Here is a 144,179-nt window from a genome sequence, read left to right as displayed (position 1 = left end):
ATTTATCCATAATAACCCAAGACTGGAAATAATCTAGATGTCCTTGTGATATATTCTTGTACTAGAGTATTACAGAGCAACAAAAAGGAATGAGCTAGTAGCACAGCAATAACATTGATGAATCTCAGAAACATGCTAAAAGAATCCAGACATAAGAATACATACCATATAATTTTAATGGTAAGGTACTCTAGAAAAGACACATCTAATCTGTATGACAGGTCAGCAGTAGCCTTGGGCTAGGCATTGGGAAGAAGCACAGTGGAAAATTTTGGTAATGTTGCAAATGTTGAACACACTGATTATGGGTGGTTACTTGAGTGTATAATTTTGCCTAAATTCTTGACTGTGCACTTGAAATGGGGATATTTTATTTTATGCAAAGCAAACTTTAATAAAGCTGATTTTAAAAATGAATGAACTCCTGTGGAAGAATCTCAGAGAAACACCCCCCCCCCATATTATGCTGAGTCCAAGAAGCAAGATGCAAAGAATATATATAATATGACTCCGTTTAATGAAATTCAAGAAGGACAGATGAAGGTAATCTACAGTGCTAAAAGTAGGACAGGGCTGGGGATGGGCCATATGGGAACTTTGTGGGGTGATGGTCGAGTTCTCTATCTTCTTTGGGAGTGGTCGTTACAAGCTTATGTGTATGTATTAAAACTTATACTCTTAAAATATGTGTTTTCCACTGTTTTAATATTTTACCTTCATGTGGCTTTATTAAACAAGGCACACATGATAATAAAAATAAAAATAGACATATTTTGCATACATGAGATTGAGTCATTTTTGCACATTGATTCTTCTCATAGTGGTTGTATAATAGGCACTCCTAGGGCAAAGGGCAAGGTGGATGAGAAACCACATCTTGCTGGACAGCCTACTGCGGGCTGTTTGTGTGCGGTGGTTTAGTTGCTCTGCTGCTGCTGCTGCTAAGTCACTTCAGCTGTGTCTGACTCTGTGCGACCCCATAGACGGCAGCCCACCAGGCTCCCCCGTCCCTGGGATTCTCCAGGCAAGAACACTGGAGTGGGTTGCCATTTCCTTCTCCAATGAATGAACGTGAAAAGTGAAAGTGAAGTCGTTCATTTGTGTCCAACTCTTAGCGACCCCATGGACTGCAGCCCACCTGGCTCCTCTGCCCATGGGATTTTCCAGGCAAGAGTACTAGAGTGGGGTGCCATTGCCTTCTCCGTTTAGTCGTTCAATTGTGTCCAACTCTGTGACCCCATGGAATGTAGCCCACCAGGCTCCTCTGTCCATGGGATTTACCAGGCAAGAATACTGGAGTGGGTTGCCATTTCCTCCTCCAGGGGGATATTGCCAACCCAGGGACTGAACCCACATCCCCTACACTGCAGGCGGATTCTTTACTGCTGAGCCACCAGCAGTCTATTTGTATGTAGCCTTAATCCAATGATTTAGAAATGTATGTGGTAAACAGAAAAGAATAGAACAGTCATCAGCTCTGCCTCATACATAGCAGTTGCGAGTCAGACATCATTCTGGAGGGGCAGCAGCTGCATTTCCCCAAAACTGGGGCTGGGGGAAGGGATTCTCCTTGAAGCACATGAAAAATCCTTGAATAAACCCTGAGCTCTGCCAACAAGAAGGAAGTGGGAGTGGCTTGAGGGACAACCAATACTTTCTGCTCCACCTCCTGTTTTCCCCAGCTCTAGAGCTATTCTTTCCGAGGCTTATGTCTCAGTCACATGTCCGGATCCAGGTGCTACCCACAATCACCAGGTGAGGTTGTTTTCCCCCAAATATGCAAACCTCTTCTGGAAGACTTGGAACTACAGACTCACAATTTCCTATGCTCATTACTCAGTGTAAGGGCCCAGGTCCTCCCACAGCATCGTGGGTTCCTTATGGTATACGTCACCTGGGTGGCTTGTTCCCCACCTGTGGGAGACCTCGAGTTGGCTGAGGACAAACTTAGCCATTATCATAGTGCTGGGGCTTTCTCTTTATGATACTGCCACGTCTTGGCGGAGTCTATCCACCCCTTTTTACAGAGAGGGTGCGTGGTCTGCGAGCCTACTGGGCTAAGGCAAGAGGAATGTCTCCTTGGTAGGACTGAATGTGGTGCTGAGTGGAGTGGAATCACTCCCACTCAGTGGTGGATGTGTGAAGACAACCTGCTGTCGAATGGCAGAGTTCTCTACAGACACCAGCGGAAAGGAAAACTGAGCTCAGCCGCCAAGTGCTCTTCAGAGTTTGGCAAGGTAGTGCTGGTTCCCATGGACGCTTGCAGCTTCCTGGAGCTCACGTTCTCCTGACGGCTCAGCACCTCCTCTTCCCTCTTCCTCAGCACTGGCTTTCTTTATTTAGTCTAAGGGGCTGGCAAGTTCTCTCACTTTGTATCTGAACTTTTGAGATCCATTTCCATCCCTGGGATGGGAAGATCCCCTGGAGAAGGGAAAGGCTACCCACCCCAGTATTCTGGCCTGGAGAATTCCATGGACTGTGTAGTCCATGAGGTCGCAAAGAGTTGGACACGACTGAGCGACTTTCACCTTCACTTTCTTACACTGCATGCTTTGTGTTTGTGGGCTTTATTTTCTAGCTCTGTGGTGGCTGACCTGCACCTAGCTATCTGGGCTGAGGACCTAGGCAGTGGGTGGAGTGGAAACAAACTCATAGAAAGACGACTTGAACAAAGGTGAGTCAGGGAAAGAAAGAGGAGGAGAGAGAGAGTGAGCGAGCAAGCAGAAGACTAATCTGCAGTAGCATCCAGTTCCAAGCATGTATGTAAATAGAAGCAAGAACTTACCTGACCCCATACTACAAAATTATTCCCATGGGCTAAAAAGGGTTAATGCAACTTCTAAAAAAATACTGAGATTTGTTTGCACTTACTGCTGATAATGGCCCTCCAAAATGTCAAATAAACCCAATCTTTTCCTCACAAGCTGCCTTGTCTATGGTTGGATGATCTAATTAACCATTTGCCCTCATTAAAATGGGTGTATTGGCTTGGTCAAAAAGTTTATTCAGGTTTTGCCACAACTTCTTATGGAAAACCAAACAAACTTTTTGGCCAACTCAATATTTTCTAAGCAGTTAACAGTTGTGTACCCTTGTCTGAAGCAATGCACTCCAATAGGACTTTATGTGATGATGGAAACAGTCTGTATCTACATTGTCCAATAGGGTCCAGAAGCCACAGCAGGCTATTGATCACTTGAAATACGGCTAGTGGAGCTGAGGAACTGAGTTTTTAGTTTTATTCAATTTTAATCAATTTAAACAGCCACGTATGACTAATGGCTCCTGTATTAGCCAGCACAGGCCTAAAGTTTACCTGTGTGCTCTGCTAAAATGTGAAGGGAGCCTCACACTGCCCCAGCCTCTGAGTGAATCAGTCAGCATTCTATCTGACTTCTACCTTCTCAGGTGATTCGTCCCTTCGAGAACTGAGGGTGGGTCCTTGGAAGGCTGTTGTACTTTGTGTGATAAGGTGTTTGACATAGTTACCAGGCAAGGGAAAGATATATTTCATGTCATGACCTGAAATAGACCGCCAGCTATTTCTTTAGCAAAGATGAATTTATTCCAGATCAGTTCAGTTCAGTCGCTCAGTCGTGTCCGATTCTTTGTGATCCCATGAATCGCAGCACGCGACCCCATGAATCACAGCACGCCAGGCCTCCCTGTCCATCACCAACTCCCGGAGTTCACTCAGACTCACGTCCATCGAGTCCGTGGTGCCATCCAGCCATCTCATCCTCGGTCGTCCCCTTCTCTTGCCCCCAGTCCCTCCCAGCATCAAAGTCTTTTCCAATGAGTCAACTCTTCGCATGAGGTGGCCAAAGTACTGGAGTTTCAGCTTCAGCATCATTCCCTCCAAAGAAATCCCACTTGACTAGCATAGCCTTGACTAGATGGATGGATGTGAGAGTTGGACTGTGAAGAAGGCTGAGCACCAAAGAATTGAAGCTTTTGAACTGTGGTGTTGGAGAAGACTCTTGAGAGTCCCTTGGACTGCAAGGAGATCCAACCAGTCCATTCTGAAGGAGATCAGCCCTGGGATTTCTTTTGGAGGGAATGATGCTGAAGCTGAAACTCCAGTACTTTGGCCACCTCATGCGAAGAGTTGACTCATTGGAAAAGACTTTGATGCTGGGAGGGGTTGGGGGCAAGAGCAGAAGGGGACGACTGAGGATGAGATGGCGGGATGGCACCACGGACTCGATGGACACGAGTCTGAGTGAACTCCGGGAGTTGGTGATGGACAGGGAGGCCTGGCGTGCTGCGATTCATGGGGTTGCAAAGAGTCAGACACGACTGAGCGACTGAACTGAACTGACCTGAACTGACTAGATGGACCTTTGTTGGCAAAGTAATGTCTATGCTTTTGAATATTCTATCTAGGTTGGTCATAACTTTTCTTCCAAGGAGTAAGCGTCTTTCAATTTCATGGCTGCAATCACCATCTGCAGTGATTTTGGAGCCCCTCAAAATAAAGTCTGACACTGTTTCCCGTCTATTTCCCATGAAGTGATGGGACCAGATGCCATGATCTTCATTTTCTGAATTTCCAGATCAGTAGAGAATTGCAATTTGGGATCTTTATCCATGTGCAAGTCCTCCAGTTGGCAAGGGAAGAACACTTTTATAAAGGGGGAAAAGGAAGTTGGGAGGACTGTCGCAAGCATAGAGCCCAGGGCTTTTTGTTGGCTGAGTCCTTAACCAGGAAAGAAGAGGAAGCTATTTTCTTCCTGTTGGGCTCTGCTATCATCACAGGGCATGAGAGCTCCCCCTTCTGGTCTCCAGACCCTGTTTAACTCAGGTTTCCATTTATTAATTTTTCACTAAGGGGACAGGGGAGCTTGTTGCCAAAAGGTAGATCCTCGAGGTAAATGGTGATGAAACATCATTTTCCAAAATGTAGATTGGATTCATTTACAAGAAGGTGGCTGGATCTCAGGGTTTGGCATGGACAGTTTTCCTCACAAACACTTGTTTACCCGGACAACAGGAGTCTGTCCGCTCTCATTAGATCACGAGTTCTCCTGGCACAAACGTTGCCTAGCGCTGCATTTTGCCATGCTTCCATGGCCTGCAGTACTATATACATCTTTTCTGACACCCTCCTCTCTCACCACTGTATCCAGTCAATCAAGTCCTATTGAGCATTTCTCCTAAATATTATTACATCTATTCACTCCTTTCTCTCCTAGTTTCCACAGCTTTAGTCAGAGCCACAGCAACTTTTGCCTGGATCATTCTTGTGGGCTCCTTGCTTCCAATCTCTCGCTTCTCTAATTAGGGTCATCATGTCAGTTGGGCAATTTGTATACTGCCAGAGGTGACTGGCCAAGGAAGTTAGTGGGACTGAAGTATAACCTGCATTCTTGTGCCCAGGTATGAAGCTCTGTTTATCTGGAGAGAGTACCTTTGTAATTTGCACCAAGGTGCCACATAATCCTGATGGCTATCCAAGACGGCAGCCACTAGCCACATGCGGTTCTTTAAATTTTAATTAATTAAAATAAGTACAATGTAAAGTTCACTTCTTCAGTTATCCTAGCTACATTGCAACTGCTCAATAACCACTATACTGAACAGCACCGATAAAGAAAACTTCCACTATTTCAGAAAATTCTGTGGGACAGCTCTGGATAGAGTGCTTCTAAACCATTCTCTATACATTTTGCTGGCGTGAGCGATCTTTTAACGGAAAGCTAAACGTGTCGCTCTCTTGTTTAAAAGCTTTCAGTGATTTCCACTCCATCAACAGCAATATTTTAGCAGGCGGGTGAGCCAATTTTGTGGGTCTCAACCAATATTAAAAACAAAACAGCAAAAAAGAATAACAGGACAGGTACTCATGGATATGTAGTCTTGTTTTGTGAAATTTTTGTTATATCTGTATTTGTCTCTATATCCAGATGTCCATCTCTAATTCAACGTGTGTGATGTTATGTTGTGTTGCAGTGAAAAAGTCAAATTGTGTGTGATGAGCTGATTGAAAAACATAGGCTTATGGGATATGAAGTCTGAGCTCCTTAATCCGCATATCCTTGTATGATATGATCTAAACCCTAGGGAACCCCTTTCAGACTCTCAACACTGTCTTAACCACTAATTTAGAACAGCTAAGGTGGTTTCACCTAAGACATTGAGCTTTTTATCTTACTTTCATCTCTGCCTTTGCTTACGTTGAACCCTCTCCTTGGAAGGCTGATTCTATAGTCTGGACAAATATGCCTGGACAACTTCTACCCACCATGTTAGGCTTCGCTTAAGAAACACGTACTCCAGGAATCCTTTCCTGAACGGGCGGGCTGGTTGCTGTGCTCTGACCTTTCATAACGTGCCGCAGGGTTATAATACCGTAATAATTTATTTACATATTCATTTCCGGCATTATCCTAACTTCTTTCCGTGCAAGTATTATGTTACTCATCTTCGTATCTCAAAGGAGAAGCACAGTATTTGGAAGATATTGGGCACTCATTCAGTGAACATTTTTGTTCAAAGAATAAACAAGCGGAGTAAACAAAATAAATCAATCCGCTATGCAAACAATATAAGCGCATGGCGGACTCTGGCCACCGGAGGGCGCACTGCACCGGGACCGGTGCGCAGGCGCGTTGGGAGGGCAGGCGCCGCGGCGGCGGAGGCGGTGGCAAGCGGCTGTGTGGGCTGTGGCCGCGGGAAGTGAATGGTTTTACCCAGAGGGCCCTGCGCGGCCTTTCTCCGCTGGCACCGGCGCTGCTCCCTTTCCCCCGGCCATGGCGTTCACGTTCGCGGCCTTCTGCTATATGCTGGCGCTGCTGCTCACCGCCGCGCTCATCTTTTTCGCCATTTGGCACGTGAGTAGCCGGGGCCGGGGGAAGGAGGGCGAGGTGGCTGCGCAGCCTCTTCTTGCCCCGGGCCCGTCGTCTGGGCGGCCACGGTCTTCGGAGGTCGGCACGCTGGGGATGGGGCCAGGCCGGGGCGGTGCAGGCCGCGCGGCCGGGGGTCTACGCGTCCCTCCGTCCCCGGGTCGGGAGCTGCAGGTCCAGGAGGAGTCGAGACGTCGGGCGGCTGGCTGGCTGCGCCCGCGGTGTCCCGGCGCAGGCCGCGCGCGCCGCTGCTCTTCCCGCGCGGGGTGGGGCGGCCACGGTGCTGATGGGCCCTGAGGGACAGCGCTTAGCTAACCGGCTCCGCCTCCTCGAGGTCTCGCATCACTCCGCAGGATGTCAAGGGCGCAGAGGGGCGTGCTACGTGCTTAGCTGTAATGAATTTTGCCTAATTATTGTTAATATTTAATATAGATTGCCTTTGTTCTCGGGTATTCACAGGAGTGTGGCCCAAATGAGATAATTGTAACCTGCTTTAGATAAATTTCCAACTCTACTTTTCAGCGCAAGTAAAATCACTTTTTCCACCCCGGATTCTTGTTGCCCGGTGAACTTTGATGCACGTTGAATTGATTACTTTGTTGACCTTAAATCCGAATTTTTCCCTGAAATCATACTTTGACCGACAGAGTTTGTTCAGAGACAAGTCTTCTTAGCCACCTCTGTATTCGGAGTAGCTTGACGTAATAGTTTGAATTTGATTTTGAAAATGCTCAGAAAACTTACGTTTCTCTAGGACAATTTCCCCCCGCCTTTTTTTACTCATATCGTGTTGCATCCTTACTAGTCCCTGTAAGGAACAAGTTAAGTTCTCTGTGAAATAGTTCTACAAGAGATTTTTAAGGATTCTTGTTTCTCTGAAATAGTTCTGCAAGATATATATATATATATATATTTAAATTTATTTTTGGCTGCCCTGGGTCTTTGTTGTGGTCGCGGGCTTCTCACTGCAGTGTCTTCTCTTGTTTTGGAGCTTGGGCTCCAGGGCTTACAGGTTTCAGAAGTTGTGGCACGCAGGCTTAGTTGCCCTGCCGGATGTGGGGTCTCTGAACCAGGGATCCAGCTGGTGTCTCCTGCCTTGCAAGGCAGATTATTAACAACTGGTCCACCAGGGAAGCCCTCTTCAAGAGATTTTTTAAGGATTCCTGTTTCTCTAACATAAGATTAGAAGCAGCCTTTTGGAAATCAGCATTCATTTAAAATTTATCTTATGTTTGCCCTGCCCTCCATACCTTTTGGAATATTGGTCTTAATTTGGATGATGGGGCAAGTTCACTCTTATGTAAATCTTAAGTCAGGTTTCATCATGTCCATAGCAAGGATTTGTTATGGAACATAGAGGAGCAGAGTGATTTAAATGGCAGCAGTGTCGTGTGCAAAAAAAAAAAAAAAAATTTAAAATCCATTCCCTTTTGCTAAAGGGTGTGATTATGTTTATAAGTATTTGAAACCCAACTGCTTGTGTAGTGGGGAATGCTTATGTAGGCTATTAAGTAACTGTTCTCTCGAAATGCTTTTCATTAGGAACCCATAACTTGAAGAGCATTTTAGACTCTTCTTCCACTCTTCCTTAATAAGTAAAGATAATTCGGGATGCAAACTAGCTCTGCCTTAGTAAGCCTCTGATGAAACTGAAATGTGTGGTTCCCTGCCATCTGTAGATGAGGATTTAATTATTTCCTGCTTCATGGCACTTGTTTTCTGATGAGCTGATGAGGATTCTTAGAGCTGTGGATGCTTACATTTTGAACTAGATTGTGTTTGGCTTAAAGAAAACCTGGAACTGCACTTTTAAAAAAATGGGCAATTTAAATGAATATGTGTCTGGGTGAAATAGGTATTTTTTTGGGGGGTGTGGTTTTCCCAGATGGTGCTAGTGGTAAAGAACCTGCCGGAGGAGATGTAAGAGACACAGGCTTGATCCCTGAGTTGGGAAGATCCCCTGGAGGAGGGCACGGCAACCCATTGCAGTCTTCTTGCCTGGAGAATCCCAAGGACAGAGGAGCCTGGTGAGCTTTGGTCCATAGGGTCGCAGAGAGTCTGACACGACTGAAGTGACCTAGCACGCAGCTCGCACAGATAGAGTCTTGTTATAGAATTAAAAATTTGTTTGTACTCAGATTAGTGGAGAGCTTATGTCCTTAGGGATTTCTTAGTAGTTCAGAAGATTATGCATCCTTGGGGAACAAATTGAAAATTCTAAATAGAGACATAGTTTTAATTTTTTTCTGTTAACTATGTAACCTTCAGTTTGTTTTCTTAGGTTGTTTAAGTATCTGTGAGAAGACTCACCTGGAAATTTAAAGTATTAAATTAAAAAAATCTCCTTTATGTTAACTGTTCTATGGAGGATTTTTTAATGCTGATGGTTACATCTGTCAGTGTAGTCCTAATTCATGTGCTTGATGCTTTTTGGAGAACAGAGCTGGGGAACACAGGCTTGTTTGAAAGCTAAAAATGCAGAAGTCATTCCCCAAAGATGTGCATCAAATTATTTATTTTTGTTTTTGAACTTTTGTGGAAAATTTTGTGAACAAAAACCACTAGTTTAAGAGTCTCTTCAGAAGAGTTTTGACAACTCTAGCTTACAGCACTCAAACAGAAACCCATTCAGCAACATACTCATTAAAAGATCCTTTGAAATCGCCTGAAGAAAATGTCCAGTGGGAAAAAAGTTTAAGCACAAGTTTCATACTTTGCTATTAAATTGAATCTTGTTAAAGGGAAGTAATTGTATTTGTGATCATGGTCCTTGTCTTAAAACTTATTGTGGTAGTGGTTTAGTCGCTAAGTTGGGTCCAAGTCTTTTCAGCTCCATGGACTGTAGCCCACCAAGCTCCTCTGTCCATGGAATTTTCCCGGCAAGAATTCTGGAATGGGTTGCCATTCCACTGGGAGTATATCACAGCTGATATCAGATAAGTGACTAATAATATCTATAAAACATAAATTAATATCTTTAATTGTACGCTTGTATTTTTAACATGTATGTGTGTTATGGGTCATTGAAAGTGAAAGTCACTCAGTCGTGTCTGACTCTTTGCGACCCTGTGGACTGTACAGTCCATGGAATTCTCCAGGCCAGAATACTGGAGTGGGTAGCCTTTCCCTTTTCCAGGGGATCTTCCCAATCCAGGGATCAGACCCAGGTCTCCCGCATTGCAGGAGATTCTTTACCAGCTGAGCCACAAGGGAAGCCCAAAAATACTGGAGTGGGTAGCCTATCCCTTCTCCAGGGGATCTTCCCGACCCAGGAATTGAACCAGGGTCTCCTGCATTGCAGGTGGATTCTTTGGGCTATCAGGGAAGCTCAAAGGAAAATGCCTTTTGGTGAGTTCTGTACTTTATTTTAAGCATAGGGCTATTTTTTTCCCCTTCCCCCCCACCTTTATTCAGTAAATATTGATTGAACATTTAAGTATGTGCCAGGCACTATTTTAGGCCCTAGAACAGAGCAGTGAACCCAGCAAAACTCTTTGCTTTCATGGAGCTTACATTTTAATGTTTAATTAATTTCCTTCCATTTCTGTTTGCATTAGAATTTTTATTAGGCCAGGTTGGTAAATTTTATAAAATTCCAGAAATTAAACTCATCTTTTTATGAAACTAAGGATTTTAACAGGATTTAAGGATTAAGGTTTAAGGATTTAAACCAGCATTTATTAAAAGGTAGAAATATATGACCTAAGTGAATTTTGAGTAGCACTGTCTCACATATAAAGATGGTAGTGCTAGCCCATCCAAGGAAGGGCGGATTAAATTATTTGTCCCCTGGGTGGTTAGTGGCAGCAATTAAAATAGCTTCCCCATAAACTTGGGGCCTTTGGCTTCTTATTTTGACACTGAATACCACAAAGTGGTGTGTCACCCCAATTTGATTTTTCGTGCACTTTGGCTTTGAAATTCTGTGTTCATTGACCCTAAATGTTAATGCCACATTTCTTTTCAGAGTTTGGACAGAAACATTTTTAGCCCCCATTGACATATTTTTTTTAATTAAACTTTTTATTTTGTATTGGAGTATAGCAACTTAACAGTGTTATGGTCGTATCAGGTGGACAGCAAAGGGACTCAGCCATACATATATGTGTATTCATTCTCCCTCAAACTCCCTTCCCATCCAGGCTGACACACAACGTTGAGCAGAGTTCCCTGAGCTATGCAGTAGGTCTTTGTTGGTTGTCCATTTTAAATACAGCAGTGTGTACCTGTCCATCCCAGACTCCCTATCTTTTCCCCTCCATCCTTTCCCCCTGGCAACCATAAGATCATTCTCTTGAGTCTGTGAGTCTATTTCTTGGACAGAATAATTTGTGGTTCTTGCCATGTTTGTTTTTTTTGTTTGTTTGTTTTTTAATGGTATGATTTTAAAATATGTATTTGTTCATTTATTTATTTATATTAAAGTTGATTTTAGTTGATTTACTCTTACCATGTATTTTAAGAGAGTGAGCTCTCCCCCGCCCCTTACCATGTATATAACTGTTTCACTTAGCACCCCATGAGAAGCTGGCCTTAACCTGGGCTTTACCTTTCTTTAGTCTTCCATTTGGTGACCAAATGAAAGGACCTGCACGTGGTAGGAAGATACTGAGGACATGAAACAAGGTCAGATTGATCACTTTTGCAGTGGCCTTAAACAGGCCTACTCTTTCCTGTGTGGTACTTAAGGTGAATTAGAATAAGATGCTCCTTGAGGCAGAAAGACTGAGAAAGTCCTCCCTTCTGAACAACCCCTGGGTGCAAAGCCCATGCCCGGGTGTTTGGCAGCAGGAGCCTGTGATGGCATTGTGCCCCTACCTGGCCTTTGGTCCTGTGCAGAAGCTGCACTACTGTATGTGGTGATCCTGGCTGTGAAATTTAATAATCTTAGTGTTCCTCTATTCTGAGGCCATTTCTTGAAATTTCCAAATCAAAGCAGGACCTTGAAATACATGTGTTTGGACACAAATGGGAACAAGCTGACGCATGCGAGTCCATTTCTGCTGTCCCACTGAACACTGTGATGGAGGTATACATGCACAGATGATGAAAACCACTTCACCCAAAGGGGTAGGGTACAGAGTTTGGGGGAGGGTATAAACCTGACCTTAAATCCTCTCCTCTAGTATGAGAAATGCCAGCCTGGTAGCATTATAAAGCCCTGTGCTATGCGGAGATTATAGACAGGGCATGCAGTTATTTCTGCCCAAGGAAGTCAGGGAAATCTACTGGGAGGGGTTGACATAGGAAGAGTGTTTTTTAGGATGATCAAAGAGGAGTTTCTGTAAATAATTATGGCTGAGGGAAAGACCATTTCAAGCAGAGAAAATAACAAGTGGAGGCATTGAAAAAATTGAACATTGAAGATATTTATCATTTTAGTGATAATGATGTACGTGTTTTTAGTTCTTTAAATGTGATTCTAGTTATTTAATGAACACATACTGTGTTTACTGTAAACTGGCACAGGCAAAGTTGGTACACTTCCTCGTTAACTTTATTCAATGAGGCAGGTTTGTTGCCACTCTTTGTTAAAGTGAGAGATCCTAACTATTTTATTTTTATTTTAGATTATAGCATTTGATGAGCTGAAGACTGACTACAAGAATCCTATAGACCAGTGTAATACCCTGAATCCTGTAAGTTATAATCTAGGGTATTTCTCTAGATTTTTAAACTGTTTTTGCTTTTAACTTGATACACTTTGAAAATGGCCAGTATTCTCAGTAGCCTGATAAATTTGTACTTTTTTTACGTAGGCAGAATTTTTAAAAATATCCTTTTTCCTGTCCTGCTTGACTATTCTGACTATTATTAATCTGCTGGTGATCTTGTCAGCTGTCATACTAACATTCTTCCAATCTGCTTTTTACATTGTCGGCCAAAGACAGTTGAAAAGGTCAAAAAGATTAAAAGAGTCAAAATTGCATTAAAGGTGTGTACTGCTTTTTAGTTTAATATTTTAATGCTGCATTCATTTCATGGGGAGGGCTAGGCATTTGTATTTGTAAACTGTTGTGTTCAGTGTGCTTGTTCATATGCCTGTTGAGGTTTCTGATTTCATGAAATTTCATATTTTATGCAAATGTTTGCTTGCTGGCCCAGTCAAGTAGGGAAAGCTGTTAAATGCTCATGCATTTTAAAAAATGTTATAGCCATAGGCACTTTGATATTAGATTATTAGGTGCAGTGTTTGAAAGTTGGTTAACCTGAAATGACTTTAATAGGTGAGATGAGTATTCTTTTGTGACTTACTCTGAGATAGTCTGTAGGTGGAGCCTTTAACACTATATCTACTTTTGTCTTTGGTTCTGGAATTTATTTACTCTTTGAGCTGCTGTTTGTTCAGAATCTTTAAGGTGGGTAGCTCTGTTCTTAGGCTCTGAGATTTTGGAGTAATGCTTACCCTGGACTCATGCTGTCAGAACTTTGTGGTTAACAATTTATATACAGATGTCTACATAGTTATTTCTAGTATATCCAATCTAAGTCTCTAAAACAGAACTGTCTTACACTAAGTTCTGAGCTCTTCTGATTTAGTTATAATGTGGCCCTATTGTGCTTGGGGCCATATGTTTATTTTTACCTCATTTAGTTTGCTCATTCAGGAAGATTCTCCTTTAGACTGTAGGTTTGATTTTTGTTGAACTGGTCAGAAACCGAAAGGTTGTTTGTAAGAAAGCAGTGTGTATGTCTTCAATAAATAGACTATTAATTCATCTTTAAAAATTACTTAATGAAGATGAAAACATATATAGACTTGAGCTGTGTAAAACTGAAACACTGGCATGCCAGATGGATTTTATTTGGAAAGGGTCTGTAAAGTTAATTTGCTTCTTTATCATTGTTTCCTAGATAAACAGGCATGATGGAGAACATTCCTAGTTTGTCTTTAAAGAACTGATAACGATAAGACTTGATGTAGGTACAGTTAAAAGTATTAACTGTTTCTCTACTCTTACGAAACAAAATATAAGATAAAGCTGCCTTCTTATTGGAAAGTGGTAATGTTCATTGTAAAACGTCTTAACTTTTTAATTGTTACCAAGAAGTTGAAATGAAATTTCTCCTTTTGATGTTTGGTTATTAATAGTTTACTATTTTCATTGGCTTTTCATTACTTCAAATAACCAAATGATGATGAAGATAATCATAGCTGAAATCAGATGAGGGCTACCCTGGGTGCCAGGCTCTGTGCTAAACATCTTTACCTGAGTTTTTCATTCAGTTTTCATGACAGTCCTAAGAGGTGGGTGTATCATACTCTAAAGGAGAGTAAACTGGGGCTTAACGAGGTTCGAGCACTTTGCTCAGGGTCACACTGCTAACATAGAGTCAGAATTGGAACTCAGCCTGATTTTTAGGTTCAAATTCTTCTGTTTTCCTAATTTAATGTGAATCTAAGATGGACTCACTTCATTTTAACATATAGTTTGTGGTTTCTAGCTTTTTTTAATGGAAAGAAATTCTCACTTTGTGCCTGGGACCTCCAAATGTTGTAGTGGGTCAGAAGGAAGTTTTTACATCACCTAAGTTGTGGTTTGGATAGGGTGCCGATAATTGGCTCAATAGCAGTGCATCTGACAGTTTTCCCTATTGAAAATTTGTTTTGACAATTCTGCCAAAGTATGGGGGAAGACAAATACAATTATTGTTTAGAATGTGAACCTTATCTAGAGAATATTATGATTTGCATGTTTGAGTACTATTATTTCAGCCATATTTGCATGAGGTGTTTTTTATGAATACTAGTTTTTGTGTAAATGTTGGTTCCTAAATGGAATAATTTTGTGGCACTTATGGGGAAATTCCATTATTAAGGACTGAAGAGTGCTGGTCCTTATGAGAGATGTATAGTACAAGTTTCTGGACTGCTTTGAGGAGAAGGGAGGGAGTGTGGCATTTGTTTCATACTAGAACTGGTAGAATTGCAGGTGACCTTTATTATCAGTCTTATTAAAAAAGACTGTTTAAAAGCAGTAGGGAGCATGCTTTTAGTCATTTTCTCCGCATACATCAGTCTGGGAGTGTAGAATGAAAACTTGAATGATGATTTGTATTGTTAGATCAGTTGGTTTTTAGAGAGCTGAAATAGGCTTATTATATTGTAAAGAAAACTCTTGTTATTTAAACTAGTATTATAAACTGAAGCGCTAGTGGAACTCCTAATAAAATGTATATTTTCCTTGGTTTGTCCTGGTTGTAGTCTTTGTGTTTCAAAGATTTCCCTGTAGATATTTTCTTGTTTTCTTACAGATGTGTAACTTTGATCTTAACTAAATGCTGATTTAACAGTTCATATTATTTATATTTATATGTTTATATATATGTGCAGAGTTTAATCTTATTATTATATTGCTTAAATTTGTGGAAAATATCTGGTTAGTGGTACAGATTAATTGGTTTTACTGGAATTTTATTTAAAATAGTATTAATTAAGAACTTTGCTTTACAGCTTTGAATGGGAAGGATAATTTGGGAGTACTAGAAAATGGGCTTGAATAAGTAATATAATTATATTATTTCTATAGCTGTAGTTTTCCCTCAGGAAAGATCTGATGGTACAGTACAGACACATTTGAGAAACTGGCTTTGCAGCTGTGACTTACTGTAGGAAATTCTTTGGCTGAAACTTGGAATGAAAGGTTTTAGTATTTATATTTAACAGTCATTAGATTGAAATCTCTAGGATGAGAAAGATAATTTAAAGCATGAACTCTTGGTCGTTTATGAAAAGCATTTTCCTTGGACTAGTTTTTCTTCACTTAATACTGCTTGCTATCAAAAGATGTATTTTGTCTTCGAGTTCAGAGCTGCTACCAGTCTGCTGTGTTTGTAGCACTTCACTGGAGAAAGCAGGCTGTAAGAAACAGAAAAGCTGTGTAGGAACGGGAGCTCAGGAACGGGGAGAATTCCAGTGGCATGGTTTAGACCCCAGTCTTTTCCCTCCTACGTTGCAGAAAGCACATCGTTTGCATCTGTGCATTTTAGTGTTCTTCCACTCCGACTGTGCTGAGATGATTGGCTGTTGGCTTTCCATTGAAAAATTACTTTTGTGGTAATGTGCGTTTTGCTAACTATTGTATTTGTAGCACCCTGGTTTCTGTTAAAGGCTTAAAAACACTAATGTGTGAACTTATAAAGGGAGCTTTGCTCTTGTGAATTTTTTTATATCATGTTGCATGTGATCAGATACCTCATTTTTATATTTTTATCATTTTTAAATAGTGGAAAGAAAAAATATTCTAAGTTATTCTAAGTGATTAGCACATAGCTGTGTTTGAACAATCTGGGTGGTAACTTTGTATACTTTAACCTATTGTAAGAATTTGGGTTTTAAATTTTTTGAGTCACATATTATTGTTTTAGTGCAAGCTATAACCTCTGGTCAGTTTGCATATAATCCTGCTTTTGGTCAGAAGTTAAATATGAAAATAAAACTCAATAGCATTTTTCATTTCTGATTCTAAGAAAACAAGTGATTTTTCACTATGGAAACTTAGTTGCCACCTGCTCTCCACATTAGCAGTTGACTTAATGCCAAGGTGCTCTGATAGCCTCTAACTGGCTTGTGTTTTTCTTCCAGCTCGTCCTTCCGGAGTACCTCATCCATGCTTTCTTCTGTGTCATGTTTCTCTGTGCAGCAGAGTGGCTCACACTGGGTCTCAATATGCCCCTCTTGGCATATCATATTTGGAGGTAATATTGAGATACACTTCTAATACTTTTCCTAATCAAATTTTAATTATACTATGGTTGATACGATTATCTTAACATACTAGTCACCTAAATGAAAGTGGTGGTGGTTTAGGCGCTAAGTCATGTCTGACTCTTGCGACCCCATGGACCGTAGCCCACCAGGCTGCTCTGTCCATGGGATTCTTCAGGCAAGAATATTGGAGTGGGTTGCCATTTCCTTCTTCAGGGGATCTTTCTGACCCAGGGATTAAACCTGGGTCTTCCGTACTGCAGGCAGTTTCTTTACTGACTGAGCTACCAGGGAAGCCCCCTAAATGAAACTAGTTGGCATTTATTTTTTAAACCACATGGATGAACAAATACTGCTTTAATGCCTCTTATGGAGCTTATGTTACTATTTGTTAAAGGGTTTTTAAAAATTAAGCTATATCTTAGATACAATAATGTGTATACAATCTGAAGTGTACAGCTCAGTGGATTTTTATGTCTGTGTACACTTGTGAAACCACCACCCAGATCAAGATATATATTAATTCCAGCCCCCAGAAGAGTCCCTTGTGTCCCATTCCAGTTACCCTCTAACTTCCTCAGGAGAACCAGTGATCTTTTGTCACTTAGATTAGTTTTGTCCTTTTCTGAACGTCATGTAAATCAGATTGTACAGTGTGTGTCTTTATTTCTTTCTCCTTGTTTACTTTAGGACTCTAAATTTGGTTATTTATAAAAGATTCATATTTCATAACTTCTACATGTTTTGTTTCAGATAGGCAAAGTCTCATTGCCCTTGACTTTAGGAAGTACATGTGGAAGAAATACTTAGAAGTAAAGTGATTTCACATCTGTGATGGGCTCTGATACAGCTCAGTGTATTTAGAGAAAGAAAAGAGGACAAAGCCAAATGTGAGCATTTGGAACATCTTGGTGAAGGCTTCTTTATGTTAAAATAGAAAGTTGAGAGGAAAAAAATTGTATTTCCTTTTTACAGTTATTTGTAATTCTCTTGGATTTCTGAAAGTGTAGAGGAGACCATATATACCATGTTTTAACTGCTCTGTTTTCCCCTTTAGGGGCTCTAGTTTTAAAATTAAGATGATAAAAGGAAAGAACTCCACCTAGAACTAAAAGTATGCTTCTCTATGTGGGCCACCTCTCATTGTAACCGGTATTATTTGAGAAGAATGTTGCTGTCCATCTTGAAGGTTAGCTTCCATTCTGAGTGGCTAATCACTTGTGCTTATTACAGGTATATGAGTAGACCAGTGATGAGTGGACCAGGACTCTATGATCCTACAACCATCATGAATGCAGATATTCTAGCATATTGTCAGAAAGAAGGATGGTGCAAATTAGCTTTTTATCTTCTAGCATTTTTTTACTACCTATATGGGTAAGTTTAAAAAATGAAAATACCATTTTACTTTGCTGCCTGAAACATTTGTAGGCATTAGGTCTGAACACCTTAAAACCCACTTGAAGAATAACTCATGTCCTGAATGGTGGTACTGGTAATGGCACAGCGCACACTGACAAATTCACGCACATTGAATAAACTGGTACTTGTCAAGGCAGCCAGCTGATGTGCAGTCAGAGGCAGAAAACTGGGGCAGGTCCTCATTTTTCATGGCAGAGCAAGAGCATGTGGCTGTGTGCATTTGCAAAAAAGTTTTTGCTTGCCTCAGGGTCTGTCTCAAGATTATGTTTAATTTTTTTTTTAATCATTCTTGTTAAACTATATGTTCTACTCTTTATATTCTGGTTTGCATGCTCTGTATGGCATGAAGGAAAGAAAAGTTCTATCATACAGGATGGTGCAGTTACTGATTTTCATCTTTATATACTTAAATGGACTCATATCATTCCTCTCAATCAGGGTTTCTTGACCTTGGCACTGTTGATATTCTGGGCAAGACAGAATTTGTTGTGAGAAGCTGTCCTGTGCATTGTACAATGTTCAGCAGCATTCCTGGCCTCTATCCACTAGATGCCAGTAGCATCCCCCTGCCCCAGTGATAATAATCAGAAATGTCTCTAGACACTACCAGATGCTCTCTGTGGGGCAAAATCACCCTGGTTGAGAGCCACCATTCTAGCTGTACTGTAGGTGGAGGAAAACAGCTGCTTATTAAAACTAGAATAAAACTAGGGCTAGAATACAGTTATAATTTTTCTTTATATAAATACATCTCTCTCATTTTTTATTAATATATATTCAACTTGGAGAGAAATTTCCACCCGATTTTCAAAATATGAAGAAGATTATATTAGATGAAATTATTGCAGTAATTAAGGTTCTCATCCCTCTCCTTTTTGTTACTTGAAAACTTTCTTAGTGTTAAATGGTAGGCATGTAGTCATATTTCTTGTTCATATTATTTTCCATTATGGAAGAGGGACTTAAATTTATGGAAAATGCATTTTTATGCCTTTAGAGGTATATTTGTGAAAAATCAGTGTCTGCAGATGTTCATACATGAAACAGTGAAAAAGTTCTGAAAAGTGAAGTTCCATATGTCCTTTTAATTTCTGTTAATTTTCATATTTTAGTTTCTATAATAAGTGTCTGAAACAATGCTGGCATTTAGTAGACACTTAAAACATACTTGTTGAAGGAAGGCTAATGAATGAATAAATGATAGAGTTGTGGGAAAATGTTCACCAGGAGATGGTAGCATTATGTGGTTCGTTTTATTTAAACAATTTTTTTTTGGCTGCGCTAGGTTGTCGTTGCTTTGTGAGGGCTTTCTCCAGTTCCGGCAAGCAGGGCCTACCCTGTTGTGGCATGCAGGCTTCAGCAGTTGTGGCTCGTGGGCTCTAGAGCGTGGGTTCAGCAGTTGTGGCATATGGGCTTAGTTACTCCGTGGCATGTGGAATCTTTCCAGACTAGAGATCAAAGCCTTGTCCTCTGCACTGGCAGGCGGATTCCTATCCACTGCGCCACCAGGGAAGTCCCATTCATTTGTTTTAAATTGTCTGTCAAGCTTGCTCACCTCCTTGCTTTGTATTTCCGCTTAGACACCATGCCCTTGAACCATGCCTCTCACCTCGCCCTGCATGTAGGATCAAATGGTTATTGCTTTTTGTTTTGCTTGTTGGTCTCCTTTTCTTTTCTTAAACTTGCTGCTGTTGCCTAGAGTCTTTCTCTAATGGGAAAGTTCCTTGATTATTCCTGTCTGTAAAATGGTGATAATAATGGTACGTACCCTACCTCCTAGGACCTAGCAGAAGGCCTGGCATGAAGTGAGCCCTTGGAGATGCTCACTTCTATTCTTAGATACAGCTCTGGAGCAGTGTGCTGTTTTGGATTGCTTCTCTAAGCTCTGATCCCCCATTAAGCTTTCAGCTGTGCTGTTCTACTTGCTAAAATTGGAAAGGAAATAGGGGACAACTCAGCCCATGTACTGAGCTAGTTGTACCTTAGGCAAAAGTCCATAAACGCAGATTAAAATCGTATCGTGAGCTTGTCATTGGTCTTACCATTTTCTGTGATGTTGTGATACCACAAACTACTATATAAAGCAGACTCAACTTTTTGGTGCTGTTAGTTTTTATAGTTAGACATGTTTGAATTAACAATAGCCTTTTTCTTCTTTTCAGCATGATCTATGTTTTGGTGAGCTCTTAGAACAACGCTTAGAAGAATTGGTCCAGTTAAGTGCATGCAAAAAGCCACCAACGAAGGGATTCTATCCAGCAAGATCCTGTTTCCAAGAGTAGCCTATGGAATCTGATCAGTTACTTTAAAAATGACTCCTTATTTTTTAAATGTTTCCACATTTTTTGCTTGTGGAAAGACTGTTTTCATATGTTATACTCGGATAAAGAATTTAAATGGAATTACGTATAAATTAATATAAAATGATACCTCTGGTGTTGACAGGTTTGAACTTGCACTCCTTAAGGAACAGCCATAATCCCTTGAATGATTGCATTAATTATTGACTGTCCTTAGTCCATTGGAAGCTTTCGTTTATAGGAACTTGTAGGGCTCATTTTGGTTTTATTGAAATGCCATTTAATTATAAATTAGCTGTAGATATGAGGTGCTTCTGATGAACTGAAAATATGTATCTGACCTGTGGGAAACTACATGGTTTTCCTTATCTATCATGTAGGTGATTATATATGGATGCATTAAAAAAATAAGAGTGGGATTTTTTTCCCCTTGGACTTGAAATACTATCCCTGTATATTGCATGAATGAGAGATTTCCCCATATTTCCACCAGAGTAATATACTTGCTTTAATTCTTAAGCATAAGTGAACATGATATAAAAATACACGCTAACTTACTTGTGAAGAATGCATTTAAAGCTATTTTAAATGTGTTTTAATTTGTGAGACTTTACTTATTAAGAAATTGGTTACTAAATGTTCTAATCTGGTGGTAAAGGTATTCTTAAGAATTTGCAAGTACTTTAGATTTTCAAAACCGAATGAGAGAGAACATTGTATAACCATCCTGCTGTTCCTTTAGTGCAATACAATAAAACTCTGAAATTAAGACTTATTTTCAGTGCATTGTTTTAAAGATTATAAATAGCTATTTCTTAAACTTGCTTATTCCAAATAAAGACATATCACTGTCAATTTTTTAAGAAGATAGAGTATTACTTTTTTGTTTTTTAATACCATGCTTGGATCTAAAAAGGACAATTTTTAAATGGTTAAGTACATTACTGTCTGTTGTCACTTGACAAGATTCATAAACACTGATGGCATAGCATCATCATTTTTCTAATTAAAATTATTGTGAAACTTAAAAGGTTTAAAGTATTTTTTTCCTTTTTGAAACAGCAGGTTTTTAAGGCGAAATGAATTATACATTTGTGTTTGTTTTTTTTTCGCTGCTGCTTGAAAGGCAGGTGATTTATGGCTTGCATGTTTTCATAAGCATTCTTGTGGTTTATTTGAGAGGACTAAGTTAAGGCAATTGAAAATAGTGTAAGTGGTTCAAAGTTTCTTAAAGGATCAGGAAGAAAATCATATGTAGAAATTCCACATAATGACCAAGGGGATTTATAGATGTGTTTGTGCAAGTCTTATTCTAAGTAGCCCTTGAATTAGATGCTGTTTTATGCTCTACTAGTAAAGAAATGCTTCCCCACCTTCGGGAGAAGGTTACTATTTTGAGATTGGGTAATAGGAGTAAATACATTGAAGAAGAGGATATAGAACCAGAGATTGAGGAGAGTCAAACCATTTCATAATGAGAGCCGCTTAAAGACCTTGTAGTCTGGAGCACACCTCAAGGGATCTGACTGTTCATTAGTTCATGCAGTAAATTGTTTATTGAGCCCTAGTTAGGCACTGTAGACTCGCGATCTGAGTATAAGCAACCATTCAGCTTCTAATCCACCCAATTGTACTAGCATGCACTCATTTTTCTTTCTTGTTCACAAGAACGTTTTATCATGAGAGACTTGGCCAAGTCTTGTGTATTTCAGATAAGTTTTCTGGGGTAGTTACTTTTGTATTCCCGTTAAAGTATTTTCATGAGCCCTTCCTGTCTGTTAGCAAACACCACATTCCTTTATGAATTTTAACAAACATCCTTTTAATAATTATTTCACAGTATTCTCCAGGATTAGTGCCAGGTTTATTGGTTGCGATTTGTGGAAGCCACCTTCACATGTTTCAAAAGTTAGATATGTAGTCCTTAGCTGATACTTCAAGGATGATTGACAGTGGTAGGTTGTTAGGTCCTAGGCATATAGATAATTAGAATATTGGGTACCTGGATGCTCTCATAATATCTGCTCTTTATCTTCACCAGTGTTTTAAGAAATTAAGTCACTTACCAAGAAAAAGCAGAAACTATTTGCATTTGACAGTATGCCAGTGGTTCTTTTCTTTGCTCTAAATTTAATTTGTTTCCCTGTTAATCTGGTTTGGGTGGTCCTAGCCATATTTCTATTATTCCTGCACGTCCAGCTGAAACATAGTCTGGGTTCATAATCCTTTCTAGCTTTAGTCAAGATTGTACCCTGTGCAGCCACAGCTGTTTATTTAGGAATTCTTTTTTCCCTTGTTACAGTTACTTTTGCTGTTGTGTTTTAAGAGCTTTCTAACTCTCTGAAGTCATTCCTGTAACTTACTGTGGTTTTTATCTATATCAGCAACTTGCTATTGGTAATACAGATTCCCCTGCATTAAAAATATTATTTAACAAATGTAGTCTATTTAGCAGTTATTCTATTGAGTAATAATACTGTATCATGGCAATATGTCCTATTAGTGCTAAGGAGGTATAGGGGTAGATTCTCGAATGCCTGAATCTGAATTTTATTAATATTATTTGATAATTTTCACAATATTTAACTGATACTCCCCACTCCCCATCCCAGGGTAGAGGAGAGTTGGGTAACAGGCTGCACATAAACTACTAATTTGTTTGAATTACTTTTCATGGGAAGAGGGTAGTGACAGGAAATGACCAGATAATCCACTTTTGATGTGTATCAGATAGTACTAAAGCATTTGAGAAGCCTCATACCATGAATGGTCAGACCTATAGTCAAGTTCAGATACCCAGGTAATAGTCTCACACAGAGCAACAGAATGCATGACAGTTTGCAGTATGTGTCTTTTAAAGCCTCTTCAGTATTTTTGGCTCGAGGACCACTTATGCTAATAGTGTTCATCGAGCTCTCTGCAGATAACATGTTTTGAAAATATGTAAGATAATTGCATAGAAAGGAAATAGAGATGTAGATACAGTTTGAAACTAGCAAATTATTCTCGTTGCTACAACACTTCTCTTTTCCTCCAATATATACTTAGAGACAGCATTCATGGAATATTACTGTCATAGTACAAAGAATGACTTTTGTGGATTTTTTCTTATACTCTGCAGGAGGGCCAGCTTTCATTTTGGGTGTGGCTGTGTCACACAACACTGTGATAATATCAAGTCCATTAAAATGATTTATATATCTAAAAGTACATATCTAATTTACTTAAAGCTCAGTTGGTAAAGAACCTGCCTGAATTCAGGAGACCCGGGTTTGATCCCAGGCTCAGGAAGATCCCCTGGAGAAGGAAATGGCAACCCACTCCAATATTCTTGTCTGGAGAATTCCAAGGACAGAGGACCCTGGTGGGCTACAGTCCATGGGATCACAAAGAGTCGGACACGACTGTGCAACTAACTTTCGCCACTCACAAATGTGCATTTGTTGATAATCACTTGTATAATTGTAAATCAGAAGCCAAAATATTTGAAACAACACTTCTCAAAGGGGACAGATAGAAATACTGATACCTTGTCTAGCGTTGTTCATGAAACTTCGTAGTCATTGTTTTAGGAAACTATTGATAATGTTAATCTCATAATTTAAACTCTTTTGCTCAAACCAGGCATTGATCTGTGGTCAGACCAGTAGCTAATTAGTCTCTGGCACTAGTATTACAGGTCAGCAGATAATTCTGAACTAATACTGCAGGGCGATGCCAAGAGAGAAAATGGGGTTCTCTTTCAGGATATGTTGAATAGCTTTCTTGGAACAATTTTGCTTTGATTAAAATTAATGGTTTTAAAGCTAAATGTCTTAAAAAGGGTAAACAACTCTGCTGCTTGGTTTTGGAAAACAGTATTAACCATTAAGGTGATCTATGGGATTGGAGTGAAGGTTTTACCCTACATTAGTTTTATTAATGTATATTGTGGAAGATGTAGAGAACATCTTGACATAGAAAAGAATGAATAAGTTAACTTATCGTACAGTGCTTTTCCTAAACATTTACATTTCTTTGTTTACAATCTTCTTGTACTATGGAGAAGAAAAATTTCTTAAATAATAAATTGATGACTAGATATATCTTAAAACTACTAAGGGAAACACAGAATGTAGTTAGCTATCTCTGTTCATGGTTTGTTAAAATCTAAGTTAACCTTAATGGTGCTGTACACCATCCAAAGACAATGTCCTTATGTTGTCCTGCCTTCTTTGAGCTTGCTTGCTTTATTTTGCTTTTGTATATTTAATAAAAACTGTCTGAAATGTTTCCTTGTGTAGTTTGTGGATAACGGTTGAATTTTGTGTGTTGATTCTATTTCAGCAACTAATTGGCTTGTGTATGACCAGGATTTCAGCAGGTCTCTCTGCCTCCCTTCCCTCATTGTTTTCAGGGCTGTCCTGTAGATTAACCAGAGAAAATTCTTTTTCAAGAATGTTGGAATTACATGTTATTAAACTTTATTGGATAATTATATTTGAATAGTGACATCCCATGTTTGTTATGGAATAATTGATGTTTTTCCTTATACTTTAATAGTCAAGCATTTTTTGTGGAAGGCTTAACTAGCACTTGGCAGTGGAAATTGAGATGCATGTACTTTGAAAATTCAACTGATTAAAGGATTTGATTAGTCCATGCTAATATCTTTTCTGCTATTTTTAAATATTCATGAGTAAGCTATATATTGAGAGAAAGCTGATAATAAGATTTGGTAATGTCAATTTCAGTGACTGTTTAAAGCTTAATGGAGTGATTTTAAATTGTACTTGGTTATAACAACAAAATCATGAGAAAGCTCAATCTATTACTGCAGCCTGTACTTAAATAACTTCCTTGTTACAACTTTTGGCATTTATTATCTTCGGTTGGAAATCCTTAAGGATATGTGATTCTCCCATCTTCCTTAAGAGTCTTAGAACAAAAACCTTAAGTTCTAAAGTATTAAAACATTGATTTTTATATTATGGTACATTCTGAATCTCTGGTCTGAAGTTCCCAAACAGTGCTAGTAAATGTTTTAAAGTATTCTTTAATGAGATTAGTAGCTCATCAGGGCAAGAAGGGCGAGAGACAGTAAGACTTGGTAATTATATGACTATTTACAAATCAAGAGTTGATGTGGTGAAGTCTGCTTTGCTTGTGTGGAAGTGCCTCCTCTGTTGGTCACCTTCGTGACTGCCAGTAGCCAAGGGAGCCGTGGGATTCCAGTGCTGCTGTCTCTTAAAACAGGTAACTTTGGCTCACGGTATGATCCTTGCCTGCAAATGCTTGCTTTCAGTAGCTCAGTGTGAAATTTAAAGACAAAGACACAGGTAACAGAGAGTAAAGTGAAGGAGTGAGAAAACTGGAGACTTAAGCTTTAGGTAAGTGCTTTATAAAATAAATGTGAAAGAGATTAAATTCATTCCATAGTAGTTCCTAGGGTTAAAAAAACAATGCTGTAAAAAATAGCAGCTGTCTGAACCAATGAATTCCTCATCTTGGAAAATTCCAGCAACTGCTGGATAAACACTTGGGGATGATCTGGCATTGGGAGGGAGGTGACAGATTCACAATTCTATTTATCTGTGAGGCAGAGAAAACAATGGGGGAAATTTTCAGAGGAATAGAGGGTAAGAGTCATTTAAATAATTTTAGCCTGGGTGCTTGTAGCAATTTTCATATGTGTTACTATGTCATATGCCACCCAGCAATTACCAATGATAATATGAGGTAAGAATGTGGTAAAAAAATAAAAATATATTTTCCCATATGCTGTTTTTCAGCATTACCTCTAGGTAAAATACAGCAGAACAGCTGGTGTATTTTTAAAAGGAAAATTGTATTAACAGTTTTTCTATCTCCTATAAGATATGAAAGAGACACAATGAAATTTGTCAGTAAAAGCTTTAGGAATATCTGCACATGTACATTGACATTCGTTACATTCAGTTTGATAACACTAGTAGTTTCAATACAAATGCTATTAGAGAACTCAAATTTCAGACATGGTCATGTATATATGCTATTTGAAATTCTTTTATCTAGATACAGATCTTGATAGTGAATTTCTTGATGAAAGGTGTGCAGCTAGCTTGTCCCGGAACTCATGAAGATAATTATATTGCTGAAAAAAGTAAAGATACACTGAAATACATTGTAGAAAGCTAATTGCCAGAGTAGTCATGATACTAGTTGGAATCAGGAATCAAAATAATGGTAAAAATGATTCTACATCCTTTCGGGTAAGGAGGTATTTACATCTTGGGGAAGTTTTATCTTTCAGTGAAGCTACGTACAGGGCTTCCCTCATGGCTCAGTGGTAAAGAATCCACTTACAATGCAGAAGACCCGAGGTCGATCTCTAGGTCAGGAAGATCCCCTGGAGGAGGGCATGGCAACCCACTCGTTTTCTTGCCTTGGAAATCCCATGGCCAGAGCAGCCTGGAGGGCTACAGTCCATGGGGTTGCAAAGAGTTGGGCATGACTTAGTGACTAAACAACAACAAAAGCTATATATAGTGTGAAAAACTTGCTTTAAAAATCTCTAAAAATTAGCAGGTATCATGAAATACAGATGAGCATTTTACGTCTGTAAAATCGTTTCTTTACTGGCAGGAGCAAATAAGATTAAAAATAACACATGAAGTGAAAGTGAAAGTTGATCAGTTGTGTCCGACTCTTTGCGACCCCATGGAATTCTTTAGACCAGAATACTGGAGTGGGTAGCTGTGCCCTTCTCCAGGGGATCTTCCCAACCCAGGGATCGAAACCAGGTCTGGTATTCTATTTCTAATGCATTTTCTCCTGGGGAGTAAGTCCACAGGGAAGGGCACTGTCTGTAGCAATTAACAGTATATTCAAGAAAAATCTATTTCTTGATTTACAGAAGCCTTAGTTGTCTGCTTTTTGTGATGATAAAATCATTTTGGAACAATTTTCATAATAGAAAATACTGAAATAAAAGTACTAATCTTAACAGATAAGCAAAATAGATTCTTTAATTAATTCATTTGGAGTTTTTAACAGCTGCCCAGAGGATATTCTTACCCTGCCCAAAATCTCATTTTGTACTACTATTGAGAAGTTGGGCTTGCATACTGCTAACTTAACTTACATCAGCTTAGAGATGGAAAAACCATGTTTGCCCCAGAATGCTGAGGTGATAAATAGCCCATATCAATGTGGGCTTAAGATTAAAGATGCAAAACATTCATATACACACACATATACATATATTTGTCCATGTAATTTGTTCTTGTCAAAGAGACACTTGGGAACATCTTAAATTTGAGGCATCATTTGATTTTAACAGGTGACAAGAGGGAGCTTCTGTTTTCAGAACCTGCTCCTCTGACTTAGTCCTAAAGCTGAGACCAGGCAACTGGGAAAGGAAGGCAAGTTAGCATGTTGTTCTGTTGCTAAGTCGTGTCCAACTCTTTGCAACCCCATGAACTGCTGCATGCCATGCTTCTCTGTCCATAACTATCTCCCTGAGTTTCCTCAAACTCATGTCCATTGAATCAGTGATGCCATTCAACTATCTCATCCTCTGTGACCCCCTTCTCTTGCCCTCAATTTTTCCCAGCATCAGTCTTTTCCAGTGAGCCGGCTCTTCTCATCAGGTGGCTGAAGGTTGGCTTCAGCATCACCCCTTCCAATGAATATTCAGGGTTGATTTCCTTTAGGATTGACTGGTCCAAGGGACTCTGAAGAGTCTTCTCCAGCACCACAGTTTGAAAGTGTTAATTCTTTGGCACTCAGCCTTCTTTATGGTCCAACTCTCACATCCATTCCTGACTGTTGGAAAAACCATAGCTTTGACTATACAGACCTTTGTTGGCAAAGTGATGTCTCTGCTTTTTAAAACCCTGTCACTGCTAAGTTTTCCAAAGTTTCTGTGTCTAGGTTTGACATAGCTATTCTTCCAAAGAGCAAGCATCTTTTAATTTCGTGACTGCAGTCACCATCTGCGTTGATTTTGGAGCCCAAGAAAATGAAATCTGACACTGTTTCCACATTTTCCCCATCTATTTGCCAAGAAGCGATAGGCTCTCTTACACCTTCATCAAAAGACTTTAGTTTCTCTTCACTTTCTGCCATTAAAGTGGTATAACCTGAATATCTGAGGTTGCTGATATTTCTCCTGGCAATCTTGATTCCAGTTTGTGATTCATCTAGCCCAGCATTTTGCATGATGTACTCTGCATATAAGTTAAATAAGCAGGGTGACGATATACAGCCTTGATGTATTCTTTTCCCAATTTGGAAACAGTCTGTTGTTCCATGTCCAGTTCTAACTTGCTTCTTTTCAGCATACAGGTTCTCAGGAGGAAGGTAAGGTGGCCTGGTATTCCCATCTCTAAGAATTTTCCATAGCTTGTTGTGATCCACAGACAAAGGCTTTAGCATTGTCAGTGAAGCAGATGGTGTTTTTTTTAAATTCCCTTGCTTTTTCTATGATCCAGTGTATGTTGGAGATTTGATCTCTGGTTCCTCTGCCATTTCTAAATCCAGCTTGTACATCTGGAGGTTCTGGGTTCACATACTGCTGAAGCCTAGCTTGAAGGGTTTTAAGTAAAAGCTTGCTGGCATGTAAGATGAGTGCAATTGTATGGTAATGTGAACATTGTTTGGCATTGCTTTTCTTTGGGATTGAAATGAAAACTGACCTTTCCAGTCCTGTGGCCACTGCTGAGTTTTAAAAATTTGCTGGCATAATAAGTGCAGCAGTTTATAACAGCATCATCTTTTAAAGCTCAGCTGGGATTCCATTACCTCCACTAGTTTTGTCTGTAGTAATGCTTCCTAAGATCCATTTGACTTCACACTGCAGGATGTCTGGTTCTAGGTGAGCACACCATTGTGGTTATCTGGGTCATTACTATCTTTTTTGTATAGTTCTGTGTATTCTTGCCACCTGTTCTTAATATCTTCTGCTTCTGTTAGGTCCATACCGTTTCTGTCCTTTATTGTGCCCATCTCTGAATGAAATGTTCCCTTGGTAACTCCAATTAAAGAGATCTCTAGTCTTCCCATTCTATTGTTTTCCGCTATTTCTTTTCATTGGTTACTTAAGAAGGCTTTCTTATCTCTCCTTGCTATTTTCTGGAACTCTGCATTCAGTTGGGTGTATTGTTCTGTTGGCATTACAGATCTACAAATCAGTAATATCCTTGGGGCACTGCTACTCAGTGTTTTTGGTTTTAAAGAGAAAGTAATGGAAAGATGTCACTTTGGTTAGTCACAGCAAAGGATAACTAGAATGACTTTACATTTTTTTTTCTATTAGTCATTCATCTGTGTTTGCTAAATGTTTAATGATACCATAAGAGGATTTTCATGAGCTACTTTAAGGTCAAAAGTCTACCCAGGAAACTACCAATTTTATAGTAAAAATTGCCTCATTTTTCCAGGTGACAGAATTCATTCCCAGAACTGAATGGGCAAAAACTGAAAAGGAATTCTGGAAGAATAAACTGGAAAGTTGATAATTTTTCATTATTTTGTTTGGAAAAGCTGAACTTATTTAAATGTAAATTTAAAAAGTCAAAATAAAAACAGGTGATACATGGATAATAGGATGCTTCGGATTTTCACGGCCCCTTTGAGGACGTGTTGCACTGTGACAGTTCGTCCCTAACCACAGCCTCATGAGAACAGTCACCCTTCTTACTTTTATGGTCTGTATTGCTCCAGATCCTCTCAGGTCCCTCAGGCTGTCGATGGCTTGCTGCGGTGATACTGTGTCAGACAGGTATAGGAGGAGACAAGCAGCTACTAATAGAACATGAGAGAAAAAGCATATATTATGTATATTATAAACTGATGATGGGGTACAACAATTCATATTTAGTTCAGACTTCTGTTTTGCAGAAGACTGAGTTTGCTATAATTGTTTGATATGAATTAAAAAACTAAGACTTTAGTGTGTGTTTTTGACAGTTAAATTATGATTTTAAATGACTGCAGTTGAATTAAAATTTAACACTGGCTTCATTCTTTTTTATTAAAACTGCTTTATTGAGTGATTAAAATTCATATCCCACCATTCATCGAAAGTATATAGTTTAGTGGATTTTAGTGCAGCCCTTGCCACAGTTTCAGAATATTTTCATTACCTCAGGAAGAAACCCTGTACCCTTTTGTTATCATCCCCCTATCACTCATCATCCTGTTACCCCTCCCCTAAGCAACATTTAATCTACTTTCTGTTTTTATGGATTTGCCCGTTCTAGACATTTCAAATAAATGGAATCATATGTTGTCTTTTGTGATTGACTTCTTTCACTTAGCATTATGTGTTCAAGATATTTACATATGGTGGCATGTACTTCATTCCTTTTTTATGCTGCTGCTGCTGCTGCTAAGTCACTTCAGTCGTGTCCGACTCTGTGCGACCCCATAGACGGCAGCCCACCAGGCTCCGCCGTCCCTGAGATTCTCCAGGCAAGAACACTGGAGTGGGTTGTCATTTCCTTCTCCAGTGCATGAAAGTGAAAAGTGAAAGTGAAGTCGCTCAGTCGTGTCTGACTCTTTGCAACCCCATGGACTGCAGCCTACCAGGCTCCTCTGTCCATGGGATTTTCCAGGCAAGAGTACTGGAGTGGGGTGCCATCGCCTTCTCCGGCCAATAGGTTTATGAATACCTAAACTGATAATTTACTCATTATAATGGGAAATAGGATTATCATCGTATGAGGGCAAAACAAAAATATGGTCAAATTCTAGAAACATGATTTCACATAATGAGGGGGACAAGTTAGAAAATAATGACCACCGGCTAACAGGAAGGGTCAGAATCACTCATTTTGTCATATTCTACATAAAAAATTAGCATCTTCTGCTTTCCCTCTTCAGGAAGTACCACACTGAAGGGTTTGAGTGAGTGAGTGAAGGAGAAGGAAATGGCAACCCACTCCAGTATTCTTGCCTGGAGAATCCCATGGACAGAGAATCCTTTTTTATAGCTGAATAATATTCCACTGTACGGCTATACATTTTGTTTATCCATTTGTCAGTTGATGTGGACATTTAGGCTTTTCCATTTTTTGGCTGTCATAAATAATATGACTATAAATGTTTGTAAGTTTTGTGTGAACATGTTTTCATTTCTTTTGGCTATATATATAGGAGTGAAATTGCTGGGTCGGACAGTAACTCAATGGGTAAGGAGGAGGAGGGACTGCCTGGCTATTTTCCAAAGCAGCTGCACCATTTTTCATTCCAAGCAGCAGAGTATAAGTTTCCAGTTGGCTCTACACCCTTGCCAACTCTTGCTTTCCATTTTTTGGATAATAGCCATCCTAATGGGTGTTAGGTGGTATCTCATTGTGGTTTTGATTTGCATTTCTCTGATGACTAAGACGCTGAGCATTTTTCTGTGTGCTAATTAGTGATTTGTATATTTTGTTTGGAGAAATGTCTGCTCATATCCTTTGCCCAGTTTTTAACTGTGGTGTCTGTCTTTTTATTGAGTTGTAGGACTCATGGGGTCGCAAAGAGTTGGACACGACTGAGCGACTGAACTGAACTGAACTGAGGAGTTCTTTATGTAGTCTAGGTAAGTCCCTTATCAGATACATGGTTTGCAAATATTTTCTCCCATTCTGTGGGTTGACTTTCATCCTGATAGTATCTTTACACAAAAGTTTGTAATTTTGATACTGTCCAACACGAAAAGGAATAATTGTTACTCCCACTGTGTTATTTCATTAACTGTTTTTCCAACATACTTGTTAACATATTAACTAAGGTTTTTATGCCATGTTACCCATGGATATTTAGAAGTTACTGTATCATAATACCTGCATGGGGAATATAGTAGAAAATAAAACATAAGAAGGCAGGTGCTAAGACATAAAAATTGTTTTCCAGAATCCTCTAAAACAATGCTGAAAACACCTCCCACTCCACTCTCACCCAAGATTTCTAAGGAACACTAAATGTAGGGCCTTAAGTAATCCTTTGGGTCTTAGTAGACATATATTATGTTTTGTCTGACTTTCATACAAAGTGAGCATATGGCCCAGAAAAATGAGTTTTCCTACTTTGAGGTAAAAAACAAAAACTGAATAATGGAAATACATTTCTTACCAAGACAAGATCTCCCAAGTCCTCCATAACAGCTGAAAGGGAAATACAGTTTTGAAGTTTGTATATTTTTATTCCATCCCAACAATTATAACCAGAGACTTGTTCTTTCTGCCTTCTATTTCTGGTCTAATGCCTAGCACAGTGCCTTGCACCCACGGAGATTAATAAGTATCTTGGAATGAATCAGTCAAGAGCAAAGTACGCTTATGTATTTGCTGGGAGGTATTCTGTATACCTCAAAGGGCCAAGGAAAGCAAAACCTTTTTATTGACCTTTTGCAACATCTGGTAGTTCAGCTGGTAAAGAATCTGCCTGCAGTGTGGAAGACCTGGGTTTGATCCCTGGGTTGAGAAGATCACCTGGAGAAGGGAACAGCTATCCACTTGAGTATTCTGGCCTAGAAAATTCCATGGGGTCACGGAGTCATGAGCCACCTTCACTTTCAACATCTGAGGAGTGTAACGTGTTACTAAATTGATAGAAATCAGACTAGTTTTACCAACTGCCTCTTTATTTTTCTCTAAATAAAACCTTAGTAGTTGTGAGACAAATCCATATAAATAACTCTTCAGTCATGTAATAAGAGTACAGAGGTAGTATATCCTGTAGGTTTAGAGCTTGGGCTCTGGAGCCCCACGGCCTGGGGCTGAGAATCATGACTTGTCACTTATTAGATGTGTCAGCCTAAGTTATTTAACCTCTCTGGGCCTCAGGCTTTTCACCTGTATGATGGGGGCAGCAACAGTATCTATGTCATAGTGAGGATTGAATGGGTAACATTTATAAAGCTTATAACAGAGCTTGGCACAGAGTAAGAAATAAATGAACATTAGCTGCTATTATGTAGCATTGTGAAGAAATGAGCAGTTCTATATAACTGGATTTTCTAGGAAAATGAGGATCAATTCTTAAAGCAATGAAAACATTCACTTTAATCAGTTTCAAAGATCCTAAAAAAGTCTATTAGACACTTCCTGACTTTTCTAAGAGAGTGTACTGATTCCATTTAGGTGCTGGCAACTCATCAAGTACATCAGTTGCAGTGGTGTATACATAGACAGAACTGTAGATAGGTGTCTTGTGACAGGATGTGAGACAGGGGATCAAACAGGTACTGACCCCTGGGCAACTGATGAACTTGCTTTTTACAGTGTCCTGGCTATAGGCCTGTTTCAGAGATGAGGCTCTACTGTATACAGACAGAAAGAGACTATTTCAGTGGCTTTCTGTAAGATTAAAATGTACCACTTATATCTCTTGCTGCCTTTATCTTTCCTCCTCTGTTTGGTTGATTCCTACTTATCCTTCAAAATCTAGCTCAAATTTCAACTTTTGAAGTGCCTCTGTCCCCCCACAGAAACTACTGCCATCCTGTGTACTGTGGCATATACATCTGTTTGAGTATTATTACACTTTTGTGATAGCGTCATTAGCTGTGGTTTCTTTGAGGGTGGAACTGCATCTCAGAGTGCGTGCTTTGTATTCATAATATTTCGTATACAATGCTTCATACACTGGGTTGAACTGTGTCCCTGAAAAGATATGTACCTAATCCCTGGTACGATGAATGTGACCTAACATTTTTGTTAGTCGCTCAGTTGTGTCTGACTTTTTGTGACCCCATGGTCTGTAGCCTGGCAGGCTCCTCTGTCTATGGAATTCTCCAGGCAAGAATACTGGAGTGGGTTGCTGTTCCCTTCTCCAGGGGATCTTCTGACCCAACGATTGAACCTTGGGTGTCCTGTATTGCAGGTGGATTCTTTACTGTCTGAGTCACCAAGGAAGCCCAATCCACTCTGAGTGGTGTCCCTCTAAGAGGAAACTCCATATGAAAACACAGACATGCTCTGTCAAGTGATGACAGAGGCAGGGAGTAGAGTGATGCAATTACAAGCCAGGATATGCCAAGGATTGCCGGCCGCTACCAGAAGGTAGGACAAGGCAGGAAGGGATCTACCCAGGCTTTACAAAGGAGCAAGAAGCCCCAGGACAGCAGTCAGGCAGCACAGATAGAAAACAGAACAGGAAAAAAAGTTTACCGGATGCTGTTTCTGAGGAATAAACTCCAGAGCTGTCTAGCAATGTCAGCACTCAAGGATGGGAGAATGAATAGAAAATCTTCTTTGTCTGAACAAACATTAGTCACTGTAGGGACACTTTTGAAAAGTCTAGGATAATGAAAATTTTCTAGTCATCAGATGCTTTATTTTATGGGAGCCCGAAGCATTCGACATAAGCAAGACAGCCCATTCACTTTTCCATCCTGTTTGTGTTCAAACATCAGAGCATTTGCTTTGCTGGAACCTACTAGAGTAGAATTTGTTAAGCTTCTCTAAATTGAGCTAGTTTGATTTCTAGTAATCTTTTGGCAGAAACTTTCAAAGATTTTGGGGGAAAAAAAAATCACAGAATTTGTTTCAAAAATGGGTCCCAAAATTGTAAATTATTTTTTCACCAACTCCATGTATCTAATGCTATTTTACTTAGACTTATCAGCAAATTCATCATAGATAACTGTATTTATTCTAAAATTGTGTTTCTACAATTAGTACTAGATGAGAGGTGATGTTTTTCTATAGAGTAAGTTTGGAAACTAGAATATAAAATGACTTCTAGTTCTTTCTCCCCTCCTTTACAGTTCTCTACATCAGGATTTAGTTTGGTGATAAACAGATGTGTGTTCCCAAAGACCTCTGTACTAGGTTGGTTTATTTTTAAAAACATAAACTATTGGTGTGAAGCCCCAGAACTCTTGATCTAAGGCAAGAGAAGCTGGCTGGGCTTGCTCTTTAAATAGGTGCCCTGAGACTATGTTATTTGGTATAGTTTATATACTTTCTAGCCCATAGTAGTGACCTTAGAGCTTTTGAGGTATCGCACTACTTAATGTCCTGTGTGGCTCCAGAAAGGATTACACAGACTAAGATATCAAAAAAGGAAAAAAAAAATGCAATCACAAAGAAGGACTAGTTTTCTCTCTGTAGCTGGTTCCCCTCTGCTTTGTGGGGCTCACCTCTGGCATAACTACGTTACTTTCCATGACACCACTTTGAGTCTTTGCAGTATTACTGTCTACTGCTGATTGTCGCTCTCTTCCTTTCTTGAAGCTTTTTTCTCCTCTCCCTTTTTTCTCCCTTAATTCATTTTGTTTTATTTTAAACTTTGATACCAGTAGCTTATGTACAACCACTGACAAAAATTGCGAGTCTCTTTTCTCTTTCTTTCAGGTAGCAAATTCATATCATCAAATAAAATTTTCAAGTCCTGTTTTTAGGATTGCTCATGGGTTAGGGATGATTCCTTTGCTGCTAATGTTTTAAAAAATTGACTTTCTTGCTGTTGGAAAAAAGTAACTGAAAGGTCGACTGATAGTTAAGGTGTTGTTATATAACAAGAATGACACCTTGACCTTTTTGGGAAGGATAGTATCCCCAAATTGAGTAAAGGTCTAAGGCAAAAGGAAAAGAAAAAAAAAAAAAAAGCCTGTTACCCTAGTCTAAAAATTTCCCAATCTACTCATTCATTGTCCTTACTCTTCAAAAATCATCATGGCAAATATCTGAGTGCTTGCTCTGTGCCAGGCATTGTACAGGACTTTTCAAGTGTTACCTCCTTTAAATCTTTGCAATGAAATATAAGGTAGGTAATAAGTGCATACAGATGCAATAATTTGACAAATCATTTTTGACTGGGACATTTCTCACGTATTATATGGAGAAAAGGAGAACGTACTGTATTAAGGTTTTTCGGTTATTTTTAAGGCAAACTTCAAGCTCCTCCATAATTTCACAGCAGCTGGTGATGTCAGGAGTCCCTCCATCTGGAATTGGATGGTGATGAGTGATAATTCCATACTGATGGTAGAGATCCAAAAGGTTTGGGACTCTATATTTTGATAGTTCCCCTCTGGTGCAGAAAACAAATATGTCTTGTATACCATAGCTCTTTAGTTCTTCTGCCAATAGACCGAGATACACAGGACACACATGGACAAAACATTATAAATTTAAATACAGTCAGGAGGGAAAATATGAAGTTAAGTCCCTTAAGCTGAACAAATTAAGTAAATAACAAATGATAACCTGTTAACTTTGAAGTGCTTATTGATAACCTAAAACAATGATGATCTGTCTTCAAACTAGGGTAAAAAGTAACTACACACAAATAGGAATTAGAAACATCTGAACCAAAACATGATTAAAATGAGATCTGACTTTATAAGTCAAAATACCTTTATTGGATTTTGAAATGTCAATTGTATTGCTGCTTTGAAAAATAATTTTTATAATAAATACTGCTTTAAATTTTAAAACGTCTAATATTTCAAAATAGGAAGGAATGAGAGCACATTTTCCCTGTTTTCTTCTCACCAAATCAACCTTGTTTGCTCTGTTTAAAACTATTTTGTTTCACCCTAAGCATTGTATATAAAATCTCCAGCATAGCCATGGTGCCTGAGCTCTTGTATTCTCTCTTATATTTGCACTGTACCACACAATTATGCATTTAATTTTATGAACTAGGGTTTCAAGGAAATAAAAGCATTAGCTGTATGAAAATTATATGACCTAGTGAGTTTCAGGGTAATGATATGAACCAAGCAACAGTCATTCTGAACAGCAACGTGTAGCAACCAAGCTACACGTCATTCTATTTACTGGAGCTTCCTCGTGGCAATATTCACCACAGAGCATTTGGTTCATAATGAATAATTCTGGCTCATCTGATTCCTCTTTTTCTCTCCCCGCCAACCAAATCCAAGGACATTTAGCTATTTTAAGTACAAAGTACTTTTATCATGAAATGCTAAACCTGTACTTGAATTATGGCTAGTCCATTTGAGATGTATTGTAAATGTAAAATACATATATGATTTCAAAGACCAAGTACAGAACAAAAACACCCCTATCTCATTAATAATTTGTTTTATACTTAAAACCCACTGAAATGAATTAACTTTACCTGTTTTTACTTTTTTAACGTGGCCCCTAGATAATGTCAAAGTGCATATATGGCTTCTATTTGTGGTTCCCAGGATGTTTCTAAGGACAGCTGTTCTAGATAATATTATTATGCTTTTGTACTTGTGAAAGGGTTTAACATGTAGTTGACATACTTAACCATTTTTAGGAGAGTAGATAATTTCCTATTTGCCTCATGTACACATTAAATAATTTCTATTATTTACTTTGGATTAGTAGATTTCAACTTTCCCAGAAAGGACTCTGAGGAAGGACACAGGAAGTGCTGCTAGGAGAGTCTACATCTCCCCCCTTCAAACACTGTTATCTGTTTTGTATGTTGGATTCCATTGATTTCATTGGAAGAAAAAAATTTTGGTAAAAAAACTGGAAACACCTTTCACAGAAGAGACTAAATGAATAGGGCTTTCCAGAGTGTGCAAGATTATTTCTTGAACCAATGATTTAAATGTTATTTTGCTCATGACATAAATGATTGTTCTCCAAATGGAAATTGCCTACCAAGGTGGGTATCTCTAAAGCAGAAAATCTTTACAAATACTGCAAGGGTCAACTAATCTATTAGTCTTTTAAGTCTTTTTTGGGAGGTAAATTAAAGAAAGTATATTAGCAAATTGATATTCTAGGATAACAAGGAAAGAACTTTGAGATTTATAAAATCTATAGTAATCAGAATCGAACAATATATACATTTTTGCTTTGGTTTATTATAAGGACATTGGTAGGTCAAGTAAGCTTGAGATATTCCAGGTCAACCAGAAAAAGATATTTTTAAAATCTAAATTTGTTAGTATCATGCAATTTATAAATGCCAAATCAGGGTAGATTATCAGTGTATTTGTAGGATTATTAAACTTCAGGCTATGAATATCTTTGGGCATGTGGAGATCACATCCTATTCCATCTTTTCTACCTATACCCTGGTTCTATAAATTTTCTGTCTGGGATAGACAATTTCAATACTACTTCTGGGTTCCCAACTCAGGCTTAATTTCCAATACAGTGAAGTCTGCAAAGAACAGTATGTTCAAAGTTCTAGGCATTGCAATTCCAGTTTTCTATTACATTACTTTTCTCCCTCCAACTTATACATTCTAACCTCAAAAACAGTTTATATGCACAAAATGACAATTAGTGAAAAACAGCACCATGTTTAGTACATGATAGTTCTCTTTGCTCTTCACAAATACATCTTCATATATTAGAATAAGTCTATAGTTTGAAACTTAATGAAATACTGAACATTTCTGTGAAAATTCAGAAGAGACTACAGTTTGTTCTTTATGACAAGGAGACTTTCAGTATTATTTTTTAAAAACCTGTTAAGATGGTTTTCTCATATTACACCTACCTGTATCTTTTTGGATATTTCTTCTAACATCTTTAAATTTGCAACCTGTAAGTAATGACAAGGCAAGTCAAAGAGTCAGTTTTTGACCATAAATAACAAATATATTTAAACACATATATAGCTACTGTAGAAAATCATTACACATGATCATTTATACGCACCAATTCCATTTGGAATGTGAATTTCAATTTCTTATATTCTTAGGAATATAATTCCAGGGATTCAGACTTCTGTAACAAGAACCTGGCTGTAGTCTTTAGACTCACGTTGTACTCCCATGTTACATTTAAGATAGGTAAATCAGAAATGTAGACCTGTGAACGTGGGGTTGGAGGGCTGAAGAAGAGATGTATGTTCCTTTATCAAAAGCCCACCAACAGGGTTTCCAGAACTGAGTTCCTATGCTGACAGTCTGTGAAATTCTCTTACTCCTCAGTACAGAGAATGATGTGCTAGCTGACACAAAAATTATTTCTAATAGATGAGTAGTGTCACCTACCTGGAAGAGCACATAAACCAAGAAACTGAGAACAATTCACTCGTGACAGGGGTAGCCTGAAAGGAAGAAAACTTAATCAAGTTCAGTTTAAAGTCATAGATGGACATTTACACAAACATGTGTGCTGGGCCCCAAACAAAGGTGTTTTAAAGTTTTATAGCAGTCACAAAACAAAAATTCACAGTTAAGTATCAATGTGTTTGCCATAAAAAGGCTTGGAAAGACTAGGAGTTTTAAAATAGGGACTTATCATTTGCTTTGTAGAATTTAAGTCTTAAAAGTGGCAAACTTATTTAAACTAACTTAAACATAGTAATGCCAAGATTACCTACAGCTAGTATAAAGTGTACTTAAATTATCCTGCAGTATGTTACTGAGATATTTTGTATTAGTAACCTTAGGTAATAAGCTGAAAATGAGCATTTTGACAATTTCATCTCCAGATTTCTGTATAGGACTTCCTTAAACAGATACAATTTCATAGAATAAAAACCACAGGCCACCTATTCTTTGTGTAATGGATTTTGGTTAAAATGAAATAATTTTAATAAATCCTGTTCCCAGTTTGCAGTACTCAGGGACCAAGGAGGCAGAGGCTTACCTTGTCTGCAAAAGAGATGAGTTTAGAGGAAAAGAGGGGGTATCATACAAATACTACCTGACTGAAAATTAGATAAGTTTTTGAGTCTAAATGGGGTTTAGAAAGGGAAATGAAAAGTAATTGCTATTTGATGGCAGAATAAAATAACTATAGGGCCAACACTTTTTCCCTCTTGATTAAAGAGAGAGATTATTACCTTTACAAGGATAAGAGGAAGCATTTGATTGCTGGTTGTAGAGAATCTGATGTAAGTCACTGCTAAGATTTAGAAGCTGATTTTCTATAAAAACATTTGCTTTGTTATTGTATCTCACTGTGGCAAGTACTAGGATTTGAATAAAGGATGACATAGAATATCTCATTCTATATTTCATACACTATTCCTTTGTCATGAAAGAATAAGAAGGTTTTGGTACTAAATGGGAGGTCATTGCAATCTTAACTCATTTCTATTATGGTTTTCTCAATGAATAAGGAAGGAACTCCTACCACTCCCACCTCCCCCCTTCCAAAAAATCTTATTCTGTCATAGATATAAAAAGAATTATATAATCATCAGGAGAAAATCATTTACAATATATAGACTAAATTATACAAAGATTATGATGTACACCTCAAATATTTTAGCTCATTAACTCTCAGAAATGTTAACATACCATGATATCTGAATTGGAGTCTGTTCATCTTCAATAGGCTCTTCATCTGATGAGTCAAACTCACTTGTTTGCATTGAACTAGGCTTCAAAAGAAATCAATTATGTTAAATAACTGTAAGAGTATTTGCATATAGTTTTAGCAAAACTGAGCCTTGCTTAAACACACACTGAGGCATATTTGCAATTTATTCAACCTGGAATATCAGAGATCAGTAATATCAATAATAAACTATTGCTGTTTACCATCCTATTAATAATTACAGGACTATGCAGTGGAAAGAGTGTTACAGTGGGAACCAAGAAGCCTGTTGTCTGGTCTTGACTCTGCCACTTACTGTATAAGCTCAGACAAGTGATGTCAGTTTCTACTGGATCTCAGTTTTCCAAAACTATAAAGTGAGGATATTTATTTTTCACAAACACTTCTTGGACACTTTCATTTGCCAAGCTTTGGAGATGCAAAGATCCATAAACTAAATAGCCTGCCTTCAGTATAGTTGGCGAGACAATGTGTACATAGATTCAAAAAAGTTAGAAGTGCTAAAATGGAAGCATAAACTATGACCTTCAGAGCAGAGAAGGTAGTGACTGCTTAGGGAGTTAGAGAAAGCTTCACATAGGAGAGATCCATTAGTTGGATTTTGATGGAAGAGCAGGAGGTTTTCAGGCTGATAGAGAAGTTAAGGCAATTAAGACAAAACACTAAAACCACATATGCTTGTGTACAGTATAGTCCCTCAGCATCCGAGTGGGGACTGGTTGGTTCCAGGAGCAACCCCCCTCACCCATACACACTCCATGGGTTCCAAAATCCCGATGGTCAGTTCAGTTCAGTCGCTCAGTCGTGTCCGACTCTTTGCAACCCCATGAATCATAGCACACCAGGCCTCCCTGTCCATCACCAACTCCTGAAGTCTACTCAAACTCGTGTCCATTGAGTCGGTGATGCCATCCTGCCATCTCATCCTCTGTCGTCCCCTTCTCCTCCTGCCCCCAGTGCCTCCCAGCATCAGAGTCTTTTCCAATGAGTCAACTCTTCGCATTAGGTGGCCAGAGTATTGGAGTTTCAGCTTTAGCATCAGTCCTTCCAAAGAACACCCAGGACTGATCTCCTTTAGGATGGACTGGTTGGATCTCCTCGCAGTCCAAGGGACTCAAGAGTCTTCTCCAACACCACAGTTCAAAAGATCAATTTTTCGGTGCTCAGCTTTCTTCACAGTCAAACTCTCACATCCATACATGACCACAGGAAAAACCATAGCCTTGACTAGACGGACCTTTGTTGGCAAAGTAATGTCTCTGCTTTTGAATATGCTATCTAGGTTGGTCATAACTCTCCTTGATGGTCAAGTCCCTTACAAAAAAACCAAAATGGTACAGTTGTTCCTCTGCATCTGTGGATACTGAGGGCCAGCTGTATTCAGGAATTGTGACATCAGAGCAGAGGAGAGGAAGCTAAAGAAGTAGCTTTCTCATTTCTCTAAAGATAATCCCCATACAGCCTAGTAGTTTGATAATAACTTGCCCCTAACTTTGTGAATAACTGAACTAGAGAGATTGAGATGGACTTTGTGTGCTAATCTAAGAAGTCAAAACTCAATTGTGTGAGAAGAATTTCTACATGGAAGATTTGTGTTATAAGACCAATAAAAAAAAGACACCTTTCTTCTACCCTAGTTGGAGCCAATTGAGGGATGAGACACTGGAGAGGTATGGAGATCAATATGTCAGTTTTATTACGGAGGGTCGGATGGAGGATGCAGCTTTAAAGCTGAGGTCAAGTGGGCTTGTCAATTCTTCACTTCAGAATTGGACTTATCCACTCAGGCACCAGCAGTGATGGACAATTCAGCTCCCCTCCCCCACCCTGTGGCAGACAGCACCCTAGAAAGTACTCTCTGTGAAGAGAAGGGAAGGAAAGAATGAGTTCCTTGAGTTCAGCTCCTCCCAAACAGGAATCAGATCATTCACTCTCCCCCTCCTGGGGACAAGTGACAGCTGATGTCCCTTCACGTTGAAACACAGGGATTAGCAAGTATAACCGCTTAATGTCTTTTCTAGCTCTGAAGCTATATTCTGTAATGGTCTTGTTTGTTACTACAAGATCACATTACAGAGTCAATTTAGGCTGTGGATTTGAGGTGCTTTGGATCTATCTGTATTGTTATTGTCAAGTCACCGCAAAGGGAGACCCTTCAGGGGGTTGTCAACCATGGTGGTAGGTGATGTGAGTCAGGTGGTATTTCTGGTCCTTAAGCCTGCTTTTTCTTTCTTTCTCTTTAAGGCAGTTTTGGTGATTTGAGTTTCAATTTGTGTGGCCCCTTCACTCAGGCTTTCCCACCCAGGTTTACAAATCCTAACAGAGCGGGACGTTTCTGCTTCCTTGGGCCCAGAGATTCTGAACGCCAGGGAAAGGGAAGCAGTGCTTGGTGGCCCAGTGGCATGGTGACAGTCGTGACACACCCACAAGCGGGGTTTGTTAATCATCTTTCATAAAGTTTTCCCCGTCAGCGGTGAGGACTGCTTCTCAGGGGGCCCAGGCAGCCTGGGATATGCTTTGGAACTGGGGTATCAGGCTGAATGATGCACGGAGACACAAGCTCTCTACGCCTCAGTTTCCTTCTTAAAATGGGACTCAGCCCTTTCTGGCAGGGCTGTCGCTGAGGCTTAGGAGACCCTGTATGCGACAGCTCACAGCCCTCAACAGGCGCGTAGCGAATGTCCGTCTTCCCCTGGCCAGCCACCTACCCTGTTCCTTTGCTGTCATCCTCACAGGTCCGGGGATAGCGCCGCCTCCCCTAGCCTGGACAGTTACTGAGAGAGTTGTGCGGCAGCCAGGCCCGGGCTGTCACCAGGCTCAAGAACTGGCCCCAGGACCGCTCCCATTCCTGCGGCTCCGTTCCTCCAATCCCCGGCCCCACTCACCGGCTTCATTGCGGGCCACCCCACGTCCTGATCGGCCACCACCTCCCTTAGGCAGCACCGGTATCTCAGCCTCCGCCCCGAGCCGAGGCAGCCCTTCTACTCAGCTCATTGGTACATCCTGCTGTGAGGTGGGGCGAGCCGTCTTCTTGAAACCAATCGGACCCCCACTTCCTGTTTCTTACTCGGCCCCCGGGCGCCCTGGCTCGGCCTCTAACCGCTCATTGGTTCGTAGGAGGCCTTTGAAAGACGCGCGGGAGGAGAGCCCTGCTGAGCGTTGATTGGCTGGGAGGGCTCTCTCCTCCCGCCGGTTGGAAGCGTAGAGGGGGCTGGGAAAGGGGCGGAGCGATATCGTTTAAAGGCAGCCCAGGCGCAGTGAAGATGTTGGAAAGGGAGGCTTCTTGGTAAAGTTCTAAGGTGGTACCGAGTACGGAATTTTGTTTGTTTTCTTAATTTTTTAAAAACTTATTTTCTAAGGGCATGGTGGGGAGCACTGGCCTGAGGCACCTTGTGAAAACACACCACATCCTATAGACTTTATAATTATGGTATGTCTCGTCTATGGGGTCGCACAAGGTCGGACACGACTGAAGCGACTTAGCAGCAGCAGCAGCAGCAGTCCTACAAATACTGTGGAAATTGCCCAAACCCAGAATATAAACATACTTTGTATGTTTGATATTTTATGTTCCTTAGCATTCCGGGATATAGACAGGTTAAGATGTAGATCAACCTTCCTGTTCATGAAATATGAATGAAATAGTATGTTATGAAGGGGAGACTAAAAGTCTCCAGATGGTTTAAGTGTCAGTTTTTCTAAATAATTGGCTCTAATTTTTTTTAAAAATATGTTCGATTATTCTCTCTCCCATTCTCCAGTGTCCATTTAGTTGGCTGTGAGGAAAAAGACCTTCTTCCTGGAGCAGTATTACCGGCAGATCTGACAAAAATATGCAGAACTTTCAGCGGCCTGACTCATCTTATGGAAACCAGTGGGAAGAGAGCTATTGAGAAGAATTCTTTAGTAAAGAAGGTAGCACAGTTGGACTTAGAGACTGTATTAGGGTTCTCCAGGGAGGGGGGATAGGATATAAAGAGATTTATATTAAGGAATTGGCTCTCACAACTGTGGAGGCTTGGCAAGTCAAAAGCTGATGGGAGATGCTAGGGGGGATGGAGACTAGGGAAAATGTTGTGGTTGTAGTTCAGAGGCAGTCTGCTGCAGAACCAGGACTAGCTGATGCTGCAGATGAAGCATCAAAATGTTTTGATGCAAAATGTTTACTTACCTTACCTTCTTGTTCAGACTTTCAGTTGATTGGATGAGGATCGTCAACACTGTAGAGCAGAATCTGCTTTCCTCAAAGGTCACCAATTTAAATGTTAACCTCATCCAAAAACGCCATCACAGAAACGTCTTGAATACATTTTGAGCAGCTATTTAGGCACAATAACCTATCCAAGTTAACACATAAAATTAGCCATCACAAATAGGTTGAACTTGAGTCATTCATTTATTCAGTAAATATTTATTGGGCACCCAGGTCCTATTCAAGGTACAAAGAATACTTAAGTGAACTAAATAAAGTCCTTGATGTTATGGGGGCTCACGTGCTATTGGGGGAGGCTGTCAGGTTGTGATATATGCTATGAAGAAAAAACAAGTGGAGTCTGATGAGGATGCTAGATAGAAAAGTCAGGGAAGGCATTTTTGAGATGTTACTTGAGAAACCCAAATGAAGAGAGAGAGTGAACCATATGAATATTTAGAGGGAGAGTTTTCAGTCTGTCTGAAGAGTGAGGAGGTGCAAAGACCCTGAGGTGGGAATGTGTTGCTGCTGCTGCTGCTGTTGCTAAGTCGCTTCAGTTGTGTCCGACTCTGTGCGACCCCATAGACGGCAGCCCACCAGGCTCCCCCGTCCCTGGGATTCTCCAAGCAAGAACACTGGAGTGGGTTGCCATTTCCTTCTCCAATGCATGAAAGTGCAAAGTGAAAGTGAAGTCGCTCGGTTGTGTCTGACCCTTAGCGACCCCATAGGCTGCAGCCTACCAGGCTCCTCCGTCCATGGGATTTTCCAGGCAAGAGTACTAGAGTGGGGTGCCGTATCCTTCTCTGGGGAATGTGTTGGGTGTGCTCAAAAAACAGCAAGAAGACGAGTATGGGAGAAGCTGATTGAGTGAGGCAGGCAATTAAGCAGAACCTTGTGGGAGGCTTAAGAGCCTCTTTTCTGAAGCATTCTGAGAGTGTTCAAGGAAAGATTGGGACCTGGGTTTCAGGTACTTTCGGGGTGGGCTTCAGGATATTTGGACTCCTTCATTCCCTAATGCTCACCTTCTTTCCACTTCTCCCAGTGTTGTCTCCACAGATCTCTTTAATCTTCAACATCAGACATTTCTCAGAACTTATCCACCCCTCCCATACCCTTCAGTTCAGTTCAGTCGCTCAGTCATGTCTGACTCTTTGCGACCCCATGAATCACAGCACGCCAGGCCTCCCTCTCCATCACCATCTCCTGGAGTTCACTCAGACTCACGTCCATCGAGTCCATGATGCCATCCAGCCATCTCATCCTCAGTCATCCCCTTCTCCTCGTGCCCCCAATCCCTCCCAGCATCAGAGTCTTTTCCAATGAGTCAACTCTTCTCATGAGGTGGCCAAAGTACTGGAGCTTCAGCTTTAGCATCATTCCTTCCAAAGAAATCCCAGGGTTGATCTCCTTCAGAATGGACTGGTTGGATCTCCTTGCAGTCCAAGGGACTCTCAAGAGTCTTCTCCAACACCACAGTTCAAAAGCATCAATTCTTTGGCGCTCAGCCTTCTTCACAGTCCAACTCTCACATCCATACATGACCACAGGAAAAACCATAGCCTTGACTAGATGGACCTTAGTCGACAAAGTAATGTCTCTGCTTTTGAATATGCTATCTAGGTTGGTCATAACTTTCCTTGCAAGGAGTAAGCGTCTTTTAATTTCATGGCTGCAATCACCATCTGCAGTGATTTTGGAGCCCAGAAAAATAAAGTCTGACACTGTTTCCACTGTTTCCCAATCTATTTCCCATGAAGTGATGGGACCGGATGCCATGATCTTCATTTTCTGAATGTTGAGCTTTAGGCCAACTTTTTCACTCTCCTCTTTCACTTTCATCAAGAGGCTTTTAGTTCCTCTTCACTTTCTGCCATAAGGGTGGTGTCATCTGCATATCTGAGGTGATTGATATTTCTCCTGGCAATCTTAATTCCAGCTTGTGTTTCTTCCAGTCCAGCGTTTCTCATGGTGTACTCTGCATAGAAGTTAAATAAGCAGGGTGACAATATATGGCCTTGACGTACTCCTTTTCCTATTTGGAACCAGTCTGTTGTTCCATGTCCAGTTCTAACTGTTGCTTCCTGACCTGCATACAGATTTCTCAAGAAGCAGGTCAGGTGGTCTGGTATTCCCATCTCTTTCAGAATTTTCCATAGTTTATTGTGATCCACACAGTCAAAGGCTTTGGCATAGTCAGTAAAACAGAAATAGATGTTTTACTGGAACTCTCTTGTTTTTTCCATGATCCAGCGGATGTTGGCAATTTGATCTCTGGTTCCTCTGCCTTTTCTAAAACCAGCTTGAACATCAGGAAGTTCATGGTTCACATATTGCTGAAGCCTGGCTTGGAGAATTTTGAGCATTACTTTACTAGCATGTGATGTGAGGTGAGTGCAATTGTGTGGTAGTTTGAGTATTCTTTTGCATTGCCTTTCTTTGGGATTGGAATGAAAACTGACCTTTTCCAGTCCCGTGGCCACTGCTGAGTTTTCCAAATTTGCTGGCATATTGAGGTCAGCACTTTCACAGCATCATCTTTCAGGATTTGAAACAACTCAATTGGAATTCCATCACCTCCACTAGCTTTGTTCGTAGTGATGCTTTCTAAGGCCCACTTGACTTCACTTTCCAAGATGTCTGGCTCTAGATTAGTGATCACATCATCATGATTATCTGGGTCGTGGAATTAGTGAAACCCCAGTCCTTTTGATCATGAAGCGACATGCAAATTCTGCCACGTGTGGCCTCTGCTGGATATGAACATAGTCTCAATCTGTTCTAGGTCTTGCTGATTCTGCAAGAGGAGAGGATGAGCTCCAGTCCCATGGTAGGAAGAGGGCTACCTACTGAAGGGCTGAAGTAAACTGGGAGTGTTTCAATTTCTGTTTGTTCTTTTCACCAGCAGAGCCAGTCTAGGGTTTCTCTTTACCCAAACACATCTCACTTCTGTGATGTAGGGTTTTCTGTTTTTCCCTTTTTTCTAGTCCAGGGTCTGTAGACTATAGCCCATGGACCAAATCTCACAGGGCTGTTTTTATAAATAAAGTTTTATTAAAACACAGACACGCTCATTGTTTTAAGTATTGTCCATGGCTACTTTTGCACTACTATGGTAAAGTTGAGTAGTTGCTACAGGAACTGAATGGCCTGAAAAGCCTAAAATATTTACCCTCTGGTCCTTTATAGAAAATATTTGCCCACCTGAGATATAGTCTACGACATGTTGTTTTGTTCAGTTGCCAAGTCGTGTCCTACTCTTCATGACCCCATGGACTGCAGCACACCAGTCTTCCCTGTCCCTCAGCATCTTGTGGAGTTTGCTGAAGTTCATGTCCATTGTATCGGTGATGCCATCCAACCATCTCATCCTCTGTCACCCTCTTCTCCTTCTGTCCTCAATCTTCCCCAACATCAGGGTTTTTCCAATGAGTTCGCTCTTTGCATCAGGTGGCCAAAGTATTGGAGCTTCAGCTTCAGCATCTGTCCATCCAGTGAGTATTCAGTGTTTATTTCCTTTAAGATTGACTAGTTTGATCTTCTTGCTGTCCAAGAGACTCTCAAGAATCTTCTCCAACACCACAGTTCAAAAGCATCAATTCTTTGGTGCTCTGCCTTCTTTACGGTCCAGCTCTCACAACCATACACGACCACCGGAAAGACCATAGTGCTGACTATACAGACTTTTGTTGGCAAAGTGATGTCTTTGTTTTTTAACACACTGTCTAGGTTTGTTATAGTTTTCCTGCCAAGAAGCATTTGTCTTCTAATTTCTTGGCTGCAGTCACCATCAGCAGTGATTTTAGAGTCCAAGAAGAGGAAATCTGTCACTGCTTCCACCTTTCCCCCTTCTATTTGACATGAAGTGATGGGACCAGATGTCATGATCAACTCCCTCTATTTCATTACTATGCTAAAGCCTTTGACTGTGTGGATCATAACAAACTGTAGAAAACTTTTAAGAGACAGGAATACCAGACCATCTTACCTGTCTCCTGAGAAACCTGTATGCCAGTCAAGAAGCAACAGTTAGAACCCTGTATGGAGCAACTGACTGGTTCAGAATTGAGAAAGGAGTTCAACAAGGCTGTTTATTGTCACCATATTTATTTAACTTATACGTAGAGCACATTATGAGAAATGCCAGGCTGGATGAGTTACAAGCTGGAATCAAGATTGCTGGGAGAGGTATCATCAACCTCAGATATGTGGATGATACCACTCTAAAGGCAAAAAGTGAAGAGCAACTAAAGAACCTCTTGATGAGGGTGAAGGAGGAGAGTGGAAAAGCCAGCCTAAAACTAAATATCAAAAAAAGAACTAAGATAGTCTATGAGAGGAATGTAGATTCCTGTAACATGATTTTAACTCTGCTTCTTGCAAAGAAAGAGTCCTGGTCTCATGCTAAACCATTCTCCTCTGCTCAGCTAGGTCCCTTCATTATGGAGGGTCCCACATAAACTGACGAGGTCTCTGGTTGAGCTATCTGGTTAAATGGCATTGTAGGAAACCTAGTTTCTCTCTAATCCCCAAGATTCTCCCTGAAGAGGATAAGTGGGAGCTGAAGTTCAGCTTGCTACACCTGCAGTCGTCAGTTAATTTTTTGGTGTGTGATTCATGACTATTAACAGAAATGTATGTGGTCAAAACAATGTGGAAAATTTATCCGAACTATCAAAGAGAAAAGTGTTAACATATGTTCATACACAGATGAGTATTTTTAGAAAAGCTCAAAGAGAAATGAAACATGATTACCGTCAGAGATTACACTTGGGTGTGTTAATATGTTTTATACATAAATCCATATTTTAAAAGTTCAGTACAGTTCAGTCGCTCAGTCGTGTCTGACTCTTTGCGACCCCATGAATCGCAGCACACCAGGCCTCCCTGTCCATCACCATCTCCCGGAGTTCACTCAGACTCACGTCCATCGAGTCCGTGATGCCATTCAGCCATCTCATCCTCTGTCGTCCCCTTCTCCTCCTGTCCCCAATCCCTCCCAGCATCAAAGTCTTTTCCAATGAGTCAACTCTTCACATGAGGTGGCCAAGGTACTGGAGATTCAGCTTTAGCATCATTCCTTCCAAAGAAATCCCAGGGTTAATCTCCTTCAGAATGGACTGGTTGGATCTCCTTGCAGTCCAAGGGACTCTCAAGAGTCTTCTCCAACACCACAGTTCAAAAGCATCAATTCTTTGGCGCTCAGCCTTCTTCACAGTCCAACTCTCACATCCATACATGACCACAGGAAAAACCATAGCCTTGGCTAGATGGACCTTTGTTGGCAAAGTAATGTCTCTGCTTTTGAATATGCTATCTAGGTTGGTCATAACTTTTCTTCCAAGGAGTAAGCGTCTTTTAATTTCACGGCTGCAGTCACCATCTGCAGTGATTTTGGAGCCCAGAAAAATAAAGTCTGACACTGTTTCCGCTGTTTCCCAATCTATTTCCCATGAAGTGATGGGACCGGATGCCATGATCTTCGTTTTCTGAATGTTGAGCTTTAAGCCAACTTTTTCGTTCTCCTCTTTCACTTTCATCAAGAGGCTTTTTAGCTCCTCTTCACTTTCTGCCATAAGGGTGGTGTCATCTGCATATCTGAGGTTATTGATATTTCTCCCGGCAATCTTGATTCCAGCTTGTGTTTCTTCCAACGATAATGTATTTGACACATAGTTAACACACATTTGACATGTGTGTTAGGGAGAGAGCTTAGAGTTGACTGCAACTTGGAGAGAACATGCTTCCCCATTCTTGACATTTCAAGTTTAAAAATTTCCCTTGTGATGACCATAGGGTACTGTTTATAACATCTATAGTAGGCATTTTTTGTTTTCCCATTGCTTCTCCCTTTGGTAAGTTGCTCCTGTCTCATTTCATGTGGTTTTATTGGACATGTGACTGGGATTGATCCATGCTGCTGCTGCTGCTGCTAAGTCGCTTCAGTCGTGTATGACTCTGAGCGACCCCATAGATGGCAGCCCACTAGGCTCTTCTGTCTCTGGGATTCTCCAGGCAAGAATACTGGAGTGAGTTGCCATTTCCTTCTCCAATGCATGAAAATGAAAAGCGAAAGTGAAGTTGCTCAGTCATACCCAACTCTTAGCGACCTCATGGACTGGAGCCTAATGTACCCAATTCCCTGCTTTTGAAATGTGCTGGAGAAGACTCTTGAGAGTCCCTTGGACTGCAAAGAGATCAAACCAGTCAATCCTAAAGGAAATCAACCCTGAACAGTCATTGGAAGGACTGATGCTGAAGCTAAAACTCCAATACTTGGCCACCTGATGCGAAGAGCTGCCTCAATGGAAAAGACCCTGATACTGGGAAAGATTGAGGGCAAGAGAAGAAGAAGGCGACAGAGAATGAGATGGTTGGATGGCATCACAGACTCAATGGATTTGAGTTTGAGTAAACTGCAGGAGATAGTGAAGGACAGGAAAGCCTGGTGTGCTGCTGTCCATGGGGCTGCAAAAAGTCAGACACAACTTAGTGACTGAAAAACCTCTGGTTACAGTTAATGGTTCAAGGAAGGCATGTGACCCAAACTGGAGGATCCTTCCTTGTCTTGTGCACTTTGGTTACTGGTATTCTTATTTTCTTCTTTACTTTTCTAAGGTCTCTGTTTTACTCCAGAATGATACTGGGTTCTAATTAACACTGGATAACAGGAGTAGGTTGTAAAGCATATTTAAAATATTATTTAAATTTCAAAATGCTGTTGCATTTTATAATGGGAATGGATACAACAATTTCACTCATTCCACAGACTCTTCTGCGCTGTGACTTTGTCATTCTCCATCACCAAGTGGAGTATAATACTCTTCATTTTACATATAGGCTGGCCTTGGGGACCTGTTTGACTAGTAGAATGTACCAAAGTGATAAATGATAAGCTTGATAAAATTGCAACTTTGTTTATCCAGCACCCAAATCAGCAAACAGAATATTCAGTTCAGTTCAGTTCACTTCAGTTGCTCAGTCGTGTCCTACTCTTTGCGACCCCATGAATTGCAGCACGCCAGGCCTCCCTGTCCATCACCAACTCCCAGAGTTTATTCAAACTCATGTCCATCGAGTCAGTGATGCCATCCAGCCATCTCATCCTCTGTCGTCCCCTTCTCCTCCTGCCCCCAATCCCTCCCAGCATCAGAAGTCTCCTTTGTGTCCCTGTCCACTAACCACTTCGAAGGTCACCTCTGGTTTGACTTCTTAGACTATTCCTTAATCTTTCTTCCTTGCAAATTGTATACCAATGGCATCTTTTGTGTCTGGCTTCTGTTGCTTAACTTTGTGAGATTTACTCATGTTATGGTATTCGATTATAGTTATTCATTCTCATTAAAAGATGCTCTTTCGAAGAAAAGTTATGACAACCCTAGACAGCATATTAAAAAGCAGAGACATCACTTTGCCAACAAAGGTCCATATAGTCAAAGCTATAGTTTTTCCAGTAGTCATGTACAGATGTGAGAGTTGGACCATAAAGAAGGCTAAGCGCTGAAGAATTGACGCTTTTGAACTGTGGTGTTGGAGAAGACTTTTGAGAGTCCTTTGGATTGTAAGGAGATCAAATCAGTCAATCTTAAAGGAAATCAACCCTGAATATTTATTGGAAGGACTGATGCTGAAGCTGAAGCTCCAATACTTTGGCCACTTGATGCGAAGAGCTGACTCATTTGCAAAGACCCTGATGCTGGAAAGACTGAGGGCAGGAAGAGAAGGGGATGACAGAGGACAGGATGGTTGGATGACATCATCCACTCAGTGGACATGAGTTTCAGCAAATTCTGGGATATGGTGAAGGACAGGGAAGCCAGGCGTACTGCAGTCCATGAGGTCGCAGGGAGTTGAACATGACTGAGCAACTGAACAACAACTGTTGATAGACACTGGGTAGTTTCCAGGGCTGCAGTATTATAAATAGGGCTGCTATAAACATCCTTGTTCATGTCTTTTGGTAAACATATGTACATATTGCTGTTGAATGGTAATAGGAGTAGAAGCACATATGTTCATCCTTATTCAGTATGGCTAAATAGTTTTGCCAAGAGGTTGTATCACTTCACACTTCCACAAGCTGTGTTAGAATTTTAGGTCAACATTTTGGCCGACATTTAGTATTGCCTCTCTTTTTCATTTTAGCTGTTCAGTGGTACTAATTTCAAATTTTTGAAAGACTAATACTAATTGGTTAAATATCAGAGAGTATCAGTAGATGCCATTCTTTAAGAGGTAGAAAAATTTCCATAAATTTCAGAAAATGTTGGAAAATGTTTCTGTATTATGTGTTCATTACCATGTGTAAATATTTTGTGCATTATTTTATAAATATCCACATCATTTCAATGTATATATTTTGGGGGTACATGGCTACTTTAGACCATAAAACTATGATGTGAACTGAGTGGCCCCAAATTAGGGAGGTTCCCAACTTTAGGCACCCTCAGTGAGCACCTCATCCACCAGCTTGGGGCTAAAATTAGAATTACGGTAACCACCCTTTATGAAATAATATTTCTCTGATTCCTAGTCTATGTACTCTATGAAACTGCAGCCCCTCTCTGGCGGATGATGTCCCATATGCTTGGAGAGGCAAGAGCAAGGTACCCATTGTCTTTAGCTCTTCTGCTCACCCTGCTTGTCACTTTGGGTCATGGCTCAAACCTGGAGCAGCTACAGTGCTGACACCCACCGAAGGTGCTGGGACTACTGCTGACATTAATGTCCCACCCATCTGCGGTGCCATCCGCTGGAGCCACCCATCTCTTGCTGAAATTGCTGGCGCAGGACTTTGCTAACACTTCATCTTCAACTTCCCATGGAGATTTTAATGAAACAGCTCCTTTTAGTTTCACTGGCTGTATAGGACGTTGCAGGTGGCCAACACTGGGCAGTTCTCAGAATCATCCCTCCCCTCTGGTTCTGTCTTGATGTCATTACGCAAGTTATGTACTTTGACTTTCTCTTCCCTTAGTCCCCTGGAACTCTCTGGCCTCTCTGGGAAACAGTTCTGGCAAGATTATCTCACCCTCCACCAGCTGTGCTTGGGCATGTCTGAGTCCCAGTGCTTTGTCTCAAGCTGGGGTGACTGCATGACTGAGTGGCCTGGCTTTGTCCTGGTTTATGACTGTGGGTAGCCCTGGAGTAATTATTAATAGCTCTCTCTTTGACTTTCAAAAGTGTCCAGGGTGGGGTAGTAAATTATATGGACACCCTCTTTCCAGCCCATCTTTAGGAAAGTTTTTCAGAGGCAAAACTGCATCAAGATCACATTTCAGAACAGTCAAGAAATAGAATGTGTAGAAAAGGGTTTTGAGTCTGAAGGTTGGTGTGGCATTGGAGCCTAGCTCACTGCCCCTGCTTTTCCTCTCTGCCCCAAGGCTGGCAGCCACTTGGCTCCACCTACAGGCTGGTTTCTGCTCTTGTCTTAGATGGTTTCTTCTTTTCAGAAAATGCAGGAATAAAGGCTCTGAAACTTAGTTGGAATTTAATACTTGTGGTTGAGGGTCCACCCAGCATGGCTTGGGCCCAATTTTCCTAATCTGGCTTTTGCTGTGTTCCTGAGACAGTTTCTATTTCAATCATATCTTAGTTTTGAATAGAGCCCGAATTATCTCTTGCGTTTTCCCCTGTCCCTGGCCTGCCCTGGACCTGGACTCTGGCTCCTGACCCTCCGTCACTTGGATTCTGCTGTCCATAGCCAGCTTTCTCAACACAGTCCGTCTTACCCTGTTGCCTGCCTGCTCCCCCTCAGTGTACCTGCTCGTTGGAAGCCATTTTGTAACCTCTGATTGTCCTTGTGTGCTGAGTTCCCGCCAGGAAGGTGGGGTGCTCTAGCAGGAAGGGTGAGGGCCTTGAAGTCAAAAGACCTGGATTCAAGTCCTAGTTCTGCAATGAGCTGAATGAACTTGGACGAATCACCTCATCACCTGACTTATCTGCAGCATATGGAATGAAATCGCTACTTGAAAATGACTAAATTGACTTCTGAGCTCAGAGTCAGTTTATTTGGTTATGAATCAGTTATCTGAGGCTGGAATAATCTTTGGGAAGTCAGATTTCTGAACTTGAAAAATTAAGGATCAACATAAAATAAGCCGGGAAAAAAGCCTAGAACAGTTGGCCAGATCTTCCATCGTCATGTTAGGAGAAAGTTTGGCCAACTCCTGTCCCAATTGCTTTTAGCCCAGAGAGGCCTTGGATCAGACAGCTTCTCACAGCGGAGTGTAACTAGCACCTTTCTCCCTTCTCATCTCATTGGTTTTGGGGAAATCAGTTTGATAAGTTTGCCAGGAATGGAGAGGAGTCTGATATTCTTAAATTTCTGCTTTTCAGTAACACTTAGTTCATTTTCAGTAGAATCTAAAATAAGGAGAAAGAGCATTATTTTCATCACATCAAAGTGAATTCAAAATGGGTTGGAAACATGTATGTTATAAGCATCCATATAAATGACCTAAATATGAAACAGAAATTGGCAGGGACAATCCTGTAACAGTTCTGTTCTTCCTGGAATGGGAGATGGCAGCTGAGAAAGGAAGGATTTCAGTACATATCTCCCTCCCATGCAGAAATCCCCAATGTGGACCTCAGACCTGACTAAATGAGTCAGGCTTACGTTCATTACGGTATATTACAAACACTTTTCAGCATTCAGAAGTGACTGGTGTCTCTGTGGATTTGGCCAGTTCCTGGCAGTTATGCATTTGGCTGCTGGTATCAACCAGTGTGCCAAGTGCCTGGAATGATGATCCAGGTCTGAGCGGCTTTCAGTCTGGGAATAATGTTGTTGAAACACCATGCTCCTTCCCAAGGTGGCTAAATCCTGGTTACAGTTCTGTCCTTTGAATTTATTTATCCTGAAACCCGACCAGAAAGGCTATGGCCACATCCCTCGCCCCTTTCAGCTTCTGCAGCAAATGCCTGGGGGCCTTGCATGGCTTTTAAAGCGTCTGTCTGTCTATTTGCCCTGAAAGCAGTTTCCTGCTTAGTGCCTTAATCAGAAAATCACATTCCGAACATAATGTGTCAGATGGGTTATTAGAAAACACTGATTCATTCAGGGATTGTTAAATCTGGAGGCCTGACCAAATCCTCCAACCAGTCCATTCTAAAGGAGATCAGTCCTGGGTGTTCTTTGGAAGGAAGGATGCTAAAGCTGAAACTCCAGTACTTTGGCCACCTCATGCCAAGAGTTGACTCATTGGAAAAGACTCTGATACTGGGAGGGATGAGGGGCAAGAGGAAAAGGGGATGACAGAGGATGAGATGGCTGGATAGCATCACCGACTTGATGGATTATAGTGAACTCCGGGAGTTGGTGATGGACAGGGAGGCCTGGCGTGCTGCAATTCATGAGGTTGCAAAGAGTTGGACACAACTGAGCGACTGAACTGAACTGAACTGACCAAATCCTGAACAGAATCGTGGCATTCTTTCTCTGAGATGTCCTTCCACTTTTATTTGAATGAGTATTCACCAACCTGTCCTCCATTGTAGCTGATTCACATTTGCTTTTGTGCTCCTGCCCTTTATTAGGAAGAGAGGCTGTCACATGGCATGTTCTGTAAAGGAATGGAAGCTCGTGAAAGAAACTAACGCTTTTTAGGAACTTGAGCAAGGACTACCTTGGCATATATGGAGAGGACAAGAATATGTGCACTCTGAGGCAGGGATTTTTGTCTCTCCAAGGACTGTTAACAGTATCTAGACCAACATCTGGCTCAAGATAGCCACTCAGTAATTATTTGTTGAATGAATAAATAAGAGAATAAATAATTATAAGCCCCCACTTCTTAATTGCACAGCAAATATCGTCTTGTCTATGCCTTACTCTCTTTTGTTTTCTCTTTGTTTCTATTCAGTTTAGACAGAAGGCATTTATAAGCATTTCTCTACCAAATGGGGCATATTGAAAGTAAATAGGGCTGCTTTGCAGGGGCCCTGTGACCACTTGTCAGCCTTTTCTCTTATCCCCCCCTGCCGCTCTTCCTTCCACCTCCTGCACCACTTTCCTCAAGAAGCAGCCTGTGGCCTAGCCTTCCTTTGTACCTGTGACTTTATGTGACCGCGACAGTGCTCACCTCCTTTCCTCCAGTTTGAATGAGGCATCCTTTATACGTAAGACAGACCCCTTCCCTTCTGTGAAATCTTGTAGCATCAGTTATTTCCTCTCTTCTGCCTTATTCTTGAGATTGAATTCTTCAGAGCTCAAAGAAGAGCTAGTCTTTCCAGTGTTAACACACACACATCCCAAAACAAATACCCCTCTCAGTCCCTCCATATCACGTTTATCCTTACAGCCTAGTTTTTCAGTAGAAAGATCCATATTCAAAGATTCTAGTTTCTCACTTCTTTTTAATTGATTATTCTTTGCAAAATTAAATAAGAAAAAACATGTTCTTTCAGAAGGAAAATACAAAATCAGAAAGTATGTCTCTCCTTTATGAAGAGAAACAGATTTTTTTCTCTCTTGCTATCTAGATTTCTCAGGATAAGAGCCTAAGTCCCAAAGCACCTTGCATTTTGTCATCACAGATCTTTTTGTTGGCAAAATATCTTGGCAACAAAAGAAAAAAAATACAAAAACAATCTTTTCTTGTAAAATTTGTTTATAATCCAAGAGGCAATATATCTTTGAACCCCTTGTATTCGAGTTTGTTTTCAGGTTGATGGACTGACCAGGTGAAAAGAAATAATGGTTCTTCAATTGAAACATTTGATATAAAATAGAATGAACCAGCAGGATGTTTGTTAATCTTTTTTCCTTAAGGTGCGTATTTGAAAAAGGTATAAAAAGACCATGTAAATTCTTTATGGTTAAAGGGAGCAATTCTAAATGCTCTCTTCCTCCTATGGTAGAGTCCTTGATAAAGTAATTTCTGGCTTTTCCCCCTGTATCTTAAACTCAACATAGTGCCTTATTTGAAAATTACCTTCCATGTCAGCCACGCTCAGAATTCCAGCTTATACCTCTGGGTTCTGATGTGCTCTGTGCAGGTCCCCTCCTGATGACATCCTCCTGTCAACAGGCAGTGGACATCGCAGATGACTTCTCTGTGGTGTTTGATTTTGATGACCCATCCCCTTGTGAAAGTCCCTATTTCTTCAGTTCTGTAGGAGTGGGCTCTCCTAGCTTTTCCAATTCCCCGTCTGTTCTGGGTCCTTTCCCCAGGGTCTTTTCCTTGGCTCTCTTCTAACTCCCCATAATCACCTTTGATTGTCTTAGTCCTGTGGCTTCCCCTACCTGTGAATTCCTAATCTCCAGCCTGGCCCTTATCTCTCTTCTGAACTCCAAACCCTTGTGCACAACTGTCTTCTGCCTTGATGGCCCCCAGGCAGTAAAGTGGAATAGGCTGAAACTGTGATCTTTTCCTCAAACTTGTTTTTCCTCCCTTACAATGGAGCCCCACACCTGAGGGTCACTCTAGCTTTCTGACATATTTAATTGGTGGCCCAGTGTTGCCTTTTCAACTCCTTACTACCTTTCGTCTTGGCCCCCTTCTCTCTATCCCCACCGCCACTTGCCCCAGATCTGATCTTATAAGTCCTCACCTGCAGCGTGGACAGAGTTTCCCACCTACTTAACCTCCTCCTGCTCATACACCTCACCAGTGCATTCTCCACCTGGGTCCTTTTTTTTTTTTTTTAAATTTGGCTGTGCTGGGTCTTAATTGCAGCACATGAGATCTTCAGTCTTTGTTATAACATGAGGGATCTTTAGTTGTGGTTTGTGGGATGGATCTGGTTCCCTGACCAGGGATCGAACCCAGACCCTCTGCAACTGGGAGCGTAGATTCTTAGCCACTGGACCACAAGGGGAGTCCCTCCACTTGGATCTTTTAACGATACCAGAGAGATCATTTTAAGATGCACATCAGATCATGCCACTTCTTTATTGAATACCCCTGTTAATCCCCACTCTTGAGAGTGTCAACTAAAAAATGTTACTTGATATCCAGCTCTACAAGAATCAGGACATTAGCCACTATAGCTGCTGACTTCCAGCATACCCTGAATGGAATTCAGGGTGGAGATTAGGAAAGAAGCACTCTGTGCTCTGGGAAAAACTGGCAGAACAGGCCTTCAGATAGATATTTTCAGGAGAAAATTTTATGAACCAATTTCTTACATCTTCTCATATCTAGAAAAGCACTAAAATCATTAGCAGAGACATCTGCTCCCTCATGACCAGCAATAGCTCTCTGCCAAAATGTGTGTTTGATCGCATGTATCCCCCCGTTTAGCAGAATCGTATCTAAACTGATCTTCCCCCAACCTGTTCAGAGCAATTCCTTAGACCTGTCTGAGAGGCAGTCTCCCAGGCTATAGTCCTCAGTAAGCCCCAGATAAAACTGGGCTCATAGCTATCACATTTTGTGTTTTAACACCCTTGAGCATAGCACGAAAGATTAATTGGCCCACTTGCCTAAGTTAGGCATTGTAAGTTTCTTGGAGGAGTCTCAGACTCAGAGGCCTACAGTGGAAGGAACAGTTGGGATCAGGTTGGGGTGTTGTAAACTGGAGAGTTCACAATCCCATTTTGAGGGGATATTCTCTGGCCCCAGCCAGCTGTTGCCAGGTGGAAGTTTGGGCCCACCACAGCCAAATCAATCTTTTTTTTTTTTTTTAATGTTAAACTTTCTGTTTATGAGGTATTGTTGTCATTGTTTAGTTGCTAAGTCCTGTCTGACTCTTTGTGACCCCATGAACTATAGCCTGCCAGGCTCCTCTGTCTATGGAATTGTCCAGGCAAAAATACTGGAGTGAGTTGACATTTCCTTCTCTAGGGGATCTTCCTGAACCAGGGTTCAAACCTTCATCTCCTGCACTGGCAGGCAGATTCTTTATCACTGAGCTGCCAGGGAAGCCCCTATTAAATATTAGAAACTAATTAAAAAAACTAAAAAACATTGTGTGGTAGTTCATTATGAGAGTGAAAAAGAAAAACACATGATCTGCGGACCACAGTAAACATATCTGTATAAGATGGCGCAGGATTGATGCCTGTGTCTGTAAGTACCCCCTGTATTCTGTATCTTAGAGGCATACAACTACTTCCAGTGTCCTAAATGTGTCTTATACCTCCTCACCTTTGTTTCTGCTGGGCTTGTTCTGTTTGAAATGCCCTCTTTTCTCCCCACACTCCTACACACCCCTATCTTCTTCCAAAGAAATACTAAGGAGTTGGGGACTTTTCCTTGTTAAGAATCCCCTCATAGGTCCTTTCTCTCTGAAGCATTTCTTGACAATCCATCACCCTGTTTTAGGGAGAACCAACTCTCTTTCCTCTGCAGTCCAATAGGTCTTATGAAATTTTGTTTTTGTTTTTATGATATAATCTCAAGGCTGTAAGCTCCAAAAAGGAGAGATTTCATGTCTAATTCTTCCCCTCTATGAGCCAAAGGTGCAAAAAACTAAGGTCTAGAAAGATGGGATAGTTAGGGGCAGAAGTGAGAGGATCAAGACCTGCCTGCTGGTTCAGTGGTTAAGACTCCCCGCTGCCACTGCAGAAAGCACAGGTTCGATACCTAGTCAGGGAACTAAGATCCTGCATACCACATGGTGCAGCCAAAAAAAAAAAAGGAAGTGAGAGGATCAGACACTGCTGTGTTCCCAGAGAAAGGAACAGCTACTGCCTTCCACCCCCTTTTTGGAGAGCATGTGCTGGGGGTAGGGCAGCAGTACCAGGACATTCAGTTGTGTAAGCGGATATGAGGAAGGAGGTAACTTGTGACTAGGTCCAAGATGGGGTCTGAGAAAGCACAGCAGACTCTGGAGCTCCCTTCTGAACTGGTTGAGACGTCCCAGAGGATATGTAGATAAGGCAACAGAATGTGTCAACATGGAGAGGGCCTCCATAGCCTGCCTGTCCGGCTTCTTGGCCGAGCCTGCCTTAGGAGAGCAGACATGGTTTCACATCATTTGAGAAGGGTTTGGAAGTTCGCCAGGAGGTAGAGAGAGAGCAGGTGGGCCGGAAGGGTCTCTTGGTCGGAAGACCAGCCGTGGTGAGAGTCTGTGCCATGTGACTGGGGACCAGATGGGATTTCAGCCCCCTCAACAAATGCTGGCCTGGAGGGTCATCCATCAGAGTTGAGGACCAGATGGGGCTGAATATCTCAGCGGAAGCCAGTGCAGGGCGGATGATGGTGACAAGGGTCGAATGCCTTCTGCAGGTGTCATGATGCTGCACGAGCCCCATGAGCTTGGAAATCACCCAGGGAAAAGGAGGGGGAGGATCAAGTCCAGACTGAATTTAAACTTGAAATAACTAAATGTCTTTGGGAGCCAGGAGTATGATTTCTGCCAGCAGGTGGAATTGAAGCTTGAGATAGAGAATATGCAGAGAAGACTTACTAGTCTGTCTGGACCTCAGTCTTTTCATCTGGCAAAGAGAAGGGCCATTCAGAGTCCCTCCTTCAGAGGGTTATTGTGAGGGTTAAATGAATTGATAGGTGCACAGCACTTAGAATGGTGCCTGCCACACAGCCAACCACAAATATTAGCTCTCATTATCTGCGGAATGCACACATATGCAAATACATACCTCAAGCAAACAAGCCGAAAGACAGAAAGTGATGGGAATATAAAGACAATGCTTGCCACCTTTTCCTATTGCAGGGCTGTGCTTCTGTGCAAGTGAACTAGGAAATTGGAGTTCCTGCCCTTTGGATCTTTCAGTTTAAGAAGCAATCAAACTTCTGACAATTCCTACTACTGTTGCTCAAGCTGAATTATTAGTAAATTGACTAGTAATTTAGTTTTACTAAATTATTAGTAAATATTGACTGCATGCTAAATGAATTCAGACAGTGGCACTGACAAGGCTGGCTTGCATTTCAGGCATGGTTTTTAGGTCTTTGCATGTGGAGGGTGCTGGGATCTCCCATTCAACTTTGTGCATTTATGGGCTTAACTTTATTAATATACCAACATTGGGTAGTCTTCCAGTGACCCCTTCTCTTACTTTTTCTCCATTTTTCTCTATTATATATTACACATAAAAATATTTCCTGTTCAGTCAACCTTTTTAGTAGTTTAAAAGATTTACTGGTCAATTTCATAATACTGTATCATTGTAAGTGTTATTGCTAGGAATCAGTAGCTAAAATGTGATAAAGTTTTCCTTGTGGCTTCCTGGATTATTCCTACTTTGTCCATCCTAACAGTTTAAGGATTTATAACCATATTATTTTTTTCACCTTTCACAATTCTGTAGTCACAGTTAGTGTCTATCAGTGTCTATTATAGTCCTGTACTGCTGGCTTTCAGCCAGCTAATTACTGTTGGAGTGATGTGCAGAGAACTGGCCGCTTTCCTGAGTACTAGCTGCAGCCTTTCTCAATCATCCTGCTCCCCTGTTCCTCACGATTTTCAGGCAGTCATGGTTTTCTTATTTTGTACTCATTATGCAGAAGTTTAAAACTTAGCCCTGTGAAAGGAGCTGAGTGCCTGGTCTGTTTTCTGCCACCCAAACCAAATAAACCTGTAAACGTATAAAGTCTTAAAAAAAAGTCCACATTACATTGGGAAAAAACTTTTTTCCCCCTGATACTGCATCTCCTTTAGGAAATAACCAGACTGGAGGCATTTGCGGAGCTTAAGTTAGGTCCTTATTCATTAGGATGGTGTTGCACTGATTTTGGAGAGTGCATTACAGAGTCCAGATGCTGCTTCTTTCTGTCTTAATTGGGCGTGTGTGTGGGGGAGGCCGGGGTGTGAGGGGAAGTTCACCCTTTCTTCCAAAATACTCATGTTTTTCTCCCATGTTAAAATTCATTCATGACTAAATCATTATAGAGAAGCCTTTGGAAACCTTTTTATTCTGGAGAGTTCTAGGTACAAAAACATCCTCCAATGGCCATGAATACCAGGCTCCCTTGTCTATCAAGGGAGAAGGATGTGCTAGGTAATGAGCCAAAAGGCAGGACTCTGCAGGCTCTTTTAGCTCAGACAAAAGCAAACACGAGGATGGGGAGAAGCGCTCCAAAGGCCGTGGCAGGTTGCTGTCAGGAATAGAGAATCAGTCATTTATTTTTAAGCCTTCTATCAATGAGCCTCTATATGATCGTCACTTTTTCTTTTTTCCACCAGCTTTATTGAGATATAGCTGTATATATATATATATATATATATATGTATATATATATATTTTTTTTAAAGCTGTTTTTGACCCTCAGCACTGGGTAATGGAAATAAGCTACAATTAAGTCCAGCTTCATAAGACAATGCAAGACTCAGTAAGGAGAAATTGTTGTCTTTTCTTTTTTTCTTTTCTTAGTGCTGTCCTTACTCTGCTTCCCAAATTGCTTTCACTTGGGCAGGAGAGCCCACGGGAGCAAGGTCCCTCCCGCAGCTTGCTGGCTGTGGAGCTAAGCGCCACTGGAATGCAGGGCTGTGAAAACCCGGGCTGGGCCGTCGGCCTGATGGGAAGCCCGGAGCTGCTTGCTGAATTATTACTCCATTCTCAGCCAAAGCAGCGGGAGGCGAGATGATGAGTGAGGGAAAGAGCCCGTGGACTCCAATGTGGGCTGAGGGAACCAAAACAAACACAGAGAAGACAGGCCAATATTTAAATCTGTTTAAAGGATGGAGCATGCAGGAATGTTTGACTCTATTTTGTCTAGCGAACAGATTTCATTTCTTAATAGCCAGGCTAGTTGGCGGAAACCAGCATTGGGAAGGGAACTGTTTTCCTGCCCCTTTGCCCACGCCTCTTGCGGCTCTCAGGGACATCCCCGCCCCCCCCCCCTTCTTTTCTGGTACTTAGGATGGCCTGCAAGTTGTAGACCAAGTCAGGTTCTAAATGTGTATGCCTGGTACATCCCCCTGTTGTTTCTCTTTCCGGAATAAACTTTGCCTAAGAAAACTGGGGGTGAGGAGAAGACCATGGAGGCTGCAATCAAAGCATTTCACAAATTCTGATTTCCCAGTTTCCAGGCTGCTCATCACCCCACTCCAGTACTCTTGCCTGGAAAATCCCATGGTCGGGGGAGCCTGGTAGGCTGCAGTCCTTGGGGTCGCGAAGAGTCGGACATGACTGAGCAACTTCACTTTCACTTTTCAGTTTCATGTATTGGAGAAGGAAATGGCAACCCACTCCAGTGTTCTTGCCTGGAGAATCCCAGGGACGGGGGAGCCTGGTAGGCTGCCGTCTATGGGGTTGCACAGAGTTGGACACGACTGAAGCGACTTAGCAGCAGCAGCAGCAGGCTGCTCAGCCCCAGTTGAACAGCATTAATTTGGACACAGAGCCTTTCCTCAGTCCCTCTCCAGCTGTTGTATGTGCTTTTCTCTGGGTGGTGGTGTTTTTTTTTTTTTAAATCCCTCCCTTGGATATTTTTTTAAATGATTTTTTTTTTTTTAATGACTGCACAGTGTCCTGTGGTGAAGGTGCTGTGTCCTAACCACTGGATCGCCAGGGAATTCCCTGATTTTGTTCTTTTATTTTTTTTACCACCTCTAACAGATCTTCATTCTTCCTGTATCGCCCCACTTTCCCACTCCAGACGCCCCCCTCTCAGACTCCCACTGCATTTTCAAACATGTCCTGACATGTTCAGCTGCAGTTGCCAGCTTTCCCCCAGCCTCCTGCCACTGTCACTGGCCAGGGGAAGCCAGTCGTGTACCTCCTTGATCTGCTGTTTTATGACAAGTGGAAAATTCTGAAAGAGATGCGAATACAAGACCATCTGACCTGCGTCTTGAGAAATCTGTATGCAGGTCAGGAAGCAACAGTTAGAACTGGACATGGAACAACAGACTGGTTCCAAATAGGAAAAGGAGTACGTCAAGGCTGTATATTGTCACCCTGCTTATTTAACTTCTATGCAGAGTACATCATGAGAAACGCTGGGCTGGAGGAACCACCGGACTGGAAGAAACACCAGCTGGAATCAAGATTGCCGGGAGAAATATCAATCACCTCAGATATGCAGATGACACCACCCTTACGGCAGAAAGTGAAGAGGAGCTAAAAAGCCTCTTGATGAAAGTGAAAGTGGAGAGTGAAATAGTTGGCCTAAAGCTCAACATTCAGAAAACGAAGATCATGGCATCTGGTCCCATCACTTCATGGGAAATAGATGTGGAAACAGCGGAAACAGTGTCAGACTTTATTTTGGGGGGCTCCAAACTCACTGCAGATGGTGATTGCAGCCATGAAATTAAAAGACGCTTACTCCTTGGAAGAAAAGTTATGACCAACCTAGATAGCATATTCAAAAGCAGAGACATTACTTTGCCAACTAAGGTCCGTCTAGTCAAGGCTATGGTTTTTCCTGTGGTCATGTATGGATGTGAGAGTTGGACTGTGAAGAAGGCTGAGCGCCGAAGAATTGATGCTTTCGAACTGTGGTGTTGGAGAAGACTCTTGAGAGTCCCTTGGACTGCAAGGAGATCCAACCAGTCCATTCTAAAGGAGATCAACCCTGGGATTTCTTTGGAAGGAATGATGCTAAAGCTGAAACTCCAGTACTTTGGCCACCTCATGAGAAGAGTTGACTCATTGGAAAAGACTCTGATGCTGGGAGGGATTGGGGGCAGGAGGAGAAGGGGACGACAGAGGATGAGATGGCTGGATGGCATCACTGACTCGATGGACGTGAGTCTGAGTGAACTCCAGGAGATGGTGATGGACAGGGAGGCCTGGCATGCTGTGATTCATGGGGTTGCAAAGAGTCGGACATGACTGAGCGACTGAACTGAACTGAATACTTTTCAGTGACTGGATGGATACCAAGTATTTTAATGAACACTAGATGATCATTCAAACACATATTCTGTCCTTACAATAACATAATAAGATGGAATGTTGGTTAACAGTGTGTGTGTGTATACACACACCCTCATTTTGGTCTATGAGGAGACCTTATTACCCAAAAAGGACACAGAGACAAATCTCTGTTTGCTATGATTGTCCCAGAAAGTTGCCACTTTCACTTTCTTTTTATATCTTTCACTTTAAGGAGCGTATTGGAGAACCTAGTTTATCATGGGTGGCATGGGGTTCTAGGATGGTAATTTTTCAGTCACACTATTAATGAAAGTAGACACGGTTCAGGCTTAGTTCATGGTTCAGGCTTAGTTCCTTCAATAGTAGAAAGCAATTTAGGCTCATAACTGTAGAGGGCGCTCATGTCTTAATAATAGCATTGCCATTGTCACTAGAAGCAGCAACCAGGTGGTGGGAAGAGAGCATCTTTTTATTACTAGACTATTTTATGGGAAAGGATATAAGGCACGTTTGATTTTCATATTATCCGTCTAATTTGCTTTTCTTATGTATGAATAAATTCATCTTCTAATTTGCATCCTTTGGTTACAGTTTTGTTAAAAGTGCATGAGCCCTGCCAAGTGAGAATTCACCTCTTCAATATTTCATACCTTGTGTTGCTTCTGCCCCTTGGCAACTGGTACCGTGTGTGCAGGGAGCTATAGGTGATCTTCCCCAAATGGCAACTGGAGCAGGACACCCTCTGGAATAAAAGCCTTTAGTGGTTTTTGATCTCATTTAGAATGAACCCCTCTCTTCTTACTGTGCTGACCAAGGCCTTGTAGGATATAGCAACCTCTTTTGACTTGTCAACCTTGCTGCTGCCCCCCACTCCTTGCTGCTATCCAGGCCGACTCTGGGACAGTTTATGCCAAGTGGTCCATACTCAGTGTGTGTCTGCTCAGTGAGCCCATCCACCCGCCATCTCATGGCTGGCTAGTATCCACTTCTTAGTCCCTTGCTTTATATAAATTCCTCAGAGAGACTTTCCTCTTTGTCTACCCTACCTAAAATAGGCCTTTCCACTCAGCTCTTTTTTAACTAGGATAATTTGAATTGCATTATGATTCACCTAACATTTGACATTGTAGTGAATTCTAGTGTGGAATTCGCCATTGAAAATGTACAATCTAGTAGGTTTTAGTATATTCATGAGATTGCACTGTTATCACAATTACCTAACGTCAGAACATTTCTATCACCCTAAAAAGCAACTGCATACTATTAGGAAGTCACTCCTCACCCCTCATTCCTCTAGGCCCCTCCATCCACAAATGTCTTTATGGATTCTACCTTCTGTCCGTATGGATTTGCCCCCTCCTGGACATTTGATACCCACCTCTTTGAACCATTAAAAAACCCTGTTTGTTTTGTTTCTGGCACATATGCATTTGTTTGTTTACCTGTTTATCATTTATTTATCATTTGTGCTCCATGGATATGAGTAGAGTTTTTTTCCCAACCCAGTCAGCCTTGCAATGCAGCAAGTCAGCCTCTTGCTGTGGGAGTGAATCAGCGTGGTGGTGTGATCTTCCTGACCCAGGGATTGAATCTGGGTCTCCTACATTGCAGGTGGATTCTTTACTGTCTGAGCTACCAGGGAAGCCTACAAATATTTATTTATTTATATATAGGAGAAGGAGGTGGCAGCCTACTCCAGGATTCTTGCCTGGAAAATTCCTTGAACTGAGGAGCCTGGTGGACTATAGACCATGGAGTTGCAAAGAATTGCACACGACTGAGAAACTAATACACATACACGCACACACACACACGCACACACACACACGGAGAGCTACTGAGAGGGAGAGAGAGGATTGTTTTGATTTTTAATCTGCAGAGTGGACTGGTTTGCTGGAGACCCAGGCATGAGCTGATTAGTACTGTAGTTCAAGTCTGAAGGCCACCTGTGCAAAGTTCCCTCTTGCACAGGGTAGGTCACTTTTTTGTTCTAGTCAGGCCTTCAGCTAATTGGATGAAGCCCACCCATATAATCAGAGAGTAGCTTGCTTTACTCAAAGTCCACCAGCTTAAATGGTAATCACATCCAAAACAACCTCACAGAAACATCTAGAATAATGCGTGACCACATGTCTGAGCCTTGTGGCCCAGGCAAGTTGTCGCATACATTTAACCGTCAAAGCCCATACTTGATGCTTGGGTTCAACCTGGGCTGGGCTGGAATGCAAGGAGGACAGAATTGCTGGCGAACTTTCTGTTTCCCACTTGGTGAGGTGAGTCCAGGTCCCACCTGTTGAAGGTAAAACTGGTCAGTTCTCCAAGGGTGGTGCTTATGGGTAAGGATGCGTGGTTTGCCCAGAAAATAAGCATGTCCCTGAGACCCACCTTTTGCCTGGGGAGGGGGTTTGTGAGCAGATAGTTCCTGCACTTTTTAAATGGATGGGCCTCAGGAACCTGGTAATCATTCACCCAAAGAGGTCCCACTTGGTGCTGGTTGGTGCCATCTCTTGATTGCATTCGTTCATTTATTCATTCATTCAACAAACATTTGTTGAATGTCTATTATATGCCAGGTCCTTTTTAGTTCTGAGGAAACAGCAGTGTACCAAGCCAGACAAAAATTGCTATTCTCAAGAAATTCACATTCTGGGAAGTGAAGAGAGATATTTAAAGAAAACAAACAATAGGTCCTAGTCCAGCTGATGATAAGTGCAGAGGAGGAACATCAAGGTGAGACAGGAACTAGGGAACGCCATTGTTGCAGGGTGGGTGGGGGGCTGGTGCTTTGCATTATGCAGTGGAGTGGTCAGGGAAGAGCTCACGGGAAGAAAAGTTACCTTTTGAATAAAGAGCAAGTCATGTGGATAACAGGCGGAAGAGAACTCTGGGCACAAGGAACAGCCAACGCAAAGGCCCTGAGAAAGGTGTGTGTCTGGAATAGAATGAAAGTGGGGAGAGTAGTGGGTGGTGCAGTTAGAGAAGTAAGAGTTGGCCAGAGCGGGTGGGGCCTTGAAGGTCATAGCAAGGGCTCCCGCTTCTACTCCGAGAGGCGGAAGCCAAAGAAGGGCTCTGTGTTCAGGAGTGAGGTGACCTTGCTGCTCTTCTGACGTGTGTATGGGGGAAGGGGGGAGAGTCTTAGTTCACCTGGGCTTACATAACAAAGTACCGCAGACTGGATGGCAATAAACAATGGAAATTTATTTCTCACAGTTCTGGAGGTTGGGAAGTTTGAGAGTAAGGCACAGGCAAAGTTGGTGTCTGGTGAGACCAGCCTTCCGGTCCATAGATGGCTGACTTCTCACTGCGTTCTCCCATGGTGGAAGGGGTGAGGGAGCTCTCTGGGCCCTCTTTTATAAGGGCTCTCATCCCATTCCTGAGGACCTTACCCGCGTGACCTAGTCACCTCTTAAAGGGCCTGCCACCAAATACCATCACCTGAGGGGTCAGTATTTCAACATATGGACACAAACATTCAGACCACTGCAGGGAGGGTGAAGCAGAAGCCGGGAGATTCTGCTGGGATTCAGGGGAGAGATGGTGGTGCTATGGACCAGGTGGTGGTGAGAGTAACCGGGTCCTAGGTCTGTTTTGAGGCGTTTGCTGGACAGAGTGGAGCCCCTGTGGAGTGTGTATGTGTGGTGGGGGGGAAGGGTTAACATATATATTCCCATCCAGTCCTTTTGCACCTTTACAGTCAAGGTGGGAAGAAGATGGCCTTAGATTGTTAGGATTCTTATCCTCAATAAGAATGTCTGAGGGCTGCCTTTGGGGCTGTCATAGGATATGTGATCAGTTTTGTCTTCAAGGGAGAGAAACCCATCCTGGGGCCAGTGGCTGTGGTCAAGAGTGGATTGACCCAACCACCCATTCTCCAAGCCTTGTGTGCTGAGAGCATACTGGGCCCTGTGGCCATTCAAAGGAAGTGACCTCATCAGTGTGCCTTTCAAGCCACACAGGATGGGTCCTTGTGTGACATTCAGCCGTCGCTTTGGTTTACACCAAATTCAACAACTTGTGGCCTGCAGATCCTCAGTATAAATAGCTGGAAAAGCCTGACCTTGACAACCTCATTTCTCATTCCTTTCTTGTTACAGGTAATAGAGCTGAAAATGTGGTTTTAATTATAGCACTAATGAAAACTGAAAATCCAGACAGACACTTGACGAACTCTGCTGTGCTTTATATTACATTTGTGCTAACTACAAAGTGCCCAGCTGGGTGTAACATTATCCCCCTTTCCTCGAGCATCCGCCTGACTGAAGCTGTATAATTGATGTGTACTTTGGCAGGAGGTCAGCTTAAAGGGTTTTTTTTTAAGATTTTTTTTTTTTTAAAGCATCTTTAATGGTATTTAGGGGAAAGGAATACGTTTATTACCTGGGCTGGGAGAACATTTCTATAGGTTGCCTGACACTCCCCACCCCCATTCCAAACTTCTAGAGCATTCCACACATTACCTTCAGGAACCTCCTGGGCTAGAAGTGAGCAGAGAGACTTTAACTTGGAGTCACATACCTTTGTCCTTGGCCAGTGACGCTTCCTGGGTGAAGCAGTGCCTTCCCACGCAACTCTGTTCAGCTCCCTGTGCCTTCCTTCCTATCAGAAGGGTGTGTGCTGTGTCTATGAAAGGAGAGTGGTAGCTGCCAGGAGAGGGGACTGCACCCACGTGTGCCCATCTGTCCTCACCTCCTGGCCTGTGGCTCCCATGTGGCCTCTAAGGAAGTTCAGAGGTAGGGTTGTCAAATAAAATACAGGATGCTCAGTTCAATTTGAATTTCAGAGAAATAGCAAATGGTTAAAAATTAAAAAGCATTTCCTCCATTAAAATTTTTAAATTTTTATCTGTTGTTTATCTGAAACTCAAATTTACACTTGGTATCCTGTAGTTTTACTTGTTGAATCTGGCAACCCTACTCAACAGGGTTTCTGAGACTGCATACGTTTTCTGCAAGGACTTCTGAAAAAATTCTCGCCCCTGGCTTAAAGCAAATATATAGATCCTCATTTGGAAACAAGGTGAGGTTACTTCTGTTCTAGCCCACTGCATGCTCCATTCACACCCCACCTGACTGTGAAATCCCCTTTGCTTCCTGCTCCTTAGGTCACAGAGAGTGCCACGAATCCACCCCCATGGTTCTAGAATGACTGGAATTTATGGCATTGCCTACCTCAAAAAACAACAGTAGTTTCTTCAGAGACCCACTGATGATAATGGCATCTTTACTGACTTGGTTGGTGACCTGGTCAAGCTGCATAATCTCTTTCTTGTTTAATTTATATTCTTTCTGTTTTTATTTGAATATTTGAATAGGTAATATATTCATATTACATGTATGGATATTAACAAACACAAAAAGTAAGAAGTCTCCTGTTCCTTTCTGATGCCCAGCCATTCAATTCCCTTCCCTGTTGGCAACAAATACTGTTAGTTTACTGCTTAATATTCCAGATGTATTTATATGTATATATATAAATAAGTAAAAGTCTTCCTTCCTCCCCATTTCTATATAATTGTTAGCATACTGTACCCACCCACTGTACTTGGTATACTGAAAGCATCCTCCTTTTTTAATTTACTGTATCTTATAGATCTTATAGTATCATGACACAAAGACCTTTCTTATTCTTTTAAAAAATTTATTTGTTTGCTTATTTGGCTGTACTAGGTCTTAGTGGTGGCACATGGGACATTTTAGTGCAGTAGGTAGGGTCAAGTTCTTGACCAGGGATTAAACCCAGGCCTCCTGCATTGGGAGTATGGAGTCTTAGCTACTGGAACAGCAGGGAAGTCCCTTATTCATTCTTCATGGCTACATAATATTACACTGTGTGGCTTTATCATATTATTTAATCAGTCTCCTTTTGTTGGACATTTACATGAATTCCAGTTGTTTGCTGTTACAAGCAACAATATGGAACATGCATCATTTTTCGTGTACTTAAATATGTGGACATGCATGCTCAGTCGCTTCAGTCATGTCTGACTTTTTGTGACCCTATGGACTGTAGCCCCCCAGGCTCCTTTGTTCATGGGGTTCTCCAGGCAAGAGTACTGGAGTGGGTTGCCATGCCCTTCTCCAGGGGATCTTCCCTGACTCAGGGATCGAACCCATGTCTCTTACCACTCCTGCATTGGCAGGCAGGTTCTTTACCACTAGTGCCGCCTGAGAAGCCCATGTATTTTCTTCAGTTAGATTCCTAAACGTGGATTGTTGAGCCAAAGACTGTACGCATTTATAGTTTGCCAGATTTCTCTATTAGTTTACTATTGCTGCTGTAAGAAATGACCACTAACGTGGTGGCATAAAACAACACAAAAGTGTTATCTTATAGTTCTAGAGGTCAGAAGTCTGAAAATCAAGGAGTCAGCAGGGTTATGTTCCTTCTGGAGGCTCTACAGAAGAATATTCATTCCTGCCTCTTTCAGTTCTAGAGTCTGCCTTCATTCCTTGGCTTGTGACCCCTTCCGCCACCTTCAAGGCAGATGTGTAGCGTCTTCAAATCTCTCTTTGTCTGACCTCTGCTTCCATCATTACATCTGCTCCGACTCTGACTCTCCTGCTTCCCTTTCATATAGACTCTCGTGATTATATTGAGCACACTTGGATAACACGGGAAAATCTCCCACTTCAAGACCCATAACTTTAATCACATCTGCAAAGTCCCTTTTTTGCCATGTAAGGTAATATAGTCGCAGGTCGTAGGCTGCCATGTTGGCCATTTTGTGGGTGGTTACGCAGACTACGACACATAGAGAATTTGTACCAAATTAAACTCCCATCACAGCATGTGCATTCGAATTATTTGCAACTTTATCAGTCTGGTAGATTAAGTAAATGATAACTCCATTTTAAATTTTAAGTTGCATTTATCTTATTGGTGAGTAGCTGGATGAGGACATCTATCCAAGAGCCTTTCCTTTCTTCTTGAATTGTTCAAATCATTACTTATTTTTCTATTAGGTTTTCAGTTGGGAAATGACTATATATGGGAGTAGGTGATGTTTTGAGAAACAAATGGCACATATTTTTTCCAGTTTGTCATTTCTATTTCAACTTTCTTTATAAAAGCTTTTTTTTTTGCTATGCAAAAGGTCTTATATTTATGTAGTGAAATTGATCAAATTTATTTATGGCTTCTGGTTTAAGTCATGTTTACAAAGATCTTCTCCACTTCAAGGTAATAAAAGAGACACTTTCTTTTTAAATTTAAATAAGTAAAAAACAACACAGGAAACAACACATGTTCTTTGTTGAAAAGGTAGAAAATATAGATCAATACCAAGAAAGAAAAGCCACTTAAAACATAACATTCTGTTGTTTACTCTGTATAAGAGAGGCTTACAGACTACAGCATGTTTGCAAGTGGAACCTGGGCAGTGGGTTGCTGAAACTGGCCATGTGGCTTTTGTGAGTATCTTTTCCCAACACCATACTCAGTAAAATCAAGTTGGTAGCTTAAAAGTGATCACAATAAGAATATTTGCACTATAGAAATTGGTAAATCAGGCCTTTCCTCCTGGAGTACCAGTGGTTAAACATTTATGACCATACAACTAGAAGACTTGTGTAAAAGTCTTTTAGAAAAATCCAAGAACTGATTTTACTTAGATTTTTTTTGTCTATTTGGGAGAAGGGGGGAAGGGGAGGAGGGCTCATGGGTATTATCTGTATGTGGGTGGCAGTTTTATATTTGTGGTGCCTCCATATACATACATACACATTTACTAAAACAGCGTATAGTATATTAAGTATGGTAACCTGCTTCGTTGTCTCCTTAATGGTATATTGTTGCCATCTTTCTATCTCAATAAACATTTCATTATTTTAATATTAATAATTACATATTGTTGTTTAGTTGCACAGTTGTGACTGACTCTTTTGTGATCCCATGGACTAGGCTGCCAGGTTTCTCTGTCCATGGGATTTCCCAGGCAAGAATATTGAAGTGGGTTGCCGCTTCCTTCTCCAGGGGATCTTCTCGACCCAGGGATCGAACCTGCATCTGCTGCTGGGCAGGCAAATTCTTTACTGTTGAACCACTTGGGAAGCCCCAGTAATTACAGAGTATGCCACCAAATGACATTACGTTTGACCAATCCCTTATTATGAAACCTTTATGAAACTTCTGTCTGTGTCAGTTGCACCCTTTGGTTGATATGATATTAGGCTTCTAAACTCTCTCTGAAGGATGTAGAGTTTATTAGTGAAAAAACTTTCAAGCGCTTTGATGCCTTCAGATACATGAGGCCTTTGCAATGTTGGCATCACTGTTCTCAGTTCATTTCAGTCGCTCAGTCATGTCCGACTCTTTGTGATCCTATGAATCGCAGCACACCAGGCCTCCCTGTCCATCACCATCTCCCATTACCCTTAATAAGGCAGGTCTTTTGGCAGATACCTTGGTTTCTCTCGGTATAACCTGCTCAGACCCCTTGAAACATGAATTCTGGAGCTATTCATGTGGCAATAACCACTCAGGCGGAAAGAATGGTAGCATTGGAGATGTGAATTCCGAGAGACAGAAGCCCTGCCATGAGACAGACAGGGAAGGTGATAATTAAGCCATAGATAAAAATAATGAGGATAAATCCCATCAACTCACTGAGAGGTTTCAGACAGGCCAGCAGGCATGGAGGATTCAGAGTAGAGAATAACTAGACAAGATAAATTTGGGCTAGGAAACTAGGTATGAGATTTCTTAGTTAGCACAGACAGGAAATAAATGCATTACAATCATTATTTCTCAAATATCCAAAATATCCTTAATCCTACAACAGGTGTTTTGGGGAATTAAAGAGAAGTATAAGGAATGGGTGGACTGGTTTCAATCAAGGGAAATTTGGAGTTTTCATAAATTCATGAGTACCTTTGAACAACCATGTTGCAAAGCATCACTTTGATTTTGCTGTGTCTGGAACCACTGGTTACCGAGTATGCTTTCAGTGATGGCATACAAGATGACCACATTAAAGTCAGTTCAGAGTTATTGAGCCTATGGCTTTATTTGAAATGCATAATTGTTCTGAATTTGATTCTCATCTACAGAAGGGAGATAAGTTCTCTAAATTTTTTCAACCAGTACTAAGAAAGGATTACTAATAGTGGAATTTTAGTTAGTGTCTACACCAAAGCTTTGAAAATAATCCTTTGGTGTTTCTTTGGTCTAAGGGTAAACGGACGCTACCTTGTTGAAACTGTACATACTCTCTGTGGTTTCTGATTCTTAAAACATATTGTTGCCACTGGAAGGCAGTATTGCCTAGTCACTGTGTTCAGTCAAGACCTTGGGCAGATTGGAAGATTTGGCCTGAATTTGCCAGGAATTCAGATGAGTCCAGAGATGTGCTTTTATCTCTGCCTCTTTTTTGCATCTGTTGGAGGTGCCATCCTTGTTGGATGTTTCCTTGTGTGCTGGCACACATCATGTGTGCTGGTGTTAATTACGTGAAATCAGCCTGGCTTGTGTGTGTTAAACTTGTGCGACTTGAGAGGGTCTCCACTTTTCTTACATGTAAAATGGGATCATTAGCTCTTGCAATCTTAAAACTTCATTGAAAAAAAAAAAAAAAGATGGGATTTCCAAATAATCAGATAGAAACAATTTAATCAATGAATTACACAGGTCTCCTTTTAGAAATCTCACTTAACTATTAAATTTCATTAGTTGTTGCATGATTATCCCAGATGTTTTTCTTCCTTATCAACCTATTGCACTTGGTAGAATTCTGGGTCAATCATGAGTTAGCAAAGAAAATTGGTTCAGCAATTAAGTAGCCTTTCTGCATTTTTCTTCCTATCAGCAAATATTCAGGTGATGTTTTGATTTAGAAGCATACTTTAGAATTTAAGTTAGGGAGTGTTCTCTATTGATTTTTTTAATAGTGGACGTCTCCTCTTTAGACTATTAATAATAATCCCTTATCTTTGTACAGTGCTGTAACAATGTAAGCCTTTGTATACATTTTCTCATTGGAGTCTCATAACAGTCTGGTGAATTTGGTGAAGGAAGAATCATGATTTTCATTCGGATGCATAGGAAACAAGCTCAGGTGGAGTCATGCACCCAAAGACACTTAATCATCTTCCAGTTCTAAACTGTGCTTTTCCCTTCCTCAGGCACACCGTGTATAAACAAAGGCCCCTTCACCTTGCAGGCCATGGTAGTAAGGCTGGAATTGTAGCCTTTTATTCATGGCATTTTTTTGGTCCCATCTTTCCTCTCTTAGTTCATAGACGAACATACCTATTTTTGGTTGTGTCAGTAAGTGATCATCACAGTATGATTTTTCATGGACTTAGAGTGAATAAGAGGCTCTATACATTAAAGCCTTTCCGTTTCTTAGGGAGCTTTATTCTACAGAGTGTTTCTGTAGAAAATGTTTTTTACTTGAAAGACTGTGGATCACTTTTCAAACATGGAATTGTCTTATCTGTAATACATTCCTACCTGTGCTGAAAGACACAGGTATAATCAATGCCTTGATCATAAGGACAATCTTTATCAAAAGTGCCTTAGATCCCCAGGAGCCTGAGGGGATGAGAGAGAAGGCCTCTACTAGTGTCAATGTGGTCGGGAGCTCAGCCCTCTTGTGGACCAGGCACGAAGGAAGGTTTCAGCAAACTGCCTTGGAATCCATCTAATCCCTTCTGTGTTTTCAGCATCAGATAATTAACATATTTCTAGATGCAAGTCACTTTAGTTCAATTAATGCCTTTAGGTTCTGCAGCCTCTTAGGTTTAGTGTCACTGTGAAGATGGAAAGCTAGAACATACCAGGTGGTAAATTAGTTAATGAGGATTCCTTTATCTAGTATATCGGCTATCAAAATTGATTGGAAATTGAATTCACCTTCCTCACTGCCCTGCAGCAAGGTTTGTCAATGACGAATAGTCTCTCAGAAGCTGCTTAGGAAAATCAAAGTCAGATTTACCAGTGGTATTCAGACACAGTCTGTAAATACCATGAGGCAGGGTCCTTGTATCCTTGAGTAATCCAGCTCCCTGCAGGTGTGCTTTTAAGGAGAGTAGAGAGATCAGAGATGGTGCTCTTCTTTTTATGTTAACGTGTGTGTTAAAGAAAAGTGTCTCATGTTGTTGCCCCTGTCATTTAATACATGACAAACATATAACTTTTACTTTAATATTTTTCAAAAATGTAAAAGTTTTTGCTGAGATAATTGGAGATGCACATGCAGCTATAAGAAATATCACAGAGAGATGGAGTGTGCACTTTGCCCAGTTTCCCCCAGTGGTAACATTTTGGAAAGTCCTAGTATTATTCAATATCACAACCAGGATATTGACATTGATACGACCCACTGATCTTATTCAGATTTCCTCTGTTTTTTACTTGTACTCTTGTGCACAGGTGTGTATGCAGGCATGTGTGTACGCATATATTAATATTTAGTTGATACAGCTTTGTCTACTTGTGTAGGTTGATGTAGCCACCCTCATAATCAGTGACACTGAACAGTTCCATCAACACTAGTATCTTCTGTGTTGCTCTTTCGGAGCTATTGGCTTCCCTGGTGGCTCAGACGGTAAAGAATCCACCTGCAAAGCAGGAGACTGGGGTTCAGTCCCTGGGTTGGGAAGATCCCATGGAGAAGGGAATGGCAACCCACTCCAGTATTCTTGCCCGGAGAATCCCATGAACAAGAGGAGCCTGGAAGCCTATGGTTCATAGGGTCACACAGAGTTGGACACAACTGAAGTAACTTAGCACGTTGAAGGACATCTGACTGGTTTCCAGTTTTGGCTATCATGAATAAAGCATCTGTGAACATTTGTGTGCAAGTTCTGTGTGAATGTCAGATTTCATATCTCTGGAATAAATGTCCAACTCATAAAACTTTTTAGGGGTAACTGAAGTAGTAAAAATTTCATGAGGTCTTAGAGAAGAAAAGTGAAAGTGAAAGTCGTTCAGTCGTGTCCACTTCTTTGTGACCCCATAGACCATACAGTCCATGGAATTCTCCAGGGCAGAGAATTGCAGGCAGATTCTCCATCCCACATTGCAGGTAGATTCTTTACCAGCTGAGCCACTAAGGAAGCCCAAGAATAGTAGAGAGGGTAGTTTATCCCTTCTCTAGCTGATCAAACTGGGGTCTCCTGCATTGCAGGTGGATTCTTTATCATCTGAGCCACAAGGGAAGCCCGCCTTACCGAAGATGCTTTCTTCTAAAAGATGAGCCATTTCAGTTTGTGTAGAGATACAGACTTATAGACATGTATATTATTTCCATCTTGTCGTAGGTGAACAGACAATGTTTTTCCATGAAAATAACTTGAATTTCAGTTCATTATATGGATGTTTCATGGGGAGATGTGGTAAAAGTACTTAAAAAAGAACAAAAAGGGTGTACATGCAGAGTTATCACTAATTGGTTTGCCTTCTCACCTGTAAACTCTCCAGTTATTTGAAGTATCTCCATAGTTGCCATTTGGCATTATAATCATCTATTTACATGCCAGATGATACCCACTCCAGTGAATTCTCAATTTCTTGAGAGGTGGGTTCCTGTCTTAATGATCTCAGTAATGCAGGGCAGGTATTTAACACACACTTCTTAAAGAATCTATCTCTTTTTTGCACAGGACAGTTTATAAGTCATCTAATATGTTTAATTTTCATGCAGCTAATTTGATAAAAATAGCAAAAGTGTACGTTAATATCTTTCAACTATGCTATTACCATCTTATATATAGAAAAACTTCTGACTAAGACCACAATTCAGAGAAAATTTGCTAGGGGTTTAATGTTTGTTAGGATGAAGGGAATTTATCAAGGACAAAAGTGATATAATCTACTGTTTCACATGAGAGAAAATAGATTAGGAATTCACCTTTTCCATGAGTAATATCAAAGAATGATACAACCCAACATTTAGCTCAAACCTACATTTTGTAGTGGGATTAGAGCATATGTGACATTTAAAAATATTTTACATTTTGACAGTTGAAAGATACTTAATATTACTAAAATTCAGGTTTACTCAGGGCATGACTTTAGCAATTTTCTTTGGAAGCTGTAAAAGGCAGGAATAGATTCAGAAATCTAGAATGAATTTATTTTACCATCAGTGGTTTGAGTTTGATATTTTATTTTAAACCTTATGATACATTTCTGATATTAATATCATAGCCTTTGTATATTACACTGCTTCGGTCCTCACTTAAGATGGTAAGGCCCAATGGTCGTGGAGCCTAGAGTTCCTTTATAAAAATAAATTTAACTTTATTGTTATTATTTTCCAGTCATGCTGGAGGGCTTGCAGGATCTCAGTTCCCTAATCACGGATTGAATCCAGCCCACTGAAGTGAAAGAACAATGAAATAATTATGCAGCTATTTAAAGCTATAAATGTGAACGTCTTTCATAACTCGTTTATTTGTAAAAGTAACAATATTTAATAATTCTCTTATGATCTCTCCTGTTCCTACTTTACTAGGCATACATATTGATACATGAAACTGCCAATTAACAGGAAGGTTAGAAAACTTAGGTTTTGAATAATATAAAAAAATTAATTATCCAAAGTAGTCCATACATTTTGATGTGCTCTGATATGGAAAATTGTCCTTTTCTTTAAAATTTGACAAATGTTATATCAAGGAGATTATAGGTATCCCCCTTATGTGTAGATTAGAGAGAAATTGTAAACTCTTCCATTCTTGACATCTTTTCTATTATATTTTGGAGAGTTTAAATTGGTACACTAATACATGACATTGTTTTAGAAGCAGCAGCAATTTATAGTTAGGTTGAAGCAAGTTCTTGTAATAATGACAGGCGAGGTTCAGCACTAATCCATGGGGATCTATGCAACATGGCAAACAATACACTTTCCAAGACGTGTTTGAATTATGAATCCAATGGTGGGCGGTCTCTCAGTTCTGTGCAGAATAGCTTTGGTGTGAGTTGATGGAGCATTTTGTACCTGGGATTCAGAACTTTTATGAAGGCCAATACCCTGAAACTCATTCAAGCAATAAATTCACTTGTCTTTGAGTTTACAAGGCAATAAACAGTGAAGGCCTTTGACCTTAACATTTACTGAATACATTTGCAGCAGTTGTGTTTATTGACAACTATTTATAGGGAAGCATTGGGCACTGAATTTCTTCAGGGGAGGAAAAGATCTTGTGGGTCTTTTTTAAAAAATAAAAACTCCTGAATTTAATTTTTGGCTATTAGACAGATTTTGAGTTTTGGAGTTGGGATTTGATTCTAACTACATGAAAATCATGCTTTGGGAATTTCTTTTTTTATGATAAAACTATGGGGGAATTTATTCATCTTGGGGTACATTATGCATTTTGAGTTTCATGAATTAAAGACATGAAAATAAAAGAGGAATCTTTATTATTGAAATAATTGCTCTGCCATGAAAAAGGCAGTCTGTAGCTCTTCTTTCTTCCTGAAACCTGGGAGGGATTACTATTGCTCCAAATTGCAGATGGGAAATTGGGTGCAAAGCAATCAATCAAGAGTTTTGTTTCTTAGAAGGAGAGTCATAATGATGGGTGAATTAGAAAAGATGCTGCCGGCACCTTGGGATACAGGGCAACATGCATCCATCATGGAAAAAGGTCATTTTTACTCAAAGAGAGTCCTCTGAGTCAATTCACCGTTGACTCAACCACAGTTACATCCCACCAGAAGGAAGCATGTACCTATAATGGCCAAGGAAAGTGGGTATCCTCTTCTCATCATGCTGTTTGAACATATTTGAAATAGGGAGAAATCCCTTGTTGATTTTGGTGGGACTCGTGCCTTGGAGAACACGATGTGCTGATCATTATCTCAACATCTGGTGATAGTGGGAGTACTTGAGGGGGCAGTTAACAGAATCCATTCCTCCTAGATTCCACAGTAACACTGACACCACACTCTTAGTAGATGAATTCTGCAATAACAGTGCTTGGCAGCCTTGCAGTTAGCTTAAAACACTTCGGCTCACAAAATTCTTTGCAAGCTTTCTTCTCACAGAAGGAGCGAACTGCAAGAAAAACAAAAGAAGTATGTATTTTTTGGGTCATGTCACTTCATATTAGACAATGATCTGTGGACCCCCTCCATTGAGGCTCTGACTGCATTTATGTCCATTGCCTTGGATCTGGGCTTACGTATCTGTCTTAACAGGCTGTGAAAGAAAAGTTATGTTTCATCTGTTTGTCGAGGGAAGTGGGGTAAGATTGGGTTGGTTTAGCTAGTTAAATCTAGTGTTATGACATTGATGGTTAATGGTTCTAGTTAGCTCTGCCGAGAGAAAAATATGTGTTTCAATGACACAGGCCACTCTCTTATAAATGTGGTCATTGTTTGGAGAGTGAAAGAATGGTGTGAGCGACTCAGGACAGTTCATTTATTGAGACTGGAAAATAATGGAGTATAATCTGCAAAAATACTGGATCATGGTGCTGTACATCAGAAACTAATATAAAGTTTTAAATAAAATATACTTCAATTTTAAAAAAGACTACTAAGGCAAGAAAAAAGTTATGCATTCAACTTAAAAAAAAAAGACTGAAAAGGTGATTGTCAGAGCAGATGCTGCTGTTAGAAATCAATTAGTGAGGTTAAAGATCCATAACTGGAGTCACTTATTTCATAGAACACAGAATTTTGCACTGTTCTTGTCATAAATATCCTATACTCTGTGTTTGATAATTATACCAACTTTATGGTCATACTCAATATAACATTTCAATGGTCATGTCCCATTGAAATCAATTTCATCTCAACTTCGCCACTTTGGGCTCTGGCCCGTAATTGAAGACAACGCTCCACATGCAGCCATGGTGTTGTGCAATGATATTAGTTGGGCAAAGCAAGTAGCTACTTTCTAAGGTTATCATGTGTAATTCCTTTTCCCAGTTCAAGAACATATCTTGTTTTAAACAATTTTTGAAAGGCAGCCAAAGAAAAGGTTGGCTCAGATATGCCCTTACCAGCCTTGTTTACGGGATATAATGTTCCACGATTGGAGGAAGATGATAAAGAAAAGCTGGCTTTGGGTGATGTGTAGAAATATGTGTTCATGTATTTAAATTCCATGGAAGAGTAAAGCCCAAAGAGAAAGACTGAATAGAAAAACATTACAATAGGATTATTGATTACTATCTTATATTCAATTACAGGTAAGAATGAAGTTCCAATAGCCAGCTGTTAGTGAGAAGAGTATGTTAGTAAGAGCTACCTAACAGAGGACTAAATGGCATCACTTTAAAAAAACACAACCTTTTTCTTTTATATTGAAGTTTAGCCAATTAACAATGTGGGGATAGTTTCAGGTGGCCAACAAAGGGACTCAACCATACTTATACATGTATCCATTCTCCCCCAAGCTCCCCTCCCATCTGGCCTAAGTGGCATCACTTTTGATGAACTAAAGTTAAGGCAAGAATATAAAAAATGACAAATGACACGAACATTTACAAGACTTCTATTTTCTTTCCTGATCACTCTTATCAAATATGCAGGCAAACAGAGTTTTCTTTGAAAGCCAGTTTCTCAAGGGAGGCAAAATTGTTTTTGTGATCCAGCTGATTTTATATTAACTCGGGGCACTCACTCCAAAAATGGAAAGCTTAACTGAACAAACCAGGAACTCCCTGAAACAACTTGAAACTTCCCAGAAAGTGGTGCACACAGGCTTGTGTCAGAAACAAACAGAAAACAAACCAACAGGCTGCGGAAACCTGTTTGTTGAGCAGCAAGAGGGAAATGCCCTCAGCCAGACAGTCTAAACACGGGAATGTTGGGCAAGAGATCAGACCCACAATCGGAAGGGGAGAAGAGGCCGATAAGGCTGCAAAGAAAGCAGTGTCAGTCACCAAAACTGGTTTCAGAAGTAAAGCGAGGAGGGCCAGGATGTTTATGATACGATCACATTGTGCCGCTAAATCCTGGCACACACCACATCACAGGAGCTGTGACTAAGAGGTACCAGCTAAATAACCCTGCATGCGCATGCGCCAATGTAGAGCCTACCAAGCTGTGCTTCGGTGCAAAATGAGACATGTTCTCCTCATTGAATGTAAAGCCGTCGTCCTCCTTCTCAACAGGACGTCTCCCCTTTGTAGTCAGTGCCAACAGGTTGGTTGTATAACTAGGGTTATGGATGATCCACATTTTGAATTCAAGATATGTGGCTCATTTCCAGATGTTAGTAGGAGGATGGATTTTTGTGAAACGGGTATTTTTTAATGGCCTTACTTACCCTTTCATGGAACGTAGGAGTACTTCAGTGAGCTTCTTAACCAGATCTTTTCATGCTTCTCTTTCTCTTCTTAGTTTCTTGGAAGTGTAACTGTTACTTCTGGGGGAAGATGGCAGCTTTGCACGCTTCCTGTGCCCTTCTGAGTTTCTAGGATGTTAGTTCATGGCCCACCTTCTACTGTGCCCATAAAGATAAGAGGTGAGTACGGGGGAGTTTCCAGGTATGCCTTGCCTCTCTCAGAACCTCCCTTCATCACTTCTGATTCTGCCCACTGGGAACACAAATATGAAACACCACATGCTGATTTACTATTTTACTACTATAAAATGCATTTCAGGGTGTTCTGAGGCTTGTTTTTGGCCAACCTCAGTGTAGTGTTGCTGATGGGGAGGTGTTCAGGTGTTCTCATGTGGAAGCCAAACATGGCTGCTGAGTGGGAATTGTCAGTAAGTGGAAATCAGTGGATACCTTAGCCTTTTTTCTTGTTCAACATTAATCTCAGGACTACGTTTATAGGCTGATTCCAGATGTGCTTGACTCCAAGGCTGAGTTTTTTGAGGTGACAGGTGGTGTGTTTACCTCAGTAGAAAGAAGGTCAAATTGTATTATAGATCTCAGGGCAAAAGTCTGACTATCCCAGGGGAATGCCTGACGGCTCATTTTGTTGCAATCTGGCCCAGAAGTTTTGGAGAGCGCTCACCCCTGGGAGTGGGGAAGAGGTGTCATTCTCAACGGCTGCGATAGAGGTCGCAGCTTGAAAGGAAAGTGCTCCCCTGGGGAAGTGAAATTTGAGCTTTTAACGTGGTGTCCCCCAGGGTCATTCCTCTTCGTGCACCACTCTAAACTGCTGGCTGTTATTCTGCAGCCATGGTATTTGGTGAGCTGTGTTTTTAGGAACACTTAATTGGTTTGACCTGCCCTATTACTTCTTACATGAAGGGGAGCATTCCAGGAATAGAGCTCTAGACTCTTGCCTGGCAAACTTGAAAAATGTACAGACCTCCTTTAAAGGGACAACATTGTCTTTGTGCATCTCTTGTGTTGACTTCCATCCTTTTTCTTATTATACTCTATATACACATAAAGTTGGACATACATTCCTAATGTTTAGAAAACCTATACTATTGAAAATAACAGTATTAATCAAGTAGCATGGATGGTGTCATTTTGCATAAGCCCTGATTCATAGTAGAAGCACAAACCTGAGATTCAGTCTCATATTTAATTTGCTGTTTTAACTTCAGTGATGCTAGTTCAGAGACTTTCTGTTCATGCAAGTGAGTTTTAGGGAAAAGATTGGTAACTTCAAGACAAAGATAGTTTAGAAACTCAGACTTTATATTAAACCTAAAATTTACTAAAAATAAGTATTCAAATGCCACTTTTAATGAGACATCAGTTAATTGTGAGGTGTTTTCTGCACTAGAAAGTCAGACTAGCATCACAGTGGATTGACCTCTGCATCAAATGGGTATCTGGTTCAAAGACTGTTGAAGTTGGGACTAGAAATATTCTTTATGGGTTATTTGCTATTATGGTAGCAAAGTGGTACAGTTATGTACAAAGGCAGGGACCACCCACCACTTTAGCTTGCATTGCAAATGGAATACAGACTGTTATGGCAAAGGTTCTTTTGAGCACTGTATGCCTGTACTGCTAGGTGTCTTGCAATGACCCAGTTCCTCCATCAGTGTTTTTAAATGTGAAGTACCAGGGCTTCCCTGGTGGTCTAGTGATTAAGAATCTGGCTTGCTCTATACATCTGTGTCTCTTTTGCTGTCTCACATACAGGGTTATCATAACCATCTTTCTAAATTCCATATATATGCGTTAGTATACTGTATGGGTGTTTTTCTTTCTGGCTTACTTCACTCTGTATGATAGGCTCCAGTTTCATCCACCTCATTAGAACGGATTCAAATGCATTCTTTTTAATGGCTGAGTAATACTCTATTGTGTATATGTACCACAGCTTTCTTCATGGCAAAACCAATACAATATTGTAAAGTAATTAACCTCCAATTAAAATAAATAAATTTATGGAAAAGAAAAAGAATCTGGCTTGCAGTGCAGGGGACATTGGTTCAATCCCTGGTTTGGGAAGATCCCACATCCCGCGAGGCAACTAAGCCTTTGCACCACAGTTAGTGAGTCCATGTTCTAGAGTCCATGAACTGCAACTGCTGAGCCTGCCTGCTGCACCTGCTGAAGCCTGTGTGCCCTGGAGCCTGTGCTCCATAACAAGAGAATCCACCACAATGAGAGAAGTCCACGTACTGCAACTAGAGGGTAACCCCTGCTTGCTACAACTAGAGAAAACCAGGATGCAGCAACAAAATCTCAGCATAGCCACAAATAAAAATGAATAAATACACACACACATTAAATGTGAAGTACCAGGCATGGGCACAGGTGGATCACATACTGTGTGTGGAAAGGTAGAAGCAGGCTTGGTCATCCCAGAGTAGGATTCAGTTGTAAAGCACCAGAAAATGACTCAGAATTTGCTTATGTTACATATTTGGGATTTTTGTCATGTGGAAAAAAAAAAAAGAAGTAAAAAGTTCAGTAAAGCACAATAACCAAAAAGTGGAAACAACCCACATGCCTGTTAAAGGATGAATGGATAAATAAAACATAGTATTAATATATCCATACAATGGAATATTATTCAGCACGAAAAAGGAAGGGAATTCTGACACATGGATCAACATGGATGATCCCTGAAGACACGCTGAGCAAAATGAGCCAGTCACAAAAGGACAAATACTGTATGATTCCACTTATGTGAGGTACCTAGAGTAGTCAGTTTCTGAGACAGGAAGTAGAGTAATGGTTGCTGGGAGCTGGGAGGAGAGGGTAACGAGGAGTTAATGCCTAGTGGGTAGAGAGTTTCCATTTGGGAAGATAGAAAAGTTCTGCAGCTGGATGGTGGTGGGGGTTGCACAACAAAGTGGATGGACTTAATGCCACTGAGCTGTACACTTAAAAATGGTTAAAATGGTAAATTTTATGTTATGTATATTTCACCAGAATAGAAAGATGCTGACAGAGCAATTTCAGACACCCAGGAGTCCCATAGTCTGAGAAACACTGCTCTGGACTGCGGTCACCCAGGGGAAGTCTGGACACCAGGGCCAATCAACTGTCCTTGGGGAAAGAGGAAAAGATAGGCAGTGGTACTAGGGTTTCAGAAAGCTAATTACCAATTTAAAAAGTTTTTATTTCTTCTAAGCTTATGTTTATGCCACTTTTTTGGAGGGCTGTTTAAAATCTTCCTTTTGTGAAATGAGGAGGGTAGCAGTTGCTGATGATGACGGTTTTTCTCTAAAGCACTGACTTAGCAAAGTACAAGAAGCTGGGAACGCCACGTTGCTTCCCCCAATTAAGAGGTTATTTAAAACACCGATTAGTGAAATCCCCAAATCTTGGAACTGCTGCTTTTAAAAACTGGCATGTGGTCCTTTTATTCCTCCCCATTTTGATGGCTATACTTACTTAAGGTGCAATGAATAGGAGAAAAATTATAGCTTAGCATTCTAGAGCCAGATTCTACCATCTCCCTCAGCGGCCTTTGCAAAACATAAGGACCTGTACAGATGTAAGTTGTTGTTAACTCTCTTTCAATATTTATTGAACACCTTTGGTAGGCTTGGGGAAACAAAGATGAATAAGGTTTGGTCCCTGCCCTGGAGGAGCCCATGGCCCAGCGGGGGGCGGGGGCCAGTCACATAACCAACTATAACACAACATGATAAATTCTGTCACGACGAGATGGACAAAGTGCTATGGGAGAACAAAGGAGTGGGTAGTAAAGCCGTAACATTATCCCAATGTTTTACAACTTTTATAGTAAAGAAATATATTGTCTAAGACTTGAAGTCAAACCTTTTGGCTGAGAGGTGGGCCCATTTCCCCTCATCTTGACCCCAGATTAGAAAACAAATCATCCCCACAGGACCTGGGCAGATGCAGATGAATTCAGGGTGAGGATCTGTGACGGAAGGCAAGTTTGCAGGGATAGCATATATCAAGGCTCAAGCATGTCAGAGGGGAGGGTGAAGGGCTCATGAGACGGGTGGACCAGACAAGAATCAGGGTGGCCCAGACTCCAGAGAACAGAGAAAGGCAGGAGGGCTACATGCCAAACCCATAAAAGGACCCCAAGTGGCAAAAGAGCAGGAGGACAGCTGGGGTACATTATTAAGATCTGAGTTGATTACTGAAAAAAAAAAAAGAGGGAAAATAATAAAGACAGTGTTTCTGCAGGGAAAATAACAAAAGACTGTGTTTATCGAAGGCTTTCTGTGTTCTAGGCCCTATGCTAACATCTATTTTATTTAATCTTTGCAGAAATGCTGGGGATATTAATTTGGCTATCATCCTCATTTTCAGTCAGTTCAGTCCCTTAGTTGTGTCTGACTCTTTGTGACCTCATGGACTGTGCACGCCAGGCATCCCTGTCCATCATCAACTCCCGGAGTTTACTCAAACTCATGTCTGTTGAGTTGGTGATGCCATCCAACCATCTCATCCTTTGTCAACCCCTTCTCCTCCTGCCTTCAGTCTTTCCCAGCATTAGGGTGTTTTCCAATGAGTCAACTCATCACATCAGGTAGCCAAAGTATTGGAGTTTCGGCTTCAGTATCAGTCCCTCCAATGAATATTCAGGACTGATTTCCTTCAGGATGGACTGGTTGGATCTCCTTGCAGTCCAAGGGACTCTCAAGAGTCTTCTCCAACACCACAGTTCAAAAGCATCAATTCTTCGGCATTCAGCTTTCTTTATAGTCCAACTCTCACATCCATATGTGACTACTGGAAAAATCATAGCTTTGACTAGACAGACCTTTGTTGGCAAAGTAATGTTTCTGCTTTTTAATATGCTCCCTAGGTTGGTCATAGCTTTTCTTCCAAGGAGCAAGCGTCTTTTAATTTCATGGCTGCAGTCACAATCTGCAGTGATTTTGGAGCCCCCAAAATAAAGTCTGTCAGTGTTTCCATTGTTTCCCCATCTATTTGCCATGAATTGATGGGACTGGATGCCATGATCTTAGTTTTCTGAATGCTGAGTTTTAAGCCAACTTTTTCACTCTCCTCTTTCACTTTCATCAAGAGGCTCTTTAGTTCTTCTTCACTTTCTGCCATAAGGGTGGTGTCATCTGCATATCTGAGGTTATTGATATTTCTCCTGGCAGTCTTGATTCCAACTTATGCTTCATCCAGCCCAGTGTTTCTCATGTACTCTGCATATAAGTTAAATAAGCATTTTACAGATGGGATAACTGAGACTTAGGCTTCTAACTTGCCCCAGATCACAATAGTTGGACACTCTAGAGGTAGAGGTAGAGGTAGGGTTTGACCCCAGACCTGCAGGACTGCAAAACTCATCCTCTCCAGTCTTACCTCTGACACCAGAGTCAGCACCCTCCCACCGTCCAGCTGAGTATCTCCAGCTGCATACGCCACAAGCTCCTCACAGTTAACATGTGAAAACAAAATTCACCCCTCCGCTGTTCACTCTGGCCGGCCTCCCTGTCTCTCTTCTCTCAGGCTTAAAGCCCCGGCTTGTTCTTCCTTTGTACTACTTCCTTGCCACATCCAGAGGCTGCCTGGGTTTCTTGGCATCTGACCCAAACTTTCCATTCTTATTGCCACGGCTGCAGTCCAGCCCTTGCGCTGCCTCTCACCTGCTAATTTGTCCTGGGCTACTAGTCTCCACCATCGCCAATTAACGAGAACTCTGCTGCCAGATAAAGCTGATTTTAATGCTCAGCTCTGATTACATCACTCTCTGCTCAAAATTTAATATATGAATAATAACAATGGATTTCTTCCTATGGACTTATAAGAACGTTCAGCCTCTTTAGTTAGGCATTCAAAATTTTAAATAACCTTCCTCAGTCCAACTTTCCAGAGTTAAACTGCATTGTTACTTTCATATCCCCTCTTGCCCTTTAGATGCTTTTATTCCAAGCAGACTCTTCCTAATATGCCTTTATTCATGTGCTACTGTTTGCCTGAAATGTGCTCTCCATCTTCTCCCTGCTGACACTCTGACTGTTGTTCTGGGTTTGTTTCAGATGCCAGTTCTTCCCTGAGGATACCCCTCTTATCCCTCTTGGGACTGACCTCTCTTGAAATGCTGCTATAAGCATACTGTGTTAGGTAATAGTTCCGTGTTGACTTTGACCTCATATATACTTGCCTTAACTCTTTTCATTAGATTTTGATTTCCTGAAGATAGGGGTCTTGTCTTATTCATAATTTGGTTCTCCTTAGTGCCTATGCATTGAAGGAATAAATGGAGTTGGAAGAGGTTGGCAGATGGAAAAATAGGGAGCTGAGAGAAAACTGGCTTCTAGCCGCATCATCCATGGTTTAGATGCCCTGAGAATTTTTCCTGAAGAAAATTCCAACTTTATCCATGTAATTTTTAGGTTTTGCTTTGCTGCTATCAAATCACATTCTCTTCTCTTCTGCTTCCTATCATTCTCTCTTCACTCCCTTTTACTCTCTCAGAAACTGTTCCACTTTTTAGGATTAAATCAACTCTTTCCAATCATCCCAGAAACTCATTTATACTTATTTTAAAGGTTTATGTTTTACTTATTCTAAAAATACTCTTACCATCTTGTCTCATTTACATTTGGGGCAATTTCAATTTGCAGTCGTCTGTCCTTGTCCTGAATCCTCTAGTTATCTCTTTACCAAGGGCAGGGCTGTTGTGAGCAACATCAGGTCACATCACTAGCCTCTATGGATAGTGTTCTCTGGAGTTGAGCAGTGCTCAGCCTGCTCAACAGTACGTGGCAGCCCTGATTGCAGACCCATGAAAGGCAGGTATGTGTTTGGCTGCTTTCTGGTCACTTCATAGGGTCATCGTGGGCTCATTTGGACCCTGGGTGCCTCCAGAGGGGTTGAATGGGAAGCCAACTGCAGGCTGGCTTCTCCAACCACTCTTGAGTTTCAGGAAATCAGGCTCCTGTTTGGACATCTGGCCCTTGTCTGGTCTGTTACTGGGCATGCGGAGACTCCACAGACTATCAAAGTAAGCACTGGGAGCCTGAGAAACCACTTGCAGGTGCTAAATCTCCCATTTGGGTCTTCAGATTGGCATCAAGAGGAGAAAATACTTGGAATCCAACAGCATTGCCAATTATGAGAAGTTGGTTGTGGCCTTTGTGTCAAAATTATGTGCTTGTTTAAGCCCTGGGTACTATAGTGATTGGTCCTGTGTAAACACAAAGACAAATGATGCTTTGTATTAGTCTACCACCTGTGCCTGTCAAGTTGCCTAATCGCCCCTTCGCAAGCCTGCTTCTCATGGAATAAATGTACCAGGCAGTGTAATGAGATGTTTCCCCTTTGAGCTTTGGGACTGCTTACTCCCATATGGGATGCCTAGCTCTCTGAATTCCAGGACAGCTAGGGATGAGGCTTTCCTGCAGAGGAGGCATGATGTGCAATATTCTTGGAACTCAACGTGAGTCTGAAAGGAAAAATGACCCAGAGGAGGACAAGTAAGAATAGACAGCCCATTAGCAGCCGAACCATATGACAAAGTAAAAAGCAACTTCAGAGCTGTCAGCGCAGCAGCTGGGGGATCATGCCAAGAAGCCAGATGCTGCTGCTAAAAGATTATTTTCCATAAAGTGTGGGCCTGTGATGTTCATCTCAGCCCCATGTGTGGCCTTGGGCATGGGGCTTTATTGCTGGATGAAATAAAGAAGGTGAGGAGAAGCAGTGTGGGAGGGGGCATTGAGTATCCTCCTGGGGCCTGCCTTATAAACTTGAAGCAGACAATAAGAAGTGGAAATCCTGTTCATTATAACCTACCGACATTATTAGGAATTTGAACTCCATACATACCCCTTGTATGAGGTGTTTATTTGGAAAACTACCTAACAAGTGGTCTGTTTTAATTTGGAACTGGATAAGTTGGTGAGATCTCGCTGCTGGCTCATCCTGTCTGACTTTCTAGCTTTTTTTCTTGTGGTCCCAGCAGTATTCATATGTGTGGAGTATTGATCTGGTATTGATCTTTGTCCCCAGTAAGTGGAATTTGTTTTCATTTTACAGGCGAGTGAACGGAAAAGAATCATACCAACTTAAAGGAATTCAAAATGGCTTGCTTAAAGTTATTCCATTTGACGTCTTGAGGCATAGAACTTCCTGAGTGCTGAAGCCTTTTTCTCAGCACTTACCACTAGACTGCATTTTCCCACTGTTTCCTCCACTTGGTTTACTCCCCCAGATTCACCTGTTTCCTTCACGTGGTCTCTCCTTTTCCCCCACACCATGGACTAATGATATATGAAACCAGTGTATTTTCTTTCATACCCAGAAGACTACTGGAGAGGTCATTTCTTGACTTTTTGGAAGAGAGGAGCAATTTTTTTTTAAAAGAGATTATTTGTACTGGAGAGAATTTGTGGAAACTGGCTGAATACTTTAAAAAAATCTCAAGGTCTGAGGGGATGATTCTTTCTGCATCAGGCAAATAGAGCAGTCTGAAGATAAACAGTAGGAATTAAGTTTGATGCATTTCCTTAATATCTTGGGGGATGAGAGTACTTTGCCTCCAGATAGGGAAGCTGGGTTGAAGGATATCCTTTTTTGGTTTATTCCCCTCATTGAGGGAGAGCAAATAATGGACTAAGGTTATTGTGCTATCTAAAATGCAGATTCCCTGTGGCTGGTAAGGAGTGTGGTTCTACCTTGATACATTTTTATGTGGTTGGGATAGTTTGACGATCCTGGGGTTTGCTGGTCAGGCCACTGAGCATCTAGGGGTGCATTTCAAACAGGCACTAGGAGGCATTTTCCTCATTCTTTGTCTCCTATTTCTGAGCTGTTCTTCTGTTATGGAGCAGCAAGGAGATCCCACTGCCTCTCTTAGGTTGGGTTTTCTTAGAAAGCAGAGTCAATGAGAAGAGCTTATGTGCAGGTAGTTCCTTTTGTGACGTATTATAAGGGATGGGGGTGTTCAAATCATGAAATAGGGAGAGGGGAAAGCCAGGACAAAGGTATATTAAAATGGTCACCAGTGCAACTGGGTCCAATCCCACTGGGGGTCCTCTGAGTAGCCATGTAAAGTGCACCTCAGAGTTATTCACCCAAGGGACTGCCTCTCCCTTTAACTGCCTCTCATTTAACTGCTGCCTCTCCCGCTCCACAGGCCAAGAGTTGTCCCGTGAGATTAACTTCCTCACTCTTTCACATCTGTGCACATGAGAGTGTCTTGCACCCCTACTGTGTCAGAGATTCCCCAAGGAAGAACAGAAGTGATCCTGGGTGTAGCTGAGGTAAAGTTGCTGCTGGGCACACCTGGGTGCAGCTGGTTGCCAAGGCAACAGCTGAAGTCAAAGGTGGGCTGAGAGGATGTGAGGTGGAACACAAAGGTATCTGACAGTCTGTGCCTCAAGGGAGGTATAGCCCCAGGCATCTCAGGGTGGCCTTGAGATTCAAGGGAAAGCATAGTTTTTGGGCAGATGGCAGGCAGTCTACAAGACTATGTTGATGTCTATCTGTTTTTGGGGCTTCCCTAGTGGTTCAGAGTATGAAGAATCTTCCTGCAAGGTAGGAGACCCAGGTTTGATCCCTGGGTCGGGAAGATCCCCTGGAGAAGGAAACGGCTACTCACTCCAGTGTTCTTGCCCGGAGAATTCCATGGTCAGAGGAGCATGGTGGGCTACAGTCCATGGGGTTGCAGAGTCGGACACAGCTGAGTGACTGATTCTTACTACTACTTCCCATCTGTTTCACTGATTATTTTCTAAAGTTCTCCGGCTGTGGGACTATAGATGCTGTGTTCCCCTCAACCTCATTGCTTTGAGACACAGGGGTTCAGCTGGTCACTTCCTGCATTGTCTGGTGTTTGAGTCAGGATCCCAATAGCACACTCAAGAGGGTGAGCCAAGAAAAGAGTGTAATCACAGAGTCTAGGTACAGTTCAGGAGAATCAGCACTGGGAGGAAGTCCTACCAGCTTTGGGCTGCAGGAGCAAGGGGAGGGAGCATTGCAGAGCCCTGGGACCTATAGTTGTGGCTGGAGTAGAGGCTGTAGGAGGGAAGCCATGACCTTCAGGAGAAAGACCTGGAGACCAGCGGGCAGCTGGGAAAAGAAATACCTTGATTTCACTCTCCTCTTGGCCTCTGCTCTCCTGCTGGTGCCTCCTGTTGGCTGATCCCAGAGGACAAGGGAGCCTGAGGTAAACGTCCACGTGGTTCAGCCTTTCTGGGCACAGAGCAGAGTGGAGAAGGGTAGAGAGTGAATTTGGAGGGATAAATGGAAAATACCCAGTGAGGCTGGCACACACTGTTGGCAGTTTATGGTTCAATTCTATATTATTGGGCTTCTGGGTGCTATTCATACCTACTTAAAGATGGCTTGCTTTAGCACAGATAAAGAATCTTTAGCCCTGAGAAATGACTGGCTTAATATTGATCTAGCTTGGGGGAATGTAGCCCAGAGTGTGGCTAGATGGATCACTGTGGGGTTTTAGTACATTCAAAGTTTTTCAGAAAATATTTTTTTAACAATGAGATTTGAGAGACTTTTTATTTACTGTGTAAAAATCGTGCTGGCCCATAAACAAGGAATTGAAGGGGAAAGATGAGATTAAGAAGCAAGTTCATGGTTTGCAATGGTGGTAAGGAAACTTTTCTCTCTCCTAATTTCTTTTGTTGCAATTTTAATGCAGTTTTTGCAGTAAATTAAAAATAAAGAGAAGCCACTAGTTACTTGATGAGTTTGTTTGGACTTCTGGACAACCATGCTGGCTTTACCAAATATCTTGGATAAGAGAAGCTTTCAACATGAATATTTCTTGCCCGAGTCTTGGAAACTTAAACTAGAATCCATGTGAGGTTCATTTAATAGACCCCTCTAGGTTTTTAAGCATTTTTTCCCATAATTACTTCTGTTTTCTTTATAAGCAGTTTTATGGGGAGTGGAGGGGAGGTATTTTCCTTTACCCCTTCAAGTGGCTTTGTGCCCAGTTCCCAGGTCACTGGATGCACAGAGTGAGATACAGTCTCTTATACAGCTTCAGTTCAGTGGCACATCTAATGTGCTGAGGCCTGTCCTTACTTTGGGGAGGCACAGGGAAAAAAGTTGCATGTTGTGGGGAGCCAGGGCTTCATCAGATCGCTGCAATCAGCAGGCGCTTTCCCATCTCACCTCGCCCCTGGTGGGGAGGCTGCTGCCCTCAGCAGTCAAAGCTGGCTGTCACTAATATTTATCAGCACACACAGATCAAATGCCAGATGGTGTTTCTAGGACATGACCCTGAGAAGTGGGGATGGGTGGCTTTAATACATCTCCTTTTAACCGCAACTGCAAACCTGACTCCAACATCTTTGGATTGTCATGAGAATTTGCCCTGAGAAAAATGTTTTAGTTGAAAGGCATTGTTTCTGATCTCATAGTCTATGACCAGTTGACAAGTTATCTGAGCTGAACTGGCTCAGTGGCCTGGCTTCCAGATGTGAACTGGTAGTTTAGTTTTCCAGTCTCCTGTCACCCCTATCTGCCCAATAAGGACACTTAAGGACACTTTTTTTTTTTTTTAAGGGGAAATAAATAGCTTGCTAGTTCCTGGCATATATCTGATGTCATCGGGTAGGGACTGCATCTGAAGAGAATTTTGTTTGTATGAAATAGAGATGCCTACTGTCTGTCTAAACAATGGAAAGACAGTTTTCTGTCTTAGCTGAGTGACAGGAACCAGTAGAAGCTTAAGGCAGAATTTACCAACATTTGATTATGGCCTCTGGATTTATTAAAAGACTACCTGGGAAAGTTTTTTTTTTTTTTTTTTTTTGCCTAAGCATGTTTGCCTGATATCCTTATCCTTGGGTGAAGCAATTAATTTTGAATTGTTTGAAATGTCTTGAAGTTCAGCTATGCATTTGAGATGGAGTCCAATTAGACAAGGCATGGGCCCCGTCCTGTAGGCACAGAGTGATGGGGATCAGAATTGAAGGCCTGGGTCCTGTAGACATTCTTACAGCCAGTTTGGTTTCAGTGCCAACTTTCTTGCCCATTTGAAAACTGGAATTGTGGTTTGCATGCTTAGTCTTCCGGCATCAGTTCATGTATTATAGTGGCGATCTTGCTAGTTTCACAGATGGATGAAACTAGCTTTCATCTTTACCTGTTCAAAGCTTTACCTGTAACTATTGCTGTGAACTAGCAGGAAATGGCAACCCACTACAGTATTCTTGCCTGGGAAATCCCATGGACAGGGGAACCTGGTGAGCTACAATTCACGGGGTCACAAGAGTCAGACTCGACTTAGCAACTAAACCACCACTACAACAACAGCAAGATAATGGATTTTATGTGTCACCTTTTGCTAATTTCCGAAAGAGATCACTAAATGCTTACCTTGTGGGATTCTTGTGCGCTTGAATGAAACAGCACATCTAATTATTTTACAGTAAGGTTGCTTTTATTTAAATTATCTATTATAAACTAGATCTTTTCCTGCCTCAAAAACAAAAAAATGGGAAACATGGGAGAGAATGTGCTAAAATCCCAAAGACAGCATGTGTGTGAGGCTGGTGATCAGGAAAGGAACACAGCTCAGCCTCCCGATTGAGAGAGGATGCACAGGATCAGCCATGTCTGCAAAGCATCCTTTAACTAGCACAGGCAGAGCTCCAGGCTGTTTAAAGGTGCTCCTGCACCCACATATCAGAGGTGGGAGTCCAGTTTCCCCAGCGTTGCCATCCACCTCCAGGGCAGAGTCATCAGATAAGAGATTCCCAGACCCAGCCTTTTCTCAGGCCCCAAGTCTCTGACGGAGAACTCCCTCGGGCTCCACTTTGTAACTGTAGCCGAGCCCCACGCGAGACCAAGGGCAAGTGCAAGGACAAGAAGAAAACATTGAGTTGTTTCAAAATGGGAGACAAATGTAAACTAATATAAAAATAATAGCACTCCCTTGACCCTGTATCTTTGAGGCTTCCAGAGCCTCGGAGCTCTCTAATGGATTGTTTCATGGTTTAATCTGCCTTGTGTTTCTCTGAATGTAGTGATGCTGGGAGAGCTGGGCACAGGACTCTAGGAACTGAAACAAAGAATAGGAAAACAAGGAATGCTTGGCCACTGTAAATTTTTAAAATATTTTTTGTTCTCTTCTCAGAATATATCACATCATACATACTCTAGAAAAACAACTCATACAAGAAGGTTTTTCAAAGAAATCAGTATGTGTGTCTGTACAAAATGTGCATCTCTAAATATATTATTTATATTTGCCAATGATACACTTTGCTTATCTCATTGGAATAATAAGAAAAATACTAGTAAAAACAATAGTAGATTTACGTGCATTCCTCCTCACTCTCCCCCACTCCTTCTTTCTTTGAAGATTTCTAAAATTCATCTGCAAGATGAAATTCAGAGATGGTAAAAAAATAGTCAAGCTTTCATTGTTCATGCTTAACAATTTAGAAATGAGATACTTATTTGTTGTAACTTTAAAATTCAATTCATTGTGTTGATCATGCATCTACTAAGTGCCTAGAAAAAAATCAATACACAACTCAGTTCTTACTCCTAAGAAGTATAGGGTTGTGTCAGAGGTGGTTGGAGGAACTGTGTGTATGTCTGTGTTCTGTCGTGTCTGACTCTTTGTGACCCCATGGACTGTAGCCCTCCAGGAATTGCTGTCCAAGGGAGTCCCCAGGCAAGAATACTGGAGTGGGTTGCCGTTTCCTCCTCCAGGGGATCTTCCTGACCTAGGGATCGAACCTTCATTCTCCTGCATTGGCAGGCAAGTTCTTTACCACTGAGTCACCTGGGAAGTCAGAGGTGGTTGGAGGAACTGGATCTGCAGTAAACAGAGACAGCAGGAGAAGGCAGGGGTAAAGAAGTGTTTTGATAGTATAGATGTGTATGTGCAAATGCTAAAGAAACTTTGGGGTGGTCAGAAGAAAATGAATCAGGGATGCCTGGAAGACCAGAAATGTCAGGTATAGTTGGAGATGGAACATGTGGGGCTCTTGAGAGATTTTCTTCTCCTCACAAATAGGCCTCAGTGAAGCAATTGCTTATGTCCAGTGCTAAGCTTGGCACACAGGGAGGCCAGAGATTGCAGCGAATGATATGTGCCATGTTGCCTTCCTCCCCTGAGTGGAGGATGGAAGCAACTGGAAAGCCCTTCTCACCTGGCTCCAGGAGACAGCAGACTGAACTGATTTTCAATGAACACATAGTCCAGCTGCCGGAAACGATGGCCGGATGTCAGCCTTGGCGGTCTTTGGAGATGCGGCTCTGGGAGTGCAGTGGCTCCAGGCGTTGCTTATTCTCTCCGGATGCCCACCTGGAGTGGGGCTTTTGCAAGTCGTAGTCTGTGCAGGTTATGTAGTATTAGTTCTGATGCTCCATGTTATTTTGAGGCCCCTAGGATCCTTCCTGTCTTCCCATTTAAGTGTCACCCCTCAGGGAGCTCTGTCTGGATGGCCCTACCTAAAGGGGTCACAGCCTCTGTTATTCTTTGGCACAGCACCCTGTTTATTTCATCCATGGCACTTTTCACAATCTCATTATTTTGCTTGTTAGTTTTGATGAGGATAGCATTCCCTGTAAAATAAGACGGCATTATGTGCCAGTAATTTTAGAGAAAGAAAAGTTAAAATCTCAGTGTGTTTTCAGCTCTCCTTTCGAACGGCCTTCTGGAAGTTTACGTATGACTATAGGTTTGCCTCTCCTCTCCTTGCTGAGCATCACTGGGTTTCCGCTTTTCCACCTGAGTGTCACAACTCCATGGCCTTCCTCTGAAAGGTGCTCAGGTCCCCCACCTGCCCCCAGAGTAGTCTTGAGGCAGCCAGACACTGGGAATGGTGGGTCCAGTCTCTGGGTGGTGGACACACTTGTACCGTCTGTACAATGAACTTCTTTTGTATTTTAATTTGTTTTTATTTTTTTACCATGCCATGTGGCATGGGGGATCTTTGTTCCCTGACCAGGGTTCGAACCCATGGCCCCTTCATTGGATGTGTGGAGTCTGAACCACTGGACCGCCTGGGAAGTCCCTGAACAATGTACTTCTTATCAATAACAAAAATGAGTTTCAAGTTCTGAGTCTGTGGTCTCTTTGCTGCCTGATATAGCTGGCCTTTCATGTCTGTCTGCCCTACTGGATTTTTCACACCAAGAGAAGAGGGCCTGTGTCTGTCTGGTTGTTTGTTATACTCCAAGGCTGTGGCATAGTATGGGTCTGATCCATGTATCCTGGATTCTCAGTCAAGTGAGATCTTTGCTTCTTCCTGTTTCTTGAGTCACATTTTACCCCTGGAGTGCCACCATCTCCCAACCTGTGTAGCCCATCTGAACCATGAGCCAACCAAATTTGCAGGGTGAAGAGGAAGTAGAGGCAGGACCACTTCTGGTTCTACTAGTTGGTTTTCAGCTCTATTCTAGGGAGTTTGGGGAAGGAATTGGAACTCTGAAGAGTCCCAAGATGTCCCTGTGGCCCCCCAACCCCTGACTCCAACTTTCCAGTGCAGCCTTGTGGCAGTCATTTCTCCATGGCCCCTCCTGTCCTCTTGCCCTCTCTCAGGCTGGCTCCCTATGTGGGCTGTTCTTGTTCTTGAATGCCTGGATTGCTCTTTATCTACTCGCCATCTGTGTAAGGGGATCCTGCCAAGATGATCAGATGTGAACTCAGTGCCAGAAACATTTTAATTAATTTATGGTGATAAAATGCGAAAAGAAAACCATTGAGGAAAGCCTGGGCCAAAGAAAATTGAACATAAGAGGAAACAAAGAAACTAGAGCCATGCGGCCTTGGAAGGAAGGGCCCAGTTGGCAAAGGAGCCAGCAAACACTTTCTTTCTTGCCCTCTTCACTTTTTTAATAACACCCAGGTGGAAAAGCCACAGAGGGCCTGGGGACCGGAGGGTGGGGGAGAAAACGAAGTAGCCTGCTGTTGGCTTAGGCTTCTTGACCAGGGCAATTGACCACAGGTGTGTAGAAAACATAAGGCAAGGCTGCAGGATTGCAGGCCCCTCTGGTAGTGCGTGTGGCCAGTGCTTTCCAAGAGGGAAGCAGAAAAGGGAAGTTTCCTAAGCTGCAGCTCCGAAAACACTTGGTGGATGTAAACAGTGGTTATCAGGGGGTGAGGGTGGAGTGATGAAATACACGTTTCAGGTACAAACTTACAATGAGTAGTAAACAAGCCATAGAGAGCTAATGCAGAGTAGAATGAGTATAGGCAATATTGTGCTGTAATGATGTGATATAATAAATATTACTAAAATGGCAATCATACTGCAATATGTAAACGTATCTAAGTAAAAAGAGAAAACCTTCAGTAGATATTTAAAGAAGTCTGTAAGACAAATTTCTCAGTCATTCCTTCTAATTGAACTTGAGGTGAAGATAAGAGAAAAAGGGAAACACTTGTGAACCAGCACATAGGAATTCTATCCAAATGAATTATTTTTTCTTATTTATTCAGATATTATATCTTTATGGGCTTCTCTGGTGGCTCAGCTGGTAAAGAATCCGCCTGCAATGAAGGATACCTGAGTTCGATCCCTGGGTTGGGAAGATCCCCTGGAGAGGGAAATGGCTACCCAATCCCCTATTCTGGCCTGGAGAATTCTATGGACTATATAGTCCATGGGTTGCAAAGAGTTGAACCCAACTGAGCGACTTTCACTTTCACTTTATATCTTTATATTAATAGATTTGATGTTCTTAATCCAACTGTTGTAATTCTAGGAAAAAACAGACTTCAAAACAAGTAGGAGAAGAATATAGCAGTGAAAGGGAAAGATCGAGGTGCATTGATTTCAGACAGGGAAAAAGTTAGACAGACTTCTCAGAGATCTGGAGAAATCTAGAGATTGAACTGCCTATTTGTCCTAACTAAGAGGGAACTATATAAAATTAAATAAATTCATGCCAAACTTAGTAAAGGATTATTTATACAGCTGATTTAATAGAATAATAGAATCTTATAGTTGTAAGTAACTTCATACTATGAGTCTGAATCAGAACTACCTAGAGAGGTTTTTTTTTCCCCTTTGAAAAAAGAATTGGGCCCCTACGAGCATTTATGGAGTGGGGCCTTGGCATGTGCATTTTAAAAAAGCTTGTAAGAGAGCCTGACATGGATTCCCATGAATTTATTCATCCATTCATTTTGCATGTATTGCGTGCCTGCTATGGGCCAGACACTATGGTAAGGGCTGGTGACACTGTGATCAGGAGAAAAACGACATGATCCCTGCTCTCATGGAGGTGTGGTCTCTGGATAATGCATGTCCCTTTCATTTTCAGTTAAAGACACTGTTATTCTGAAAGCTGAAGTGACCTTCCCTGGATCACCTCCCTGGTTTACAACCACTTAGAATGGAATTATAAACTGGAAATTGAAACGGAACCGTACTCTGATCTCCCAATTCTTATTTCCATATTCCTCCCACTATCTACCTTTGTTGAGTTTTTGATTATCTTTTATTTAAGTAAAGTATTTGAGGTTCCAGTTGTACTAAAAAAACTGCTAGGTTTGGATCCTATTTGAAAAACTTGCTCTACCATGTGTTAGCTTTAAGACAGTGTAACCTATAGCAACCTCTAATAGAACAGAATCTAAACTAGAACCATGCCTGCCACACTGAGGTGGAGGGACAGGCAGGGGTTACTGATGAGACAACATAAGTGGAAATACCTGTCCAGAAGCTGGGGCTTTTGGAGAACTCAGTTATTGGAAAATTCTGGCTGATTCTATGCAAGAAGTCTCAGATCTTACTGGGTGTTTCTGGGGGTGCGGTGCATGGGGAGCTAGATTGAGTACTGGCAGAGGGACCAAGTCTGCCTCACTCTTTGGAATATGCCAAGTCAGTGTTGGGCACTTTGGCATCAGGTGAATCCTGCCATCCAGTGGTACACTTAGGAGGCCAGTGGTTGGTCTCTGGGGCTCATGACAAGGCACTGGCAGCCTTTCTAGAGCAAGCCAGAAATTCACAGGCACAAAAAGAGTCTGAACTGAGAAGTTGCAGGAAGATCTGGAAACAGGGCCTGGAGTGCAGTGGTGGTAGTTTCAGAAGCTCTCAGTGAATAGCTTTCCTGTGTAGACCTGCCCCAGGGCATGTTGTGGTTACTTGCTAGGTGGCTTGTTGCTGACCAGCTCAACAACCTTGATCTGAATCTTGAATGACTTTCTCTGTCAGAATAGAAGTCATCACCCAAACTTGCTCCAGGTGTCAGAACTGTATCTTGGTACCAACTTAGAAAGAAGAGTTGAGAAGAAACTGGTTTGATCAAGCAGCAAGAATCTGATCTAAAATGTAGCTCTCAAATCTATTTCAGATCTTTATTATTTAAGAGAACATAGCACCACCCCTAGGAATATAGCCAAGAGAAATAATATACACGTTGGCCAGAAGACACATAAAAGAATGTCCATAGCAATGTTATATGTAATGCTGGACGCAACTCAAATGCTCATCAACAGGAAGGTGGATGAATTCGTGGTGGTATAATCACATAACGCATTGTATAGTGATGAGGATGAGCAAACCATAAATACACGAAGCAACAAGCTTGACTGTCACAAACAAAATATTAGCACAGGAAGCCAGATGCAAAAAGGTACCTTCACTGCTTCTACTTACATGATGTTCAAAACAGGCAAAACTTATTTGTGATATGGGAGAAGGAAATGGCAACCCACTCCAGTAATCTTGCCTGGAAAATTCCATGGGCAGAGGAGCCTGGTGGGCTAAAGTCCATGGTGTCACAAAGAGTTGGACATGACTGAGTAACTAAACCGCAACAGCTAAAAGTTAGGATGGTGGATACTTTTTATGGGGGCAGTGACTGGAGGGGCATGCAAAGTCAGTTTCTGGACTGCTGGTGATGTGCTGTTTCTTGATCTGGGTGTTGGTCACATTGGAGTATTGAGTTGATAAAAATTCACTGAGTTATGTACTTAGGATTTGTGCCCTTCATATGTATACACTGAGCTTCAGTGAAAAATTCATAAGGAAGAGGAGCATGTTAATATGTTTGCACTGTAATGGTCCTAGATTGCTGCCTAGTCTGGAAGTCTCCATTGTGGTTTTTCCACCAGTGAAGTAATAAAATAATACCCGGCATTTTCTTCTGTCTGGGAGAGGAGAGTAGACATTCAATACAGTTTTTAAATAAGTGAAGAATGGGTCATAGCTTTCCTGTGGGACAGGTAAGCTATTAAGTAAGAGAGTCAGGGAATTAAAAAAACCCTCTAGGGAAATTTCCAATATCACAGATTTTTATTATCTAAACCATGGTGTCCGACCTTTAGGAGGGGAGCCTCACACCTGTGTGCACCATCTGGCTTAAATGTGCCTGTGCAACCTCGGAGTCCTCCTTGTCTGTGTGGCGAGCAGCCCAGACTCTGGGTGGTGTGGAACCTTCCTGTGAGGAGGGTTTCCTCTGTTCCACAGACCCTAGAGCCCTCCCTGAGGCCCAGTTCAGTTGGATCTTTGAGGTCCTCTCTGTGTAAATGCTGCCTGGTCTTCTTCTCTTGGTCTTTGATGAGAAAAATGTGAGTGGGAGATGTTTGACCTAGGGGCATGGCTTATAGCAGAAAAGTAAATACCTCATCTTGCTGGGGTGCAAAAAAGTGAACAGGTACCATTAACAGGCTGACTGAGTCTGCCTACATGACACTGAGACCCTGTCCTATCCACAAAACCTGGATTTTGCTTCCTTTTCAAAGGCTCAAAAAAACATTGTATTATGCAACTCAAATCTAAGAAACAGCATAATATCAAGAAGCATGTACCTTGTGAAACCAGGTGACTCCTTTGTTTCTAAAGGTAGCTGCACTTCCCTTGGCCCTGGTGAGACAGACCAAAAAGTCTGAATTTTCAGAGCACAACCCCAGAACTGGGTTCTCTGCTGCTGTGTTGAATGTGGCAATCCACATTCCAGCAGGCTGTGAGCCTTCTGCCAGGGTCTCTTGAAGATTTGCTTTTTTTCTGATGAAGTTGCCTGATTAGCTTGTGTAACAGGAGTATCTGTGCTTTGCCCAAGTGTTAGATAATGATGACATTTGCAAAGAGATGAAGCTAAAGAGGGAATCCTGACTTTCAAAGAAGGTCTGGTTCACAGGGTCTTGTGAAGCCTGTCTGGAGGCCCAGACACCCCAGCTCTGGTACTCAGATCTCACTCTTGGCCCCGGACATTATCCTCGGCGGACAGCCATCTTTAGGGTAGGTGCCAGTGGTGGTCTCTTCTTTTGCATTGTTGGGGACTGAAGAGAGAGGGGTGGAGGAGGAGAATGGGGAAGAACTGGATGGCATAGTCTTTGGAACTACCAAAATATGCCAAGAGGCTCTAGGTGTTGAAAGGCAAACCAACAAACATATAATTAGCATTGAGCCCTGGGTCTGTTACTGATGGCTTTTCCTCGACTTTGCTTCTAACAGTGTAACCCAGAGATCCCATTTTGGAGTGTCTAAGAGCTTTCCTTTTTATTCATTTGACAGAATGAGGAAAATTGACTGTAAAGGTCTTTTCAAATCTGCCTATGTGAACTTGGGAAGGTCTGTGGTCATGTCCCCCTTGGGCCTCAGTTTTCTTCTCTGCTATAAAGCAAGCAAATTAGAATCTGATCTCTCAGGTCCCTTTCAGCATTCCAGAGTTTCTTCCAAACAGCTTCCCTGGGACGTGCTATCACCAGAGACTTCAGTTAACATCCAAAAGTGTCTCCTATGAAGGATAACGTTGTAAGCCTCATTTACACAAATACCTCAGTTCAAATGTGTTTGCCAAATATACTCGATACTTTGAGGATCCGGGACACAGGCTTGGTTCATTTATGTTGGAGGAGAAACGAGGAACATTCTGCAGAAAGAGGAGCTGACCAGCGAGCTCAGGATTGGGTGATGTTCTGTGGCAGGCACTCTGCCCACCGTCTTACATGAAAGGTTATTTGAGGCAAATGGCACAATTTCTTTATAACCCTTATAACTGGCATCAGGAATTTGAAATCCTTTGTGATCCCCAGCTGGAAAGAGAAGGCACCTAGTCTTTGAGATGGACCCTAATAATGCCCCTCCTTTTATTCACAGCCATGTGTTGTCTCTTCCCCTTGGGCACAGGCTGGACCTGGAATCTTACACCTTAATTGATTGCAAGGATATAGGGGGAGGATCTATTCATATTTGTCATCAATTACACAAATACTCAATACTTCAAATGTCACCAGTGAGAATCCATCAATCAATAGCCAATTTCTAACAGTCATTATCCTTGTAAACAAGCTGCTACATTCACTTAAAAAAGCAGCAAGGGCCTGCTTCTGTCATTGAGCAAATTAATTTGCAAGACTTGAGTTTGATTGAGATATGGATTTGAAGCATTTTTTAGTAGCAGCCTCTGGATTATGGGTTTCTTGAAGAGAACTCCAGCTGGCAACTGCAGGTCTGTGCATTCTTGAGTCAAATGTTTTCTGAGCTTGGCAGCTCAACCCCAGACTTACAGCTGAAACCAAGGTACACACTCAATGTCCCTTTGCATGGAATGAATTATCTTAAAGGGAGTTATAGACAAGTGGTAAATAAGGGTACATTTGCAGAAGAGTTTTAATTTCTTGTTCATATCCAAGATGGCCAAACTCTTAGTTTCCTGGTTTTTTTTTTTTTTTCCATTTATTTCTTGCTTTCTCATTCTTCATCTGGTACTCTAGGGTCTTCCTGACACCTGATGGAAATAAAAGAAATGTTCTTTAGCCAAGGGTTACAGTTTCCCACCACTCTAAGCAGGGTTCAGAAGAAGAGGTGTGAGGCAGAGAGGGGGTTTGAGTGGTGGAATTGCTCCAGCTGTCTTTGGATTGCCAAGGAATCTGAGTCCCTGGCTGCCAGAGGTTGCGCAGGTGTAACGGTCATGGCTCAGACTGAGTGGGTGTCCCAAGGTTCTATCTGTGCTGGGCATCTGGCCATTGGGCCCGTGCTTCTCTGAAGATATATTCAGACTGGGCTGCCTGTAACATCAAGAATGGCCAGATACCCTGGGCTGGGCTGCCCAGGTTCAGCAGCCCATCGGTGTTTTCAAGATGTATAGCTCAGAACTAAGGACATCACTGAGGACCCACACTCCAAACACTATTCTTTTAGGTGCTCAGCCCAACGCCTTTGTTGATGCACCAGTCCATTCTGCATCGAAGATCTATAGGCTTCATGGTCCCTGAGGGGCAGCTAGGTGACTTAAGAAAGCCTCATTACTAGCTGTGATTTGGGGATTCCAGGTCAAAGGGAACGTAGAGCTTGAAATTCCCTTTTTAAAATACTCCTAAACTGGTAAACAGAAATCAAACAGATTAGATAAAGATTTGCAAAAGAAAAGTTAAATTGTCCACGGAGCTACTTCTTGTTCTCAGAAAGGTTCCTCTTTCCTGTTTTGAAGGCAGCAACTGGTGATAGGTATCCATCCACCCTAGAGAGTCTTGGGGGATCTAGCCGTCCATGAGCATTCTACCTTTGCTTATAGTGACTGATTCCCTATCCTCCCGCAGACCAGAGTTTTCAAAGTAAACCCTGAAGTGACTGAGGAATTGACTTTCAGCCCATGTACACATTGGTTTGGTGGACGTGGGTGGCGTAAGGGCCGTGTGGCAGTTCTCGTGCTTCCTGAGAGCAGCCAACACTCATTAAACATGAAATGTGCGATGAGCAGAAATGGCGTTGCCCTCGGGGAGCTCCCAGACTCCGGGTCCCTCAGCTGGTTGGGACTGCTTGGACTGGGCCCATGGAAAGACTGCCCTGTCCTGGCTCTTCTCCTCCGGGCAGAGTTTGCGCTGACCAAGCTCCAGTGTGCTTTGCTTTCTAGTCTGCCTGGGTGGGTGAGAAAGGAGCAGGTTTCTTTTGGGTGGGGAGGAACATTCCTTTCTTCCTGTGGGGAAGGTGGTATTTATGTTTCTCAGAAAAGAGGTTCCTGGAGAATAACATATTGCTATATGCTTTGGATGTTTGGGATAAAAAGAGAACAATTTAAGCAATCTATTTCTCTTCTGAAGTGCTGTCAGAAGGGTCAAGAGGGAGTACAGCCTAGGAGAGCCCTTCTTCAGATTTAGTGTGTGAGGAAAGCAGTGGTGCTGAACTCTGCTTAAAATCACCTTGGAGCTTTAAAAACACATGCACACACGCACACACGCACACACACACACACACACACACACACACCAGTGCTGAATTCCACCCCAAACAGATTAAGTCCGACTCTCTGGGCGGTGAGGCCTGAGTCTTGGTATTTTTTTTTAAAGCTCCCCAGGTGACTTTTATGTGTGGCCAAGGCTGAGAGTCCCAGCAGAGGGGTATTGTGTAGCTTATATTAGAGGGTGAGGGAGATAGCATCTTGATTATCTGAGATTAAAGGAAAAAAAGAGAAAAGGCCTTCTCTGAGTCAGCCATTGTGCTGAGCACTTGTTTTAAATTATCCCATAATCTCCACGACACTGCGAGGTATAGGTGATGCATCACTCTCTCTGTCTTGCAGGAAAGGAACTGAAGCTTAGAAGGATTAGCTGACTTGTGCAAGGTCCCCCAGCTAGGAAGTGGCAGAGCTAGAGTGTGAGGGAAGATCTCTCTGATTCCAGAGCCACTAAACCATGTACTCTGACCTACTTAGAGGCTGATGGAGCAAAAGGACCCCAGGCTTTGGGAGGATGTGTTTATGGCTATGGTAATGCTCTTCAGAGTCCCTTGTACTGCAAGGAGATCAAACCAGCCAATCCTATAGGAAATCAACCATGAATATTCACTGGAAGGACAGATGCTGAAGCTCTAATAATTTGGCCACCTGATGCGAAGAGCCAACTCATTGGAAAAGAACTTGATGCTGCGAAAGATTGAGGGCAGGAGGAGAAGGGGGTGACAGAGGATAAGATGGCTGGATGGCATCACTAACCTAATGGACAGGAGTTTGAGCAAACTCCAGGAGATAGTGAAGGACAGGGGAGCCTGCCATGGGGTCACAGAATCGGACACAACTTAGTGACTGAACTACAATGGGGCAGTCCACAAAGACAAGTAATTTTAAGAGGGTTTTAAGGTTCCTTGCTGTGCAGCTTTCATTTGCTCTTCCCAAGTTTCTTGCTGTTTTTGCTTTCCGTTTCATTTAGTTCTGCTTCTTCTGGCTTTCCAGAAGATAAGCTGGGCCAGGACACAGTATCTATCAAGACTGGAATTCATTGTCTTTCTGTCCAAACCTGTTTCTTTTCCTGCAAACTTGTCCTCCAAAGGTTAGCCTCCATCCTACCGGGCACTCCAACCTGAAAATTGAGACTTGTCTTCAAACCTTTACATATTTTTATATCCATCCCCTGCTCCCAAATGTTGATGGTGGAGCTTGATCTGAAGACAGCTCCTAATCATAAGAAATCCTCCTCATTTATGTTCCTCATTGCCGTAAGACTGTTGCATTAGTCTTTTTTACCTTCTTCCCCTCATTTGGCGATTTCCTTACAGAAAAAGAATGACATTCATTTAAAAACAGGAGTGAAACACATTGTAAACTTTTCCGAGTGTGCCGTTTCATACCATTTTGAATTTTGAAGGCACGTTAGTGTTCTACCTATTCAAAGAATGAAATAAATCTGCAATGATGCAAAGTGAAAAAGCATCCTGAAACTGGATGAAAACTGAAGCAAATGAACCCAGGTGTTTTTCAAATAAATGACATGACCACAATGAGTGGGGGCAGGGGGAATAACCAATTGAAATTATTTATGAACACAGGGTTTTGAACTAAATACGCACAGTCTTGGAGGGCTGGGGAGATGGAGAGCATAGCAGACAAGTCCTGAACTCTTTCTAGTAGGTTTGTTTTTTGGGAGAAGCCCTTCTGAAACCCTTTTAGATTTAGTATAGAATTGAGTAATGAGTGAGTTAGTTCGTATTGGTGGGAACAGGTATTGTCATTGTGTAATAGGGGAGCTACAAATGTGGAATGAGGAAGTCAGGAAAGGAAACTGTAGGGATGGATTTGAATTTGAGACATGTAATGGATTTACAGTTGTGTGTGCGTGTTCTCTAGGGATACATACGTGTGTATTTCCTAGCTTTTTCCACTGAAAAGACCAACAAGTAAGGCCACCTTAGTATTAATAGCAATGAGCACAACTGGTACCCAAATCTTGGTCTCTAATGCCATTTTCTGATAAAAGAAACCAGGGATCCTTGGAGAAAAGGCTCATGCCAAGGCTGGGGCAGGGTAAGATATGGGTTCACTTGATATATCTTATATTAGAAAATATGAAAATACTAAAAAAAAAAACCCAAAAACTGAAACCCAATGGGGTATATCACTAGGACACAGAAGTCATTTTGAAGGGATTTCCGGTGGTCAAATAAGAGGTAATCTGAGCATTAAAGTTAAAGGGCTTCCCAGGTGGCACAGTGGTAAAGAATCTGCTTGCCAAGCAGGAGACATGGGTTTGATCCCTGGGTCAGGAAGATCCCCTGGAGAAGGAAATGGCAACCCACTCCAGTATTCTTGCCTGGAAAACCCATGGACAGAGGAGCTTGAGGGGCTATAGTCCATGGGGTTGACATAGCAACTGAGCACCAGAACACAAAGTTAAAGGCAGTAAATGAATTATAAAGCAGTGAAGAAAAAGGAATTCATGATTCCATTCTGATAATAAAGAGATAAATACTAAAGAAAACCATGGAGGATAAGGGAGGGCTTTTGCCTATAATGGAATGTCAAGTACTTATTGGTGATTATGGAAGGAGTCCTAAAGCTGAAAAATAATCATCTTTGCTTAACCTAAAAATGTCTTCCCTGAAATTGTTGATTAATAGCAATGTAAAAAATAACAACTGTATACAGAATGGAGAAATTGAAAACACTTTGGAGATCGAAATTTGTATCACAAATGAGGGATGAGAAGACATCACAAATGAGGGATGAGAAGACATCACATGTGGTCCTAGACTGGATCCTGTATTGTAGGGGTTCAGTTCAGTCGCTCAGTTGCGTCCGACTCTTTGCAACCCCATGAATCACAGCACGCCAGGCCTCCCTGTTCACCACCATCTCCCGGAATTCACTCAGACTCACGTCCGTCGAGTCAGTGATGCCATCCAGCCATCTCATCCGCGGTCGTCCCTTTCTCCTCCTGTCCCCAATCCCTCCCAGCATCAGAGTCTTTTCCAATGAGTCAACTCTTCGCATGAGGTGGCCAAAGTACTGGAGTTTCAGCTTCAGCATCATTCCCTCCAAAGAAATCCCAGGGCTGCAGGGGTAGAATGCTATAAAGGACAGTTTGGGGATAACTAACAAAACTGGAATTAGGGCAGAAGAGTAAAGTATTACAAGATGTTAAATTTACTGAACTTGATAACTATACTGTAGTTATAGCAGTGAATGCATACTTTTATTCTTAGGAAATATATCCTGAGGTGTTCAAGGGTAAATGGCCATGATGCATGTAACATATTCTCAAATGTTTCAGAAAAATAAGTATACGCAGATGCATATACATCTACGTAAGGACATACTTTTTAAAAGAGCAAGAGTGAGAACACAAATGATAAAGCAGACAGGGCACAATATCAATAGGCAAATCTGGATAAAGTATCCATGGAAGTACTTTATACTATACTTGCAAATTTAATTTGAAATTATTTCAGGAAACAATTATTTAAGAATCAAAGTAATACGAACTCTCTCAAATATGCTATATTGTATACCAAACCCTGGTGGCTCAGAGGGTAAAGTGTTTTCCTGCAATGTGGGAGACCTGGGTTCAATCCCTGGGTCGGGAAGATCCCCTGGAGAAGGAAATGGCAACCCACTCTGGTACTCTTGCCTGTAAAATCCTATGGACAGAGAAGCCTGGTAGGGTACAGTCCATGGGTCACAAAGAGTCGGACATGGCTGAGTGACTTCACTTTCTTTCTATACCAAATTTTAACACTCAGAGCACCACCAGTTCACAAACTCATATCCTCAGCAAATATTACATAGATTTGTCTATTTATTTATAAATGATATATTTGTTCTGATCAGACTTGGCCTTTTAGAAATTCTCTCCTTTCTCTGTTTTCTTTCCCCCTGCCCCTGCTTTTTATACATGTTTACAGCTTCTTATAGATCAGCTTGCTTCCAGTGCTGTTTGAAAGTGATTCAGACTTACATTTTGTTTTCTTTTGGCCCTGCCACCCAGCATGTGGGATCTTAGTTCTTCAGACCAGGGATCAAACCTGTGCCTCCTGCAGTAGAAGTATAGAGTGCTAACATTTGGAGTACTAGGAAATTCCCAAGTTGTTTTATTTTTAATACAATGAGTATGTACTAAGAACATAAGATATTAATTTTTTTAAGTTGAGATCACACCTATCATTTCATAATAAAAGGGTGTCCCCTACTTAGAAATAGGTTGAAGACCACTGCTAGATAGGCTAAAAACCCAGATTCCTTAAAAGGCATCCAAAGTCTTCATGAAATCATCTCTGGTTTAGCCCCCACACCCTCTAGCCTCACCTTTGTTGCTCAGCTTGTTATACTTCCCTTCCAGTTGCTCCCACACTTCCTTCACCTCCTTCTGTTGCATTCCTGTGGGTCTTCGTGCACTCCTGTGCGTGTCCTCTCCCACCACACTTGTAAGTGGTAGAAAAGGCAGAGGAACCAGAGATCAAATTGCCAGCATCCACTGAATCATAGAGAAAGCAAGATAATTCCAGAAAAACACCTACTTCTGCTTCATTGACTACACTAAAACCTTTGACTGTGTGGATCACAACAAATTGTCGAAGATTCTTAAATAGATGGGAATACCAGGGGCTTCCCTGGTGGCTCAGATGGTAAAGCATCTACCTGCAATGTGGGAGACTTGAGTTCGATCCCTGGGTTGGGAAGATCTCTTGGAGAAGGAAATGGCAACCCACTCCAGTAAAAAGAAAATAAGAAAAAAGAGATGGGAATACCAGACCACCTTACTTGCCTCCTGAGAAATCTGTATGCAGGTCAAGAAGCAACAGTTAGAACCAGACATGGAACAACAAACTGGTTCAAAATTGGGAAAGGAATGCGTCAAGGCTGTGTATTGTCACCCTGCTTATTTAACTTATATGCAGAGTACATCATGAGAAACGCTGGGCTGGAAGAAGCACAAGCTGGAATCAAGATTGGAGGGAGAAATATCCATAACCTCAGATATGCAGATGACACCACCCTTATGGTAGAAAGTGAAGAGGAACTAAAGAGCCTCTTGATGAAGGTGAAAGAGGAGAGTGAAAAAGTTGGCTTAAAGCTCAACATTAAAAAAACTAAGATCATGGTATCCAGTCTTATCACTTCATAACAAATAGATGGGAAAACAATGGAAACAGTAAGAGACTTTATTTTTTTGGGCTCCAAAATCACTGCAGATTGTTATTGCAGCCATGAAATGAAAAGATGCTTATTCCTTGGAAGAAAAGCTGTGACCAACCTAGACAGCACATTGAAAAGCAGAGACATTACTTTGCCAACAAAGGTCCATCTAGTCAAAGCTATAGTTTTTCCAGTAGTTATGTATGGATGTGAGAGTTGGATCATAAAGAAAGCTGAGTGTCGAAGAATTGATGCTTTTGAGCTGTGGTGTTGGAGAAGACTCTTGAGAGTCCCTTGGACAACAAGGAGATCCAACCAGTCCATCCTAAAGGAAATCAGCCCTGAATATTCATTGGATGGGTTGATGCTGAAGTTGAAGCTCCAATACTTTGGTCACCTGATGCAAAGAACTTACTCATTGGAAAAGACCCTAATGCTGGGAAAGATTGAAGGCAGGAGGAGAAGGGGACGACAGAGGATGAGATGGTTGGATGGCATCACCAACTTCATGGACATGAGTTTGAGCCAGCTCTGGGAGTTGGTGATGGACAGGGAAGCCTGGTGTGCTGCAGTCCATGGGGTTGCAAAGAGTCAGACTCGACTGAGCAACTGAACTGAACTGAAGTGGTAAACTCTCAGTCATAGAGGCATCTCTCCTTGGAAGCTTCCTCTGAGGGTCCCACTCTAGCCCAGGCAGAGGGCTCACCCTTGCTTGGGGCCATTGCTGTATCTTGTTTGTGCCTGTATTACAGCAATTACCACACTGTTCTGTAATTATTTCCTTCCTTCTCTGTCTTCTCTGAAATATCCCTTGAGAGCAGGGACCAGATCTAGCTGGGTTTCTGTAGGTATGTACAGAGGGATGTGCAGTATGGTTGAGTTGGTGGTGGCTGGAGTGGGCTCCCACCTGCTCAGCCAGGCTCTGGACAGCACCTCTTCCCTGCGCTCCATCGATGACCTCAGGGTGGTGGTGACTTGAAGCTGGGTCGGGTGGCAGCATTTACACCATGGAAACATGCACCACTTCCTACCGCCAGCAGGGAAGTGTCCTTTTCTTTCTGGTGCTGAAGTGGGAAGTGATCAAGATGTGAATCTGGAGGTTGCCAGAGTTGTGTTTCCTGGAAAACCCAGACTGAAAGGATGACGCTGACGCATGGAGAGAAGCACAGGAACAAGACATGAAAACCAAGTGCATGAGCATTTCAGCCTCCTGCTCCTCAGGCTAGATCCACACCGGCTCCATAGCTGAGTCCAGTGAGCCAAGAAATTCCCACTTTCCTCCACATTTTCTGTGGTTTAGTTGCACTAGATCAAGTTGCATTTCCATTTGTACCCTCAACTGTTTTGAGGAGTTTGAGGATAGGAATAGTTACATGCATTTTTATTCACATGGTACTCGACACTGTCAAAGGCACTTAGAAGATGCCCAGTAAATCCATCAGATGCACTTTATGCAATGTCCATAGTGGCCTGAGCAGGTGGTCTGGCTGAGTGTGCTTTTATTTTTTATCCCATGGAACTCATTAGTTGGTGTGTTACAGTATTTAAATTACATTTTTACAGCACTGCAACAACCAGTCCCTTTTATCTTACCTATGTTGGTGAACATAGTTTTTGAATCTCAATTCAGGCTGCATAAATAGGCAGGAAGCAGTTATAATTTAGGAGCTGAAATTGTGACATTCATGGGATATTTTGCTTATTTATGGGTACAGTTAACTCAGGGATAGCCACATGTATGGGCTTCCCTAGTGGCTCAGCTGGTAAAGAATCCACCTACAATGCAGGAGACTTGGGTTCGATCCCTGGGTTGACAGATCCCCCAGAGAAGGGAACAGCTATCCACTCCAGTATTCTTGGGCTTCCCTGGTGGCTCAGACAGTAAAGAATCTGCCTGCAATGTGGGAGACCTGGGTTGGGAAGATCCCCTGGAAGAGGACATGGCAACCCACTTCAGTATTCTTGCCTGGAGAATCCCCATGGACAGAGAAGCCTGGAAGGCTACAGTCCAGGGGTTGCAAAGAGTCAGACACGACTGAGCGACTAAGCACAGCTAACCACATGTATTGTTATTTAAAAGCTTGTTCTAAGAATATTTTAAAAAGGCTTTCACAGCATCATTGGGTTAGATGCTCCCAAGCAGGAGGAGAAACCAGAGGCCCCCAAAACATAGGTGATGCCTCCGAGTCAGACAACCAACAAACTGTTATCTCTCAACACCCATGCATAGTTTGGTTCCAAGGTTCTATTTTAGATTTGGTTTCTCAATGACTTTAAACCTTAAAATAGAAGTGTACCAAACAGACACCTCATTTTTCAATATAGAATTAAGTTCTGCCTGATAACGGATGGATACTTTCCACATTAATGCAGAATGTGAGCATGCATTGCGAGATAGTGTAATGCACTCCAGGAACCGACGGTGATATATTTAGATACTGATTAGAAGTAAAACTGATACATCATTCCTTATAATGTACATGAATAGTACCAGTGCATAACAGTGCCTCTTGGGACTGAGGTCATTTATTTTTCCTCCTGGATATATTGTTTATATCATGTTCTCTCCCTCATGTTATATATTAAATTGTTTAATGTAAGCCATAAGAGAACAAATGGGACTAAAGTCTCCCCACCCCCCATAAAATCTGAAGAATCAAGTCTTCTAAAGCAGGTGATCTGTCAGTTTTCATTCCTGAATGTCATTGGTACGAACAGCTTTTCTTATCAGTTCATTTCACATTCCCAAATCGAATGACTATTAATCTACAACATCTGAGCAGAAAGACTGGGCGCTTCCTGACTTTTATGAAGGTTACTTTCTAGGTCCCAAATGTGTATCTGTGTGAAGGAAAGCCTCTCTGTAGTTAATAGGAAAATTAGTTCATTATTATAGAGTTTCCTGAGAGGTGAAGATGATTTAAAGTGAAGTTGGTAATAACTACTATGATTATTTTTAGAAAATATCTTTGTATGCATGTTTGTGTGAATAGAGGTATACCAGTAAAGCAACCATGTACCTTGGAAAGTAGGATGGTCCAAAATTAAGCTGCTCTGTTCTGTTATCATAAGTACCTCTTCAATCTATAAATACAACAATAATAATCACCATCGTGGAGGTTTATGCATCTGGCATTGTGCAAGAATTTCACATAAATCATCTTATTTAATCTGCACCAAAAGAAATCCATGGTGAGGTGGTTATGATTACTCCACATCCAATCCATCAGCAAATTTTGTTGTCTCTGCTTTCAAAATGTCTTCTGCATCTATTTCCTAACACCTCTCTTGCCACTGCCTGCTATAAGCTGTTCTCTCTTGCCTGGATTACTGTGAAAGCCTCCTGATCAGTCTTTCTGCTTCCCTCTGGTCTCGTATTCATTAATGCTATTCATCCAAGTTGCCAGCTTGTGGACACATGGGAGGATTGTACTTTTCCACTGCCTTTGAAGTTAGATATGTTCAAATGATTTGCTTTAGCCAATGAGATATGAGTGGAAGTGATGTGTGTCACTCCCAGACTGACGTGGCAGAGCCTGGGCATGAGTCACCATGCTCCCTTTTCCCTGTGACTCGGTGACCTGCAGTGATCCAGATAGAGAGTGCTCCATCCTTGGGTCCCGGAAGGAGGAAGGGTGGAGCAGAACCCTGGCTAACTGACAATGAATGTGAAGTATGAGTGAGAAGTTGTCTTTGCTCCTATAAGACACAGCATTTTTGTGGTTGTCGATTACCTTCTTGTTTTACAGGTTTAGGGAAACTGAAGTCTAGGGATTTGATATTATGCCAAAAATCATGTCAGATTGCAGTGACAAAAGACGACCTCGCCTGTCTCGTTGGATGCACTTCCCTTATATTCCTGTCTGCAAACAGCAGCCAGAACCATCCATCCCTTCAAACATCCATCAGTTAATGCTACTTAGAACTTCTAAAGACTCATCAAAATAGAAGGAGACCCAAAGAGTTCACTTTCAGGCCCTTTATAATCTGACTTTGAAAGTGAAAGTCACTCAGCTGTGCCCAGCTCTGCTTCCCCATGGACTATACAGTCCATGGATTTCTCCAGGCCAGAATACTGGAGTGGGTAGCCTTTCCCTTCTCCATGGGATCTTCCCAACCCAGAGACTGAGCCCAGGTCTCCCGCACTGCAGGAGGATTCTCTACCAGCTGAACCGCAAGGGAAGCCCAAGAATCTGGCTACTTCTTTTCTGCTGCCCTCCCCCTTACTTGTTTTCCTTAAGCCACTCTTGTCTCTTTGCAGTCACTTGACCTTTCCTCAAAGGTTCCTGCCTCGGGCCTTTGCACCTGTACTTTGCTTCTTCCTAGGTGGCTTTTACCCAGGTATTGAGGCTCCTTCCTCACTTTATTATGGCCTGTGATCAAATAGTCCCTCCTAGAAAAACTTTCATTGGCCAACTTATCTGAAATAGTGACCCAATACGCTCTAACTACCCTGATTTAGTTTTCACTGTATCACTGTCTGACATTGTAGTTTCTATTTCTTTGTGTCTTGTCTGTGTCCCTCCTGAGGGTAGGGATTTCTGCCCATTTTGTCCACTGCTTGAAATTACTATGCCGTTACTGGCCTACCCCAGACACTCAGTAAATATTTAGTGAGTAACTGTGAGCCCCATTCACTTCTCACACATTCTGAGAAGTGAAGTAACTTGGCCAAGGCCATACAAGTAGCTAGTAAGGAAGTTGTGGTCAAGCCTTGCTCTCTGACTTCGATGTGCTTCACAAATGGAACTCTTGTCCCCACAGCGTCCTGTAAATTCCATCAGCACACATGAGTGCTGGCCTTTGGGTCATACTAGCCATGTGCTCTCTGGTTTTCATTTATGAGCCCTGAGGTTAGGATGAATGATTTTGAAAAGTTCCATGCTTCGTTGTGGTTCATTTATCACGTGTGTCATAATTTGTTTTCTAATTTCGTCTGTACCACATTCTTTCATGCTAATGGAGAAGATTTGTCTGATAATAAGTAACAAATCATGGATGATCCCGAAGTCACTGCTTGCAAAATGAAAGGTTTCTGCACTTTTCCTTGAAAATGCAAGTATCTCCTGTTTTGGAAACTCACCTTGATCACAAAGGTGATGCACCACTTTGAAGGGCCATTTCTCTGAGGCTGGGCCCGTTGGCTGGGCCGGGCGGCGGTGATGTGCCTGGTTTCTGGAGCAAAGGGCTTCCACCTGCATCTGGCTCAGCTTCCAAGGCCCCCTGGAACCAGGCTTGTCCTGCTCACAAAGTGGAGTCATGGAGCGGAGATATTGGAGAAGCCAGTACCTAACAGAGATAGATTTGTCAATAAATGTAAGATTTGCTCAGCTGATCAGCTAATAGCTCACTGAAGTTTTTATAGAGTCACAGATATTTGGAAAAGCAAGCACCTTGATTGCGTTAGATTTACCGCTGGAGGGTTGAAAATGGAACATTCCTGGGTGCCACTTCAACGCTGCTGAATCAGGATGGAGCTCAGATCTGCTTGCTGAACCAGCTCCTCAGGTGCTCTGCATGAACACTCAACTTTGGGTCCAGAGCAACCTTCTTATTTTATAAGTTTAGAAAAACTGAGGCCTAGGGATTGGATCCTTGTGGAAATGCTAATGATAAATTGCAACACAGAAAGGTGAAAGTAAGTTTCAGGGCAAAAGAAAAATTATCATCATTCATCTATTGTTTTTTTTTATGAGAATCTCCTTAATAAAAAATAAAAACACAAGTCCTTATAGGAAGCATGTGGCAAATTGAGGTTTTCTCTAATATTCCTTGAAGCTGGTTTTCTGATTCTCTGCACACCCCATACTAAAGCTACTGACTCTTGCCTGAAATGACCGTCTCCTGTGACCCTGGCTCTTGTGTTTACCAGCAGAACTGAGACTTCTAGGAGTTAGTCAGCAGCTGGAGAAAGTGAGGGGAATAGTGAGAGATGGGAGAAGGAAGAGAAAAATGAGTCAAACCCCAGCAGATTATTCATCAAAATAAATCCTGTGAAGAGCTTTTTCAGAGGCCCTGATGCCATCAGACAAGTGAATAAACATAGAGCATATTAGAGAATCCAATGTATCTATGTGGACAACCTGATTATTTTTTTCCTCTGGTGTGAAATAAGGCTTAGGCCCTATTAATCAGCCCAGGAATGACTAATGATTACAGAACAGAAGATTCTCTGTAGTTTATCGTTTGTATCAATACATGAAAAAAAAAAAAATCCTAGAATTTTGTGATCAAATGTGGCTTTAAGTGAACAGATAAGAGCGCAAGTAAATGGAAGGACTCCTCTATTCCAAAGAGAAGTCGGTGAACTGCCCACATAATTTGCTGATAAAGGCCCATCTGTTAAAACAAAAGTAGTGTTGCACTGGCAATACATTTCAGCCAGAGACCATAAGTGGTTATTTTTTCTTGACGGTCTTGTTGGCTGTTTTTTTTTTTTAAGCCCTAGAAAACTATTTGAGAATGAAATATAGATGATGATATTGGCCTTAAGTTACGGTTACACTTTCTGCTGGGAGAGAAAAACCCGTCAGCCAAAATCCTCTGGTAAACACTGTTGCGTGATAAATTGTTATGAGAATAAAGTCATAAGGAAAACTCAGCTTCGCAAATGACACACGTAGAAAAACAGCAGATGTCTGATGAAGTAAAGAACCAACTTATTGCCAAGACCTTGAAAAACAAAATTAATTTCCTTTCGTCTTTGATAATGGTGATGTAATGTAGTTAATAGGAAGAGCCTGCCACGCTCAAGTAGTTATAAAAGGAGAAACGTTCGCCAGGCACTGGGTCGGAATCATGGGTTTTAGTTGCTGTTACTCTTACCAAGTTGGTTGCTAGATGAGGTGGGTGAAAGACCAGGGGAATTGTTTCGTGTTGCTTGAAATGTAAATAGGCTTGGGCTCTATTAGTATTTAAAGGAGATATTTCCCAAAGGGGGGGGAAGGAGCAGTGAAATCAGAGTTTTGCTTTTCACAGTGATTTCAGATATGTGAAGCTTTTGAAAATCGTGGGCAAAAAAGATACTCCACACGAATAAGGCCTTATTTTACAGCATAATTAAATTTCTGTATGGAGGACAGTGCTTGATTTTTAGGTCAATGAGGCACAGAGTTGGTGTCCTTTTCCATCCGGGTGAAATTTTAAAGCACACACTAAGGAAAATAATTTATCAACTACTTAAGCTGTGGACACTTTCTGAAAGAAAGAAAGGGTTAGTTGCTCAGTCATGTCCGACTCTTGAGTGACTTTCTTTTGGAAATTGTGCAACTGTCTCCTTTCAGCACCATCTAAAAATAATCAATGCAAAAGCTTATTTTAAGGAACATGCCACTCTTGCTGGCATCTTGAGTTTCAGAATGTGGATGCTGCTTAGTTTTCTGGCCCCAATAAAGTAAGTGTAAAGTAAACAACGTGGCAGGCAGCCTACCTCTGGTCTCTGCATCAGAACTGGCCCCATTCTCCCGCACACCTGAGTTTGTTTTGTCTACTCTGAACTGCATACCTTTGGAACAACCTCTTGGTAAGGTTACTCTGAGTCTCAGAAAAGGCGATATCACTCTTATGACAGCTGGTAGCTAGAGGGTCAGGAGATCAGCCTCTAGAAGTACCAGCTTGATGGGGTTGATGAAGGGTCCCCCTCTCTCCTGTGTACTTCCCGGGATGTGTGAGCAGTAGGGATTGACAGCACACGTGTGTATATCTCTGGGTCCCTTTTTCAGTAGCTTCACCAGAAGAAACTGTAGATGGGTCAGCACGCCTGACCTGGAGACTATTCCCTCAGTGTGAAGGCTCGAGTTTTGAACTTTCTTTTGATATTTTGAGGCCAGTCCCTCTTCTCTGGGGGACATTCTTCTCCCTTGAGAAAAGAGCTTTGAAGATGGGTCTTTTCCAAAGCTATGAAAGTATATGTTGAAATCTGGGAGAGATGCAAGCTTTATCTGTTTTGTCTGTCCTTTTCCTTTTATTTTCTCTTTTCTGCTTCTAGGCCATTTATATTGGAAACACATTTGAAAGGTCCTTTGTTTGTTATGTTTTCTTTTTTCCACTTAATTCATCTGGTATAGATTTGGGTTATCTAGGAGGGAAACCTGACATTATACCTGTTGGCCTAAACTCCTTTGCTTTCATGAGAAGCTGCCTGGTCCATGACATAATAGGAAATAAAAACTATGATTGCAATAGGAACTACTTATAGGGCATGGTATCATAAAAGTGTTAAGCGCTTTTTTTTTTAACAGTCTTGTTAAACTATCTTGTCACAGCAAAAACACAAATTAAGTACTGAGAATAGCCCCATTTTACAAAGGAGGTAACTGAGGTTTGGAGAACTTAGTTTCCCTGAGATCGCAAAAACTGTTCCTACACCAAAACTGGGATCCCAAAGCCTTTACTCTTCAGTGCTTCAGGCTATACTGCTTCCCAATGCTCTCCAACACTGTACTTTCTTTGCTTTTTTTTTTTTTTAAACCCATTATCCCCAGTTACCCAGGAGTGGAGAGTTGTCCGGTAACCTGGATAGTTGTTTTGGTAAACTGGCTTGAGAGAGAAGGTCCACAAGCACACAGCCTCTCCCTATTGTGAAAAGGTTCCTATTAAATTCAGTCACTGGGTTAGTACACCGTGAAGGCTGATGAAAGTTCCCTTTTAGAAAGCTGGGTCAGCTGTGGAAAGTCCTTCCCCACCATAATATAACAAGTTTGAAAGGTGTTGCTCTTTTGGTTGAACTGGGAGATTTGGATATGTCTTCAAAACCTTCTGTCTGTTGCTATTTCAGCTGGGGCATTTTTAGCTCAGTAGTCAAGCTCCAGAAGAGATGGAAAGAGAGCCTGCTAAGCAGAGTTGTAAATCTTAAACACTTGCATTTTCATACAAATTCAAGCAGAAAGGAATAAGAACTTGGAAGCTCATCTTACAGAAGAAAATATTAAGGGAGAAGCTGGTAAAGTTCATGTAGAAATTGGAGTGGCAGGGGTTAAAAGGCAGGTGGAAGGGGCAAGAGTTTGATAGATATTCTTGTCATGTTTTCCAGAAAAGAAGAAAGGAAAAAAAGAGCGAGAGACACAGAATGATCTACATGATGGACAGATTAAAAACCAAAAGTCAGCTATCCAGATAAAAGAATCATAATGGTCTCAGGGTTGGAAAAGAGTAAGTTATTTCCTTCTCTGTTTTCCTCTGAAATATTAGCCTAGTGTTTTTATAGCTTTGAATGGTGTTGATGCTGAGATAGTTATTATTATAGACAAATTAGGACTTATAAACTTCTATATAGATTTTACTCTTGGAATACTAGTTTTTTTTTTTTTTTTTAGCTCTGCACATTACTTTTGGTAGAAATTTGCCACAAAGAAGGCAGAACTCTATGTCTTCCATAAACATGAGCTGTTTGTCACTTGGAAGAGAGAGCAGCAGTTTCTACAAGTGTTAAATTTCAAATAATTGTGCTTTCTTTCCTTGGAGTTGATGGGAGTAATATCTGAAAACCCAGAAATGCTCATGAACAGCCTGAAGTAGTTGAACTGTTATCATGCAAATAAGCACTGGTCTAGAATGGGTATGAAGGGGTTGGAAACTGTGACTGCGTATCACATGACGCAAACGCTTGCACACTTTTCAAGGGTATCACATGCTTGTGTACCATGAGCTGATTCTCTTGACCATACTGATGTTTTGGCTTTTCAAAACAAAGACACAGTTAAAAGCACGAGCCTGCAAGGCAGATGAGATAGTCAAGCTTCAGATACCAACTCTGATATTTACATGTTCCATGTGTTTTTGCCAGTCACTGGAGACAACTTCCTCATCTGTGAAGTGTGGATAATACTACCTCATAAGTTGGCCAAGTGGACTGATGTGAGAATGTGTTATGAACATTCCTGGCAGGGAAGGTACTCACTAAATGGTAACTATTATTATTATTATCAGAGGCTGAATATCTCTAAGCATTTTGATATGTAGGCAGTTTTGTGTTTGGAAACTAGAGAAGCCCTACTGAAGTCAGGCAGATCTCACAACACTGGGAGGCTAAGTGTAGTGTTAGGGTGTTTGCAGTGGTTGTGAAAGTGAAAGTTTCTCAGTCGTGTCCGACTCTTTGCAACCCCATGGCATATACAGTCTATGGAATTCTCCAGGCCAGAATACTGGAGTAGATAGCCTTTCCCTTCTCCAGGGGATTTTCCCAGCCCAGGTCTCTCACATTGCAGGCAGATTTTTTACCAGCTGAGCCACCAGGGAAGCCCAAGAATAGTGGAGTGGGTAGCCTATCCCTTCTCCAGTGGATCTTCCCAACCCAGGAATCCAACTGGGTTCTCCTCCATCGCAGGCAGATTCTTTACCAACTGAGCTATCGAAGTGGTTAATGCTCTTCAAACTCCCTAAATCAGGGGTCCCAACTACCAGGCCTCGATACTGTTCCATGGCCTTTTAGGAACTGGGCTGTGCAGCAAGAGATGAGCTGTGAGCAAGCGAAACTTTATTTGTATTTAGAACTGCTCCCCATCGCTTACGTTACTGCCTGAGCTCTGCCTCCTGTCAGATCAGCAGTGCCTCTAGATTCTTATAGGAGTGCGAACCCTACTGTGAACTGCACATGTGAGGAATCCAGGTTGCGAGCTTCTTATGAGACTCTAACGCCTCATGATCTGATTTTGCCTTATGGTGAGTTGTATGATTATCTCATTGCATATCACAATGTATAATAGTAGAAATAAAGTGCATGATAAGTGTAATGTGCTTGAATCATCTCCAAACCATCCCCCACCTACCCTGTGGTCCATGGAAAAATTGTCTTCTATGAAACCGGTCCCTGGTGCCAAAAAGTTTGGGGATCAGTGTCCTAAATAACAAGTCAGATGTTTCACAGTCCCTCTGGAGAAGCTGTGCTCTTCCTCTGAGGAACATTGGACAATTCATTTATTCATTCATTCATCTATTGTTTATTTAGCTCCTACTGTGTGCCAGTCATTGCTCCTACAGTGTGCTAGCCGCTGGAAATTTGAGACTGCAAAAAGTTGGTAAAGTTCCCCCTTTGTGGAACTTACATTCTTGAAGGAGGAGAGGGCTATAAGTGAATAAATATACCCAGAATATTGCTTGATGATTGTAAGTACTCTCAAGAAAAGTCTCAGGGTGATGTAGTGGAGAGTAACGGTGGAGGTAGAGCACTGCCTCTGGTGGGGAGATCCAGGAAGTGTTTCTGGGCAAGTCACTATGAAAGTAAGAAATGAAAGATGAGAAGACAGAGATGGGTCTTTCAGGTAGAGTAAACAGCAAATGCAAGCACCTATTGGCAGGCAGGAGCTTGGTGTGCTCAAGGGGAGAAGGGCATCATACCAGGAACATGATGTGGGGAAAGGAGAGTGGTGCAGGGTGAGGTCTTGGTGAGAAGATGGAGACAAGGAGCAAAGGATTAGGAAGGGGAAAAGGGGGCACGGGAGGAAATAGTTCTATGATCAAACTTTACTGAAGTCTCCTAGAACGGAGGCTTCCGATTAATGTAGGTTGATGCCTTGCCCCTCAGGCACCTGAGAGAAAGTTCAGGAGACTAATACAAAGGGAACTTGCCAGGAAAAGGAACACTAGAATTTTGGTGGTAACTTTACTCATTGGAAAAGACCCTGATGCTGGGAGGGATTGGGGGCAGGAGGAGAAGGGGACGACAGAGGATGAGATGGCTGCATGGCGTCACTGACTTGATGATTGTAAGTACTCTCTGAGTGAACTCCGGGAGATGGTGATGGACAGGGAGGCCTGGCGTGCTGCGATTCATGGGGTCGCAAAGAGTTGGATATGACTGAGCAACTGAACTGAACTCAACTTACTTTGGAAAACACACAAAAAATCCTTATTTTATTCATCTTCCTGGTGGACGAAAGTAAAATGGAGCCACTAGAAATCTTTTGAAAAATCTATTTCAATTTCTCCTCCAGAAGTTTCTAAAATTATATATATATTGTATATAATTATATAAAAATATAATATATATACATTTAAATAATGTATGTGTGGTTTAATATATAAATATCTGTAATGTGTTACATGTATATATTTACATACCTGTTATATACACAGTCTTATATTTCTATTAAAGGCTTAAATTCAACCACTTTCAATCTGTAGCAATTTTGATGTTTTTGAAAATAGGAACATGATATATGAAGTACACTGCTTCCTAGAAATAGACACATTGGCAGTAGTTCAGCCTTAATTTCCTGACTTTCCAGCCCACACAGGACTCATGACCTTGGTAGTTTCCTGCCAGGTGATGTGACCACAGCAATACAGCTCTTTAACTCTGTTGGGGAAGGCATGGTGCTAAAGAGGCCAAGGTCATGGGGTCAAACACCAGTGGTTGGTTATCCTTGTTTGGTTACAAGGCCAGGAATTCATTTAGCCTGTTTAGGCACATGTGCCTTTGGCTGTGAGGAACCCAGGGGACATGTATCAGTGGACAGGACAGATATGTTGTGGTCACAGGCATGTGGGACAGCAGAAGGTTGCCTCACAGTAGCTCCCACAGAGACACTCTGAGGCTCCTGTTTGGTCCGCAAAATCCTGTGATAGTTGAGAAATTCAATGGAGAGGTATATTCTGAAAAAATGTTACTCTTCATGGAGGCTCACTCATTGGGCAAGTCAGGTTTTGCTGTGTTTGCTAGGATGATCTTGTCTATCTACTGTATTCAACGTGCATGCATGCTCAGTCACTTCAGTTATGTCCGACTCTTTGAGACCCTATGGACTGTAGGCCACAAGGCTCCTCTCTCCATGGGATTTTTCAGGCAAGAATACTGGAGTGGGTTGCCATGCCCTCCTTCAGGGGATCTTCCCGACCTGGGTATCGAATCGGTGTCTCCTGCATCTCCTGCATTGCAGATGGATTCTTTACCCACTGAGCCACTTGGGAAGCCCTTCTGCCTCAGAAGAGTACATAAACATTTTATGGAGCTGCACAGTTTAGATTAAGTAAGTACATAATTTGTCAAAGTGTTAAGAAAGATGATGGGAAAAAATACTGCGTTGTATTATTAAATATTCAAATATGGTGTGAATGTTTAAGGCAGTGAAGGCCAAAGGGGTGAGTCCAAGGAGGTGGTTTGGGTTTGGAGGTACTTTTGCATCTAGAGGAATTCTTTCCATGACCTCAATGACTGAGCACTGAAGAGGGAGTCTTCTCCTTCAAGGCCAAAGATGGTTGAGATGCCAGGTGCTTTTATTTTTCAACTCTGGTCCAAAGAGAGGCTTGACTTGGGCTAGAATTGCAGTCAGTCAAGAGAGAAAGCAGTAAACTGAATAAGTCACCAACATGGTGATGAGTACCCTTTAGGGATGAACCAGGGCACTGAGAAGCCAAAAAACCCTAGATATATTCATCAAGGTGAGGGCTCCCGTGGTGCCATTATCTGCCAGAGGTGACACCAGAGCTTCTAGCCCCTGCCCCATTGTCCCACTTTAGCCTTACCTGGCTGATTTCTTTGGTGGAGGAAAGCATTTCTCTTTTGGCTGGTTTGGTCTTCCCCACAACCCCCAACACTGTGGTTTTGTAGGGTTTTGCTCAGAGATTTTTCCCTGCAAGGTAGACCAGTGGTGTTGATCACTTTTAGGCCAAGGATGCCAAGTTCTGTCTTTAAGCAGGCAGGCCATTCTTGGTGAGTTTGCTGAGAGGTATGGTAGATGTGTGAGATTCCCTGGTGGGTCAGTGGTAAAGAATCCGCCTGCCCAGCAGGAGACCTGGGTTTGATCCTTGGGTTAGGAAGATCCCCTGGAGAAAGGAAATGGCAACCCACTTCAGTATTCTTGCCTGGGAAATCCCTGGATAGAGGAGCCTGGTGGGCTACAATCCATGGGGTTGCAAAAGAGCTGGACATGACTGTAGTGACTAAACAGCAACGACATGGTATACATGCATCCAAAGACTGTTTGACTCTGAACTTTCGTGGTGAACTACTTGAAAACACTGACAAAGTAGTCACTGAACACTAGGTCTAAAGACAGCTGCATATTACCTTAATAGAACAAAAGACTTCTCCACTGCTCCTCAAAAGGATTAGTGCAAATCATTGTGCTAAGAGGAGGAAAACGAAAATACTCCTGCTGGGAGACAGGCATCAATAAATCATGCCAGGCTTCTTTAAAATGGTGCACTTGAAAACTAAGGAAATTCATGTAAAAGATGTGTTTCCTGAAGGTCACAAACCTAAAGGTACATGGTATCACTAGACCTGTTTCTAGGTCCCCACCAACGTACTTAATCATCCATGCTCTCCTCCGTGAAATGTTGATTTTCTCCTGGTTTAACTGACAGAAATACAAGGATAAGGAAAAAGTGTTTGAAAAATAATGAATATACTTGGAGATAGTCAGTGTAAACATATCCATTGCTCAGGTCATATAAAAGTTTGGATGGAGAAGACTGGGGAAGATGTTATGGAAGAGAAAGGCTACTGCCCCTTGGTGGAAGTTAAAAGTGCTGGGCTGGGAGGGAACTTGCAGGCTCTCTTATCTCAGGCTGGCAGTTCACATGCCAGCTCTGAAGTCAGATGCCTCCATTCAAATCCCAGCATTTCCAGTCACTTCCATGAGAGCTTGGGGAAAACAGTTAACCTCTTTAGGACCACATACCTCATCAGTTAAATGGTACCTATTTCATCGGACTCTTATGTGAGGACTAAAGGAAATAATGTAAAGCTTGTCAAGTGCTTCACTCTTTGCTGGGTAAATGTGAGCTCTCAATAAACGGTAATTGTCAATCTGAAGTCATGCTGTAGGAGAAAATATACAGACAGCTTGGCAAGGAGTCTCCATTCTTCTTGTAGGCTATAAATGTAAAGTTGACACACACTATTGTCTATATTCTAAGCTGTAACTGTCATTGTGTCACAGGACACTGTTTCCCCCCTTGTTTTTCTCATCTTCTGGCCTATGCTGCTGATCTACTTTGCTTTCTCTTATCTGGAGTCTAAATTAGGATGGATTAACATTAAATTAATATTAATAATAGTATTAATACTAAAGTCCCTCTGGGGCTTCCCAGGTAACTCAGTGGTAAAAAATCTGCCCGCAATGCAGGAGACATGGGTTCGATCCCTGGATCAAGAAGATACCCTGGAGAAGGAAGCAGCAACCCACTCCAGTATTCTTGCCTGGGAAATCCCATGGACAGAGGAGCCTGGTGGGCTGCAGTTCATGGGATTGCAAAGAGTCAGACGTGACTTAGCAACTAAACAACAACAACAACACACCTCAGTAATCTTTGTGGAACATTTTCCAAACTAATGACAAGCTCAAATTGATCTAAATATACGTTCATGTATCTTGCAAAGAAGGAAGATACAAAACTTTATTTCTAAAATTGTAATATATACGTGATGCACATGAAGACATGTGTGAGTAAATGTAACACCATAATTAATGGGGCAACCTAGATGCCAGATACTAAATGAGTTCCATGGACTATTTCAGCAACTCAGCTCTATGTATTCTCTCTTCTCCAATTTCATGGATTTAGGATTTCAGTATCAAAGAAACAGTCATAGGAGAGTGATAGAGGTGTCAATGGAATTGATTTCAAAAATGAATATCCCTAAGGGTTTAAAAACAATTGGTGTATCCCAAATGCACAGCATCCTTGCATTTAACTTTTTTTGAATCATTGTACTTTGTTATCCATAGTTTCAGATCATTGTGGAGTACTTTAGAATTCTTTGGGATGAACAATGGGAGAAGCATATTCATTTTTATTATAGTTTCTAAATTGTCAAGTTAATTATTAAAATGAGGCTGCCTTGCTTAGGTAGCTCTCCAGTAACTCTTGCACACTGAGTCGGCGTGGAAGGCAAGTTGCTTTCGGAAGATCTAAAAAGTCCAACTGTAACACTAGGCTTCCCCTTACAGTTTGTGTGTTTAAGGCCAGCAAAGACTAGAAAAGTGTTTGGGGGGCTATTGGGGGGTTTGATTTTTAATTCAGAGAGCAAACTATTTTCAGCTCTACACCAAATCTCCATTGGTCCAAAAGGAAAGGCATAGCAAGCCACGGCTATTCCAGGGACCAAATAAATCCTGAAGGAAAATATTGTATCGTTCTGTTTATTCCCATGTCAGGAGTTTATTGATCGAGTGAGCTCTCCTGTAGCTCGGGCAGCCTTTGATCTGCCAGGGAGAAATTGGGTTTGGGATTTTGGCGGAAGGGAGGGGAGGAGGTTGGGGAAGGATTTGGAATGTAATGGCCCTTGTTATCTGTAGTGGCCAGAGACGCCCTGACACGGGCCAGCTCAGAGCTGCTGCTGGGGAGGAGAGGAGGCCAGGGCATGGCAGGCAGAGCTGAAGGCTAGGGCTTTGGCATTTTCAACGGGGGAAGCACTTAGTTAAAGCCGCTGGAGTGATTTCTTGCTGCTAATAGATTTGTTTCTTTAGAGGCAGATAAGTAAAGGAAACGATGACTTTTAAGTGAATAGTTCCCCTGCGCAGGGCTGGTTAGTGTCAGCTAGTCTGGTGGCAGGAAATACCAATGGTTTTTTCTTTATTTTTGTAGCCCAGTGACAAAAGGCTTTGCTGTCTCCCCTCCCCCGTCCCCACCTTCCCACCCTCTCTCCTTCTTGCCTACAAAACGCAGACGCTGGCCCCTCTGCCTGCTGGTGGAGGGCCAAGGCTTGTCTGAAAGCCGTTTAAGTAATTGCTCATAATTGCACATGTTTCCCCGACTGGGCTTTTACCTCTCCACCCCTGAAATTAAAAGGGGCCAAAGATGTGTGACCTTTTTCTAATGGGATGGGTTCTGGAACAAAGGAATTCAAGGAGGAGGCCCAGGGCCTTTATCAGGGCTCATCTCTGACAGCTGGCCCAGGCCTGGGGGAGCAGCAGGCTTGTCCTTTTTCACGTTGGAGGGGAGCAGGGGTGAGAGGGAAGTCTTCCTCCCCAAGCCTCACAGTTTTGTGTGGTGTGTCTTGAAGTTCTCACTTCTCTTTCTTCCAACACTCAGCCTGATCATAAAATCATTGCTGATGCCAAACACTCTTTAATTCTAAAAGGATTGACTGACAATGCCCCACGGCAGCTGGGGAGGGCAGCCTCTCCTGGATGACTCCTTATCTCTTGGATAATTCACTTTGTTTCTCATCTGCAGGTTCCTCATCTGAGAAATAGGGATGATGGGATAATGCCACCTGTCAGAGGGATTGGAGATAATATATGCAATGCACAGCATGGCATTCAGGAGGAGTTCAATAAATGGTTATTGTTTCCTAAACATAATTTCTCCATGTCATTTCACTCTTGTTCCTTTTATCTCTCTGAACTGTATGTGTGTGTACTCAGTTGCTCAGTCATGTCTAACTCTTTGCGATCCTGTGGACTGTAGGCTGCCAGGTTCCTCTGTCCATGGGATTTCCCAGGCAAGAGTACTGGAGTGGGTTGCTATTTCCTTCTCCAGGAGATCTTCCCAACCCAGGGATCCAACTGGCATCTCTTGCATTGGCAGATGGATTCTAAATACCTGGGAAGCCCTCTCTGAACTGAGGAGAGACAAATTCTAGGCCTTGAATTTCATGACCTGAATTAAACTCCATAGAATTAGAAACACAGAAGGGAACTTTAGAACTGTCTATTCTACATTAGAACCATCTGGGGAATTTTTCAAACTACTGCTGCTCAAGCCACATGTCTAGAGATTCTGATTTATTTGGTCAGGGGGTAGGATCCAGGGGTTAGTCTGTTTATAATGAGATTCAGCATCATTTCAGTGTGCAAGCAGAGTTGAGAACCACTGATGGTGTTGAACCCCCTCATTTCACAGATGAGAAACCTGAGTGAAGCCAAAAGGGATCAGTTCGTGTGAGAGTCCATTGGATAGCAAGGAGATCAAACTAGTCAATCCTAAAGGAAATTAACCTTGAATATTCACTGGAAGGACTGATGCTGAAGCTCCAATACTTTGGCTCCATGATGCAAACAGCCACCCCTTTTCAGGTGGCTCTTGGAAAAGACCCTGATGCTGGGAAAGATTGATGGCAGGAAGAGAAGGGGGAAACAGAGGATGAGATGGTTGAATGGCATCACTGACTCAATGGACATGAGTTTGAGCAACCTCTGGGAGATAGTGAAGAATAGGAACCCTGGTGTGCTGTAGTCCTTGGGGTCGCAAAAATTGGACATGAATTAGTGACTGAACAACAACAATTCCTTCATTAGCTCATAGATCCATCCAGCTGTGCATGCCGCACCAAATACATATTGAGTGTTTACTATGTGTCAGGCAATGTTCTAAACACTGGTGATCAGTTGGTGGATGCATCTCCTCCTAGGAGAGCCTAAGATCCAGAATGAAGACCTGACTGGATATAGTTTCCAAGTTTCAGATAATGAACCAGTTGCTCTAATTTGCTTCTGTATATCAGTAAACTGGAGGAGGAAATGGCAACCCACTCCAGTATTCTTGCCTGGAGAATCCCCATGGACAGAAGAGCCTGGCAGGCTACAGTCCATGGGGTTGCAAAGAGTTGGATACGACTAAGCACATACCAGTAAAAGTCATGCTCAGGGCGAGGAGCAGCAGGTCATTGGAGATGAGTGGCTGAGAGAGATTAGGCTTCCAGCCTAGGTGGTGCTTTCTCCATGCTGAGATTCCCGTGATCATTTCTGAATCCAGACATCACAGAATATTCTAGACTTGAGCTATTTTCTCCAGGCTGTCCTCTTGCCCTCAAATTTGCCTCACACATTCGGGCACAGCTCGTAAGCTCCCACCAGATTCTGGGCCTGGAAATCCTGCTGACACAAACAAAATGGAGACAACGTGAAAATTCTGTGCCTCGGTTTATGCTATTAGAGTTAATGATCTGTCAGTGTTTCCATTATAAACCCCTATTTTCAGGGATGTATAACCCAGTCATAAACGTTCTCTCTAGGCTGAGCTTTGGCACTTGTGATTTCAGCCTGGGAGCACATGTGTGTGTTGGTGTGTGCATGTGTTTTTACAAGGATATGAGGGAAAAAAATAAGTTAGCCATTTTTAAGCAATGGATGGTGAGAAATGGGGTGAGGGGAAGGTGGTAATTGATTACAGATGCTCTTTTGATGCTGCCAGGACTTGAAAACTGCTGAGTTGCTTTGCCCCCCAATTGGGGATACAAAGGATTGAGATGCTATTCTGTGCCTTAATTCTGTGCAAGAAATGTTAATCAACAAAGTAAAAATCCACATATGAAAGGGGAAAATATGGACCTGGGTAGCTTCCACAAGAACAGGAATTGACTCAAGTCCAAAGGCTGTAGGGGCCAGAAACCAATGAATCAGAACAATATGCTTCCAAGTTGAGCTCCTTTTACCTGGGGCTGGCTGTTTCTATCATCCCCTTTTGCTCTATCCCTAAGTGGTGGGGGTTGAAGAAGGTACAGCAGGGGCTTCCAAGTACCTGTTTCACCTAGGTTTTGATGGTGGCCGTAGCTCTCATGGTGTGTGGTCGATGGGTGGAATTGTCCATTTTCCGTTTGCATACATGAGTGCGTCTCTTCAGTCATGTACAGCTCTTTGCGACCCCATGAACTGTAGCTCTGCAATCCTCTATCCACGGGATTTTCCAGGCAGGAATACTGTAGTGGGTTGCCATTCCTTCCTCCAGAGGATCTTCCTGACACAGGGATCAAATCTGCATCTCCTGCATCTCCTGCACTGCAGATGGATTCTTTACTGATAAGCCACCAGGGAAGCCCTCCCCTTGCATATGCAATTCCAGAAGACTTTTGATAATTTGTATTTAGTGAGATTACGTTCAAACACTCCCATGAAATGCACCAGGCTTATCAATGTTGGTTAGAATCCAGGAATCAAACCATAACACTCAAAAAGTTGTAAACCCTGAACAAAACAAACAAGCACAACCCCATTTTGTGAACTGCTTTTCCCACAAATTTTCTAGAAAGATGCTGTTGCTTAAAAATCTAATGGCAATCTTGGACAATGAGGAAATCTCCAGAAGAGAAACAAGGGTGAGTAAAGTCAGAATCTGTTTTGTTCAGAGACATGCTGGTTCATCAAAGTGTGGAGCTGCACACCTGGCTGATGAGCCCAGTGACAGGATCGCCTTCAACCTCATGGCTCCAAATCATGGTCAGGTAGGGGACACAGATGTTTCTAGATCTGCTTTCCCTCACCACTATTCAACACCTGTCTGTGATGGATAGTACCATGGATGTGTTTACACATACATATGCACATACTTTTGCACCCTGCTTTCTTATGCCTAGAAGGTTCTTCCCTCCGCTTTGCATGTCTAGTTCTTTCTCCTCATGCTAATCTAGGCTTAAATGGCCCCCTCGACCTCTTGCTCTGTCATGCAGTTTCAGGGGTGTACAGACTACAGCCTAGGGGCCATATCTGCCCATCAACCTATTTTTATATGGCCTGAGAGTCAAGAATGGTTTTTACATTTTAAATGGTTAAAAAAAGAGAATATTTTGCAACATAAAATTTATGTGAAGTTAAAATTTCAGTGTCCATAAATGAAGATTTATTTGAATACAAGCCATGTTAATTATTTACATATTGTCCAAGGTACCTCCAGGCTACAATGGCAGAGTTGAGTCATTGCAATAGAGATTATTTGGCCCACAAAACCCAAAGTATTTTCTCTCTGACCCTTAGAAAAAGTTTGTTGACCTCTGCTCTAGTGTAACAATACATTTTAGTTTCTTTATAGCACTCGCTGTTGCTTATAAATTATCTTATTATCTATTTTCTTGTGTATTTATTTGTCTGTCTCCCCACTAAAAATTTGGAGGGCAAACCTTTTCTGTCTTGAGCTGCTGCATAGTTCAAGACATAAAGTGGATATTGTAAAGCAATTATCCTTCAATTAAAAAAAAAAGATACAAAGTGGACTCTCAAAATAAATGTGCTGCATGACCTAATGCATGAATTGACATAGTTCCTGGACCAAATGGTTGGCTCTGAAGCTTGAACTGACTTATCCACCTACTCATTCATTCAGTAACTATTAAATTAGTGCCTACTATATGGGGGCTTCCCTGGAGGCTCAGAGGCCAACAAATACGTCTGCAAGGCAGGAGACCAGGGTTCAATCCCTTGGTCAGGAATACGCCCTGGAGGAGGGCATGGCAACCCACTCCAGTATTCTTGCCTAGAGAATCCCCATGGACAGAGGGAGCCTGGCAAGCTACAGTCCAGAGGGTCGCAGAGTTGGACACAACTGAAGCAACTTAGCACGTAGGCATGCACACACTGTTCATGTGTGCTAGACACACTACACGCACACAGGCATTTGTGTCCTTGATTTATCCATTCATTTGCTTTCATGAGGCTTAACCTGTCAAGACTGCTGTGTTCCCTGAGCTGCTAGGGAGGTGGCTCCCATGGGTTTGGCCAACTTTGCAAGCCTTCAGACAATCTGACTCTTTTTATCTGCTGTTGAGGTTGCTCACTTTGTTGCATCCTTCCCTGACAGAAGCTCAGAGCTCTCAGTTGCTTCTTGGGATGACCCATCTACACTCCCTCAGAAGAGGCGTCTGTCTTTTTTTTTGCTCATTCAAGCGCGACCTTTGCTTCTTCTTCTGTCCCAGAAACCCTCCTCTCTCCACATTCTCGTTCATCCGGGTTTGCCCCGGCAGCCTCCCACTCACACCTGCAAATCTCATTCACGTGGCGTCGGGTTCATCATTACTGGCCAGAAGCATTCTCCTAAATGGAGCAGAAGACGCCAAGACAGAGGAGGGCATGGGTTTGGTGGTGCACAAGCTCCCCCTCCCTCCTCCTTCTTCCTGCCTGCTCTGCAGATGGATTTCCGTGAAGGAACCTCTGTCTGCTTTCCTGGAGTGAATGCTTAGTTTACTAACAGTGCTTTTAGAGTAGGAGGATGTTACAGTCTACTTTTATATGTTATACATCTCAGTTCCTGGTGATGATAGGAAGATAATTACCCACTCTGAGTTTACATAGCATTTGTTATGCTGAACAATATGTTATGTTGAAAGATTGCAGGTTTGGACACAAAAGAAAGGATACAGTTCACCTTCAAAGAAGCGGATCTTTTCCCCACGTGTGTTAGGATAAAATGCCCATTTCTATATTGACCTGGTTAGCAGTTGTAGTGATCATATCATCTGGATTTTCGGGCTGGGTCTGGTTTAAAATGCATGTTCTGTTAAGTCAGGAAGCCCAGTACATGGTGAACCTGGTCATGTCATCTGTGAGATAGTCATAGGAAAAGCTGGTCTATTTTGATACCCTTTTCAGCATTTGTGGGGTTGTCTAATTTTCCTCTAGATAGCAGGGAGCGGGCAGGGCTCCGGCAGGGTGGGGGATGCCCAGAGAAGTTGAGGACAGCTCTTGGACAGCGCTGATAAGGTGAAACTGACCAGGCACAGCCCACTGGTTTACCTGATTAAGACTCAGGAACTACTTCTCATGTGTCGTGTCTATCCCTGTTCTTGGTTCTCACTTTAAATTTGAGTCTGCTTGTGTTCCTGCAGAGCCTGCAAGAACACCGGAGTAGAAAGTTCAAATAAAGGGTAATACCATTATGTTGGCCACCTGGCAACCTTAAGCACTGAGAAAAGCTCCAGGCCCATGTGGGTGCTTCATAAACATCATTTAACGTTTAATGGAGGGAAGAGACTAGTAAATGTGCTCTCGGTTGGCAAGAGGACAGGGAATCTGATCCCTTCCTTCTGACATTTAAGCTTTGCTTTTTCCACACACAAAAACACACATAGCCAGGGAGAATAGATGAAACACATATAGGAGATTCAGGAAAGCAATTTGTAAGGAAAAAAAAATAATTCCTGTTTTTCTTGTTAAATGGGCATTCAGAATACCAGTCCCACAGTGCAGAGGTGGATATGTCCTGACATCATTAAATAAAAGGGCTGAAAAATACACTGGCCAGTCTTGTTTGGACTAGGGTAAAATAAGAGAAGACCTGGCCCCACTTCTCTTCCCTACCCCTGTCTCTTATACCAAAGACTCCCTGTTTCCTTAAAGCAGAGCATCTTGGAATTGTAAGTACCTGTGTATCACCAGTGGACCTTGTAAAATACACATGTGGGTTTGCTGTATCTCAGGAGGGGCTGCAGCCTTGCACCTCAAGTAAGCATCAGCTGATGCCTGTGCTGCTGGGCCACAGTCTGCACTTTGCATTGGGAGGCCACAGAGAACAAGTTCTTGAGTCTAAATTGCTTGCTTCCTCTTGGCCCAAGGTCTCATTCAATCCTTGGGTCAGAACTCTGAAGTGGGAAACATTTTTCTTGGGCTGGAGGTTGGAAACGTGTGTGAGGGTGTGTAGCTTGGGCTCCTTATCAGCTGGGTGTCCTCCTCAGCTTCCAGTGGGACTGAGAGGCTCTTCCGCCTGCTCGGCCAGTCTGTCTCTCCATGCTCCGTCCCCTCCAGGGTCCCTGATCCTAAGCTGAAAGTGGGAGCAGCTCAGCCCCGGAGAAGGCTTTGCCATCTTGGCTGTGAAAGCTGATCAGCTGACCTTAGCTCCAGGCCTGCGTCTTCACCTGTAAAATGGAAAAGAAAATGCTGCCTACATCACAGTGTTTTTAGGATTTAATGACTTAACCCTTGTGAGGGACTTCATATGGTGCCGGACTCAGAACCAGCCCTCAGAGAACCCTAGTGTTTTCTGTCACGTGCACTGGTCTCTGCCCTTCTTAGGGAGCTGACAGTGTTCAGGAGGGTGAAGTTGCTGCTCTATTTGTGACCAAGTGTTCATGGTACACTTCGGCCTTCAGGGACACAATCAGGTGCACTGTGGTTGGAGGACTGTGAGGCGACTGAGCTCTGGAGGCGAAGTTCTGATCACCTCAGGTAATCTCGGGTGGCAGGTTCTGTGTGATGTTCAGGGAAATAAAAAAGACTGGCCGTCATCTCAGCAGTCTCAGCAAAAACAAAAGACCGTTGGAGATCCCCTGCGAATGTAGCCGTGGGCCCCTCACCCTCTCCTGGACGTGATGGCCAGCTCTCCCTCATCTGATGCTTGAGTCCTACAGATGATTCTGTTGACCTCTGCCGCTGCTTCTGTCATCCCTCTGACCACTGTTTCACTGTGACAAGGCTTCCCTCTGCGCTCCTGCCCTCATCCCTTCTGCTTGAGTCCTCTGTATCTGTCTCCTGATTCTGCAGCCATGCTTCTTCTGCTTACTGTCTCTCCCCCACTGTCTTCAGCTCAAACTCTCCCAGAAACTCTGTGATTGGATCTGCCAGATCTAGAGGGGAACACTTCAGTGAGCCCCTCATGGACCACTGGCCAGCCTGTGGTCCAATCAGCTATAGTCAGGACTCCCTTGTTGTGAGGTAAAAGCTGTGAGACAGTCCCCTCTCCTGGGTAAAACTGCTACAGGCAGCCACACATGGGTTATTTAGGATGCTTTCAGCAGAAAATCTGATTTAAGGGGCTTTCAAGGTGAGGAATTAATTGTCTAATATAAGAAGTCCAGAGTTAGGGTGGTTGCTGGGTGAGTCTTCATTGGGCACTGGCCTAAACCTATTTTTCTCTTCTTTCCTGCTGGAAGAGCCTGGATTTTGTTTCCATAGGAAGCTGTATGATCAGGGGAGATTGTCCTTCCTCTGTAGCTATGAGGGGCTTCCCTACTGGCTCAGTGGTAAAGAATCTGCCTACAAAGCAGGAGCCGCAGGGGATGCAGGTTTGGTCTCTAGATTGGGATGATCCTCTGGAAGAGGAAATAGCAACCTACTCCAGTATTTTTACCTGGAGAATCTGGATCATGGATAGAGGAGCCTGACGTGCTGCAGTCCATGGGGTCACAAAGAATCAGACATGACTGAATGATTAAGTACACCCACAAGCTATAGCCGTGAAAATGGATTTTGAGTCCTTTCTGTCTGCTCCTTCTGCCCAAGATTGGTTTATTCAGGGGCATGGGACTCAGTTATCACCATAAACACAGACGAACTTCTGTGAAAAGTTTCCTTGCTCTTAAAAAGCAATGTGTGTTAACTTTCCAACTTAGCAATCCCACTCCTAAGAATGTACTCAAGGGAAATGAAAACATACATGCACACAAAGACCTGTCTGTGAATGTTTATAGCAGCTTTATTCATTGTAGATAAAGCTAGTAACTGCTCAAATGTCCATTCACTGCTGAATGCATAAACAAATTATGGTATATCTATACAATGGAGCACCACTCAGCAATAAAATAGAACAAACTAGTGAGATAGGCAACAAGCCAGAAATGCCTGGTGCTTAGTGAAAGAAGCTGAGTACAAATGGCGACCTTAATGTTTGTTTCCATTGATCTGACGTCCTTGCAAAGACAAATTACAGGGACTATATTCAGATTAGTGGTTGCCAGGTGCTGAGGTGGAAGGAGGCGACTGACTACAGTCAGACAGGAGGGAACTTTTTGGCGTGACAAAAATGTTCTGCACCCTGATTGCTACGTGCCTGTACGCATCTGTCACACTCATCAGTTAAAGATGATGAATTTTACTGTATGTAACTTACAGATTCAGAAACCTGACTTTAAAAAGCCACACATATGGAGAGGAAGCAGGCAGGCCCTTTCTGCCTGCCAGACAAGGCCTTTGACATTATCTGAAGCTGCAGTAGCATCTTGGCACCATGAGGGGGAGCCGAGTTGGACGGTCACACCGCACGTGGAGGATGGTAGAGTGGAAAAAATTACTGAGCTGAATTAACCATCCTGGAGAAGGAAATGGCAACCCACTCCAGTGTTCTTGCCTGGAGAAACCCAGGGACGGGGGAGCCTGGTGGGCTGCTGTCTATGGGGTCGCACAGAGTCAGACACGACTGCAGTGACTTAGCAGCAGAGAATCCCAGGGATGGGGGAGCCTGGTGGGCTGCCGTCTATGGGGTCACACAGGGTCGGACACGACTGAAGCGACTTAGCAGCAGCAGCTGCAGCAGAGTCACCCCATCTTTGATTTCTTGTTTTGTGAAATAATTAGTTCCTTATAGTTTAAGCTACTCAAATTGGGCTTTCTGCGCAAAGTATCCCATCCCTAGATGACACTGATCTAACGTAAATCGCTGTGTGCAGTGGAGCTGTCCATCAGCTTGAGATGTGGTAGAAGCTTCGTGAAGCATCGTGATCCATCTAGGAAAATAATCTAGAGATACTGTGATGTTGGGACGTGGCAGAGACTTTGTGAAGCACTGTGATCCATCTAAGACAATAATCTACAGATACTGTGATGACTTTATGCTTTTTTATGTCTTGAGTCTCCTAGACTCTACTTCACACTTACTACTATGAAGACTTCTAAATTATCTGTTTCCCTTAGACCTCTGAAGCGTATACATCATAACTACACGAGTAATATTTTCCCACAGTAAGTAGGGGCACTGTCAGCCAGTGAGGCCCTGGAAACCCAAGGTACTTGGAGCACAGAAGGACTAAATTTTCCAGAGCAGCCTAGAAACTTGGTATTGCCATTTGGAACCCCCAGTTTATCTTCTGGTAGAGAGAGCTCCCAGCTAAGGCTGAGCAGAAGACTACATGTTCCTGTGTCCTGAATAGGAAGGTAGGTGCCTTCGGGGCAGGCAGAGGTGGGTCCTTGTCAGTATTACTGTGGACACACTTTCAGAGACTCACGCGTGAAAGTAAGCTGTGGCATTCAGACAGCTGAATTGAGGCCAGAGACTTTTTTTTTCTGGTTTTAGAGCCAAGCAAGTAAGACCCCAAAGACTTGTATGAAAGTGAAAGTCACTCAGTCGGGTCTGACTCTTTGTGACCCCATGGACTATACAGTCCATGAAATTCTCTAGGCTAGAATACTGGAGTGGGTAGTCTTTCCCATCTCTAGGGGATCTTCTCAACCCAGGGATCAAACCCAGGTCTCTCACATTGCAGGCAGATTCTTTACCAGCTGAGCCACAAGGGAAGCTCAAAGACTTGTATAAATAAGTCAAAGCTACAGATACAAATGAAGACCAAGGTAAGTTCTGAGTCTGGAGTATTATTCTGTATACATGTGGCTTCAACTACTGTGTCATGAATCTGTCTTAGGACCAAAGAGAACCCTACATACCTACATAGTGTCATAGGGCTACATAGTGTCACCTAGTTTAGCAAAAGCATACAATTCTCCCAGGTGACAAAGCCATTCATTTCCTGTCTGTCTGCATTCAATGCTTCCTTCCTTCCTTTCACGTAGGTCCACATTGCCCCTGGCTTTCTAGCACTCCCAGGGCAAGGCCTGGCATACCTGGCTAGGGATTCATTCTGTGGGCCTTTCTGTATCTCCTCAACCAAAACAGTGGGATCCCCAATCAAAGGACTCAGTTTTATGCATCTGATGAATGGACAAGCCAGGCTAATTTATGGTCCTTCCACATCAAACCTTGTTTCTCCTGTTACCCACATACTTGGGTATGGGGTTCAGGAGGACACATCAGATGGTGATATGACCTTTGACCCTACACTGTTGTCCTGATGCAGGGCAAATCAGCTCCATGGGTGGAAGGGCATTCCTCTGATTAGGTCCTATACAGGGATGGTTAGTGGTGACTTAACTATGCATGGTGAATGACTATGATCCACTTACATACATCCTGCTAAACACAAATGTACCCTGAAATTAACTTCTTAGCCAGAACCCCAAAATACCTGTAGCCAATCCAAAGCCACCCAACTCGAGGGGAACTGTGGCTGAAGGCAAACCAAAATGGAAATATATAATGGGGCTTAAGCCATTGGCAGTTAAAATATCACACATTTGCACATTTCATAAAACACACAACCATGTAAACTCTTTGCTAAGTTCCCTCCCACGATCTTGGAAAGTATCTATTCAAGGGAAGGGTCTAGAAGCTTCAGTTCAGTTCAGTTCAGTTCAGTCGCTCAGTCATGTCCGACTCTTTGCGACCCCACTAATCGCAGCACGCCAGGCCTCCCTGTCCATCACCAACTCCTGGAGTTCACTCAGACTCACGTCCATCGAGTCGGTGATGCCATCCAGCCATCTCATCCTCTGTCATCCCCTTCTCCTCCTGTCCCCAATCCCTCCCAGCATCAGAGTCTTTTCCAATGAGTCAACTCTTCGCATGAGGTGGCCAAAGTACTGGAGTTTCAGCTTCAGCATCATTTCCTCCAAAGAAATCCCAGGGCTGATCTCCTTCAGAATGGACTGGTTAGATCTCCTTGCAGTCCAAGGGACTGTCAAGAGTCTTCTCCAACACCACAGTTCAAAAGCATCAATTCTTTGGCTCTCAGCCTTCTTCACAGTCCAACTCTCACATCCATACATGACCACTGGAAAAACCATAGCCTTAAGCTTTATTAATTTAGGGGGGATAAAACCCTGCCTCTGATTTAATTAACTTAAACCATGTCATATAAACATTTCCTGGCCTGATGGTGAATCCCTGTATGAAATATATGTGCTGCTTACACATTAAGGGCTCACAGAAAGTTTGTTGAGTGAATGAACAAGAGAATGGAGCAGCCCATTGTACTTTAAGCTGGCTTGAAGAACTAGGAAGCATACAGTTTATAATTCACAGATATTTATTCTCTTTCTTTTCTACAGCTTTCCCTCTGCTTTCAGTTATAGGTTGGTAATTAGGAGTTAGACTAGTTCCTTATTAATCTATCAATGGATATTTAAAGAAATTGGAGTATGTTTACCCTTTTATTACAAATATAAATACAACCTTGTCAGCTCTGGTTGAAAAGGGGCCCAGAAAGAGTGCTCATTTATTCATAATGAGTAGAGCAAAGGGGCCCCTTTGTGAAGTCAAAACTGAGCTCTGAGTCTGCCCCCTGTTCCCCAAGAAACCAAACAGGAATCGTAATGTGGGATGACATAGTGTTGAACGCTGTCCACCGCTGGGTGAGATCACCTCTCAGCTGCTGGAAGGCAAAGAGGTGAAACCCGCTTCATTTACTTTGAGACAGTTCTAACAAAGCCCACAACTCTCGGTCGTGGCAGAGAGGTGGAGGTGAAGTGGGCCTCCACTGAGCAGGGCCCCTCCACCTCCCCGAACGTCACTGGCCTCCTGCTCACCTGACCTGTGAGGTGTTAGATTTTTCACTACCCACCCCACCTGAGCTGTGACGCCTGGAGCCTCCACCACGCAGCCCAGGCTGGGGTCCCCTTGTCTGGAGGCTGCTTACCTCCTCTGTGAGGCCAGCCAGCTCCGCCTTGATGCAGAGCAAACACCTCCCGGCCTGCCCATCTCTCCAGCCCCGTCTTTCATGTATTAGTTCTGTGCTTAGCATGTGATACTCTCGTTTTCTGCAGGCAGCCAGAGGGGTCACTCAGCAGTGCTTTCTTTGCTCAGTCATTTTTCTGCCTGGAAGGCCCAAACCCTCTGCTTCCCAGACAGGTCCCAGTCACTTTAAAGTCTTACTTCACACAGCAACCCCTACAGGCTGCCTTTGTGCCTTTGCTGCCCACATCCCCACGAGCTCACTCTTGCCTTTACTTTCTGCTCAGTGATCTTCTTCCGCCGCCAGACCTTGGGATGTGGTAGCTGCTCCTAATGTACATTTTGCCACACTGTTTGAGTATGTTCAGTTTTGCTGTAGAAGAAAACAAATGAAGTGGATCAAACTTATTAATATGTGTTAGGCATGGAGTTCTTTTCACACTTAACCTGTTTGACAAATAAAGTTAATCAGAGCATATGTGTGAAACATAGAAAAGGGTGGAAGGACCCAGTAGCTACTAGATACTCATACACTAAATACACATAAAGTACTGAATATTTATGAAGTCTTAATTTAGATATCCACAGACACATCCCTTTTGATCTACATGTCCTCTATCAAGAAGTATAATATAATCTGGCAGCTCAATAGGCTAATTGCCAAGCTACAGCCATAGACAGACAGAATTGGTGTGATAGAGCCAGTATGTACCCTTAATCCCAGGCACCTTCTTCTGTTGTGTCCCCCTGCCCATCCCTAACTCTAGTCTTTGCAACAATAGCATCCCTGGGGAAAGCTAAACCCAGAATTCCAGTTGTGTGGTTTCTTCCACCTGCTTGTACTCTAGCCTAAGTGTGATAATTTACACCATATCTTTTCACCCTTGCTTCTCACTATGTGCTTTAAATTCATTTAATGAACCCTGCGATTCAAACATAGTTTGAGAGCTTTTCTGTTCCATGACCCCTGGGAGAGCTTGCGTGTTCATATACTTGGAGGCTACCAGTGTGTCGAGGTAATTTCTCACCAAGCATGGCTCAGTAAATATTTACTTAATGAGTGATTCTGCAAATGAACACACTGCAGAATTAAGAATTGTCTTTCAGGGCCCCACAGGCTCTTTTACAGACCTATCTACTATAGCAAAAAAGCCATGAAAACCTGACTGTTGCTGCCTTGTACGCATTCGAGATGATCCCTACCTTTCTTGAGTAGGTCAGGGAAACTCTTGCAAGCCTAGAAGCAGGGTAAGCACATTCGAGGCAGGTGGATACACTGCGAAGAGTGAGAACAGAAGTGCTCGGTGGTGATGCACGGTAGGTGGGGATGTTGTTTCCCAGAAAATGAGATGGTGATGAGAAGAGGCTACGAATAGTGGTCCAAACATCCAATCACGTAGCAGGACAATTCAGGGAGAATACAGAGAAATATGGGATTTATAAATGAATGGGAGTGTGGTGTATAGAAGAGGCAGTTAAAGAACTGGAATCTTGGGGCATCAGTAACGTTCTGGGTCAGTGTGTAAATGAATTTGGGTAGTACAAACTCAGGAGGGGCCTTGGGGGTTCAAAATACTTTGCTTCATGAATGTACAAGAGCAGACAGTTGCCACTCCACTGGTGCTTTGCTTCTGTTTGTAATAGGTGAATTCTCCATGTTTGCAATAGGTTAATTTTCCATGTGTGTGTCATATTTTTTAAAACTGTAGGTTCCTTTTATCCTGTTTGATATGTATTTTAATAATACAGATCACTCTGTCTCCTTTCTTAAATCAATTTCTTGAAATATAAATAAGCAAATAAATACTCAAACAATTAACTAAGATTTCCTTCTATTGATGGTCTGTGACCATTCTGAAAAATAACATCTGCCCTCTACTTGGCTCCGGGGAATTTTATGAGTGTTAATGACATGTCTGAAAAGCGTTTCATTTCCTTGGAAACAAGCTTAACAAAGTGTTTTTCTGTCCACAATGATATAACAAGCCACTCATGCTGTGCTACTGATTTATAATAATTGAAACTTTGGTTACTAAAAAATTTAAGTGGTTTGATGGCAGATCAAAATAAAAATATCAATTTTCTAAAATCTCCTACATGGTTTTAGGTGATAGATAGGTAAATGGTCTTTTCATGACTTAAAAAAACAAATTCCATGATATTTATTCTCCCATCATATTTTAACCAGTCCTTCCATCAGTTCACGAGGTCATGGACTTGGCCTGTTTTTCATTTTGTAAACATCTGGATTTATAGTAAATGATTCATGCAGCCCAGTACCTGACTGCCCTCATTTTGCTCTGTCTTATTATCACTTGTGGAATCTGATTTACTTCCTACCCCACATACTATTCTTTCATTTGGAACAATTTCCTCAGTTATACAAGTCTCCAGTTTATGGAATAATCATGATTAATTTGTCCACTGTAACGGAAAGTGCTATCCAGAAAAGGTTTTCTCATTTATAGCTGGGAAAATTCACGTCCTCCTTTGCAAAAAACACAGTGAAGGGCGGATGTGATAACAACAGCAAAGTCCCAGAGCAGAAGGTCACAAACAGGATTGGAGGGGACAAAGTCGGAAGTTTTAGATACACTGTTGTTTTTCTTCTTGTTGTCACTGTCTGACAGGTTATATGATTATTTATAGATTTGTTGTCCTCCCTCCTGGTCCCTTAACATGTAATCTCCATGAGAGCAGGGACTGTATCGCCAGCGTATATCACTGTGCCTGGCGCATAGTAGACATTCAATACTATTTGCTGAGCTGTTGAATGAGTGGTCCATCCATCCATCCATCAGTCAGTAAAATGATAAAATAGTAGATACTGATAGTTACTATTTGTTGAATGTCCCTTTGGGTTGAATAGTGTCTCCTAACATCCATGTCCACCAGAACCTCAGAATATGAACTTATTTGGGAATAGGGTCTTTTCAGATGTGATTCATGTAAGATGAGGGTTAGGGTGGACACAGGAATATGCAGGGAAAAAGGCTGTGTGGACAGCCTGGACAATGTGGTAGAGGCTGGGTTTAACTAGCTGCAAGCTGTGCAATGCCGAGAGTTGCCATCAGCCAGGAGAGAGGCATGGGACAGTTTCTCCCTCAGAGATCCTGCTGCTGCTGCTAAGTTGCTTCAGTCGTGTCCGACTCTGTGAGACCCCACAGACGGCAGCCCACCAGGCTCCCCCGTCCCTGGGATTCTCCAGGCAAGAACATTGAAGTGGGTTGACATCTCCTTCTCCAATGCATGAAAATGAAAAGTGAAAGTGAAGACGCTCATCGTGTCTGACTCTTAGTGAGCCCATGGACTGCAGCCTGCCAGGCTCCTCCGTCCATGGGATTTTCCAGGCAAGAGTACTGGAGTGGGTTGCCATTGCCTTCTCCGGCCTTTATATGACCATTGCCAATTTACAGATAAGGAAACTGGTTCATAGAAGCTAAATGTCTTGCTAGTAGGTGACCTGTAGCCCAGCTCAGGTTTTTGCCTTTGGGAAGCATGTTCCAAACTGCAGCCATTCTTGGCCAACTTGGAGCCAGGAGATTTAGGGAGATTGTAAGTTGAAAGTCAGAGTCCCTACCCCATGGTCATTCCATGGCTGCATTCAGCAAGTAAGGTTAGTGAAGAGGGTACAGAAAAAAGGGGATGTGCCTTCTTTATTAAGAGCTTTGTGCCCATTGGAATCAATGGGAGTGCAAGTTAGCCAGAAACCAGGGAATGTGCACACTGGATTTTAGAATTTCCTCTGAATCTGCACTTCCATTATCAGTTGTCCTCTCTTCAGAAATGGCTAAGGTTTGAAGACCAATTGGCAGTATCTACTGAAACTGAACATTCGCAAGCCTATCACATGACCCTGTGATTTTATCCCCAAGCGTGTATCACCAATGAAATGCATGCATATTTTCACCAAAGGGCATGTATAAGAAAGTTCATAGAGGCACCGCAAGGCAGAAACTACCCAAATGATCATTAACACTAGAATGGAAAATGACTTGTAGTATATTCATTCAAAGTCAGGTTTCACCGCAATGAGAAAGAATAGACCAATGCTCCATGCAGC

The 144,179-nt window shown here is 42.0% G+C and overlaps 2 protein-coding genes and 1 long non-coding RNA gene across 26 annotated transcripts; 2 read left to right on the top strand and 1 right to left on the bottom strand.

Annotated features, from left to right (window-relative positions):
* Positions 1 to 6,694: 6,694 nt before the first annotated feature.
* CNIH1 (cornichon family AMPA receptor auxiliary protein 1) lies at positions 6,695 to 24,548 on the top strand. The gene is made up of 5 exons (XM_004010657.5): positions 6,695 to 6,833; positions 12,416 to 12,484; positions 16,432 to 16,544; positions 17,788 to 17,931; positions 20,139 to 24,548. Exons 1-5 carry the CDS (start codon positions 6,753 to 6,755, stop codon positions 20,164 to 20,166), a joined length of 435 nt encoding a protein of 144 aa, XP_004010706.1. The 5' UTR covers positions 6,695 to 6,752; the 3' UTR covers positions 20,167 to 24,548.
* On the bottom strand, positions 10,850 to 43,438 carry CDKN3 (cyclin dependent kinase inhibitor 3). Of its 24 annotated transcripts, none has more exons than XM_042252535.2 (9): positions 43,372 to 43,438; positions 40,447 to 40,529; positions 39,190 to 39,245; positions 38,691 to 38,735; positions 36,090 to 36,312; positions 34,397 to 34,525; positions 32,358 to 32,389; positions 29,938 to 30,041; positions 10,850 to 15,705 (listed from the first exon to the last, which is right to left on the bottom strand). In XM_042252535.2, the coding sequence occupies exons 1-9, from the start codon at positions 43,378 to 43,380 to the stop codon at positions 15,607 to 15,609; spliced, it is 780 nt and encodes a 259-aa protein (XP_042108469.1). In that variant the 5' UTR covers positions 43,381 to 43,438; the 3' UTR covers positions 10,850 to 15,606. The 24 variants fall into 24 exon arrangements, with proteins under 24 accessions (XP_042108469.1, XP_042108470.1, XP_042108476.1 ...); XM_042252536.2 differs by having other exon boundaries at positions 29,938 to 30,038; XM_042252537.2 differs by lacking the exon at positions 10,850 to 15,705 and adding an exon at positions 22,074 to 26,388.
* A 38,756-nt stretch (positions 43,439 to 82,194) lies between these two features.
* On the top strand, positions 82,195 to 120,875 carry LOC105610712 (uncharacterized). Its single transcript, XR_001434945.4, has 4 exons — positions 82,195 to 82,365; positions 82,717 to 82,840; positions 120,003 to 120,121; positions 120,756 to 120,875. It is a non-coding gene; the product is annotated as an uncharacterized LOC105610712 (long non-coding RNA).
* Positions 120,876 to 144,179: the final 23,304 nt, after the last annotated feature.

This window comes from Ovis aries, chromosome 7 (assembly GCF_016772045.2).
Source record: "Ovis aries strain OAR_USU_Benz2616 breed Rambouillet chromosome 7, ARS-UI_Ramb_v3.0, whole genome shotgun sequence".
Taxonomy (NCBI): Eukaryota; Metazoa; Chordata; class Mammalia; order Artiodactyla; family Bovidae; genus Ovis; species Ovis aries.
Note: the sequence above shows the minus strand (reverse complement) of the source record. Positions and strands in the feature narration are given on the sequence as shown.

What these genes read in the sequence shown, in the direction of transcription:
- CNIH1 (XM_004010657.5), top strand. Translation starts at nt 6,753, where the DNA reads ATGGCGTTCACGTTCGCGGCCTTCTGCTATATGCTGGCGCTGCTGCTC. An exon ending in TCTTTTTCGCCATTTGGCAC is followed by an intron (nt 6,834 to 12,415) that starts GTGAGTAGCCGG and finishes TTTTTATTTTAG; the next exon opens with ATTATAGCATTTGATGAGCT. An exon ending in TTGGCATATCATATTTGGAG is followed by an intron (nt 16,545 to 17,787) that starts GTAATATTGAGA and finishes TGCTTATTACAG; the next exon opens with GTATATGAGTAGACCAGTGA.
- CDKN3 (XM_060418061.1), bottom strand. An exon ending in ACTCCAATTCAGATATCATG is followed by an intron (nt 39,246 to 40,446) that starts GTATGTTAACAT and finishes TCTTCCTTTCAG; the next exon opens with GCTACCCCTGTCACGAGTGA. An exon ending in AACCGAAAAACCTTAATACA is followed by an intron (nt 34,526 to 36,089) that starts GTACGTTCTCCT and finishes TCATTATCCTAG; the next exon opens with ACTTTTCAAAAGTGTCCCTA.